Genomic DNA, 138,830 nt, shown 5'->3' on the forward strand with positions numbered 1-138,830 from the left:
TGGACACTTTCTTGGCTTGGTGGGGAAGCTTAATTATGGCCACGGCCCTTTGTATTAGGCCAAAAAAAAAACACCCTTTGCATCTCTTGAAGCTGGAAGAGTTCATAATCACGGAAACTCACTAGGACATTGTAGTAGAATATTTCACATATATGTCACACCCTTAGTTAGTCTTGAGGTACGATTTATTCAAAGGATTTTTTTTTTTTTTTTTTTTTTTTTTTTTTTTTTTAATTAAGGCAAATGTTATAAAAAATACTCGGACAGAAATGATAGCTTATAGGTTTAGTATTACGCCATTTAAGCCAGCACACACCAACATGTTGAGTCAACATTTTTGACGGACGATGTTTAGGTCGATGCTACTTTTGTTTTAATAGGGTTACGTTCATTAAGTTTTATAGCTAATGTATCGTGGTTTGTATAGTTTCCGGCAGTTTCACATAAACTCTTATATAGTTCTTTACCTTAATGACTTATTTATAGTTCATGTAAAATTAACATTGTTTTGTCAGAAATGTAACATACATAACATTACATAACAGTTTGGAACTATATAAGTTATCGTATCTCACTTAATCAACATGCAAATTCAAATAAGCTACATTATATTATATGTCACGTCTTGTATAAACCTTTGCAAAGCCACCTGCGAAGATCCACCTTCCATTAACGCCACGTGACACTTCTCTGCCATCTCCTTCACTCTATCCCTAACGTCACTATTCTCCTCCATAACACGCCTGATCGCTTTCTCTATCTCCTCCGCCGTAACGGTCTCCATCTCTCCGGTCATCAATTCTCCTCTAAAATATTTCCGTATCTCCACCGCTAATCCTAGCTCCTCCACCATCTCGAACGCGTTTACCTTCTGCTCGGAGTAAAGCGGCCACACCACCATCGGAACACCAAACCACAAGCTCTCCAACATCGAGTTCCACCCGCAATGAGTGACGAATCCTCCTATCGCCTGTTTTGCTAACACCGCCGCTTGTGGTGCCCATCCGATTACCTTCCCTGTATCCGATGTCCGATCTAAGAATCCCGCCGGGAGAACCACCTCAAGATTCGTAAAATCTCCGGAACGTTCGGTCATTATATACGGGGATGGACGACGGAGAGACCAAAGAAACCGATGACCACTTCGTTCTAGCGCGACGGCGATTTCTTTAGTTTGTTTCTCACTGAAACCTCCCATGCTCCCAAAGCAGAGGAACGCAACCGATTTAGCCGGTTGCTCATCGAGCCACCGCAAAATCTCAGGTTGCTTCTCAATGTTTTCTAGATGCAACACTGGTCCTATTGGAAAAACTTGAGGAAGATGATCACCACCACCATTATTGTTGAACATTTTCAAAGCGTGTGGTTCGAGCTCATCAACTGTATTTACCAAAACACCCTTCATCTTACGGAAACATCTGGCTTGAGCTAGAAACAAAGGTAGCCACTTTTTTGAAGTGAAGAGATAAGGCAGTAACTTCACTGGATAAGGACGAGTCAAACACGGAAACTCCAACTCAGTGACGACCGACTCTTCCAACTCGCTGACGTCATACTTTTTCTCGTCGTGCATCAACTGAACGTGAAGTGTGATTCCTAAAAACGTAGCGTTTGATGCGTAAAACATATAACACGGAACTTGGAATTCGTTAGCTATATCTATCATTGAGGAACAGAACATATCTACTACGAAACCGGCGAGTCGTCGTGTTGGATCATCCACGATTCTCAAGACTATATCTCTTACCTTTGAATTTTGTTCCTCTATGTAGACTTGAGTCGGCTGCTTCGGATCTGCTGTTATTGGTTGTTCTTTGACGGCGGAGATGGTTTCGTAACGGAGGCGATCTTGAGATTTTGTGGAGAGAGATGCTATATAGGTGGAATCATCGGCGACGTTGTTTATGGAAGGGATGATGATCACGGTGATCGTAAAGCGGTCATGGCTGCGGACAAGTAGCTTCGCTAGCTCGATGGTTGGCTTGCGGTGACCGATTCCTGGTAACGGTATGAACACAAGCTCAATCTTCATTTATCTGTTTAGTTGGGGTTGGGATTAGTTAAAGCCGAAGCCTGAAGGTGTAGTAATAAGTTCTTTTAGGGCATGTCCATCAAAGAATGTAATGAAAGTATCTTAAAACAAATTTTATTTTTCATTTTGAAAAAAGTGAAATAAAAAAATTATTAAGAAATTTTAATATTTTATAGGTCCATTGAAGGTTTTTAAATTTGAAGTTTTTAAAAGCTTCTTGTCCGTGAGCAAAACCTTCTTGTCTTCTTCTTCTTCTTGTCGGCAATCCTAATGGAATGACACATAGCAATTATTTGACCATTGCATATCATTAAAACAAGTTAAACTGAAACAATACAAGCAAACAACACAAGCAAACATTGATTAAGTTAAACTGAAACAACACAAGCATATCATTAAAACAAGTTAAACTGAAACAACACAAGCAAACATTGATTAAGTTAAACTGAAACAACACAAGCATATCATTAAAACAAGTTAAACTAATACAACACAAGAAAACACTCGGTGACATTTACCAAACATTCGGACTGAAACTAACTCAACACAACAAACATAAACTCAAACTGAAACTAACTTGATAACACGTGAACAAATAACAGCTCTCATAGATAGATACAAATTAAATAAAACAGGAAGGTCCTTACGGGTGTAAGCGATTCCATTTTAAGACAAAGAACTAATTCCCATTCTCCACAACCTCTGTCCTTTTTAAGACAGGAAGGTCCTTACGGGTGTAAGCGATTCCATTGTCTCCATCAACAACTTGTCCTTTTCCTCTCATTATCCTGTCATTCATCACCACAACCATTTGACAATTCAATGTACTATGGAAAGACAAAATAGACTTAGTTGTACCATCTCGTTGTCAATAATCCTTCTACTCTGACTGGATCACGGGCATAGATCCTGCTTGTGCTTATTCCCACATATACATAAGAAGAACCACCCACATTAACCACTCATTCATAGACACTTCTCTATCTATTCGGTTTAATAGATGTGATATAATATGTCTCTCTCTTCCCTACCTCTGCACCAAATCCGAATCTAAAACCATCAAAGAATCTTGTGCTTGCATTGTGGAAAACAGTAGCACTGTCCAGAGCACGAAATGTTAAAGAATTAGTTAGTTTTCCGTATATTCAACCTCCAACATTTTATATGTTTGATATATCAAAAGCACAAATGCTCAAGTACATGAGCTATTTACCTGTCTACTTGATGGAGAAATATCTCTGCGATAATCAAAAGCACAAATGCTCAAGTACATGAGTTGTTGAACACTCTTGTCTTCTCTCACTCGTTTCTCCATTTCTTACTTCTCTTGACTCTAACCAATTTGAATAAGCTTGAAACTTTCTATTTTTTCCACTGCAAAAAATTTGATGGAGGAGTCAATAAAAATGTGAAAAGATCACCAACCAATATTTGAAACTTCAAAGACTATAAAACGATTAGATCCATTTTTTCTAAGAATTTGAGAGAGAGATGGCAACAAAATTGAGAGGATTAAGAAACAAAAACCAAAATTTATCGTAAGAAAGTACTGTACCAGTAGAATCAGGAGATGTGATTGGATTGATGAACCCACTAATTAATCGCGATGGATTGATGAACCGAGATCGTCGATGGTGTCTCTTACGGTGGAGATGTGATGCCGCCGGTAAAATCCACTTTCTGACTGAATCACCGACTGAATAACCTTTCAATTCTATCGTGTCTTTTCCGTGGAGATGATATGGAAGTCGATTAAGGGAGAGAGACAGGAAACAAACGAGAGAGAAAATTACATAACAAAAAAAATAGAAGAAAATTATTTTTATCCCACCCAATCAGAAACTGACACACCCAAGTTTCTTAACATACCAAAAACATCCTAGATAAACAACCATTCTAAACTAAATCATACAAAAATAATTAAATTTAATCTCTTATTGAAAGATAGAAACTCTTAAGCAACTGCTTAAATCCTTATAGGGCTACGTAATTTGGTCCATGTAATATAGTTGTGCCGATGACAAAAACTTTTAACCCTTAAAAATATTTTCTATAAAAATATAAGATTCATAACTTGAAAATATAGTTTTTTGAATCACATCGTTTAAAATCTGAAATTACATGAGGTTTGCAAGATAATTATTTTCTAGAGTATTAACTGAAAATTATTTTCTAAAATTTTGGTTTTTTTTTAAAAATATTTGCAACTATTCGGTTTGTGTTGATATGATATTTTAAGGACTTTATTACATATACAGTAAAACCTCTATAAATTAATAAGGTCGAGACCATGAAATTTTATTAATTTATAGAGATTTTAATTTATCGATAAATTAATATTTTATTAATTTATGAAAAAATTTTCTCAGTTTCATAATTTTGAAAATTTTCTATTACAACATAAAATACTTTTGTTATCATTTACATTTTTAAAGAATTTTCTTAATTTATAATATTTTTATCGTAATAGAATAAATTTCAATTGTTTACTAAATTATCTAGATAAAAATGATAAATGTTAGAAGTTTAGAGTTTAGAAGAAAGTGCTACTACTATCCTTTATGGTAACGATAAAATCGAAGAAGATATTACGGTACTTTTAGAACCTGTTACTAAATAAGCAATTATGGCATCTAGACTCTCCACAATTTTTAGATGCGATTGAGAAGACAACAATGAAAAAGATTAGAGATGAATTCCAACAAGAATGCAAATTCAAGAGTAGACAAACAACAATAGAATCATATTTCACTAGATATTCTTAGATATATATATATATATATATATATATATTTAGTTTATTTGATTATTAATTTATGATATTGATGAGACCATATTTTTACATAAGATTTCCAGAAAAATTATTATCTTATTATTTTATCAAAATGTGTCATTTTTTACACCGTCCCAACTTGGGTCCGGAAAAATTTATTAATTTATAGCGAGTATTAATTTAAAGGGTATTAATTTATAGAGGTTCTACTGTACATTGCTTTTAATATACACCAGTTATATAGTTTAGTTTTCAAATTTCCCTACTTGATGATGATATGATATGTGTGAAGTGTGAACTGGATCATGTTGTAGCTGGTTTAATCTGGTTTTGGAAGAACCGACATGTCCCGTAACCAAACAATCAGCATTCGGTTTACTAAACCTGGCCTATAGCCGAAAGAAACTCTGGGCCTGGGCTTAAGATTTTCTCATCCGTTTGTTTTCAATTTTTCCAGGAAAAAAAAAAAACAGAGCAGAAACGAGATCTAGCACAGATCTCACGTGTTGCCGTCGCCGGAGAAGACAACTACGAACGAAGCAAGAAGCTTTCATAAAACCCTAAATCGATCGAGTTTCTCAAATTCCGTTGAAGAACAAAAACAAAGATGAACATTTTCAGATTAGCCGGTGATATGACTCACCTAGCTAGTGTTCTTGTCTTGCTTCTCAAGATCCACACCATCAAATCCTGCGCCGGTATGTTCCATTTCGAAAAACCAAATCCTTTTGGAATCAAAATGTTATGATTTGGTTTTGTACGTTTAGTGAGTATCATCATCTCCTTTGGTTTTTTGGGAATTTCACAGGTGTTTCACTAAAGACTCAAGAACTCTACGCCATTGTCTTCGCGACTCGATATTTAGATATCTTTACGAGTTTCTATTCAATCTACAACACTCTTATGAAGTTGATATTCTTAGGAAGTTCGTTTTCAATAGTTTGGTACATGAGGTACCATAAGACTGTTCGTAGGACTTATGATAGGGAGCAAGATACGTTTCGTCATTGGTTCCTTGTGCTTCCTTGCTTACTCTTGGCTCTTTTGATTCATGAAAAGTTTACCTTTCTTGAGGTTTGTTCTTCTTGCTCGCCAGAACAGTTTCTCTTTTTTTTTCGTAGTGTTATTCACATCTTCTGTATAATAATTTTCAGGTCTTGTGGACATTTTCATTGTACTTGGAGGCTGTTGCTATACTTCCCCAGCTTGTTCTACTGCAGAGGACTAGAAATATCGATAACTTGACAGGGCAATACGTATTTCTCCTTGGGTATACATATCTCTTGTTGACTAGTTTCATTTCTATCCTATTCACTTTGGTGACATCTCAGTTCTGTGTCTTGATGTTTTTAGTTGCCTTCTAAGTAAGCTTCATATTTGATGTCGTCTTGTTGCAGGGGATACCGAGGATTCTATATCCTCAACTGGATCTACCGTTACCTCACTGAACCACACTTTGTTCACTGGATAAGTATGACTACTTACCTCCCTCAAAGTTCTTTGTCACGTCCCCAGTTGTGCACATTATTGCATCTGTTGTTATGTTTGTGCCTAGTTAGATTAGTGAACTTCTTACCGCATAACATGACATGCTCAAGAACTTCTTACCGTTTCACTGATATGTTTAATTTAGTTTCTTTGTAGTCTTTGTGGATTATTTGTTGACACAATTTAAATGAAATCTTGTGACATTTGTTGTGTTGTTTTCGTAGCATGGATCGCTGGGCTCGTTCAGACATTGCTCTACGCTGATTTCTTCTACTACTACTTCCAAAGGTAACACATATTTCCATCTTTAGCCTCTTTGTTCATGAAATAAACTCACAACTCTTGACTAAATGGTTTGGATTAATCATAATACACAGCTGGAAAAACAATAAAAAGCTGCAGCTACCAGCTTAGTCTCTAATTTTTTGGGAAACAAATTTGGTTATAGCCCACGAGGAGTTTGGGATTATAGAAGAGAAAGGTTAATATAGAACGTGTAAACTCTTCATCTATCTAACTTGTTAAGTTTGTTGTACTTCTCAAAACTGTATTTGTTCTCCTTCAAGATTAGTGGTATAAGTTTATTTATATATGGAACAGTAAACATGATTTTGAATGCTCTCAAATATAAATAGTTAATTTGTTGGAGTATCCTCTTCTCATGTATCTTACTCGAGATTTCAGCATTCTGTTTGTGTGTCTTTCAAGTCTGTCCAAAACTAATTTTACGATTAAGTATATAATATCTGTTAACAAACTAATATGATATGTTAACGACTAACGAGAACGAACTAATATGTATGTTCTTGAAATTAACCAAATGCTTTTGAAGTATCAAACTAAGTCTCTCTCGGCCACTCAATTCCACACCATTCTATTTGAGAAACGAAAAGACATCACATCAGTGTTTATTGTGTTTGTTATTATTTATTTGATAGATGTATCATGAAATTTCATTAAAATTATATATATATATATATAAAGTATTTTTTAACAAGACATGACACGGACCTTCATCTAATTAATACAGTTAGACTTTTAATGAATGCTCTGTTATGGGGTGATAATTTTTCTCTTGCAAAATGAACGTGAATCCTATTTCTTTTTTTTTTTTTTTTTTTTAAAGAAAACGATACCGTTTTATATTAATTATAACGCATACAGAGGAGTCATCGTTTTTTGGAACCAGGGAAATAATGAAACATCAGCAAGTAGAGCTTAATGGCAGATCTTAACAGCACAAAAAAGGAGAAGATCAAGGGGCCTGAAAGTTCGAGAACCAGAGGTGGAGATACGTTTGCTGAGGTGAGTTTGTCAGTTGCATGTTCTTGTCTTCATTGTCCAACCCTATAAGTCGCCGCCTCAATAGGAGTTGTACTTCCTTCTTTAGTCTGTCTACGGACCAGAAGGATGAAGAATGGAGACGAGTGTTGCGCTGCGACCATATGTAGTAGAGCAATGCCTGGAAGAGAATCTTGCAAATGACATTAAGCTTCCTGTTGGGGGAAGGAGACTTAATCCAGCTTAGATATCCTTGGAAGTTGACAACCATTGACGGATGCAAATGAGCAAATAAATCCAGCCAGAGGACCTTGGAGTAAGGGCATTGAAAGAAAAGATGATCTCTCGATTCCTCTCCGGTGTTGCACAACAGACATGATGGGGGTACCTGTAGACGTGAATCCTATTTCAAATTTAAAATATACAAAAATATATGTAAATCTATAATTTGAACTATGTCGATGATGTAGAATGTTTAATCCATGATTCAACAATGACATGAGAGGATGTCTTATCCCACATTTACAGTTTTTAACAAAAAGAAAACAATTCTATGAAGAAAAAGACTAATTCTCAAGAGAGCAGTTAGAAATACATTTATTCGTATAATTATTTAAGTGGATGACATCATAGAAATACATTTTTGTGCTCAGTTACAGTAAATTGTTTAATATATATATATATATATATATATATATATATTTGCAGTAATTCAATTTAATATTTGCAATGAAATTATCACAACTAGTAAATTAAATTACTATTTTAGACATAAATCTCCAATTTATTTATTTATTAACCTTTAATCCCTCCATTTCATAATGTAGGATGTTTAGAAAAATATTTTTGTTTCGTAATATAAAATATTTTCAACTTTCTATGCAATTTTTAGATTAATTTTATATTTTATATTATACAGTTTTGTTTATAATTAATTAAACTTTTTAAAAGTAACTATATATTTTAATATGCGTGTTTAACTAAAACATCATATATTTTGAAAAGGAATATAAAAGATCATCTAGACATAATTTCCGGTGGTTCCAAGGATTGGAAAATTCATCTGAAAGATGGTGGACGAGAGTTTAATTTTTGGAAATGCGATTTCAATAATAGTTGGATCACTATATAAACACATTAAACTGCAAGGACACCCAAGATTTTTTCACATGTATGAAAATGATTAGATCGATCTTAAAGTATTCACTTCTATCACTCTTTGGTCTTGTATATTTTCATTTTTGCATCTTCTAGAACCAATTTTTTAACGAACAAAATTAAAGCTTATGTGATGAATATTTGTCTTATTCTAAAGGTAGATAAGCCGACCAGGATAACCGAATTACAGCCAATCAGTCTGTGCAATGTGGGGTATAAAATTATTTCCAAGGTTCTATATCAGCGTCTACGCACCATTCTGCCATCTCTAATCTCGGAAACACAGTCGGCGTTTGTGGAGGGTCGTCTAATCTCGGATAATATTCTGATAGTCCAGGAAATGTTTCACGGTCTCAGTACCAATCCTTCTTGTAAAGGGAAGTTTATGGCCATCAAGAAAGATATGAGTAAAGCTTATGACCGGGTGGAATGGTCTTTTGTTGAGCTATTACTTAGACAGTTCGGTTTTTGTGATAAGTGGGTCTCTTGGATTATGTCTTGTGTTACGACGGTCCAATATAAGGTATTGATTAATGGTCAAGCATATGGTTCTATTATTCCGTGTCGGGGATTGCGTCAGGGGTACCCCTTATCGCCCTACCTTTTTATTATTTGTACGGAAGTGCTTATTGCACATTTTCGTAAAGCGGAGCAGATGAAGGTTATTACTGGGATCAAAGTTTCAATTGCTAGTCCTGCTATTTCGCATCTTTTATTTGTGGATGACAATCTCTTTTTCTGTCGGGCCACGCGGGAGCAGTGTGAGGTGGTACTCGGGATACTTCGGAAATATTAGCGGGCTTCAGGCCAGCAAATTAATTTCCAGAAGTCTTCGGTTCAATTTGAGTATACGGTGGACCATGCTCTCATAGAGGAGTTAAAGGGGTCTTAGGGATCACTAATTTGGGTGGTATGGGTTCTTATTTTGGTATTCCGGAGAGCTTAGGAGGGGCTAAGATGCAGATTTTTTCGTTCGTTCAGGATAAGTTACAATCACGGGCAAGTGGTTGGCCGACAAGGCTTCTATCCAAGGGCGGTAAAGAGGTGATGATCAAATCTGTCGCTACAACAGTTCCAACGTTTGTGATGTCGTGTTTTCGACTACCCAAGACGGTTACGAGGAAGTTAACTAGTGCGATTTTAAATTTTTGGTGGAGTTCATCTGGACAATCAAGAGGGTTACATTGGGTGGCATGGCATAAACTGTGCAGTGATAAGAGTGAAGGAGGTTTGGGTTTTCGTTGTTTGGATGATTATAATACTGCCCTGTTAGCGAAGCAGCTTTGGCGGTTGGTCTTGGTTCCGGATTCACTTTTTGCACGGGTGTTTAAAGGTCGATATTATAGACATTCAGATCCTCTGGATCCAATTAAATCTTACTCGCCATCATATGGGTGGCGGAGTATTATTTCAGCTCGCTCTCTGGTTAATAAAGGACTTATTAAACGGGTAGGATCTGGTCATTCCATCTTGGTTTGGAATGACCCGTGGATCCTTGCTCAATTCCCGAGACCAGCTATCTGCACAGGGTTGCCAATGGACCCTTTGCTCTCCGTTCAAAATCTTCTTGACAGGAGTTCTAACTCCTGGGATATGGCTCAGCTAACAGCTACTTTTGTACCGGAAGATGTTGCTATAATTTTCGCCATACCAATACGAAAACCGGACAAACCGGATTATTTCAGTTGGCATTTTACCAAGTCTGGTAAATATTTGGTAAAGTCAGGATATCATACCCTTCGGTCACAGCACCCGGCTCCGGCAGAACCGCCGCTTCTTGGGCCGGACTATGTACCTTTAAAGGCGTTTGTGTGGAAAATTTGGTGTCCGCCAAAGCTCCGTCACTTCATGTGGCAAGTGCTTTCCGATTATGTAGCAGTCACAACCAATTTGCGGAAACAGGGTCTCAGTTGTGACTCTGTGTGTGGTATTTGTGGTTATGAGGAGGAGACCATAAATTATACTCTTATTGAATGTCCGCCAGCAAGACAGGTTTGGGCCTTGTCACAGTTTCCAACGGCCCCAAGAGCTTTCCCTTCCACTTCGGTTCTGACTAATATGGACTTTCTTTTTTGGCGGTTTAAGGATGTTCCATCACAGGATGGATTCCTCTGGATTATGTGGTATATTTGGAAAGCAAGAAATAATAAAATATTTAGTAATTTGGATTCGAATCCACTTGCAATATTGCGCTTAGCGGAGGATGAGGCAAAAGCTTGGCATCTTGCTCAGACAGAGGCTGTAGAGCCGGTGTCGGGATGTCCCAATATGGGTGTACTACATGGGGCTGGAGGTTTTGGGGTTTCTAGGCTTTCGTTGAGTTATCTTTGTTATGTGGATGGCTCATGGAAAGAGACATACCAGTTTGCTGGTAAAAGATGGTTTTGCGTTTCGCCTAGTGGTGGTCATCCTACCATGGGAGTTGCCAATATTCGTCGTAGCCTTTCACCTCTTCATGCAGAGATAGAAGCGCTTATATGCGCAATGTGCTGCATGATTGGGGCGGACAATCAGTCTGCCGTCTTTCTTACCGACTGCTCCGACTTGGTAAAGATGGTGTCTTCGCTTTTGTAAACAATTTATCTTCATATTCGTTCGTTTGAGCCAATCTTATATAATGTTGTCAAAAAAAATAATAAAAAAAAAACGAACAAAATTAAAGAATTAGTTACTAAGATAATAGAGGCTAAAACTAAAATTGTCATTGTCAATTAGATAACACATATGTGTGTTGTAGCAGTGTGCGTGGGTAGCCGCGTGAACACACCATAACTCTAGTATCTATGGCAATAAATATATACGTTTATACCAAATTTATATATATATATATATATATATATATATATATATATATACATTTGTTTGGTCAAGAAATGAGAAACGAGATATATATATTGCTTCACGAGAAGTACTCAAAAACAACAATTAAGATGGAATATATTGTAATATTTGGTTTTGTTTGGGCACTAATGTTGATCATTAAGGCTGATGCCACTAGAGTTCATGGAGTTAGAGGAATTGCCATAAACCAAGAATCTGGTTTTGATGAGAACTATGTGGTTACATGGGGACAAGATCATGTCTTAAAATCCAACCAAGGCAAAGAAGTTCAGCTTACCATGGATTATTTTTCAGGTTCTTTGATTTTTTTATATTGTTTTTTTTTATTTATTTCCATTTTAAGATACAAATTTATGATGTTGTTCTTAGAATCATGTCACACACGTATAGGTTCTGGCTTTGAGTCCAAAAACCACTACGGATCAGGATTTTTCCAAATGAGAATTAAAGTGTTTGGAAACAATTCTTCTGGCGTTGTCACTGCCTTTTACGTTCGTATTTTTTTTGTTCTTTCTCCTTTTAGAATAATCATTTTATACGGATCTCAGTTAGCAACATTGGTGAAACCTTGTTATGTATTTATTTGTGAAATATTGGTCATAGTTGACTTCGAAAGGAGACACCCACGACGAGGTTGACTTTGAGTTCTTGGGGAACGTAGAAGGAAAACCAATAACGTTACAGACAAATGTGTACACCTAAGATAGAGGAAACAGAGAACAAAGGTTTGATCTTTGGTTCGATCCCACCATTGACTTCCACACTTATGGCATTCTTTGGAATCCATACCATATAGTGTATTTATTTATTTATTTATTTATTATTATTATTATTATTATTATTATTATTATTATTATTATTATTATTATTATTATTATTTTTATTATTATTATTATTATTATTATTATTATTATTATTATTATTATTATTATAATTAATTTTTTTTTATGAATAGTAAATGAGTGTCACCTAATGTGCCAGTTTTTTTGTTTGTAAAAGTTAATTTAAAAGTTTTCTTGTGATTATTTTTACATAATTAAATAGAATGATTGATTATTGATATATTTGATGTATATATATAATGACCATTGCCCAAATATATATATATATACATATATATATATATATATAATTAATGACAAGATGATTTGATAATAGGTTTTACGTGGACAGTATCCCAATAAGAGTGTTCAATAACAAACAACACAAGCAATGGCGTGAACTATCCATCGAAGCCTATGCAAGTAGTGCGTAGTTTGTGGAATGGAGAAAACTGGGCAACAGATGGTGGTAAAACCAAGATTAATTGGACCTATGCTCCTTTCAAGGCACATTTCCAAGGTCTCTCCGACTCCGGTTGTCACGTCGATGATCCAAGTAACAATTCCAAAGCTTGCGGTTCATCAATATATTGGTGGAACACCATCATACTAAGTGTCTTCGAGCAGAAGGTCTACAAGACTGTAAGAGAGATATATATGAACTATGACTATTGTTCTGATCAAGCTAGATTTTCTGCTCTTCCTAGTGAATGTCGATATAATTAAGTACAATAACAAATATGGTTTTAATCCGAATTTATTGTTTGAATTTTTTTTGCGGTCAAAGTTACTAGCGTAAAATTTGTGCTAGCTAGTGTCATTGTTGTTATTAACATTTCTAAATTAAGTCACATTAAAAACAAAGCTATAAACTAGTGAATTTAATATGTGATAGCTTATTTTAAACTCCCTCGGTTCCATTATATAAGGTTTTTTTTTGTCTAAAAGTACAAAAATTAAGAAATAATAAATGTTTAATCATTTCACATAGTTAAAGTTAAACCAATAGAGAAATACTGCAAAATTTAAATAGTCAAAAAATTTAAATTGAAGAAAATACATACAAATTTGAAAAAATCTTGTAATATAGAACAAACGAAAAAAGCTAAAAAATCTTATATACTCGAACACAGAGACTATATATATATTTTTAATAGTCTCTCCAAATAGTTATAAAATTAAAACTAATATCTAAGAATGTTGACCAATTTTTTCAATTTTTCTTTTATTTTATAGTGTGTAATTAAACTTGTCACCATTTTTTTCCTTTCCATAACTTATGTTGACCAAATAGTTATAGAATTGAGACTTATCATTTAGAGGGGTATTCAACTTGATATTTTTTGGGTTTGTGTAAGATTTTAATATTTTAGAATTTTGAAAGATTTAGGAGATTTTTAAGAGATTTGATTGTGTTTTGGTATGAGGGCCACTGTCGGAGCCCTCAACGACTATAAACATCTCCCGACCAAAAGTACCTCTTGTGGTCCGAGTAACATTGCAATATTACACCTGCCCACTCAACTTCTCATATCAACCTGGATTACACACCAAATAGAGAAGTATCTGATCCCACTGCATATGACCATCTATCTGCTCCTCTAGGCTCGATACCTCTCGAGAAGAATCTCGTACCGGTCATCTACAACTACTCCATCCTCCTAACAAAAGATGGATAGTCATCAACACCGCAGCCCTCGGCTGCATCCCGCCACATGCGGTACAACTGGAGCCTGCATTGGTACTCCTCTCGGTAACCGCTCCCACAACACGCCAACAGATCCGCCAAGCGATCATCTCGACCCTGGGCTCCACCTGCTGCAACCCCACACTTGGGTTCCCAGCACCCCTAACATGCTCACCGGCTAACCCCCTCTGGCCCTTCCTGATACGCTTGCGATCCTACGACGTACCTCCTTGTGGAACTCTAGACCAAACACTCACTGGCCTCGGAAACCCGCCCGACCACGATCATGACAACGCCCACGTCCACGACCAACAACTCAAACACCTTTAACCACTGCACTTCCAAGAATTTTTTTTTTTTTTTTTTTTTTTTTTTTTTTTAGAGGCTAACAAGCAATCATAACATAACACAAAAACACAAAAACATAAAATCACCGTGGAATCACACTGTAGGCTCGAAGAGGATGTTCTAGGACTCCATGCCGCACATAATTGACTAACTCATATAATCAATCAACGCATGCAATCCCGACATCAACAACAAAAACCTAGTGAACGCAAACCTAGAACCGTAAGGGCTCTGTTACCAAACTGAAACGACCCGACTTTTAAAAAAAAAAAAAATAATAATAAATATAATAATAATAATAAATAATTACAGCTAGTGGTCTCATACCCACTATCCACCTAACCACAAACAAAATCAACAGCGGAAATAACAATATCAATAAATATCCATTCATCCAATAACCAATATTCCAGATATTCGAATAATCCATAATCAAATAACAAAAGGCATAGAACCAGCAACCTAGCAATGTTCTACAGACCCAACTCTAGCAACCTAGCATAATCAGACAACATCCAATCAAGTCCCTAGAACATCCTCCTCTTCATTGCCTTGATTCCACGATCACACTTTGCCTTTACCTGCACTACAAACACAAATTGTAATGCATGAGTATTTTATAAACACTCAGTAAGGCAATCCTCCCATCTACTGGGGTATACACACAAGAAATAGAGACATCTCTAACCATCAACCAACAATCAACAATCAACAATAACAAACCAGGACTCTGCATCGACCGACACCAGTTGGGGATTCTATCGACCGACGCATGGTGTGCATCGACCGATGCAAGTGGAACTTGCATCGACCAATACCCCCTTTTCATCGACCGATTCATGCTCGACATAGCACAAAAACCCTAAAGTTTATCGCGCCGTCCTTGCACACTTGCATTGACCGACGCACAAAGTGCATCGACCGATGCATATGCCGAACATCGTTTTTCCCCGAAGTTTCTCGCCGGATTTTTGTTCCTGTAACCACAAAACACAATCCCAAGCCACAAGAAAGCTTCCAATCGTCCCAAATACCAATATAACAAGCCTAACAACACAAAACAAGCAAATCAGAGATATCTCTAGCTTAGATAAGTCATGGTCCTGCACTTACCTTTGCCAAGAAGATTATGAACCTCAATCAAGCAAGAAAACACTTCTAGAAGCCTCCTACAACGTCCTAAGCCTCAAATCTCACCAGAAAATGCCACAAATCCACATAAATCACCAAGAACACCAAGAACACTCTTTCTCTCTTTTGTTTCTCTCAAAAGCGGCCAAAGTCGACTAATAAGACAAAATAATCGACTTAAGGGTTTTTTTTCCTTTTTCCCTTTGCCCAAAATGCAGCGTTTCAGTTAAGCCAAAACGCAGAAAACTGAACCTGCATCGACCGATACACCACCAGCATCGACCGATGCACATCCCTAACCAGGATTTCGGTTCGCGGATGTTACAATTCTCCCCAACCAATTTAGATTCGTCCTCGAATCTCGAACCACCATCAGTCAAGGACTCCCGTGCAACTGTCTCCACGATCCGCACTCCTCCGACCGGTCTACTAAAGGTCACCTCTAGGCGATAGACTTACGCTCCAGGCATTTTTGCTCTCGAATTTTGGACTTTCCTTTACTCAAAGGTCTAAACCTTGAGTTTTTATTGGTTCCTCATCAGACCGAGGTCTGCATGCCATGATATTGGCTCCTCATCGGGCCTAAGCCCGCATGCCATAATATATATAAGGAAGTCCAATACTCGTCTCTCGGTTTGCCACCCTACAGCGTGCCACCGGATCGTCATCCAAAGTCGATATACCAACCATACTCCCAAGCCATTAAGTCTCAGAATATGGCAGTACTAGGAGAACCAAAGTCCCCCAAGAGTCGCGAGCAAAAAATTCTGAACACGTCTGAGTCCGATCCCTATCCAGGTTTCCTTTCCGTGGCTCGCGTAAGACAACACGATGTCCTACCAACCACATATCCCCTCACTGGAATACCTAATGACCACACAAGGATCATCTCACTGCCCCACGGGCCGCCAAAAAGGCCAAACAAATGTCCTAAACAGGACCGCCACCAAGGCCAAACAAATGTCCTAAAGAGGACCGCCACAAAGGCCAAACAAATGTCCTAAACAGGACCGCCACCAAGGCCAAACAAATATCCTAAACAGGACCGCCACAAAGGACAAACAAATGTCCTAAACAGGACCGCCACAAAGGCCATCTGTCCCAAAGGACCGTCACAAAGATCATCTGTCCCGAAGGACCGTCACAAAGACCATCTGTCCCGAAGGACCACCTAAACAAGCACTCTGGCTAAACAGCCCGCCACACAGGCCACACAATTGGCTAAACAGCCCGCCACGAAGGCCACACATGGGCACAATGACTCAAAATTCCGCCACGAAGGCCTCACAAGCCCCTCCAAGGCTCACAATCACTAAAAATGGACAAATTCTAACTCACATAAACTTTCCATTTTTAGACTTTCCACTTCTGGAAACTTCCCACTTATAGAAACTACTAATCAGGAAACCTTCCCCCCTTTAAACAATAGGCTCGCGGAACTTCATATCCCGAACACCACCTCATCTTGTTACTTAGTCGTAGTCAATGACTCGTTTGGACCCGCAACATGGCCATCTTGAGATACACTCTATCTCCAACCTGAAACTCAAGATCTCTCCTCCTCCTATCGGCATAACTCCTCTGCCGATCCTGAGATTCCTTCATGTTCAGCTTGAGAACTCGAATCATCTCTGAGGTCTCCTGAACAAAATCTGCCCCCGTACATGCTCTTCTCCCCAGCTGAGGCCAGCATAACAGCGTATGACATGAACTCCCTTACAAAGCCTCATAAGGAGCCATGCCAATACTCGCATGGTAACTGTTGTTGCAAGCAAAATCTACCATGCTCAAGTGATCTGACCAATGGCCACCCCAATCCATCACACACATCCTCAACAAATCCTCCAACGTCTGGACCGTCCTCTCTGACTGTCCATATGTCTGGGGATGATAAGATGTACTCATATGCACCTTAGTGTCCATCTCTGCCTGAAATGCCTTCCAGAACACCGAAGTGAACTTGGAATCCCTATCAGACACAATACTCACTGACACTCCATGCAATCTGACTATCTCCTTCACATACTTCTTAGCCAAGACCGATGCCCCATTAGTCTTCTTAATGGTCAGAAAATGTGCCGACTTAGTCAACTGGTTCACAATGACCCAAATAGCATCAAACTTCCTGGACACTGGTAAACCTACCACGAAGTCCATCATAATCATATCCCACTTCCACTCTGGAATGGGAAGACTCTTCAGCAATCCACCTGGTACAGGATGCTCAGCCTTCACTAGCTGACACACATCACAACTCGCGACCCAACTAGCCACATCCTTCTTCATCCCGACCTAGTGATAGTACCTCCTGAAATCACGGTACATCTTAGTCGCTTCTGGATGAATAGAGAACATGCTCGCATGAGCCTCTCTCAGGATCTCTTGCCTCAACACTTCATCCTTAGGCACACAAATCCGCCCATGTACCAAAATAGTACCATTAGCTGAGACCTGATACTCAGAGTCAACAGCCTTAGAGGCATGCACCAGCCTCTAATCATTCTCCTGAATTAAACGCTCTCTGCTCAACAGATCCGCTCTATCAGCTGCAACCAAACCCAACGGCTCCTGAGAAACTGCACAAAAACTCAAGGCATTGATCTCTCATACAAAAGAATCCATATCCTGCTCCTGAGACGAAGCCACCCTCTTTCAAGTCAGAGCAGCCGCAACCAGTTTAGCCTAACCAGGGTGATAAGTTATCTCTAGATCATAATCCGCCACTAGCTCCATCCACTGCCTCTACCTCAAGTTCAGCTCGGGCTGAGTGAATATATACTTCAGGCTCTTATGATCTGTATACCTTTGCAGCATAAAGATAAGATCTCCAAATTTTCAGTGAAAAAACTACAGCACCCATCTCCAAGTCATGAGTAGGATATATGTCCTCATGCTTCCGCAACTGCCGCGAAGCATATGCAATCACCTTCCCATGCTGCATCAACACACACCCCAAACCAACTCTGGATGCATTTGTATATACCACATATGGTTCTTCCTGCTCAGGCAAAGCCAAAACTAGAGTAGTAGTCAACATCTCCTTTAGGCTTGCAAAGCCCTCCTTGCACTCCTGTGACCACACAAAAGGAACATTATTCCCTGTCAACTTAGTCAAAGGACGTGCTCTACTTCCAAAGCCCTGCAAAAACCTCCTGTAATAGCCTGCCAACTCAAGGAAACTCCTGATCTCTATGGCATTCTGCGGTCTAGGCCAATCCCTTATCGCATGAATCATCTCCGGATCTACGGAAACCCCATCTACAGAAACTATGTGACCCAGAAAACCCATCTCACACTGCCAGAAACTACACTTGCTCAACTTAGCAAACAACTTCTGCTCACGCAGCTTCTCCAGAACTGCTCTCAAATGCACTGCATGCTCCTCAGGACTCTTAGAGAAAACTAGAATATCTTCGATGAAAATGATGACAGGACACGTCCAGAAATTCCTGAAAGACGCTGTTCATCAACCTCATAAACGCTGCTTTTGCATTTGTCAACGCAAACATCATCGCCACGAACTCATAAACCCATACCTCGTCCTTCTACTTGACGAACAACACCGACGCTCCCCACGATGAAGTGATAAGATGTAAGAACCCCTTCTTTTTCTTCCTCAGCTCTACTAGACTAATAATCAAGTATGCTGACATCAACTCACCATCACACGGATAGCGTATTACAAAGTTAGCTTTTCGCTTAGCAATTCTCCACAGAAAATCATCAATACGAGCGTAATAAAACAAACAAGTACCGCATCAAATGCTTTGCAAGCCACCAACTCAAACCACTTGCCTTGTTTCCCTCAGCAAGCTTACCGAAACCTTGAATCTAGCAACCCTGTCCATCTCCAATGAACGTAATCCAACATCGTCACAATGATTAGATTATCCTGCCATGATGGCTTCTTGTGAACTTATATATCTGGAAAACATACCTTTCTCGGCTCAAACCTGCTGCAACTCCCCTTCCCGGGACTCCAGCACCAACGGCCTTGCAATCCTGGCGCAACAACCACACATTCATAACCGCTCTGTTCATAAAACCCTGACACATTGGTCAACACATCCAAAACCCGAGATTAAACCACCATCAAACTCTCGAGGTCTACATTCAATCGGTTTCTTTATACTCACCTCCTAGATATTGCTTGCTCTCAACTCCTCCACCCTTAGGTTGCACCTTTCGAGCCATACCGATCTCACTCTCAGACCAACGTCTTCGAGTTATACCGTCTAAATTTTGGACCACAATCCTCAAGATCTTGGTATGAGGGGACCTACTCATCCCCTCAGGGGAACATCATCCCCTCTGCCACCTCTCAGAGCCCTCAGCCCCTCGAGCTATTGGTATTCAGGAGAATCACCATCCTCTCAGGAGCAACAACTCTTAACGACTATTAACACCTCCCGACCAAATGTACCTCTTGTGGTTCGAGTATAACATTGCAATATTACACCTGCCCACTCAACTTCTCATATCAACCTGGATTACCCACCAAACAGAGAAGTATATGATCCCACTGCATATGACCACCTATCTGCCCCTCTAGGCTCGATACCTCTCGAGAAGAATCTCATACCTGATATATATATTTTACCTTGTTTAACCACTGTTTATTTACATCTTTTACATGTTTTATCAGCCTATTTTGTCACTTTCATATAGTTTAAGGACTGTTTGTGCATTTGAGTAGGATTTGCATTGCATTTGCATTGTTTCTTGTTTAAACTAGTGAATTGGACTCAAGAAGCACGGAAGTAGCATCTGGGATGAGAAGAGTACAGTCAATGGAGTGAATAGGAGATGAATCAAGGAGAAAACCAACAAAACATGGAGCACTCGACCATCGGACTCTGAAGCACTCGACCGTTTGGATGACAACACTGGACCGTGTGGAACTCAAGACTCGACTGGTGGGAAGCAGAAAGATGACCACTCGACCAAACCCACTCGACAACATCTGGTCGAGTACATCGAGTGATGTTCACATATTTTACCCTGTTTTCCCTTAATATATTCACATCTTTTGCATCTTTTGCTATCCTTTTTGACCATTATTGCATAGTTTTAGGATTGTTCTTGCATTTGAGTGTAGTTGCATTGCATTTGCATCTTTTCTTGCATAAACAGGTGATTTTGGAGCCTACGGAGCATGGAAGCAATGCTGAGGAGAAGTGAAGCAATCATGAGGAGAAAGCAAAGGAGTTAAGGCTGGAGAACCAAGGTCCGGAGTCCAACTCGACTGCCCAATTGACCAGACACTCGACCGTGTGATGAGAGTGACTCGACCGAGTGGAAGGAGCACAAGAAAACCCAACTCGACTGAAACTGACTTTCTTTGTGGTGTATGAATGAATGATGTATGGAATGAATAGAAGTCAGGGTGTTTCAATTCCCCTTATGCAGTTGCAGTATAAGAGGTGTCAATCCTATCTGAGTGATTGTGAACAATTAAGATGTGCATATGAGTCTAAGTCAAGCCAATTGTAAAGATTGTTTGTCACTAACAATCCTAAAATGAGATATGAAATGCAGAAAGTAAAACCAACTAGAACAGGATACTAAATGCAAACAGAACAAACAACTTAAAGCTATAATGAAACTAGAACAAAGATAGAAACTATGCTAATGAACTAATGCAAGACAAGTAATGAACAGGAAACTACGTGAATGCAATGGAAATGAAACAGGAATGAAACAAGACAATCACAAATCAAAAACACAAGTTCTGGGGATGAACTCGAGCAGCACTCGACCGAGTGTAGGTCGAGTACGTGGTCGAGCTAGACTTAAACGTGAAAACAGAGCAACACAAGAAAAACAGAGCAATGCTAAAACCAATCAAACAACAAGCAAGCAATGATATTTAGACTAGGATTTCAATAAACAAAGAAGGCCTTGAGGAGGGATTCATGGGCTGAGCTAATCATTGTGGTTATCTAACTTGGTCAACAAATCTCAAGCAAACATTGAGCTGATCTCTAGACATACTATTCTAATACATGTTTAATCCACTCTCATGGCAAGAAACAATCAAACCTATGCAATTCTAGACTTGTTCTCACAAAGAAAAGAATCTACACAAGCAGGCATTAAGCAATACATCTCAAAACAAACAAGACTTCTAATCTCTTAGCAAGCCTAATGGTAGGCTCTAGATCTAGCCTTATCTATGCTCCTTAGACATTGGTGTGATGCTAAGATGCTTGAAATCAAACCATACCCTCTCAGATATAGGATCAGCATTAAGATCATCTAGCCTAGAAGAGATCTACAACAATCAAGCTTGACCAAATCAAACAAACCACAAGATCAACCCAGCCTAACCCATCCTCAAGGTCCTAAACAAACTACTCACAAGAACACATGGTGAAATATGTCAAAAACCCAGAAAATAATGAAACTTGCATCATTAGAGAGATGAAACAGAGATCTACAATATTAATGAAGGAATAAAACTCGAAATCTTAATACTTTGAAAGTTATGAAACAAACAAAATATAAGAATCTAGTCTTTCTCTCTCAAACAAGTATAAGATCTAAAAATAAAATAAAAGTGCAAAAGGAATGATATCTAAAAAAGGTAAAAACTAGGTTTTTGACTCTCTAAAAAGCTGGACTCTTTTGTGGCTGCAAGTACAAGGGCCTTATATAGGAGGTGAGGTGGAAGCCCTAAAAATACAAAAAGTCAAAGTGGTCAACGGCTCGGTCAACTCGACCAGTGCTCGGTCGAGTGGCTGGTCGAGCTGGCTTCTCTCGTGCATTCTCCACTCGGTCGAGTCCTCCTCAGCACACGGTCGAGTGGTGGTCGAGTGATGCGGTCGAGTTGGACTCCGGACCTTGATTCTACAGCCTTAACTCTCTTGTTTTCTCCTCAGGACAGCTTCACTTCTCCTCAGCATTGCTTCCATGCTCCTTAAGCTCCAAAATCACTTGTTTATGCATGAAAAGATGCAAATGCAATGCAACTACACTCTAATGCATGATTAGTCCTAAAGCTACACAATAATGGCCTAAATGGATAGCAAAAGATGCAAAAGTTGTGAATAAACTAAGGGAAAACAAGGTAAAATATATGAACATCAACACCCCCAAACTTAGTCTTTGCTTGCCCTCAAGCAAATAATCAAAGACAAAAGAAGGTAGGTGAGGTTTGAAAGTGGGATCTCAGCTCCTAAAGCTTGCAAATAGACTATCTAGAATCAATGTCCAAGTTACTAGTACTATGATGCAAGTTGAATGAGCTATACTTAAAGACTTTAGACAAGCATATCACAACCTTCACTGATTTGAGCCTTAGACATCCACATGCATTCAAATCAACCATTTCCTTTAACATTCATTAATCAAGAACATGAATCAATTCTATGCAATGCTTAAACTCATTTGGCTTGGCAGTAAAAGGTTTAGAGACAATGATGGTCTCTTTTTAGAGTAGGGCTTATCAATATCAAGGTTCTCTCATAAAAAATGAATTGAGCTTTAGAAGAATGCTAAAGGTAAGAACACTTAGACACATACAAGAACAAAACCTTGTCTACCCAAAGGCACCCAAAGTGTTTATCCTATCAATCTAAACCCAATTGGTCCTAGTGCTACCCTTTAACTTCTTTTCTTCTTTTTCACCCTTTTCTCTTTTGGTTTTAAAGTCTTAGGAGAGGTTTCTTATTTGATCTTTCTAGTGGAATGGGGGATTCTTACTTATTTGCTATGGTTCTCTTTTCTTCTTATTCTTAAGACATATAAGCATTTTGCTAGACTTCTCTTTTCTTTAACTAGAACCATCTTTAAACAACCTTATTCTTCCCATTCTTTCACTAGACTTTTAAATTTTCTTAAACACATTCCCCTACTAAAGACTCTAACCTTTTCTTTCTCTTTTTCCTCTTTTCTTTTCATAATAGCCAAGTCCCAAACCCAACAAGTGAACCACCTAGTCCTATCTAGTTTGAAAAATGCAAACTAGAACTACACAAGGCTTTACTCTTGTCAGTTCAAACCTAACACTTTCTACCAAGCTCAATCCCAAAAATAGGCCTCACACTCACAAGAATAAACATGGCTTGAAAGAAGGTTTGGTTTAGGGGTAGGGGAACTGATTCTTAATGAGGAAATAAGCTACTTGGATCAACAAGAGTGGTAAAAAGGAAAAAGATGATCCAAATATGTATGTGGTATCCATGAGTTTAAAGCATTGCACACATTGATAATTGAAAGTCAATATTAGGTTCTTATAAATAGGAAATGGTTTCAAATCTCAACATGCTTCAATTTAGACCAAATGCAATGTAGGAATTCAAGGCCTGGTTCAATCTTATTCTAACCACTCAACTAGCATCAAAGTACTATTAACTTGGGCATTGATCCTAGTCTAGTGAATAAACAAGCTAATAAGGGAATACTCATCATAGATCCCTAATGCAAGTACTATACAATCCTACATGAAACATGCTAAACAAGATCCTAATGTGCAGTGCAAACTACAAAAACACTCTTTTTTTTATAAAGATTTTTGTAAAAATTTTCAAATTTTTAGGGTTTTTCTATGCCTTAGATGCTATGCAAGTATTAACATGATTATGCTAAAAATTTGAATTACGAATCACAAAACACAATGTCAAATGCTATCTCAAACCCTCCCCCAAACTTAAATCACACAGTCCCTGTGTGAAAGAAATTTGATTGAGGATTCAAGATGAAAAACAAAAAACAAAACACAATGTCAAGTGCAATGATATCTACAATGGAAGGTGATAGTGGTACCTTAGGGATTGTGGAAGTAGTTGTCCACATCCATCTGCATGCTATCATAGGAGTAGTTGGGGTCTTGTTGATGACTTGGAGGTGGAGATTGGGGCAGCTCGACGATGGGGATCGACCGGGACTCGGTCGAGTACGTGCTCGAGTGGGGGGGTCGAGCTGGACCACGAGTGTTCTTTTCCTCTTCTATCTGGTCTCCCTTGCTTCCCTGATCATGAAAATACTAAAACAAAAATCAAAATATCAAAAACCTTAAACAATATGTACATGGATACCTTAGGGACTTCCTCCCTAGTGAGCTTGTTTAGAGTCACTAAGCTTGACTTTGATGTCCTTTTAGGCTGGTGGAGCATCTTGGAGAAGCATTGTGAACTTCTCAGGTGTTTCCTTTTCTCCTAAATACTTCTTAACTCTCTGTCCATTGATTGTGAACTCACTACCGTCCTTGTTGAGAAGTGTGACAGCCCCATATGGTAGGATCTCCTTTACCTTAAAAGGGCCTCCCCATCTACTTTTCAACTTCCCAGAGAATAACTTGAGTCTTGAATTGTAAAGCAAAGCTTGGTCTCCAGCCTGTAAGTCTTTGATGAGAATCTTCTTATCATTGAAGGCTTTAGTTCTTTCCTTGTAGATTTTGGAGTTTTCATAAGCTTCCAATCTGATTTCCTCAAGCTCATGCAGTTCAAGGCTTCTCTTAGCTTGTGCTGTCTCAAGATCCAAGTTCAAAAGTTTGATTGCCCATAGGGCTTTGTACTCAACTTCAACTGGGAGATGGCAAGACTTGCCATAGACCAGTTGGAATGGGGTTCTTCCTATAGGTGTCTTGAAAGCTGTTCTATAGGCCCAAAGTGTTTCATCAAGTTTGCTAGACCAATCCTTTCTTGTTGCTCCTACTATTCTTGATAGAATGGCCTTGATTTGTTTGTTTGACACTTCAACTTGTCCACTTGTTTGGGGGTGGTAGGCTGTAGACACCTTGTGTTTGACTCCATACTTCCTTAGCATTCCTTCAAAGATCTTGTTGATGAAGTGTGTTCCTCCATCACTAATCACAGCTCTTGGAATTCCATACCTAGGGAAGATTATGGTCTTAAAAAGTTTAAGTACCACTTTGTGATCATTAGTAGGGCTGGCAATAGCCTCTACCCACTTGGAGACATAGTCCACTGCCACTAATATGTAGACATTCCCATTTGAAGGAGGATTAAAAGGTTCCATGAAATCAATTCCCCACACATCAAATATCTCAACTTCCAGAATTGGGTTTTGGTTCATTTCATTCCTTCTTATGATATTTCCCATTCTTTGGCAAGCATCACACTTTGTGATGAACTTGTGAGTGTCTTTGAATAGTGTAGGCCACCATAGACCAGCTTGTAAGACTTTCTGGGCAGTTTTGAAAGTTGCAAAATGGCCTCCATAAGTGGAACCATGACAATGCCCTAGCACTCCTTCAACTTCATTTTCTGCTATGCACCTTCTAAACAACCCATCTGATCCTTTTTTGTATAAGTAAGGTTCATCCCAATAGTACTCATTGATGTCTTTGAGGAGCTTTTTCTTCTTATAAGGGTCCATATCTGCTGGGACTTCTTCACACACCTTGTAATTGACTATGTCAGCATACCAAGGTAAATCTTCACTTTCAAGTGCCATCCACTCCTCCATCTCATCCTGCTCGATCGTGTGCCCAAACATACTCGATCGAGTGCATGCTCGAGTGGGCGGTCGAGTTGGAGGCCGAGTTGTCCCTATCAGCATCAGCTTCTCCTCAGGCATTGAATCATCAATTGGAATCTCCTCCTCTATCCTCATTCTGGACAAATGATCAGCTACTCCATTCTCAATCCCTTTTTTATCAACTATTTCCATGTCAAACTCTTGGAGAAGCAGAATCCATCTTAGCAACCTTGGTTTTGTGTCCTTCTTTGAGTAGATGTGCCTCAAAGCAGCATGATCAGTGTACATAATTACTTTGGACCCTACTAAGTAGCTTCTGAATTTTTCAAAGGCAAAGACCACTGCTAGAAGCTCTTTCTCCGTTGTTGAATATCTTCCTTGAGTTTCATCCAAGGTCCTACTTGCATAGTGAATAACATGCAGCTTCTTATCTTTTTTCTGTCCCAGAACTGCCCCTACTGCAAAGTCTGAAGCATCACACATAATCTCAAATGGAAGATCCCAGTTTGGAGCTTGGACTATTGGGGCTGATATTAGAGCAGCCTTGATCTCCTTGAAAGCCTTCAAACAATCTTCATCAAAGTTGAACTCAGTCTCCTTGCAAAGCAACCTTGTCAATGGCCTAGCTATCTTTGAGAAATCCTTGATGAACCTTCTATAAAATCCAGCATGACCAAGAAAGCTTCTTATGTCCTTAACTGTTTTTGGTGGTTGAAGTTGAACCATGACTTCAATTTTTGCTTTGTCAACCTCAATACCCTTCTCTGAAATCTTATGACCAAGAACTATCCCTTCTTCAACCATGAAGTGACATTTTTCCCAATTTAGGACTAGATTTGTCTCCTCACATCTCTTTAAAACTCTGCATAGATTAGTAAGACAAGAAGAAAAGGAATCTCCATAGACAGAGAAATCATCCATAAAAACTTCAACCACATCTTCAATAAGATCAGAGAAGATTGACATCATGCACCTTTGAAAGGTAGATGGAGCATTACATAATCCAAATGGCATCCTCCTATATGCAAATGTACCATATGGACATGTGAATGTTGTCTTCTCTTGATCATTGGGATGAATAGGAATTTGGAAAAATCCAGAATATCCATCCAAGAAACAGTAATGAGTATGATTGGCTAATTTTCCCAACATTTGATCAATTAATGGAAGAGGAAAATGATCTTTCCTAGTAGCAGAATTAAGCTTCCTATAGTCAATGCACATTCTATGTCCTGTTATGGATCTAGTGGGAATTAACTCATCATGATCATTCTTTACTACAGTGATTCCTCCTTTTTTAGGGACACAGTGGACTGGTGAGACCCAAGTACTATCAGAGATAGGATAGATCACACCAGCTCCAAGTAATTTTAGAATCTCCTTTTTGACTACTTCCTTTAGGTTGGGATTAAGCCTTCTTTGAGGTTCAATACTAGAGTAGGATTCATTTTCAAGGTGGATTCTATGCATGCAAAGACTAGGTGAAATTCCTTTAATGTCATCCAAAGTATAACCAATAGCTTTTCTAAACTTCCTTAGCTCAACAACTAGCAAATCAAGCTCTTTCCTACTCAAGTTAGCATTTACTATCACAGGATAAGTAGAGTTCTCACCTAAAAAGACGTACCTTAGCCCATAAGGGAGAGGTTTTAGCTCTACTTTTGGTGCGTTCAGTTCAGACCAGTCGTCTGCGTGGGATTCGGAAGTGCACTCGGTCGAGTAGTGTTGGTGCTCGGCCGAGTGTGTGCTCGAGTGGGTGGTCGAGCTATCCGTATCTGCTGTTTGAACTGCCCAAACTTCCTCTCTTAATGCTGGTAACCCCTCAAAGACCTCTGGATGGTGTGATTCTTCACAGGAGTCCAATATATCTTCATAGGCCTTAGCCTCTTCATGGATAAACCCTTCCTCTCCACTTTTGGTCAAAACAGTTCTAAGGTGATCTTGTTCTGCTAGCTCTTCCATCAATTCTCCTGATAAGTTGTCCAACTCTTCAACCCAAAAGATTTGTCCTCCAATTGTTGGTTTCTTCATAGCCTCTACAATGTCAAATGTCATTTTGAGGTCTTCTCCCAAGTTGAGATCAATCTTCCCTTGTCTCACATCAATTATTGCTCTTGCTGTAGCTAGGAAAGGTCTCCCCAAGATCAAAGGATCTTTTGGTTCTTCATCCATTTTCAAGACTACAAAGTCTGTTGGGACTTCCACTGCTCCAACTCTAACTGGTAGATCTTCCAAAACACCATGTGGTAATCTTATTGATCTATCAGCTAGGATTAGGGAGATGTTGCATGGCTTATACCTTGTAAACCCTAGGCGCTTAGCAACTGATAGAGGCATTAGGCTCACTGAGGCTCCCAAATCACAAAGGCATCTATTGAAGGTTAAGGGCCCTATAGAGCAAGGTAGAGTAAAGGAACCAGGATCTCTTAGCTTTTGAGGGTTCACTTGCTTTTGGATTATGGCACTACACTCATGGCTGAGAATCACCATCCCTTGAACTTCCTTGATCCTTTCCATCACAACATCTTTCAAGAATTTTTGGTAAGGAGGAATCATCACAAAGGCATCTATTAGAGGCATCCTAAGCTCAATCTCTCTAACTTGTTTGTTAAACAATGCCTTATATTTTTCAACCATCTGTTTCTTAAATCTTCCTGGGAAAGGTAGTGGAGGCTTGTAAGGAGGAGGAATGAACCGGACTTCCTTTTCTTTGGAGGTAACTGGATTGATTTTCCCTTGAGAATCAGCCCGATCGAGTACTCGACCACCTACTCGGTCGAGTGAGTGGTCGAGTGGTACGTTGAATTCAATGGTGTGTTCATCCTGAGTTTCTTCCTGTTGGAAACCCTCCCCTTCTTGAATTCCACTGTCCTCAGTGTTGGGATGTGCTCCTAGCCGTGTTGGTAAGACTCTCCCACTGCGAAGATTGATAGCATTGGCAAATTCAGTACTTTGGACAATGGCTGTGCCCTTGTTATGGTCATACTTTGATGCAGAAGCTTGGTTGATCTCCATAGTCACCATCTTGGATGTCAGTGCCCTTGCCTTGTGTTTGCCCAATCAACAACTGTTGCATCATTGCTCTTAAGTCTTGTTCCTGGCCTTGGTTAGTCTGAAACCCTGGTGGGGGACACAATTGGGGCTGGAACACTTGGTGTTGTTGCTTGGGGATGTAGTTTTGTTGCTGTTGAGGTTGAGGAGGTGGATAGACCTGGTCTTGAGGGTTGGCCACATTGGTGTTCCTATAAGAGAGATTGTTGTTCTTGAAACCTCCTTGGTTGTAGCCTTTGAATCCTCCCTGGTTCTGCATGTAGCACAACTCAGCAAATTCAGGCTCCCCCTCTTGAACTGGAGCTTCCTCTTCACCAATGAAGTGAATGGACTTGGATTGGCTGAGGAGGATCATGTCAAGCTTCTCATTGACCATCTTCAAATCCTTCTTATACTTGTCCTCTTGATCAGTTGAGGAGCTCCTTATGGTCCTATCATAGTCCTCATTATAATTGCCATCAGATTGAGCAAGATTCTCAACTAATTCCCATCCTTCTTCCACATTCTTGTTGAGGAAATTGCCATTAGAGGCTGTGTCAAGAAGCATTCTTATCTTAGGAAGCACTCCTCTATACAAGGTGCTTAGAAGTGACTCATTGCTGAAGCCATGGTGAGGACACTGAGTTTGGAATCCTTTAAACCTCTCCCAAGCTTCACAAAAGCTCTCATTATTCCTTTGAGCAAACCCAGAAATCTCATTCCTCAGCCTAGCAGTCCTTGCATTGGAGAAGAACTTGGCCAAAAAAGCTTTCTTGCATGCATCCCATGTGGTGATAGCTCCAGTAGGAAGAGTCTTCTCCCAAAGGTGAGCTTTGTCTCCAAGAGAAAATGGGAAGAGTCTCAATTTGAATCCATCTTCACTCACTCCATTGATCTTAGTGAGTCCACATATTCTGTCAAACTCATCAAGGTGATCTAGTGGATCCTCCATTGGCAACCCATGAAACTTGTTTGCTTGTATCATTGAGATCAATCCACTCTTGATCTCAAAGTTATTGTTTGCTACTGAAGGTGGCACAATTCCAGCCCTTTGGTTGTGGGTATTGGGTGCATCTCCTGCACCAATGTGCCTTGGTCTTTGCTCATGGATAGCTTGTTGCTCCATGATGTCTTGACCTTGTTGTTGTTGAACTACTCTTCCTTGCTTATGTCTCAAACCCTTTTGTAGCCTGTGGATGTTGTCAATAGGCTGTTGAAGACTATCTTTGCCTTTTGACCTTGTGTGCATCAACAAACTCTACTACGTACTCGAACAGGTACACGGTCGAGCGCAGGCTCGAGTGGGTGGTCGAGTCGACTGGGAAGTAATGGCTAATTTGATCCGGCTTCTGGCTCGACCAAGTGCTCGATCACAGCTCGGTCGAGTGGTGGTCGAGTAGGTAGTCGAGTGGGTACCTGAAACACAAAACAGCCAAGCAAAGGAAGATTCCAGTTCAGTAACTTCACAAGTGTTTAAAACGAACTTAATCTTAGACTAATAGTGATCCTAAATGTCACAAAACACACTCAAATGGGCAACGGTGCCAAATTGAAACTGACTTTCTTTGTGGTGTATGAATGAATGATGTATGGAATGATGATGTATGGAATGAATAGAAGTCAGGGTGTTTCAATTCCCCTTATGCAGTTGCAGTATAAGAGGTGTCAATCCTATCTGAGTGATTGTGAACAATTAAGATGTGCATATGAGTCTAAGTCAAGCCAATTGTAAAGATTGTTTGTCACTAACAATCCTAAAATGAGATATGAAATGCAGAAAGTAAAACCAACTAGAACAGGATACTAAATGCAAACAGAACAAACAACTTAAAGCTATAATGAAACTAGAACAAAGATAGAAACTATGCTAATGAACTAATGCAAGACAAGTAATGAACAGGAAACTACGTGAATGCAATGGAAATGAAACAGGAATGAAACAAGACAATCACAAATCAAAAACACAAGTTCTAGGGATGAACTCGAGCAGCACTCGACCGAGTGTAGGTCGAGTACGTGGTCGAGCTAGACTTAAACGTGAAAACAGAGCAACACAAGAAAAACAGAGCAATGCTAAAACCAATCAAACAACAAGCAAGCAATGATATTTAGACTAGGATTTCAATAAACAAAGAAGTCCTTGAGGAGGGATTCATGGGCTGAGCTAATCATTGTGGTTATCTAACTTGGTCAACAAATCTCAAGCAAACATTGAGCTGATCTCTAGACATACTATTCTAATACATGTTTAATCCACTCTCATGGCAAGAAACAATCAAACCTATGCAATTCTAGACTTGTTCTCACAAAGAAAAGAATCTACACAAGCAGGCATTAAGCAATACATCTCAAACCAAACAAGACTTCTAATCTCTTAGCAAGCCTAATGGTAAGCTCTAGATCTAGCCTTATCTATGCTCCTTAGACATTGGTGTGATGCTAAGATGCTTGAAATCAAACCCTACCCTCTCAGATATAGGATCAGCATTAAGATCATCTAGCCTAGAAGAGATCTACAACAATCAAGCTTGACTAAATCAAACAAACCACAAGATCAACCCAGCCTAACCCATCCTCAAGGTCCTAAACAAACTACTCACAAGAACACATGGTGAAATATGTCAAAAACCCAGAAAACAATGAAACTTGCATCATTAGAGAGATGAAACAGAGATCTACAATATTAATGAAGGAATAAAACTCGAAATCTTAATACTTTGAAAGTTATGAAACAAACAAAATATAAGAATCTAGTCTTTCTCTCTCAAACAAGTACAAGATCTAAAAATAAAATAAAAGTGCAAAAGGAATGATATCTAAAACAGGTAAAAACTAGGTTTTTGACTCTCTAAAAAGCTGGACTCTTTTGTGGCTGCAAGTACAAGGGCCTTATATAGGAGGTGAGGTGGAAGCCCTAAAAATACAAAAAGTCAAAGTGGTCAACGGCTCGGTCAACTCGACCAGTGCTCGGTCGAGTGGCTGGTCGAGCTGGCTTCTCTCGTGCATTCTCCACTCGGTCGAGTCCTCCTCAGCACACGGTCGAGTGGTGGTCGAGTGATGCGGTCGAGTTGGACTCCGGACCTTGATTCTACAGCCTTAACTCTCTTGTTTTCTCCTCAGGACAGCTTCACTTCTCCTCAGCATTGCTTCCATGCTCCTTAAGCTCCAAAATCACCTGTTTATGCATGAAAAGATGCAAATGCAATGCAACTACACTCTAATGCATGATTAGTCCTAAAGCTACACAACAATGGCCTAAATGGATAGCAAAAGATGCAAAAGTTGTGAATAAACTAAGGGAAAACAAGGTAAAATATATGAACATCATCGACTGATCACTTGACCGAGCACCGGGTCGAGTTGGCCGAGCCGCCTGGCTATTTTGTCTTTTAGCATTTTTAGGGCTTCCCCTCCTTTTGCCTATTTAAGGACCTTGTACCCTACAGCCACAAAGGAGAGAGTTTTTTAGATATTCTCAAACCTATTATTTTACCCTTTTTGGGGATTTATGCTTTTTGCACTTTTATTTTCTTAGATCTTGTACCTCTTTTGAAGGAGAAATCACAAGATTCTTCATACTTGTTTGTTTCATAACTTTCAAAGTATCAAGAATTCGAGTTTGATTCCTTCTCCAATATTGTAGATCTCTGTTTTATCTTTCTAATCATGCAAGTTTCGTGTTTTTCTGGGTTTATGACTTTGCTGTTCATCATGTGTGATTGTGAGTAGATTCCTTAGCTCTTAGGGATGGTTTAGGCTGGATGGATGTTGTGGTTATTTGATTTGTTCAAGCTTGATTGTTGTAAATCTCTTCTAGGCTAGCTTTTGTTAATGCTGATCCTATAACTGAGAGGGTAGGGTTTGATCTCAAGCTTCTTAGCATCACACCAATGTCTAAGGTGCATAGATAATGCTAGATCTAGAGATTATCATTAGGCTTGCTAAGAGATTAGAAGTCTTGTTTGATTCTTGACATATTGCTTAATGCTTGCTTGTATAGATTCTTTACTTTGTGAGAACAAGTCTAGAAATATATGAGCTTGATTGTTTTTGCCATGAGAGTGGATTAACATGTTCTTAGAGATTAATGTCTAGAGATTAGCTCATGTTGATTGAGGTTTGTTGATCAAGTTAGATAACCACAATCTAATTTCAGCCCATGAATCCATCCCTAAGACCTTCCTTGTCTATTGATTTCTTAGTCTAAATCCTGTTGTTTGATCGTTGTTTGATTTACTTTTGTCTTGCTCTGTTTTACGTTTTTGTTCAGCTCGACCCTGCACTCGATAAACGCTCGATCGAGTGCTTGCTCGAGTTCATTCCCAGAACTCTTGTTTATGATTCGTGTCTGTCCTGTCTTGTTTCTTATTTCATTCTAGTTGCATTTCTGTTGCATTCATTTAGTTTCCTTTTCATTACTTTCCTTGCATTAGTTCATTACCTGCATTACTATAGTTTGATATCTGTTCTAGTTTCATTACTGCCATAATCATTCTGTTCCATTACATTTAGTATCTTGTCCATTCAGCTATTACATTCTGCATTTTACATTCTGCAATAGGTTGTTAGTGACAAACACCCTCTATAATTGGCTTAACTTAGACAAGTATTGCACACCCTGATTGCTTGCATTCACTCATTTAGGATTGATAGCTCTTATACTACAATTGCATCAGGGGAATTGAAACACCTTGCTTTCACCATTGTTCATCATCATATCATTCATTCACATTCCATTTCACACACACAAGAAAGATACTAGTTTCATCGAGCCGCCTTGCTATTTTGTCTGGTAGCCAAATCATGGTTTCCTTCCCCTTCTATATATACTCTTTGTACCCCATGGCCGCAAAAAAAAATCTTTTTAGCCAAAAAAGTCTCTGTAGCCACCAAAAAACATAGTTCTTACCCCTTAAGGGTTTTTAGGATTTATTTACTATTTTGCACCTTTTATTTACTGTTTTCCTCATATTATTATACTTTGTAAATTCCATAAATTTCAGTGTATTGAGAATCTGAACTTGCTTCTTTATATTAAGTTGTTCACTACAAGAAAACCTGCATTTAGGCACTACAATTTGTGACTCTTTTTTTGTTCACAAATAATTGTGACGGTTTTGTGTTTACTTTATAACTAGTAAATGACTATACATAAGTTAGTTACAATCTCGTCGCAAAATTACGGCGAAATGTTGTGGTCTGCAAACCGTCTCATATCTGCGACTGTTATAAGACTATTATCCGACTCTATTATTGTGTTCATAAAATATACGCAAATTGAGACGGATTAAAGATGCTCTTTCTAGTCAGGATTTTCAGTCCCAATCATTCTGTTCCATTACATTTAGTATCTTGTCCATTCAGCTATTACATTCTACATTTTACATTCTGCAATAGGTTGTTAGTGACAAACACCCTCTATAATTGGTTTAACTTAGAAAAGTATTGCACACCCTGATTGCTTGCATTCATTCATTTAGGATTGATACCTCTTATACTACAATTGCATAAGGGGAATTGAAACACCTTGCTGTCACCATTGTTCATCATCATATCATTCATTCACATTCCATTTCACACACACACAAGAAAGATACTAGTTTCAATTTGGCGCCGTTGTCCATTTGAGTGTTTATTTGTGACAATTAGGGTCTATATTAGTCTAAGATTAAGTTCCTTTATCCCCTTGTTCGCTACTGATCTCGATTCTTCTACTGCTTGTTTGTGATTGAGTTTCAGGTACCAACTCAACCTTCAACTCGACCGCCACTTGACCGAGTGAGTGCTCGAGTTCGTGATCGAGGCAGAATCCGGATACAAATAGACCTCACCTCCCAGTCGACTCGACCATCCACTCGAGCCTGCTCTCGACCGAGTTCCTGTCCGAGTCTGTACTCGAGTCTGTTGATGCAAACAAGATCCAAGGGTCATCACAATCTTCAGAGACTCCTTGATCACATCAACCGACCACCAAGGGACCTGAGACAGCAGAGAACAAGAATCAACCAGGAACAAGAACAACAAGTGCTAATGGAGCAACAAGATCAACAAGCTCCAAGGGCAAGGAACATTGGTGCTGGGGATGCACCTAACACACACAACCAAAGAGCTGGTATTGTGCCTCCTGCAGTTGCCAATAATAATTATGAAATCAAGAGTGGATTGATCTCCATGATACAAGCCAACAAATTTCATGGGTTGCCAATGGAGGATCCTCTAGATCACCTTGATGAGTTTGACAGGATATGTGGACTCAAAAAAATCAATGGAGTGAGTGAAGATGGCTTCAAGTTAAGGCTATTCCCATTTTCCCTTGGAGACAAAGCTCATCTCTAGGAGAAGACTCTTCCTACTGGAGCAATAACCACATGGGATGCATGCAAGAAAGCTTTTCTGGCCAAGTTCTTCTCCAATGCAAGGACTGCTAGGTTGAGAAATGAAATCTCAGGTTTTGCACAGAGAAATAATGAAAGTTTTTGTGAGGCATGGGAGAGATTTAAAGGATTCCAAACTCAGTGTCCCCACCATTGATTCAGCAATGAGTCTTTGCTCAGCACTTTGTACAGAGGAGTTCTACCCAAGATTAGAATGCTAGTTGATACAGCCTCCAATGGAAACTTTCTCAACAAGAATGTGGACGAAGGCTGGGAGTTGGTAGAGAATCTTGCTCAATCAGATGGTAATTATAATGAAGATTATGATAGAACCATAAGGATCACTTCCACTGATCAAGAGGACAAATACAAGCAGGATTTAAAGATGGTCAATGAGAAGCTTGACAAGATTCTCCTAAGCTAATCAAAAACCATTCACTTCATTGGTGAAGAAGAAGCTCCAGTCCAAGAAGGAGATAGGGAGTTTGCTGAGTTGTGTTATATGCAGAACCAAGGAGGAGGATACAAAGGCTACAACTAAGGTGGAGGATTCAAGCAGAACAACCTCTCTTATAGGAGCACCAATGTAGCCAACCGTCAAGACCAAGTCTATCCACCTCCTCAGCCTCAACAACAGAACAAATATGCACCCAAGCAACATCAACAAGTGTTCCAGCCCCAATTGTGTCCCCCACCAGGGTTTCAGACTAACCAAGGCCAGGAACAAGACCTAAGAGCAATGATACAACATCTGTTGATTGGGCAAACCAATGGAAAGATTGAGGAAGCCAAACAGTTTGCTGAGTTGAACCAAAGGCTCACATCCCAGTACAATGATCTGAAGTTTGAAGGTCTCAACTCTAGAGTGAAGTTTATGGAGAGCAACCTTGCCTCTACTTCAGCTCCTAAGACCAACCAACTCCCTGGAAAAGCAGTTCAAAACCCAAGGGAGTTTACTGCCAAAGCCATTCATATATTTGAAGAAGAAGTCACTGAGGACAATGACATTCAAGTTGGGGAGGATTGGTCATTTCTTGAAGCTCAGAGTGAAGTTTGTGCAAAGCAGACTGAATCCGGTATTGCACTCGACCAGGTGCTCGAGCAAACACTCGACCGAGTGAATGTTCGAGTGGTCGATCGAGTTGAAGAGTCAGAAGCTGTCAAGCCTGCTAAGTACATCCCTCCTGCTTACAAGCCCCCACTACCATTCCCAGGGCGTTTCAAGGCACATAAGCTTAAGGAACTAAGGGAGATCATTGAGAAAAAAGAAATGATGGCTTTGCAACAAGAGGAAGTGCAAGCTTTGAAGGAAGAAGTTGTGATTGAGAAAAAGGAAGTGATGGCCATAAAAGAGGTTATCATTGCTTACCAAGAAGAAGAGAGAGGACCTGCCTTGGAACAGTATGATCCATATCCTCTCTATAAGGATTTTTTGCTTGATTTGTCAAAGAATAAGGCTCAAGCTCAAGATGAGAAGGATCTTGAAGACCTTGGAGGAGTTATCATCCCAATTAAGCTTAAGAATCCAGGTCCATTCTATCTGTCTTGCACACTTAGCTATCTTCACTACAACCAGTGCTTATGTGACTTGGGAGCATCTATCAGTGTGATGCCCTATTCTATAGCACAAAAGCTTGGGCACACTGACTTCAAGTCCACCAACCTTCATATATGCCTAGCTGATGGTTCAAATAGAGATGTGGTTGGCAAATTGGAGAATATTCCAGTCAAGATAGGAAGATCAAGGATTCATACAGATTTTGTGGTATTGGAGATGGACAAGGAACCTGAAGATCCTATCATTTTTGGGAGGCCATTCTTAGCCACAGTTGGAGCTGTTATTGATGTTAAGGAAGGTCTTGTGACCTTGAACATTGCTGAGAGTATAGCTATGAAGTTTAACATCTATAACCCAACCAACCTTCCTACCATTGATGATCAACCTTTTACTATCAAGGAAAAAGGTGGTCATGAAGGTTTAAGTGAAGTGGCAACTCCAAAGGACAATCTCTCTCTTCAAGAAGATTTTGTGGAAAAGCTTAAGAGGTCAGTTCAAGAGTTGACTGGTATGGTTAAGGATCTCCAAGTCAAGCTAAACAAGAAGTCTTTGAGGAAAGCAAGACCAAAGCTCAAAATCAAGAAGAAATATGGTTTGTGTGTTAAAGGTAAGGTGATCAAGGATCAGACTCACAGTGATCAAGAAGTGCCAGGGAGGATTTCATCACCTCCTTGGTATCTAACCAAAGCCTAAGAAGGCAACCAAAGTCAAGCTTAGTGACTCTAAACAAGCTCACTAGGGAGGAAGTCCCTAAGGTATCCTTTGTAAATAAGCTTTATTTTCCTTGTAGTTTTGATGTGTTTTCTTTTATGTTTGTGTTGAACAGGCCTTTCAATGAAAGTGTAGATGGGTATGGAGAGATTTGGAATTAGGGAAGTAGACTCGCAAGCCCACTCGACCAGCCCACGAGAGGTACTCGACCGAGTTGGCAAAGAACTAAGGCCCACTCGATTCCCATTTCTCTAGAATGATCGAGTGGAGGGAAGAAAAAAAAGAAAAATTTGAATTTTCAAACTTTGGTCAAGGAGCTCGACCACGTGCTGGTCGAGTGGCAGCAAAAAGCAGGTCAAAGATTCCCATTTCAAATTTTGAATGGTACGGACGCTCCAGTCTTGTCTCCTTGTCCCCTTAGCTTCTTTAAATAGAGCTTGATTCGATCATGTATCTCTCACACTCTCTCATTTGCTCAAAACAATTAAATTCAAGTTTAAAATCTCTCTCAAAGTTCATCTTTTTGCTCAAGCTTAGTTTTTTTTAGTTTTTGGGTCACTAACCTATTAACTTTAAGCTTTGAGTCTATTCCTCTCAGTTCTATTCGAAAATGTCTTCAAGGATTACTAAGAAGTCTCAACAAGCGGCTGGAAGCTAAATGGATCGTCGTGATGCTAGTCTTGAATCAAGAGGAGAATCTGGAAGAACCACTCGACGACCCACTCGAGAAAGCACTCGACTGAGTGGTCGTCCGAGTGGTAGGTCGAGTCAGATGCCGAGTTCAAGGAACCAGTCAGCTGAGGAAGATCCTGAGAGGACTGAAAGTGAAGAAGAAATAGAGCCAACTCTTATGGAATTCATGAGGAGAAACAAGACCAAAGGGAAAAGGCCAGCAGTTGAGATTGAACAAGAGGAGGTTGAGAGTGAGAGTGAAGAAGAAGATGAAGAAGAAGAGGGAGAGGATGATGGAAAAGCAGAATCTTGTGGTTTGACAAAGAGGCAACTTTATGAAGCCTTCATGAGAATGGAGTTCCTGGGGACTAGATATCCACACAAGGAAACCATGGAGAAGCTAGCCATTGATGAAGATGTGGAGTATCTTTTTGAAAAGAGCAACTTAACCAAGTTCATGGGGCTTTGCATGGAGGGTTACAAGGAAGAAAGTTGTGAGTTTCTAGCCACAGTCAAGCTGCACACATATGCAAGGAAGGATGATGAGTTGGGAGCTGGTCATATTGCCTTTACTATCAAGGGGAAGAAGTATGAGCTTCCAATGAAGAAGATAGCCAATATCTTTGGCTTTGAAGTTGTGAGTAATAGGAGCTTAATGATACCAAGAGAAGAGCTCTTTGCTGTTTAGGAAACCATTGGAGACAACATCACTTACTCATCCTCCAAGACCAAGAGTTCAAAGATAAGAAGCCCAGTCCAAAGGTACTTCCACAAGGCCTTAGAAAACACCTTCTTTGTTAGGAAGGAAACTGGAAATCTCAATGAGGGTGAGCTCAAGATGATTGATATGGCTCTCAATGGAATCATCCTTAAGGAAAGAGATGGACCAATCATTCTTGGGACCACTGTGGAGACTGACCTTGCAATGGTGCTCATTGACCACATGATATATTTGAGAAGTTGGGTAGGCAAACTACAAAACAAAAGGTCAAGAGGAGCCTTAGCCATTGGAGGCATCATAACTCCAATACTACAAGCTGCCAAGATCCCACTTAGAGGAGAGAAGGTTTTGCCAAGATGGATTGACTCAAGCTACTTCACCTCTACTCTCATATTGGCCAAAGAAATGCATCAAGGAAATCACATTTTCAACTTTGAGCTTCCAACAGTTGGGAAAAAACAGTTGATCTTACCTAACCAAGAGCTCACCACCATTCAAGAAGGAGCAAACATTGACTTTTGGCCAGCTGATGAGTTCTTGTTTGATGGAATAGTTCAAGTTAGAGTTGATGAAGCCGGAGATGTGCAAATGGCTGATGGGGAGGAGCAGTTTTACTTTGAGGATTATGAGCCCAACCCAAGAGATAGTAGAGGAGTGAGGGAGACTAGCAAGAGGTTGACACTCCTACAAAGGTGGAACAAGTGGCATGGGAAGAAGTTTGATAAGATAAAGAAGAAGGTGGGCAATATGGCTAAGTCCATCAAGAGCCTAAAGAAGGAGATTGCTGAGTTGAAAAGTGGAAATTCTTCACCAACACCATCTAGCCTTTTGAGGAGGAGTAGCTCAACTAGAGCACTTTCAAGAGTTGAAAACCCTGTGGAACCAGCTAGAGCCTCCATGTACGAGCCAATTCAGAGGAAGAGGAGTTCAAGTAGCCGAGAACAAAAATTTTCAAGGCACTCGACCGGGTCACTCGAGCACCCACTCGACCGAGCACCCCAAATGCACTCGGCCGAGTTCCAGCCCAGAACACCTTATGGCTTCCCAGCTCCAGCTGCTTATCCAAACTATCCAGGTTACCCTCCCTTCCCATCCCAGTACTTCATAGATCCAGCACTCTTGCACCAGTTCTACCAGCAGCAAGGTCAGAGTTTTGGCACTCGCAGTCCAGCTCGACCCCCCCACTCGAGCACGTACTCGACCGAGTCCCAGTCGGTTGCCATCATCGAGCTGCCCCAATCACCTTCTCCAAGTCACCAACCAGACCCCAACTACACATTTGAAAGCATGAATGAGGATGTGGACAGCTTCTTCTCCAATCCTTGAGGTACCAATATCACCTTCACTTGTAAATATCATAGCATTTGATGTTGTGTTTTGTTTTCTGTCTTGAATCCTCTTACAAATTTCTTTCACACATAGGACTGTGTGATTTAAGTTTGGGGGAGGGTTTGAGATAGCATTTGATGTTGTGTTTTGTTTTCTTATTTCAAATTTTTAGAATCATCATATTAGTATTTGCATAGCATCTAAGGCATAGAAAACCCCTAAAAATTTGAAATTTTTTGCAAAATTCTTTATAAAAAAAAGAATGTTCATGTAGTTTGCATTGCATAATAGCATCTTGTTTAGCATGTTTCACGTAGGACTGTTAATTATTTGCATTAGGGATCTATGATGAGCTTTGCCTTGTTAGCTTGTTTAATTCACTAAACTATGATCAATGCCTAAGTTAATAGTACTTTGATGCTAGTTGAGTAGTTAGAAGTATAAGATTGAACCAAGCCTTGAATTTCTGCATTGTATTTGGTCTAAATTGAAGCATGTTGTGATTTGATGCCATTTCCTATTTATATGAACCTAATATTGACTTGTAATTATCAGTTTGTGCATTGCTTTAAACTCATGGATACCATATACATATTTGGATCATCTTTCTCCTTTTTACCACTCTTGTTGATCCAAGTTACTGATTGAATCATTAAAATCAGTTTCCAATACCCTTAACCAACCCTTCTTTCAAGCCATGTTTATTCTTGAATGTGTAAGGCCTATTTTGGGATTGAGCTTGGTAGAAAGTGTTAGGTTTGAACTGACAAGAATAATGCCTTGTGTAGTTCTAGTTTGCATTTTCCAAACTAGATAGGACTAGATGATTTCATTGTTACGGTTTGGGATTTGGTTGTTTGAAAAAGAAAGAAAAGAAAAGAGGAAAAGAGAAAGAAAATGTTAGAGTCTTTAGGATGGGAATGTGTTTAAGTAAAATCAAAGTCTAGTGAAAGAATGGGAAGTATGATATTGTTTAAAGATGGTTTCAGTCAAAGAAAATAAAGAAAGAAAAAGAAGAGTATAGCAAAATGCTTTTATGTCTTAAGAATAAGAAGAAAAGAAAACCATAGCAAATAAGTAAGAATCTCCTATTCCACTAGAAAGATCAAATAAGAAACCTCTCCTAAGACTTTAAAATCAAAAGAGAAAAGGGTGAAAGAGAAGAGGAGAAGTTAAAGGGTAGCACTAGGATCAATTGGGTTTAGATTGATAGGATAAACACTTTGGGTGCCTTTGGGTAGACAAGGTTTTGTTTTTGTATGTGTCTAAGTCTTCTTACCTTTAGCATTCTTCTAAAGCTCAATCCACTTTTATGAGAGAACCTTGATATTGATAAGCCCCACTCTAAAGAGAGACCATCATTGTCTCTAAACCTTTTACTATCAAGCCAAATGAGTTTAAGCATTGCATATAATTGATTCGTGTTCTTGATTAATGAATCTTAAAGGAAATGGTTGATTTGAATGCATGTGGACATCTAAGGCTCAAATCAGTAAAGGTTGTGATATGCTTGTCTAAAATCTTTAAGTACAGCTCATTCAACTTGCATCATAGTACTAGTAACTTGGACATTGATTCTAGATGGTCTATTTGCAAGCTTTAGGAGCTGAGATCCCACTTTCAAACCTCACCTACCTTCTTATGTCTTGTTCATTTGCTTGAGGGCAAGCAAAGACTAAGTTTGGAGGTGTTGATGTTCATATATTTTACCCTGATTTCCCTTAATATATTCACATCTTTTGCATCTTTTGCTATCCATTTTGACCATTATTGCATAGCTTTAGGACTGTTCTTGCATTAGAGTTTAGTTGCATTGCATTTGCATATTTTCATGCATAAACAGGTGATTTTGGAGCTTAAGGAGCATGGAAGCAATGATGAGGAGAAGTGAAGCAATCATGAGGAGAAAGCAAGAGAGATAAGGCTGAAGAACCAAGGTCCGGAGTCCAACTCGACTGCCCACTCGACCAGACACTCGACCGTGTGCTGAGAGGGACTCGACCGAGTGGGAGGAGCACAAGAGGAGCCAACTCGACCCGTCACTCGACCGAGCACCAGGTCGAGTTGGTCGAGCCGCCTGGCTATTTTGTCTTTTAGCGTTTTTAGGGCTTCCACTACTTTTTCTATATAAGGGCTTGTACCTGCAGCCACCAAAGGAGTCCAACTTTTTAGAGAGTCAAAAACCTAGTTTTTACCTTTTTTAGAATTATTCTTTTTGCACTTTTATTTTCTTAGATTTTGTACTTCTTTTAAAAGAGAAAAAAAGACTAAATTCTTCAATATTGTTGGTTTCATAACTTTCTTAATATTGAGAATTTGAGTTTGGTTCTTTCTTCAGTATTGTAGATCTTTGATTTATCTTTCTAATGATGCAAGTTTCAGTATTTTATGGGTTTATGACTTTGTTGTTCATCATGTGTTCTTGTGAGTAGTTGCTTAGGATCTTGAGGATGGGTTAGGCTGGGTTGTGTTTGAGGTTTGTTTGATTTGGTCAAACTTGATTGTTGTAGATCTCTTCTGGGCTAGATGTTCTTAATGCTGATCCTATATCTGAGAGGGTAGGATCTGATTTCAAGCCTCTTAGCATCACACCAATGTCTAAGGAGCATAGATAAGGCTAGATATGGAGACTATCATTAGGCTTGCTAAGAGATTAGAAGTCTTGTTTGATTTTTGACATATTGCTTAATGCCTGCTTGTGTAGATTCCTTACTTTGTGAGAACAAGTCTAGAGATGCATGAGTTTGATTGTTTCTTGCCATGAGAGTGGATTTAACATGTCTTAGAAATATATGTCTAGAGATTAGCTCAAGTTGTTTGAGATTTTTTGACCAAGTTAGATGACCTTAATCATAGTCCAGCCCATGAATCCCTCCTCAAGACCTTCCTTGTTTATTGATTTATTAGCTTAAATCCTGTTGTTTGATCGTTGTTTGATTCGTTTTGGTATTGCTCTATTTTTCTTGTGTTGCTCTGTTTTGCGTATTTGTCCAGCTCGACCCTGCACTCGGTCAACACTCGATCGAGTGCTTGCTCGAGTTCCAACCCAGAACTTGTGTTTATGATTTGTGTTTGTCCTGTTTCACTCTAGTTGCATTTCTGTTGCATTCATTTAGTATCCTGTTCATTACTTACCTTGCATTAGTTCAATACTTGCATTATCATAGTTTCTATTTCTGTTTTAACTTCATAATTGTCATAATCATTCTGTTCCATTTGCATTTAGCTCCTAGTTCTTGTAGTTTTACTTTCTGCATTTTACATTTCATCATAGGATTGTTAGTGACAAACAACCTTTACATCTGGCTTGACTTAGACTAATATGCACATCTTGATTGATCACAAACACTCAGATTGGATTGACACCTCTTATACTACAATTGCATAAGGGGAATTGAAACACCCTGCCATCCATTCATTCATAAGTCATCATTTCATACATCATTCATCACCACACCCACAAAAAGACCTGTTTCACCTCTCAATTTTAATAGAAATTTAACAATATAGAAATTGAAAATACATTTGAAGTATTACGTTTCTACATATACTTGAACTACTATCTACATTGAATCTTTGTAACAAAGAAATAATTTAATACTTTCAGTATTATAATTTTTGATTGTATCTTCTATAACATATATTAGTATTACATGTGTTATTCATAATATGGTTGTGATAGTTGTATATCTTTCAAAAATTTTTCACCATCTTTCTTTCTCTATAAAGAGAGAATTTGACTCTATAATTAGAATATGAATGGTCACAAGTCACTGATTTATTTTTATTTTCCTATAGATAATCATATAGGTTTGTGACTAGTAATAAAATAGTGTCACAAAGTTGTCACAATTTGTGACTATATTGCTACTCTCTTCGCAATTTTGTGACTATTTTGCTACCAAATACATGCATGACCAAATTGCGACCAACTTTGAAAATCCATATTTGACTATAGTAGTCCCATTTGCGTCTCAAAATGCGACTAACACCTGAAACTGTGACTGATTTACTTTTTTTTTGTAACTTTTCTCGATTTTTTATAAAGAAAATTTTTAAAATAGAAGAAAAAGGTTAAATTACATATTTATACATATCTTTAGACAATTATGTTCACTTAGTCTTTATAAACAAAGAAAAAAACTCAAAATTATCATCATTAAAAGTCTATATTTTTATCATCCCTAACATGTATTAAGTGTTACTTGTCTTACTCATAAAATGTTTTGTGGAGGTTGTCTAACATAGAAAATTTACTTATCATTTCTTTGTTTCATCTTTAAAGAGAGTTTTACTCTAACATCACAATATGAATGATCATCTTTAAAGAGAGTTTCATCTTTATATATTGTTTTGGTTAAAAATAATCATATACATTTTGAGACTAATAAAATAACGTCATAAATGGGTTACAGTTTGTGACTATATTGCTACTAACGGTATATGTGACCATGTTGCCACTACTTAATATTTTGTGAATCATAGAGATTATAACAAAGAAGTCGCAATTTAGCGACTAATTTGTGACGATTTTGATTTTTTTGTGGTGAAATAATAGGCGCCACTTATTCCCTCCTTATATTTTTATGCGTGACTAAATTGAGACTCTTGGAGACGGCAATCTATAATCTGATACTTTAGGTTTTCATTATATCTCTCTCGATTTGCTTTTGTTCTCTCTAAATTTTCTCACTCCTCTTTCATCTTCTCACTCAATTGGATATTTCTCTCTCTTAATTTGCTTCTCTTTTCTCTTAACTGAAACTGAAATCATGGTTGGAAAAGGGAGATCAGTTTTCTGGTCATCTCTTTCGTCCCAATTTCTGTTGAAGATTTTGAGGCTTCGATCCGTGGTTCTGTGGGTGGTGCAGCAAGTCTGACGGAGGATAGCATCTCTCTCTCTCATCTCAAGGCGGAGCTAAGACGGTGAGTTTGGGTTGCTTCTGACGTCTATCTCTGGATTTGACTACCTTTATAATTGTATTGAAACTTACGCAGTCTGATACGAAGTATGGACTCACGTATCAAAGAAGAAAGGCAATTGCGGCAAAGGCTTAGTTTTAATGTTTCCTTTTCTATGATATGTAAGGTTTTGATAGTTTTGCTTTTAGTTTTTGCTTATGTCGGTTTATAGCGATCTATATAAAGATCTCTACAACATCAATAAGAATCAACTTCCAAGCATTAACCTTATTCTTAGAAAGAGACTAGGGTTAAGGGAAGCTTTAGCTTTTACGTTCTCTATTTTCCTAAGCCACTTAAGCTACTCACCACGGGTCCTGTTACTAGAACTGCAGCGAAGGCACATGCTCGTAACATCTTGGTATCAGAGCAAGCCGGTTCAATGGGAGAAGGGGTGATGACTACATCACAGTTTGAGCAAGTTATGAAGACGCTTGGTGACATGAACAGATCGTTCGGAGCAGATCTGGGTGAACTCCGACAGACTTCAACCTCACACCAAACCGCCCTTGAGTCCATAAAAGCGGATCAGCAGGAGGAGCGGGAGCAGAATAAGTCAAGATTGGAAGAGGTTTGTGAAGAACAAACCCAGATCAAGGAAGTTATGAAAGCCGATAAGCAAGAGGTCTTAGGGAAAATTCATTTTTTGGCCTCGGTGATGGGAGTTGAAGCAGAGGAGGCTGAAAAAGACACAACATCGGTTTCTAAAGCAGGGAAAGATATCAACACCAACAGAGGAGAGGGTAAAGGCACTTCCTCTAGTGGACCTTGGGCACAACGCTCTTTGGGGAGAGAACATGGTCACCGATTGCAAGATGGTGGTGGAGAATGGTCAGTGAGGCCAATTGGGGAACTTCCACAAGAAGAGCAAACAACTCACATGACAGGGGACTTTAGGGAACACAATGGGGCTGAGAGAATCGTAGTTCCACCGTCTAAGATGGAGTTTCCGATTTATGATGGATCAACGAATGTTGTTGAGTGGCTGCAGAAGTGTGAAGACTACTTTGAGGATCAAGGGGTATACAACGATGATGCGAAAGTGCGTCAAGCAACCTTTGTGTTGACGGATAAGGCACATCATTGGTATACCAATTTGCGAAGGTTAATTACACACTGACTAGGTTGGAGCGAGTTTAAGAAAATCTGCAAAAGTAGATTTGGCAGAGCAGATGCTGTGAATCCTATGGGTGAGCTAAGTAACCTCTGACACACATGAACAGTAGACGAGTATTGTGAGCAGTTTGAGGAATGTTTGGTAAGGCAAAAAAAGCTATCCGGAGATCAGCAGTTATGGCAGTTCTGTGTGGGGTTAACAGATTCTTTGAGAAAAGAAGTGGAGTATTTGAGGCCCGAGACAATATTTGAAGCAATGGCGTATGCAAGGGACAATGAGTATAAAATCGAGAATGACAAACGAGTTCGTACCTTTGGAGGACACATAGCCCCAACCCCACGACCAACTTCCACTGGTTATCGAGGAAATCATGTGGTTAAAAGTGGAGGAGCTTCTCACATGGGACCATCGGAGCAGAAACCAAATCAACAAGGAGCAGTTTGAAAAAAATTAACAAAACCTGAGATGGCTGAAAGAAGAGCAAAGGGACTTTGTTTCAATTGCGATGATTTGTATGGGCCATGCTTGTAAGGCAGTTTTGTTTTATATTCGACCCCTCCTAGAAGGCGAGAATATGGATGATGAGCCCTTTGACGATGAGGACATTATTCTTTCCCTCAATGCCATGAAAGGAGAAAAAACCGAGAGCACTTTAAAGCAGACATTGCAACAGGAACAGGATGGACATTGTTGGACACAGGGAGTACTCACAATTTTATTAAGAGTAGTGTAGCGGAGAAGTTGGGAATACCAATACGGCGACAACCCGGAAAGTTTGTTTCTCTCGCTGATGGTGGCAAGTGTGTAATCGATGGGTTGTGCAAGGATCTTCCGATGATGGTACAAAGACACAAGTTCAAGGCAGACTGTTTTGTGATTCCGTTAAGTGGTTTTGATGTTGTTCTCGAGATCCGTTGGTTGAATGCCTTAGGACGTGTTATATGGGATGGTCCAGCACAAACTATTGAGTTTACTCATGGAGATACTTTGATAAAATGGCATGGAGAGGCTGAGGATAGAAAGGAACACGGTCCCAACTTACACACCATTCAGAATGACACACTTGAGGATTGTTTCGATAATGAGGAGGAAGGTTTTTTTACAGGAGAGACGATTGTAGTTCCTAACGCTCATCATGAATAAGTTTGCAGCTTAACTATGGAGGCAATGCTAACGCAGGTTTCTTTTGAATCACTTGGCAAGTTGTTAGTGGAGTTTGAGGAGTTATTAGATAAACCAACCAACTTACCACCCCAACGAACTTGTAATCATCGTATTCGGCTCATTCAAGGAGCAAACCCTGTGGCGATTAGACCATATCGCTACCCCCATCTCTTAAAAGATGAGATTGAAAGACAATGTTCAGAAATGTTGCGACATGGCATTATACGCCTGAGTTCTTCGCCTTTCTCTTCTCCGGTTTTGTTAGTTAAGAAGGTTGACAAAACTTGGCGGTTCTGTATTGATTATCGTGAACTTAACAAATTTCCAATCCCAGTGGTTGAGGAACTCCTTGACGAGTTACATGGGGCACGTTATTTTACCAAGCTCGACCTCACGTCTGGTTATCATCAGGTGCGAATGTGTGCTGAAGACATTGAAAAGACGGCATTTAGAACCTATCACGGCCATTATGAATTTTTAGTCATGCCTTTCGGTCTCTCGAATGCACCATCGACATTTCAAAGTCTCATGAATTCGGTGTTTCAAGGTATGTTACGAAAATTTGTGCTTGTCTTCTTTGACGACATTCTAATTTATAGTGCCTCTTGGGACCAGCATTTGCATCATATGCGAGAGGTTTTTGAGCTTTTGCGAGCTCATAAGCTGTTCCTCAAACACTCTAAGTGTTCGTTTGGGAGAGAGGAAGTGGGGTACCTTGGACATGTAATTTCTAGTGGAGAAGTTCGTGTGGATGAGTCTAAGATAATTGCAGTGAAAGAATGGCCAAGACCGCTGACAATAAAGGCTATGGTGCATTAGCTACTCCTTTGACACAACTTCTTAAAAAAAACGGGGTTTCTTTGGAATGAGGCAGCTGAAGTAGCGTTTGTGTCATTAAAAAAAGCCTTGTCTGAAGCTCCTGTTTTAGCTTTGCCGGATTTTTCACAAGAGTTTGTTGTGGAGTGTGATGCTTCAGGCAGTGGCATTGGAGCAGTTCTTCATCAACGAGATCACCCTATTGCATTTTTTAGTCGGCAATTAGCAGCTCGTCACCATAAACTTGCAGCATACGAAAGAGAACTCATTGGTTTAGCTAAAGCGGTGATTCATTGGAGGTCTTACTTATGGGGCCGTCGATTCTTGATTCGCACAGACCATTACAGTTTAAATTTTTTGTTGGAACAACGCCTTTCTACATCTCCACAGATTCATTGGATTAGTAATCTACTTGGATTCAATTTTGGGGTGGAGTATCGGGCAGGAAAACACAACAAGGCAGCTGATGCATTATCTCGACGTGATGAGGAAGACCAGGCAGGTCAATGTGAGATATATGCACTTAAAGGACATGACACAAGTATTTTTGGACGATTGCGGGGTGAAATAGAGAGGGATGTAGAGCTCGCTACATTGCGAGATAAGGTTATCTGTGGAGAACTGACAAAGGATTGGGTGGTTCAGGATGGGTTAATATTCTATAAGGGTCGAGTGTATCTCTCTTCTGGCTCAGAATTGGTAGGTGAGGTGGTTTCAGGATTTCATAATTTTGGCACGAAGGAGTACAGAAAACCATGGATAGAATACGGCGAGATTTCTACTGGAAAGGGTGGAAGAAGACAGTTCAGGAGTTTGTTCGCGGTTGTCAAGTTTGTCAACAAAATAAATGGGAGACATTGAAACCGAGTGGGCTGCTACAACCGCTTCCAGTTCCGACTCAGGTTTGGTCAGATATCTCAATGGATTTTGTTGAGGCTCTTCCTAAGGTTTCTAGGAAAACGGTGATTCTGGTGGTGGTAGATCGCTTTTTGAAATATGCTCATTTCATTGCATTGAGTCACCCATATACAGCAGGATCTGTCACCCATGTTTTCTTCCGTGATATTGTCCGCTTACACGGTATCCCAAAGACCATTGTTACTGACCATGATCTGGTATTTTAGAGTTTTTTTTTGGCGAGAATTGTTCAAATTGATGGGCACAAATTTATGTTTTACAACTGCCTACCATCCTCAGTCCGATGGTCAGACTGAGGTGGTGAATCGAACATTGGAAATGTACTTAAAATGTTTAACTGGAGATACACCCCGACAATGGTTTGAATGGCTTCCATTGGTCAAATACTGTTATAATATGTCCTTCCACACTGGTCTTAAGGCAACACCATTTCGTCTAGTCTATGGGAGAGATCCTCCTAGATTGTTAGATTATACTGGCGGAAGCACTCAAGTGGAGGCTGTGGACGTCGCCTTAGGACAACGTGATGAGTTTTTGGCACTCGCTAGGGAACGTTTAATGGAAGCTCAAAATCGAATGAAGCTTGTTTATGATCTACATCATCGGTTTGTGGAGTTCAGTGTTGGATATTGGGTGTGGCTCAAGCTACAACCGTATCGCCAGCTATCTGTGGCTAAGAAGGCCTTCACAAAGCTCTCTCCAAGGTTTTATGGCTCCAAAATACACGATGTGTTCCATGTCTCTCTACTCAAGGGTCACAAAGGACAACCGCCAACCGATACACCAGTTCTACCGCATGTTTTACATGGCCGTTCAGTGCCAGCTCAACCAGTGGGGCTCCTTAAGGCTCGTATACGCGGCGGACGGAGACAGCTTTTGGTCAAATGGACGGCTGATGCAGAGGACGATGCAACCTGGGAGGATGCGGGGAAGCTTCTGGAAGCATATCCTGCATTGGAGCTTGAGGACAAGCTCCTAGTCGAGGAGGGGAGTAATGATACGAAGTATGGACTCACGTATCAAAGAAGAAAGGCCATTGCGGCAAAGGCTTAGTTTTAATGTTTCCTTTTCTATGATATGTAAGGTTTTGATAGTTTTCCTTTAGTCTTTGCTTATGTCGGTTTATAGAGATCTATATAAAGATCTCTACAACATCAATAAGAATCAACTTCCAAGCATTAACCTTATTCTCAGAAAGAGACTAGAGTTAAGGGAAGCTTTAGCTTTTACGTTCTCTATTTTCCTAAGCCACTTAAGCTACTCACCACAGGTCCTGTTACTAGAACTGCAGCGAAGGCACAGGCTCGTAACACAGTCTCACATTTCAATTCACGACCTTAAAATGGAAGAAGTAAGAGTATTCTGCCTCTGTGAGTATGGTTGATAAGCATACAAATTTACAGCTTTAGTTTCAGCTCTGTCTCTTATGAGGTGAATCAAAACTGTAACTTAACTTTTTATAATACACCATTATAATTTGGTGAATAATGTATAAGAAATGTTCTGTTATTTAATAATGTTTACCTTTCGATTGTTGTTTCAGTCTCATCTCTGTTTCCATGAGTCAGACCATATTCTCAGATCTAATTATTTCTCGGCTTTATGAAGAAATTTGGGGTTGTTAAAACAGATATTGATACTTGTGTTCTTACATTGTTTTCTGATTAGATAGATTTTACATTGTTTTTCTCTTGTGGTCTGATTATTTTTAGCATTATGATTGAAAGTCATGTAATTCAAAGCTAGTTGTAATTTGTTTTCCCGTGCTCAGCAGCTAATTTTTACACAGCTCTAGCTCTGGAGAAAGACAAGAGGAGCATGGTCGTGAAGCACTGGTTAGTGCTGGTTCACTTCATGTCATGTTCTTTTTTTTTGTTTTGTTTTGTTTTGGTTTTACAGTTCTTCTGTTCTTTCAGCTGCATAACATTGAGCATTTGAAGAGCGAAAACGAGAGAGTCCGGCGTTGAATGGGTAATGTATATGTGACTCATTAACACTTGCTTTTTTTCTTGCTGTCTTTCCATTTTTTTTTTAACTCATATGGATGTTTTCTTCAATCATCTTAGGACAATGAATGGTAAAGAGCTCGACGGTCTAAGTTACTACGAATTGAAAGTACTCAACTACTCATTTTTGAGATTTCCATAGGTTGGACCGATGTGATGAAGGAGAGAGGACGAGGCAGTGCAAAGTGGTAAAGATTCATCCATGTGTTCCAAATTGTATAACCATATATCATCTTTGCTCAAATTTTTCTTGTTCACCACATATAAGGAATCAATCCCTCGCTTAGAGATGCTGAAGAGAGGCTTGCTGAGCACGGGAAATATTCAACGTAGAATGCCACATATGACCACCATGGTGAAACTTCCTGGCGACTTAACTATTTTTTATCTTGTTTGTGATCTTTTTGGTTATAGGATTTGGTTGGGTTATGGATGGATGGATGCTACATTCTTTGGGTATAATATAAATCAAAATTGACATTTTATTTTAGTTTTAATTTAATTTTGTTTTTTAGTTTTTTTTTTTAATTTAATTTACGACCGTCGCAAATAAGTTGCAGATAATGTGACGTTTTTGCAACTACACTAACTTAGTCCTAAATTCAACACTAGAAAATTAGTCTTAATTAAGTCCCAAATTTACGACTACAAAACCCGTCAAAACTTAGTCTTAAGATGTGACTTTTTATGCAAGTCGTATAGTAGTCGCTTATTTACAACGTTATTTCGGCGTCACTAAGTGGTCGCAAATTAGCGACCGTTTTGCCACCATTTTAATTTGCGACCAAAAATTAGCAACCACTTAAAACAGGCCTGGATTAGTCTCAAACAGTGACTTTGTGAACATTTAGAGACTATTTCGGTAGTTCCAAATGGCATGTTTTCGTGTAGTGGTTGTTCATCATTTCATCTTGCTTATCATGCTAGTTTCATTATTTTATGGGTTTATGTTCATCATCATCATGTTTTGTTCATCTGAGTAGTGAGTTAGGATTCTGGAGATGGATTAGGCTGGTTTAGGGCTGTGGTAGTCTGGAATGGTCAAGTTTGCTTGTTTAAATATCTCTTCTGGGTTGGGTGTGCTCTAAGTTGTTCTTATATCTGAGAGGATAAGAGCAGATCTTAAGCTTCCTAGCATCACACCAATGTCTAGGTTGTTAGATAAAGCCAACACTGGAGATTATCATGCTTGTCCCAAGAGATTGGTTGCACAAGGTGGTTTTTGACAAGTAATGGTCTGGTTCTTAATGCCTGTTCAGTATGGTTTCACCAATGAGAGTTGGGTTAGGATGTTACTGTAACTTGATCACTTCTGTCATGAGAGTGGATTAGTGAGTCATTAAGATCATTGTCTAGAGATAGCTCATTTTTGATTGAGGTTTGTTGACCAGTTTAGATAGCCACAGCCTGAACACTAGCCCATGAATCCATCTCTAGAAGCCTTCTTTATCATTTGATTGTTTACTTATTGCATATTAGCCTGTTTCATTGCATTTGTTTCAGTTTAAGTTTGTCAAGATTGCATATGTTCTTCGTCAAAACCCACTCGACCTAGTCACTCGACCAGTCACACGGTCGAGTGCTTGATCGAGCACCTTCGGTTTGTTCCTTTATTTTCTGGTCCATTTCAATTCTACATCTTTACTGTTTCATCTACTACTTTTACTTATGTTGGTTTAATTTCAGCTTTGCTTACTTTATTTACTTGCATTTTAATTTTTGTTTCAGCATCTTACTTTCTGCATTTACATTATTTTCATCAAAGTGTTTCACCAAAACCACTTTCATACTTGGCTTAACTTGGATTACTATTCATACTATGATTGCATGCACATCACACACTTTATGGATTGAGATCTCTTATACTACAACTGCATAAGAGAATTGAAACCTCTTCCACTTGATTTTATCATTGCTTATGTCTCTGTTTGCTGGTTTGCATACATTCATTGCATAAGTTCCACCATTTACCACCACACCCACTAAAAAAAAGATAAGTTTCAATTGGCGCCGTTGCCATTAGTGTGTTGATTTGTTTCATTTCGGGTTTACATCGATCCAAGATTAATTCTGTTACTAATTGTTCACCACTGTCACAGTTTTGGTTGGTTATTTTGAGTTTCAGGTACACCACTCGAGCATACACTCGATCGAGTGACCTTCGACTCAGTGATCGAGTACATGTCAGTCAATTAGCCAATCGACCATGCCACTCGAGCAAGTACACGATCGAGTGTCAGTCCGAGCAGTTGGTCGAGTTAGTTGATGCAGACAAGATCAAAGGGGAATCAGAACTTGCAGAAGTATATAGATCACATCAATCGCCTACCAAGGGACTTGTGACAGCAGAAAACCAGGATCTTTCAAGAACAAGAGCAACAACTACTGATGGATCCACCTATGCAAAGACCAAGACAAATTGGAGAAGGAGATGCTCCAAATACTCATACACAAAGAGCAGGAATAGTTCCTCCTGCAGTGGCAAACAATAATTTTGATATAAAAAGTGGGCTCATCACAATGATTCAGTCAAACAAGTTTCATGGTCTGCCAATGGAAGATCCTTTAGACCACCTTGATGAATTTAACAGGCTCTGTGGCCTAACCAAGATCAATGGTGTAAGTGAAGACAGTTTCAAGCTCAGACTGTTTCCTTTTTCACTTGGAGACAAGGCTCACTTGTGGGAGAAGTCCTTACCAACAGGAGCCATCACCACTTAGGATGGATGCAAGAAAGCCTTCTTAGCCAAGTTCTTCTCTAATGCAAGGACAGCAAGGTTGAGGAATGAGATTTCTGGTTTTGCACAGAAGAACAATGAAACTTTCTGTGAAGCTTGGGAAAGGTTCAAGGGTTATCAAAATCAGTGCCCACACCATGGGTTCATCAATGAGTCCCTACTTAGCACACTATACAAAGGATTTATACCAAAGATCAGAATGTTGCTGGACACAGCATCAAATGAGAACTTTCTCAACAAACATGTGGATGAAGGATGGGAACTGGTAGAAAACTTGGCCCAGTCAGATGGAAACTATAATGAAGACTATGATAGAACTGTAAGATTTGTGGATTCAGCCCCAAATGAGAAATACAAGAAGCATCTAAAGCTTGTGAATGACAAGTTAGACAAGATTCTGCTCAGTCAACAAAAAAACATTCACTTTCTTGCTGAGGAAGACACAACAATTCAAGATGGGGAGAATGAGGTAGCTGAGCTATGTTACATCCAGAACCAAGGAGGTTTCAAGCCATATAACCAGTTCAAGGACAACAATCTGTCTTATAGAAGTACAATTGTGGCAAATCCACAGGACCAAGTCTATCCACCACAACAAGCACAACAGCAGGACAATTATGTGCCTAAACAACAGAACCAAGGTTACCAGGGTCAAATGTGTCCCCCACCAGGGTTTCAGACCACCCAAGCCCAGGAACCAGACTTAAGAACATTGATGCAACAGCTGTTGCTTAACCAAGCCACTGGTCAAATGGAAACCTCCAAGAAGTTTGCTGAGATCAACCAGAGAATAGACTCCACTTATAATGACCTGAACATCAAGTTTGAAAGCCTTAACTCAAAGGTTAAATTCATGGAGAGCACTATGGCCTCTACTTCAGCTCCAAAGCCTAATCAACTGCCTGGAAAAGCAATTCAAAACCCAAGGGAGTTCACTGCCAAGGCTATCTATGTTGCAGAGGATGATGTCACTGGGGACAGTGAGGTTCAAGATTGGGAGGGTATTCAATAAGTTTCAGCTCAGAATGAAGCAGGATACCAAGAAGAGAACGCACTCGACAGTGCACTCGACTCGGCACACGATCGTGTACTCGATCGAGTGCGTGATCAAGCAAGTGGTCGAGTAGACAACACCGAGTCTGTTAAACCTACCAAGTACATTTTTCCAGCTTATAAACCACCTCTGCCATTCCCAGGACGTTTCAAGGCACAAAAGCTGAAGGAACTCAGGGAGATAATTGAAAGAAAGGAAGTGATGGCTTTGAAAGAAGAGGTTGTCATTTCATTCAAAGAAGAAGAGAGAGGACCTGCTTTGGAACTGTATACTCCATATCCTCTCTACCAGAATATGTTACTTGAGATGTCCAAGAAGAAGGTTCAGAATCAGGATAAGAAGGATCTTGAGGAGACTGAGGGAATTATCATCCCAACCAAACTTGAAGATCCAGGTCCATTCAATTTGCCTTGCTCCTTTAGCTATTCAAACTTTAACAAGTTCTTTTGTGATCTGGGAGCATCTATTAGTGTAATGCCTTATTCTGTAGCACAAAAGCTTGGGCATACTGCATTCAAGTCTAGTAACCTCCACATAAGTTTAGCTGATGGATCAGATAGGGAAGTGGTTGGTAAATTGGAAAGCTTACCAGTCAAGATAGGCAAAGCCAGAATTCCTACTGATTTTGTGGTTATAGAGATGGATAAGGAGCTAGAAGATCCTATCATCCTAGGGAGACCATTCCTAGCCACTGCTGGAGCTGTCATTGATGTTAAGGAAGGGCTTGTAACCTTGAACATAGCTGAGGGTTTAACCATGAAATTTGATATCAATAACCCAACCAACTTGCCCTCCATTAAGGGTCAACCTTTTGCTGTTAAGGACAAGAGTGACTATGAGGTCTCAATAGAAGTGGAAACTGCAAAAGCTAAGCTCTCTTCTCATGAGGAATCAGTTGAAAAGCTCAAGGGGTCAGTTCAAGTGTTAACTGGTTTAGTGAGGATCTTCAGGTTCAACTCAACAAGAGGTATTTGAAGAAGGCAAGACCAAAACTCAAGATCAAGAGTAAACAAGTTTCAAGTGTAGTGACTGTTTTGACCAACAACAATGACCATGGTGACCAATTTGAACCAGGGGGGAAACTCATCACCTCTCTGGTCTCCATACCAAGTTTAAGGAGAAACCAAAAGTCAAGCTCAGTGACTTTAAACAAGCTCACTAAGGAGGAAGTCCCTAAGGTATCTTTGTATATAAGTTTAATTTCCCTTGTGTTTTTGATGTTTTTCTTTTATGTTTTTTTTGGGTAGGCTTTTATATGAGGCTTGTACATGAACTTAAGTGAGTTTGGACTCATGGGAAGGAATTTCAAGGCCACTCGACCAGCCCACTAAGGAGCACATGATCGAGTGCCCAATCGAGCCCAGGCCCACTCGATTCATTCTCTTTGTCCACTCGATCGAATGGAGGGAGAAACAATTTTGTAATTCAAATTTGGTCAAGCACTCGACCACGTGGGGTCGAGCATGTGCCAAAGTGAGTCAAAGATTCCAATTTCGAATTTTGAGTGGTATACACGCTCCACCTTGCTTTCTCATCCCCTTCTACTTCTATATAAGTACCTAAATCGATTCTACAACCCTCACACTCTCTCATTTGCAGAAAAACTTTCATTTTAGCTTAAAATCTCTCTTTGCTCTTATTTCTTGCTCAAGGCTTAAGTTCCTTTGTTTTCTGGGTACTAACCTACTAATATTAAGCTTTGAGTCTATTCCCTTTCAAGATTCTCTTTCACAATGTCAACGCAAGCAAAAGAAACACCTGAACAAGCTGCAATCCGCCAAGCTGAGGCCAAGAAATCTGCTGAAGAATTCATGGATCACCGTGATGCACTGTTACTCTCAAGAGGAGCAACAAGCAGAAGAACTCGACCATGCACTCGAGGAGGCAAGCGGTCGTGTGCTGGCTCGAGCAGGGGGTCGAGTGGTCTGACGGAGAAGAGAAAGCAGCCTATTGAAGAGGACTCAGAAGAAACTGAGAGTTAGAAAGAAGCAGAAACTGAAGGAGTAATGTAGGTTGACAATGAGGAATATAGAAGGGATAAGACAAGTGAGAAGAGGCCATAAGCTGAATTTCAGCAAGAAGAAAGTGGAGATGAAGAAGAGTCTGGTACATTGACATCAACTCAGCTCTTTGAGGCCCTAATGACAATGAAGTTTCAAGGGACCAGGTATCCTCACAAGAAGACTACGGAGGCGCTTGGCATTGCTGATGATTTGAAGTTTCTCTTTGAAATCCTGAGTTTAACCAAGTTCATGGAAATAACCATGGAGGGATACCAAAGAGAGAGTTGTGATTTTATATCCACTGTCCAAATGCACTACTTCACTGATAGGGTTGATCCAGAGAGAGGAACTGGTTTTATCACCTTCACCATTAGAGGAAAACAATATGAGATGTCACTTTTGGAGGTAGCCACAATTTATGGGTTTGAAACTGGAACTGACTGTAACATGGTGATGCCAAGGGAAGAATTGTACTCTGTTTGGAACACCATTGGTGATGACAAACTATACTATTCAGCCACATCCAAGAGCTCCAAAATCAGAAGCCCAGTTCTGAGTTATTTCCATAAACCTCTAGCTAACACAATGTTTGCTAGAAAAGAAATTGGGAACTTAAATGAAAGTGAGCTCAAGGTGATAAATATGGCCCTCTATGTTGTTATGGATAAAACAAGAGATGGAATCACAATATGTGGGAGTAGGGTCCCAACTGACTTTGCCATGGTCCTCATTGATCAAATAACGTACTACAGAAGTTGGGTCAGCAAGCTACACAAGAGGGGCTCAACTGGAGTCCTAACCATTTGAGGCATCATTACTCCAATACTTAAAGCTGCAAATGTTCCACTTAGATGTGAAAAGACCCAGTAAAGATGGATTGACATCCCATATCTCACCTTCACTCTCATTCTTGCCAAGGAGAAGCATCATGGGAAGTACCTGTTCAATTTTGACCACCCAACAGTAGGCAAGGCTCAATTGGTGCTGCCAAACAAAGGAGCTACATCAATAAGTCAATGGCTCAACATTGATTTTTGGCCAGCAGCTGAGCTACTGTTTGATGGATCAGCCCCTTATGTTGATGAACAAGCTGGTAATGTTAATATGGCTGATGGGGAAGAACAGTTCTACTTTGAAGACTATGAGCCTCAACCAAGAGATAGTAGAGGAGTAAGAGAGACAGCCAAGAGGGTGACACTACTCCAAAGGTGGAACAAGTGGCATGGTAAGACAACTGAGAAGCTGAAGAAGAAGTTGGCTAAGATGTCCAAGTCCATCAAAGGTATGAAAAAGGAAATTGCTGAATTAAAGAGTGGAATCACATCCCCAGCACCAGCTGAGCAATTAAGAAGGAGCATCTCAACCAGGGTACTATCTAGAGCTGGAAACACTTTGGAGCCTTCCAGAGCATTGTCATTTGAGCCATCACTAAGGAGAAGAGGTACAATCCGCGCAGAACAGCCCAATTCGAGGCACTCGACCAGTGCACTCGAACCAACAGTCGACCGAGTGCCCCAAATGCACTCGGCCGAGCACTTCTCCATGCCTCAATACGGCTTCCCAGCTCCTCAGGGTTATCCACCTTACCCCTATGGCCAAGCTTACCCTTCCTTCCCACCGCAATACTTCATGGACCCTGCACTCATGCAACAATATTTTGGGAAGCAAGGACAAAACTTCCCAACTCGATAAAGCACTCGACCGAGTCACTCGATTGAGCACTCGATCGAGTGCCTGTCCGGCGCCATAGTCGAGTATCCCCCATCTCCTTCAGCAAGTCAGAATCAGGCCCAAAGCTCAAGCTACACATATGACAACATGGCTGAAGATGTGGATAGCTTCTACAACAATCCTTGAGGTACCAATTTCACCTTATCCACTGTTTATACCATTTAGTTGAATGTATTCTCTGTTTCAGTTCTTAAATTCTCTTTCAAATTTTTATTACACAAGGGACTGTGTAATTTAAGTTTGGGGGAGAGTTTAAGACATAATTTAACATAGTTTTCTGTTTTCTTATTTTTAATTCCACATTAATACTTGCATTGCATCTAAGGCATAGAAAAAAAAACAAATGAATTGAAACATTTTCACAAAAATCTTTAAAAAACAGAGAGTTCATGTTTGCATTGCATATTAGGATATTGTTAGCATGTTTTAATGTATTGCATTGGGGATCAATGATGATGAGTTTAGCCTTGTTAACACTGTATGAATTCACTAAACTAGGATCAATGCCTAAGTTAATAGTACTTTGATGCTAGTTGAGTGGCTAGAAACATAAGATTGAACCAATTCTAGAATTCCTATATTGCATTCTGTCTAAACTGAAGCATGTTGTGATTTGAAGTCATTTCTTATTTATAAGAACCTAATTTTGATTTTTAAATATCAGTTTGTGCATTGTTTTAAACTCATGGATACTTTATACATATTTGGATCATCTTTCCCATTTTTACCACTCTTGTTGATCCAAGTAGCTGATTTCATCATTGAATCAGTTTTTCCCCACCCATAACCAACATTTCTTTCAAGCCATGTTTATTCTTAAGTGTGTGAGGCCTATTTTGGGATTGAGCTTGGTAGAAAGTGTTAGGTTTGAACTGACAAGAATAAAGCCTTGTGTAGTTCTAGTTTGCATTTTTCAAACTAGATAGGACTAGGTGGTTTAATTTCCGGGTTTGGGACTTGGTGTGTTCAAAAAGAAAAGAAAATAGTGAAAAGAGAAAGAAAAGGGTAAAGTCCTTAGGAGAGAAGTATTTCAAAGTAAACTCAAGCTCTAAGTGAAAGAATGGGGTGTAGTAAAAGTTTCAAATAAGGTTCTGATCAAGGAAAGGAAAGAAAGAAAAGAAGAATCTAGTAAAAAGCTTTATGACTTGGGAAACAAGTAAGAAAGAGAACCTTAGCATTTAAGAAAAAAACCCCATTCCACTAGAGAAATCAGTAAGAAACCTCTCCTAAGACTTAAAAACAGAAAAGAGAAAAGGGGCAAAAGAGAAAAGATGAAGCTTAAGGGTAGAATTAGGACATTATAGGACTAGAATGTTAGGAGCAAACACTTTGGGTACCTTTGGGTAGACAAGGTTCTGTTCTTGAATGAGTCTAAGTGATCTTACCTTTAGCCTTCTTCTAAAGCTCAATCCACTTTTTGAGAGAACCCTTGTATATGATAAGCCCCACTTAAAAGAGACCATTTTGGTATCTAACCCTTATTACCAAGCCAAATGAGTTTGAACATTGCATAATTGACTGATTTGAATGCATGTAGAAGTCTAAGGTTTGAATCAGTTAAGGTTGTGAAAGGCTTGTCTAAAATATTTAAGTATAGCTCATTCACCTTGCATCAAAGTACTAGTAACTTGGACATTGATTCCAGCTAGACTTCTAATCTTTAAAACCAATTGTTTAATTATGTTCTTTTTGTTTTCAAAAACCTCAAATCATAAATAAAAAATATATATTATATTGATCTTTGCAGATTTATCAATTGGATCACAAAACAAAATAGTCTTTATAAATAGAGTTAATAGACTTTACAAAACAAAATAGACTTTATAAACGGACAATTATATTGATCTTTAGATATTATATTGATCTTTATAAATTATTGAAAATGATACATGAATATGTGAGATAACCAGAGACATAATAGATAATTAGATATGGATCATTTCAACTTCATGATCTTATTGTATGGTGAATATTGTAAAAAAGTATGAAAATAATGGCTTATAAGATGTAAATATAAAATAGACAATGGAGATAAACCTTTTAAAAGATTTAAAAATATATATAAGATCATACAAACTCTAAAACTAAGCTTTTACAATGATATTTGATTTGTTTTTTTATAACCCATACAACAACAATAACAAAAAAAACACAAAACAAAAAATAACAAAAAAAGAGATTTGAGAGTAGTGGAAGAAGATGAGAGAATGAAAGAGTGATAGACGAAGAGAATAAGATAATGAGTATTTATAGGAAGAAAAAATATGTTAGCTGACCCATTACCTCTCGAAAGTTTGGGCCAGGTGCCTCCTTCGAAGTCTCGAAAATTCGAGAGACAATAAATGACTGGTGGTGAGGGTGAAATTGAATGAAGTAAGCTTAATCTGGAATGTGAATTTCTTTCCAACAATATCAGAGACTACTTTAGGAATGGATGCTTCACATGGGGAGTTCTGATTAGCGTCAGCCTTGCAAAAGGTAAAGTAGCAAGAGTGAGTGATAGGTCGTACACAACTTTGTATAGATTTGTGGAGTGAACTGAGAATGGGTTAAAAGATTAGGGAATAAAATAGATACCATCTGCGAAGCTAGTGTCGCTGCTTGTATGTTGGTTAACTTCACCATGTCTTTATCAAAGGCGACAAAGACGTCGCTGGGAATGCCGTCGTTAACAACAAGCTCCACACAATATCTTGCAAAATAATAAATGATTGGAGCAGAGAATGGTCAGAAACCAAAGTAATGACTTGTTGAAATTAAAAATAGAACAATGAGAAGATGCTAGTAATGTTACCTCACATCTCCAATTGCTGTTGTTGAGCCACACTTGGAGTTATTGCATGCTAAGGACAACTGCTTCTTCACCATTTTCGTCCCACAATTTGCGCAAGAAATGAAACTCCACCCACGCTGAGTTTGTATACCGGAGACTGTGGCGGTACATAAGAATTCAGCTTCCTATAAATAAACAATATCCAGGGGAATATGCTGTAGTTAATGTCGTAGTTGTTTGAAATTAATAATAAGATGGTAGTGAAGGTAATGTTGTTATTTAGAGGGGGGTATTGAACTTAACATTTTAAAGGATTTTAAAGTATTGTTAAAATCCCTTGTTATTCAATTGAGGTTTTTAAAAAATCTCATAAAATCTTATGTAATTCAACTAAGATTTATATAAAATCATTTAAAATAATCCAGAATCTCTTGTTATTCAATCAATAGTTTATAAAACCAACTTAAATCTCTTCTTATTCAAAATATCACAACATTTTTAAGGAATGCTACTTTGAATGATTCTAGGAGACTTTTTTTCTTCTTTTTAGTTGAAAAAATAATATTCTCAAATCATACCTTTTAACATGGAATTTTGAAGGATTTCGTCTAACCCAAAACAAGAAAGCTCCTTATCTTCTTCTTCTTTGTCCCAATGTCGAGAGGACCAGGTCGTTTAGTACAGGTCGTTTATCACAATTCGCTGATGCTCAGTCCAATCAAGCTTCTCTTGTCACCTTTCACTCTTGCCTTTGACATCGCTGGCTCTGCACCTCGTGGCTTTGGCATCCCTGAATTCGTCTCAAAACTTTCTTATCTCTCTGTTTTTGTGAGTTGTTTTCTCTGTTCTTAGCTGTTGTAAAGAAACAAACCATCACCATCTCTATTATCTCTCTTTTCAGCCATAGAAACCATCATCACAATCAGTAAGCTCTCTCTCTTTTCTCCCTCTAATTTGAAAATTCTCTCATGTACTGCAGTTTGCAGTCTGTGCAAGATACTTTTATGATAAAAGTTTTATCTTGTCGTCGTAAATCATTGTCGCCGTAAAAGCATATCGGATCAATCTCAGAAACCAGGTAATAACTCAGAGACAGAAGATGCAGAGGCTAAATCTGGACCAGAACAACAACCTTGCCTGTATGTCAAAGCGAGTATGGAAGGTGCTCCTTACTTGAGAAAAATCGATCTCAAAACTTACAAAATCTACCTTGAGCTCTCTTCTGCTCTTGAAAAGATGTTTAGCTGCTTCACCATTGGTAACGTTTTCTAGTCTCTCTTTCACCGAGATAAATACTGTGACTGATTAAGTGTGTAACTGTTTTCTTTTGGGTGTTTTTTTGGTTTTTTTTTCAGGTCAGTTTGGGTCTCATGGAGGGTGTGGCAGAGATGGGTTAAACGAGAGTCGCTTGACTGATCTCTTGCGTGGTTCTGAGTCGGGTTTAAAAGACACACACCACTTACTAGCGTTTCCACATTTTCATATATATATTTATCTATAATACCGAACCTAATCCTCAGATTCCTTCTCTTTACGACTTCTATATACAAAACGAAAGCGAAGATACCCGAAAGGCTTACAGGGATTGCAGAGTAACTCTGATTTGCTTCATTATGTCTCAATTCTTCTGGAAACTCCAGCTTCTCTTGCTGAGGTTGCCTATTAACCAGCCAAAGTCGAGTAAATTTTGCCCATATTGTATCTTCAAAAGGTAGCTTCTGTAGGGTATTAGTATGCTCTTTAGACCTGAGAGAATTTGAGATAGACGGTTTCAAGATATATCCTCAAATGTAAACAACAATTTTCAGACATCACAATTCACAATTAATACCAGAATTTGTCGTCGTAAATCTCTCTCAAGTTTGCCTCTCTCTTTATCATGTTTGCTTCTCTCTCTCTCTTTCTCCTTACTCTGTTTTTGTTCTTGTCTAGATAGACAATCTTTGGAGTTTAGTGATTAATTAAGCTAAAAAAACATGCTGAAGTTGGAAGGTGGAAGCCATGATGAACGTAAAAGACTTGGCAACATAAAAAACAGTGGCCGTGCAGCTTTTTAGCTTAATTACTCTGTTTTTGTTTTTGTTCTGGTCTAGATCGACAGTAGTTCTATAAATAAGCGATTAATAAAAATCTACAGCAAAATATTTTAAAATCACACAAAGTTTACTATAAAATCTCATAGAATCTAATAGAATCACATTTCATTATCTAAAAGAAAAATAAAAATAAATCTAAAACACAATCAAATCTCCTAAACATCTCCTAAATCTTACGAAATTCTAAAATATTAAAATCTTCCAAAATCCTTAAAAAAAACAAGTTGAATACCCCCCTCTTAACCAAAGTAAATAAGTAGATAATCAGGAGGTAAATACCTGTGATTCTGCAGTGGCAACAAAATGACTTAGTTATTCAATGGAGACATGCTCAATCTTCTCTACTCCATGATATGGTGCGTTAAAATTGGTTCCTTCTTTATCTCTCTGCTTCAACCTATTTGTTGGTGTAATTAAGCATTGGTGTAAGTTTGACTGAGTGAGTGAAATATAGAGGATTTAAAAACAACCCTTTAAATATCTTTCAGCGAACTGTTGTGTAGTTGTCAGGTCTCCATCAGAATAAAACTTAGTCTCAGACGTAGCATTAAGATACAGTTCACCTGGAGAGTGTGGGTGGTTTTGAAATAATATAATATTTGAATATTGGCTGCAAATAAACTGACCACAAATAATATAGAAAATGAACTGTCGAACCTGCAAATATCTTTGGGTTTATATTGGTCACTAATAGTATATAAGTCCCCTCATCCTTCTTGCTAAAGACCTTTTCCAGTGAGGTTGCCTGCTTGTCAAATGCACTTAAACGGACCTTCTCACCACTAAAACAAAAAGTAACATGTGGTGAAGGAATAAAAGTGAACCAATGGAGAGGAGTAATACAGTAATAGGTGAATTTGATGGAAGACGGTGATGGAAAACCTTTCAAGACGCAGGTGTACTAATATTCTCTCCACAGTTTTTGTCATCCCATTATGATACAATTTGCTGGAAACAACTTCGCCCATGACATTTAATAAGAGCATTATCAGATCAAATTAAGTTCCACTACCATACGCATTAATAAGAACATTTACTTTTAACGAAACTCCACCAAGGATGCACCATATCTCACACATATATCAAGGATTATCTAAATATACCTGGAAGTTTCGTATTAGTGTTCGCTAGGGACAGTAAATCTTCATGTGTCTTTATGCGGAAAAATTCTTTTGGAATAACACAGAAAGACTCCTCCACCTCCTCAAAAAGAGTTGCTGCTGTGAACCGTATAGAAAAGTGGAAATCCGACACCTTGAAACGGGTGTTGCTTCTAATGACGTCAAATGCAGAGATTATATAGATGGCCCCATCAGGCAGAGCGTGTTCAAATTTGGGAAGGTGAGTCACGTAGATGGAACCTTGCATCACAGTAGACTTGAAAAGGAGGACCAATTTAGATAGGGTAAGTAAATAATAGAGAATGAATCAAGGGGAAAAATAAAAGAGAAGGAACCTTTTCGTCAATGAGAAGGAAATCAACACCCATGAGTTGTCCACCTTTTTTGACGTTTCGAGCTGGCCAGAAATGGAGAATCCTTCCTACGATTTGTTGGTCAAGTCGACTAGCTTTGAGGTCACCGAACGAAACAAAAACGGAATTCATATTTGGAAGAAGGGAAACGAAAATTGGGAAAAAGAAAATGCTAGAGATTGCTTTAAATAGAAGAAAAACTTACGAAAATTTAAGGAAGAAGTAGTGGACTGTACAATAGATGCGAGAAGATGGAACAACAAAAACATGCGTTACAAACAAAACCGTAACAATGGTGAAGGAAGACATAGAAGGTTGGGTAAAAGTAAATTGTTTGTAACGAAACATGAGACGGTGAAACGGCATGGATCGCGAGTTAAGGAAGGGAGATACGTGTGAAGGTCGATCGTCCCTCTAGCCGCCGACGATAGGCGTAATTAGGTTTAGATTGATTTAAATAATGGGCCCAAAATTAGATACTTCTATGAATGTCTTGTGGGCTTTTAAATAACCCTAATACCCAAAATAAATTGAAGAGGTCGCTGACGATTGTAACACCAGAAGTGAGAAAAGGTAATTTTATATATATAGATTTGTGTAAAAATTACAAATACTATGTTATTCAATTATGGAGTTAAAAAATCTATTTAAAATCATTGTTATTGAACTGATAATTTAAAAATCTACTTTAAAATCCACTATTATTCAAAACTGTTTGTGGATTTGGATTTTAATGACTTTTAGGGATTCTGAAGGATTTGAGAAGATTTATTTAGTTAAAAATACAGAAATTCAAATCCCATGGTTTTAGGTGGGATTTGAAATTACAGAAAATCATATCAACTTCCCTAAAATCTATCAAAATTCCAAATTTTCCTAAATCCCATCAAATTTTCCAAAATCATGGTTTCAATACACCCCCTAAAATTCTACCTTAAAAGATAGGATTTTGTTACTCATATTGCAGAATCATTCAAAATAGCATTTTTTAAAAAAGTTGTGATATTTTGAATACCACTAGATTTCAAGTAAGTTTTATAAATCTATTATTGAATAACAAGAGATTTTAGATTATTTTAAATGATTTTACATAAATTTCAAATTGAATAACATAGTATTTTTAAAAAAGCATTTTTTTAAAAAAAGTTGTGATATTTTTAATACCACTAGATTTCAAGTAAGTTTTATAAATGCATTATTGAATAACAAGAGATTTTAGATTATTTTAAATGATTTTACATAAATTTAAAATTGAATAACATAGGATTTTAAAAGATTTTTTAGAATCATCAATTGAATAACAAATGATTTTAAAAATACTCTAGAATCTTCTAAAATATCAAATTGAATACTGAATATTGACCAAAAAAAAAAATATATTGATTGTTTTAGAAAAAAATATCATATAAATGGTATTTTGTTTTATGATATGTCATTACAGGTAAGAGTTTTTCACATATCTACGTAATAGTAAAAATAAACATTTTGTTGACCAGAATTTTGGTATAAATGTAAGTGTAAACAAGCACGTATGACTTTGAATTATAGATAATCACGTACTTCCATTTTTTTTTATCTACACAAAACATGAAATTACCTAAACTGTTAAGCCTCTATTTCTTGACAAACGAATATAAAGGAATATAAATAGAGGAGCTCTTTACTCCCTGAGATAATAGATAACTCAACCTGACATTTAAAAATGAATAGGATAGAATATATGTTTTCATTATTTGAATTTGTTTCGGTACTCTTCTTGATGTTTACGGCTAATGCTAGGGCTCGTGGTCGTGGAGGTATAGATTTTGATAAGAACTACATCGTAACGTGGGGACAAAATCATGTCTTAAAACTCAACCAAGGGAAAGAAGTTGAGCTTTCCATGGATCAGTCATCAGGTTCATTTCCTTTGTTTTTACTTTCCAAATACCAAGTCATGTTTTAATGGTTTATGTGTGTATTGAAGTCATTTTCTTATATATTTTTGTTTTTTTAATTTTTTTCCAAAATATTATTAACCCAAATGACCATTTTATTGGTTTTTAAATTTTGGTAATGACTGTTTTTTTTTTAATATATGTATAGTGAGTATTGTTAATAAAAAAAGATACAAGATACATATATATATATATGATATGAAATATTGAAATGTATACAAAACATCAATAATAGTTTGACACAACCTACAATACTAATTAATAGGTTCTGGCTTTGAGTCTAAAAGCCATTACGGATCAGGATTCTTTCAAATGAGAATCAAATTGCCTCCACGAGATTCTGCCGGTGTTGTCACTGCTTTCTATGTACGTTCACATTTTTCTTTCCTCTACGATAAATTTGGAGTTTCAACATTGTGAATTTTCTTTTTTTATTTTATTTTAATATGTTAATGTATTGGTTACAGTTGACTTCAAAAGGAGACACCCACGATGAGGTCGACTTTGAGTTCTTAGGGAATAGACAAGGGAAACCGATAGGAATCCAAACAAATGTGTTTACCAATGGACAAGGAAATAGAGAACAAAAGTTTGTTCTTTGGTTCGATCCCACCACAAGTTTCCACACTTATGGGATTCTTTGGAACCCGTATCATATTGTGTACGTTTTTTTCTTTTCTTCTCCTTCCTTTCTCTTTATGCAAAATCTTCTCTTATCTAAGTCAATCTTTTTGGATGGTTTGTTAACAGGTTTTACGTCGACAAAATTCCAATAAGAGTGTTCAAGAATAACAGGTTTGGCGTGAACTATCCATCAAAGCCCATGCAACTAGTGGCTAGTCTTTGGAATGGTGAAGATTGGGCGACAAACGGTGGTAAGGACAAGATTAATTGGGCATATGCTCCTTTTAAGGCCCAGTTCCAAGGCTTCCCCGAACATGGCTGTCGCCTAGATGGTCAGAGTAATGATAGGAAAGTTTGTGGTTCGACTAGGTACTGGTGGAACAATAGGACGTATAGTAGGTTAAGTGCAAACGAACAGAAGGCAATGGAGAATGTGAGAGCAAAGTACATGACATATGATTATTGTTCTGATCGGCCTAGATATCCTGTCCCTCCTACTGAATGTCGATTGAATAAATGAGAGTAAAAATACATATTTATCAAAGGCAAATAATATACACAAATAAAGATATTTGATATCTTATATATATTTCCAAGTTCTCTTATTAGTCAATAACAAAAGGAAATAATTTGATTGTGTATCTGAATTTTTATAGGAAATTTGAAATATACACTAAAATTTTCAAGTATTTGAAATGTATCTATATTATTGCACAAAATGACATTTTTACCCTTAATTAACAATTAAAAATTTTAAAAACGAAAAACATTTAAATAAATGAATTTCTTTGACAAATATTTTTTTTATAATAAGGTACTGATAAATTTTTATTTTTTATTTTAAGTTAAATAGTTTCAATTTAAATAGTTAAATAGTTTCAATTTTTTTCAAAGTTAAATAGTTTCAATATAAGTTAAATAGTTTCAATTTTTTTTTGTAATTATTTGTTTTTAAGAAAAACATTTAAAGTTAAAAAAATTAACAGTTCAAAAAAGTCGATAATGTAAAAAATCAATTGTGAAAAAAATAAGTCGACTCTCGTAATATAAGTCAACAATGTAAACAATTAAATCGAGAGAAATAAACTATAAGTCGACAGTTCAACAGGTCAACTATATTATAAGTCAACGTAAAATGAAATAAGTTTACTAAAACCAAACAAATCAATGAAAAAAATTATAAATAAACAAACAAAATAAAGAAGTCAACAATAACCCTCTATTTTAAAATTTAGCATTATCATAGTAAAACATCACAATAGGAGATGGCGATAGTGAATGCGATTTTTTCAGTTTTGATCTGAGATGGATAATCCCGGTGATGAAGGGAGGAGATTGAGGGAAGGTCTCTCGATTTCTCTTACTGGGTGTAGATTTCGACAGCCGATGGCTGTTCGGTTTCGAAATCTTGAGAGATATGGTCAATTAATTTCAGATTCGGCTCCAAGTTGGGGATCTGCGGGTTTATGGGTTGTGTGATTAAGGGCTGCGAGAGCTTTTCGACGATTCTCATGGTCATGTGGTTGGCTTTGCGGCCAAGGTTGGTTGATTTTGGATCTTCCTTTTCTGGCTGATTGGAATGATACGAATCCTGAATTAATCCTGGGTGTTTATATCTTCATTTGGATTGAGGATAGGATTTCGGGTTTTGAGGATACGATCTCTAAGCCAGCGGGTAATGGGATCTTCTTTCTTTGTTTGTGGTCGTCGATGGGAATGAGAATATTTGTTTATTTACAATCTTGGGATCGTTTGGTAATTAAGAGGATATGGTATTTGATCTTGCAACGATTGGTGATTTTATTTGGTAATCATATATCTAGCTGGGAGCGAGGAAGATTGTTTAACACCATTATCCCACTCTCTTTTATTTACTACTGGGTTTGTTGGTACACCATTGTCGGAGTTGTCCTTTTTGAGTTTCAGTGGTTCCTTCTGTCAACGGTTCTGCGCAAGCTCATGGCTCAATTGGCCCTAAACAAAGGCAAGGCGGCTTTGGTGCGTACTGAGGTTGTCAAGATTTCTAGTACAGTTTTGGCTCAGCGAATTCAACAATTCTCTCTTACTCTGATAGGGAGGTTAATGAATCCAGCAGTTCAGAGGATGGAGTCCTTGATTGCTAACCTGCCTAAGATTTGGAAGCTGGAAGCTAAAGTCTTGGGAGCAGATTTGGGGTAGGAAACATTTCAGTTCAATTTTGAGGAAGAAACAGATCTTCAGGAGGTCTTGCTCAATGGTCCTTATCATTTTGATGGCTGGATGTTCTCATTGGTAAGATGGGAACCTATCGTATCTGATTCGTATCCTTCGGCAATCAGTTTCTGGGTGAAGGTGGGTGGTATCCCTATGCACTTGTGGGAGCTAGCGACTTTAGAAGCTATTGGGAAGAAGGTGGGTAGAATTAAGGAGTTGGATGAGGATACGGGTAGCATTTGTGTCACAGTGAACGGTTTCAACCCATTGCTTTTCCACATGGTGGTTCCGTTTGATACATGTGATGAAGTGGTGGTCTCTATTGACTATGAGAAGCTTACTAGGTACTGTAAGCACTGCTTTCGTCTAACACATGATGTGTTGGTCTGTCCGGTGCTGAAAAAGGCTCAAGCTGTTCCTGTGGATAACAGGGGTGGACAGCGACAATAGGGCATGATCAAACAAGGCTCTGTACACAATGATGGTGGATGGGAGAAGCCACGGAAGCATGTGAAACGGGCTTTGGATTTCCAACCAGAGCAGTCCAATGAGAGGAGACAACAACAGTTTCGGGGTGGTGCCTCGAGTTCTTCTGGTTTCCCTCTACAAGTGCGTAATCAAGGTCTTGTTTGGGGACAAAAGGCGAGATTTCATAGTGGTGGTTCAGGAACTAATCTGGGGGTGATAATAAGATTTTACTTCTCTACTGAAGTTCAATTCCCTAAGCACTTAAATTGTCATTGTAGTACAAAGGGTGTCAAACCAAATGGGTGAGCTATTAACCACAAAAGATGCAATCAAATCTAGCTAAGTCAAGCGAACCTTAGTTTTGATTTTCTAACAACCTAAGTGAGCAAGCAACAAAAGAAAAGGAGAACTAATAGCAAAACTAAGCAGTGACTAACAAAGCTAAGCAGTGACTAACAAAAGTAAGCAGTGACTAACAAAAGTAAGCAGTGACTAACAAAGCTAAACAGTGACTGACAAAAGTAAGCAGTGACTAACAAAAGTAAGCAGTGACTAACAAAGCTAAGCAGTGACTAACAAAAGTAAGCAGTGACTAACAAAGCTAAGCAGTGACTAACAAAAGTAAGCAGTGACTAACAAAAGTAAGCAGTGACTAACAAAAGTAAGCAAAGCTAAACGAAACAAGCAAAACGTAAACTGATGCAAACAGATGATAAAAGAGAGCTCGTGAGGCTGGGTATCAGTGATCCATGAAGTAACTTAGTCTTAATACAAAGATTCGATAAAATTTTAAACAACGCTATCCCTAGACGAAAGATTCAACAACAGGTCAATCCACTCTCGTGACAGAGACCCTCAAGCCAAGTTACCTCCAGACCTAAATCTCTTTAGCGAAGCATAACAAGGCAGGCATTAACAACCAATCAATCAATGTCAATAAACACCCTAGACAACTAATCTCTTAGGCTAGGCACGTAAATCTCCGGTATTAGCTAGATCAGACATTTCACCAAGCCCTCTCGGGTGGAAATGCCTCGGGTCAAGCTTCAGATGATCAGAAAGAAGCTAGCATGAAGAACACTAATCCAGATGGGATCTAAAAGATTTAAACATCAAAACCCTAGAAAAGACTAAGAAAACCTCATGGATCTCACCCAACCTCAAGAACTCTAAGAACACTACTCAGAAATCATGAAGCTCAAGAACCCAAACCCAGAAAATTCAATAAGCAACATTATGAAAAGAGATTAAAGAGATATTAACAAGATTATATAAACTAAAGCATAAAAGAGAGATGTAAAACTATAAAAACTTGAAAGATTAAAAGAGAATTCGAATTATAAAGCCTTAAACACGTTTTGTTTCTTGAGAGAAGTTCTAGAAAATAGCTCAAAAGGATCCTCTCAAGTCTAAACAAATGAGACATATTTATACTAAACTTGTGAAAACCCTAGTCAAAGTCAACGATTTTTAAGTCGGTTGATGCTTAGCACGATCTCGCTCTCCTCTGCTTCCAACACCTCGATCGAGCTATGCTTTCTACTCTTGTTTAGCTTTGGTTTCGCGTTCCACTTCAGCTCGATCGAGCTCTTCTTTGTCTCAGACAGCTCGACCGTCCTTTCTTTTAATCGATCGAGCTCTGCCTCCTGTGTCAGTCGCTCCGCCTTGTCTTCTGCTCTGCATGCGTTAGGCTAGATTCCACTTCAGTTGGTCATTCTGCCTTGGTTCCACTTCCTCTGCTTCACTTCGTCTTCCCAGCTCGATCGAGCTCTCTTTCGCCTTGCACTCTGCTCAGCTTCGTGTTCCCAAAAGCTCTCCAAAACCTGATAACAACTCCATATGCAACAATGTATGCAATGCTAATGGAAAACTACTAAGTGAGTGAATTTATGCAAGAATGAGACGCAAATGCTACAAACACAGGATGAAATGATGCTAAAGTGAATGCAAATGAGGATCTAAAACAAGTAAAATGCAGATACATCAACTCCCCCAAACTTATTTCTTGCTTGCCCTCAAGCAAATAATCAAGATTAAGCTTGAAGAAGAGGTTTGAAGGAGGGGGCTCAGAACCAAAACATGCTGATAAAATAGGTAAAATCAATGTCCAAGTTAGTAATTGTAAAACGCAAAGAGAGAGAGTCCTACTTAAAAACTTTGGCCATGCTCTTCCTTACACGCCTTAGCCTCTGTTTCAACTTTGACATGCATTCAAATCAACCTATCCCTTTAACATTCATTGAATTGGAACCATGAATCAAGCTTAAACACTGCCTATGAACTCATTTGGTTTGGTAAGAAAAGGATGGAGATAAAGGTGATCTCCTTTAGAGTAGGTTCATCGTTTTTGATCAGGGTTCTCTCAAGAAAATGGATTGAGCTTTTGGGAGAAGGCTAAAGGTAAGGACCAACAAATGCATACAGGAATAAAACCTTGTCTACACGAGAGTACCCAAGCGTTTGACTCCTAATTCTCTAAACCCAGATTGTCCTAACTCTACCCTTCAGCTTTTAGCTCTTTTGATCATACCCATTCACCCTTTTGTACCAAGTCTCAGGAGAGGTTTCTTTTTGATTTTGCCTAGCGGATTTGGGGTTTCTTTTCTAAAACACTATGGTCCTCTTTTCCTTCTTATTTCTTAAGACTTCAAAAGCTTTTGCTATACATTCTTTGACAACTTTCTTTTCTTTTCTTAGAACCATCTTTTTTTTTTTTTTTTCTATACTTTGCATTCCCCAAATCCTTTACTAGACTTTCATATTTAGAGACAGATTACCCCTCCTAGAGACTTTATCCTTTCTTTTCATTCTTTTCTTTTCCTTTCTGCACACATTGAATCCCAAACCCCTGTAACAAGTTCCCACCTAGTCCTATCTAGTCCGGATAACGCGAACTAGAACTACACAAGGTTCCATTCCTGTCGGCTCAGACATAACACTTTCTACCAAGCTCAATCCGAAAAATAAGGCCTCACACACAGAGATAATTTTGGCTTGAAAGAAGGGTAGGCTAATGGTGGGGGAAACTGTTCCAATAATGGGAATCAGCTACTTGGATTAGCCAAGAGTGGTATAAAGTTGAAAGAAAATCCAAGTATGTATATTGGTATCCATGAGTTCAGATTCAGTGCTTAAAACATGATAATTATGAGTCAAGATTAAGTTCAAGTAAATAGGGAAGGCATCAGATCGCAACATGTTTCCATCTAGACAAGAATGCAGAGTTGTGAATTCTAAACATGGTGCGGTTTTACTTCAGGTTCGCTAGATCATGCGTTAGACAACTAATAACTTGGGCATTGAATTTATCTAGTAAATCAGCATGTCTACGAGACAAACTCATCACAGACCCCTAACACATATGCACAAACTATTGCATATGTACAAACTACTAAAAAGAAAGCAAGACTTAATCTAAAATGCAACTACAACAATATGAACACTCTTTTTTTTTCTTTTTTTTTTTTTTTTTTTTAGAAAATTTAAAAAATTTTCAATTTTTTTTGGGTTTTCTATGCCTTATATGTATGCAGACTCAATGATGCAAAATTTGAAAATAAGAGACAAAGAAAACAAGTTATATACATCTCAAACCCTCCCCCAAACTTAAATTACACAGTCCCTTGTGTAACAAAAATTTGAAGGAGAGTTCAAAAGACAAAGAAAACAAACTAAATGAAATGCAATGGTATAAACAAATGAGTGAGGAGTGTTACTTGGTCGTTTAGGAGAATTGGGAGTCAAGGTAGGCATCCATGCTCTCCAGGGTGTAACCAGCGGTGGGAGGGTAGGATGATGGGTCGTGTTGGGTCGAGCTGGCGTGTTCATCTTCGATATCCAGTGAAACAGGGAAGCCTCTCTTCGAGCTTGATGGTAGTTTAACTGCTTTGCGCTTTCTCTGGTTTTGCTCAAAGGAACTGGGTCTGGCAGGTTCGAAGGAACTAGCTCGAGCTGTTTCAAAGGTACTAGCTCTGGCTGGCTCAAAAGAACTAGCTCTAGCGGGTTCAGCTGGGTTGGAGCCTCGCCTGAGTAGGCTTGCCGAGTTGCTTCTCGGGAGCACATTGCTCGATGAGGGTGGAGGTGGATGAGTTCTTCCCTCTTCATGTTTAGTGACCCGAAGCGTCAATCCTTTCACAGAATTTGTTAACTCCTTCACCGTTCCTCGCAGAGCTTTGTAAGATTTATCCTGAAGTTTGTTCCATCGCTGCAGAAGGCTGATATTCCTGTTGGTGCCTTTCATGTGCCTGCTCTGCTTAGGAGAAGGAGGCTGTGTGAACCAGAACTGCTGAGGTGACTCTTCTTCAGATATGTCCATAGGCTGCGGGTCAGGCGAGTTAACAGCTCCTGCCGTGTCAGGTTGAGTGCCTTCAGGGTAGTGGAGATCCGCGGGGTTTGGGAGGAACCAGATGTTGTGAATGTCCTCCAGCATAGTGAGAGTTGGGTTAGGAAGTAAGACCCTAGCGTCACCAATGCGTGGGTGATGGAAACGAAACATAAGCTTGTCTTCATGCACTCCATGGTCAAGAAACAGTGCTTTCTTCAGATACCCCATATCCAACGAGCGAGGTTCATGAAGATCTGAGCGCAAGGGGACACAACGATTGGATAGGATAGGAGTGATTATCCCGCCAACAGTCAACGTGTTATTCTTCTTCCCACTGTTTTTGACTACCCAATCGCGGTAGGCTAGGAAATGCCTTAACAAATATACGGAAAGAGGTGTGTCTGACCCGTCTCCCCGAAGCACAGTGCCATCTGTTGTGGTTGGGAGGAGGCTCTGAAGAGCAAGATCAATCATCTGAAGCTCACTCTCGTTGACTGTCCCGGTAGCTTGGCGCGCAAAGAAAGTGCTTGCAACACATTTGTGAAAGTATCTGATGGCCGGACTCCTAATTTCGTTGCTCTTGCTTCTCGAGGATGTGTAACCACCATTGCTGATAGTTTTCCAAAGTGCCTTCAACTCTTTGTCGTCAAAGTCGGGGCAGGTTTCAGTCCCGCTAGGGAAACCAAACAACTTCTCTAAGTTGGTGATGCTGCAAGAGTAGCGCTTTCCGTGGATCGTGAATGTAAAATAGCCTAGCCCAGACTTGTCTTCATCGCTTTCTTCATAGTAGTACACGTTGAGAGAAGCGAGGAACTGGCAGGTTTCATCTTTGTATGCTTCACGGTTACACCTCATAAAATTTCCAAGACCACAGTTTTTGAATAAGAGCTCAACGTCCTCTTTGATTCCAAGCTTGCGGATGGTAGAGCGATGCGGGTATCTTGTTGCAGCGAAATCGCATTCCATGAAGAGGTTATAGTAGTCTTGTGGAGTGAGCTGCTCCCCTGACGGTGTGGCTGGCGGTGTGTATTCCTCTGAATCTGTTAAATCCTCCTGAATCTGCCTTACTTGCCCCACTGGTCTTTTTCCTTGAGCTATTTCAGCTCTCCTACGTGATGACTCCCCAGAGCTAACAACTCGATCCTGAGTTTATGGGTTTCTATCGTGAGACAGTGACCGCCGTGGATGGATTGTTCGTCGAGCTGTTGTATCCAGTGATCTCCTAGAAGGTTGCACTGGCTCCACGTTTTGTACGTCGTCTACTTGAGGTTCGGCTGAAGCGCGTGACCCTCTAGCTTTGGCTAGCCTTATTACTTTGGCTGCAGCTTCCTTTTGTGTCAGACGCGAACCCTCTGCTTCTTCTTCTGCCTCAACCACTGGTGGTTCCTCCTCTTCTTCCTCTTCTGCTTCAATGTATCTCCGCCTCTTGTCAGTGATGCTTCTAGCCAGCTCAGCATCAAGTGGCTTGGTACTGCAATGCGAAGAATAGGAATGAAAAAGTGTTAGAGCTGTTTAGGTGGAGCTCGATCGAGCTCCTTTATGCGAAGACCAAAACCGCTTCTTCTATCAACCTAGCGGCGATTCTCAAGCTTTCTCTTCTAAATGCTATTTCAACCGAGCTTGTAGACACTAATTGCAACAAAACAGAGCTCAAGCTTAAGAAACAGAGAAACATGGCACAACGAAAATAATACAGCTCGACTGAAACACGAAGCCAAAAAAGATGAGCTCGATCGAGCTCTAAAAAAAAAAATCGCGAATCATGGTTTCTTTCATCCCTAGTAATTCATCTCAAGCTTTTTCTCTCTAAGTGTGAAGTTAAAACAAACTTAGAAGGGACTTAACAAGAACTTGAGCTTGACCGAAAATAAGAACAGAAAAACGCGTAACCAGAAATAACGAGCTCGATCGAGCTCTTAATTTCCGCCAATGAAGCGAAATCATCTCGCAAGGAAAGTACTTGGGTTTCCATCTAAGCTTGTTAAACATGGTGAGAAACAGAGATGAAGCTTAGAGAACTTGAGAGAGAGCAAGAATCGCAAAAGCTAAGGTTGATGAAATGTATGGCTAAGCTTAAACGATTTAGAGAGAGAGACGAGATATGCAAAGTTGAGTGAAGAAGAGTGTGACTTAGTCTTTTGTTTATAGTGGAGAGATGATAGAGCTCGACTTGATGGGTGAGAGGAGACAGCTTTGTGTTGTCTTGTGGGAGACATGGTGGAGTTGGAGGAGACATGTGGTTGAACCTAGCTTGAGTTTGGTGGACAAGATTTAAAACGTGTTCTACCCACTTTTAGGAGCTGTGCGAAAATGGGAAGGAATCCAATGCTGCTCTGTTGACTTGTGTTGACTCCGTCTCCAGCTCGATCACCACGCTGCGTTGGGCCAAGCTACATAGTGTACGAACTTGATTTTTCTTTTAAAAACCTGAGAAAATCATAAAACTAACAAAAACAACCTAAATAGCAATGAAAGGAAATATATACAGGGATAAACATGGGACTTCCTCCCAAGTGAGCTTGTTTTAAGTCTCTAAGCTTGACTTCCTGTTTCTTTTAGGCTTTTGGAGGATCACAGAGAGGCACATAGGACCCCTCCGGAATCTTTTGATCTGCAAGGTACTTCTTGACCCTTTGTCCATTTACTGTGAATTCACTACCATCCTTGTTCAGCAGAGTTACTGATCCGTATGGCAAAACCTCTTTAATCTCAAATGGTCTAGACCATCTTGACTTGAGCTTGCCAGGAACCAACTTAAGTCTGGAGTTGAAAAGCAAGACTTGATCTCCAGACTTTAGTTCCTTCACAACAATCTTCTTGTCATGAAAAGCCTTGGTTCTCTCCTTATAGATTTTGGAGCTTTCATAAGCATCAAGTCTGATTTCCTCAAGCTCATGTAGATCAACAACTCTCTTGGCTTGTGCTTTGTCAATGTTCAGATTTAACATCTTAATAGCCCAAAGCGCCTTGTATTCAACCTCCATTGGAAGGTGACATGCTTTACCATACACCAACTGAAACGGTGTTCTTCCAATTGGTGTCTTGTAAGCTGTTCTGTAAGCCCAGAGAGTCTCATCCAGCTTCATAGACCAATCCTTCCTAGACAACCCAACAATTCTTGACAGGATCCCCTTAATCTGCTTGTTGGAGAGTTCTACTTTCCCACTGGTTTGGGGGTGATAAGCAGTCGCTACTTTGTGTTTCACCCCATACTTCTTCAGCATACCATCAAAGACCTTGTTGACAAAGTGACTTCCTCCATCACTGATTACAGCTCTTGGTACTCCACACCTTGGGAAGATGATGCTTTTGAACAGCTTCAAGACAACCTTATGATCGTTGGTGGGACTTGCAATAGCTTCAACCCACTTAGAAACATAGTCAAACTGCCACTAAGATGTATTCGTTGCCATTTGATTTAGGGTTGAAGGGACCCATGAAGTCAATCCCCCAGACATCGAATATTTCCACTTCCAAGATTGGGTTCTGAGGCATCTCATTCCTTCTTGTGATATTACCCATCCTTTGGCAAGCATCACACTTGGTGATGAATGTGTGAGCATCCTTTAATAGAGTAGGCCACCAGAGACCTGCTTGTAAAACTTTTTGGGCCGTCTTGAATGCAGCAAAGTGTCCTCCATACGTTGACCCATGACAGTGCTCAAGCACACCATGTACTTCCTCTTCTGCTATACACCTTCTGAACAGACCATCAGACCCTCTCTTGAACAAGTAAGGCTCATCCCAGAAGTAGTGGTTGACATCTCTGAAGAACTTCTTCCTGTTGTAGCTGTCCAAACTCTTGGGAACCTCTCCACAGATCAAGTAGTTGACAAGGTCTGCATACCATGGAAACTAGTCTTCCTTCAGTGACAGTGCTTCAACCATCTCCAACTCTAACCCGGCGTATGTACTCTTATTCAGAGTCTCAAACACCATTAGTTGCTCTTCAGGCATTGAGTCATTAATGGGGACCATGTCTTCAATCCCCATTCTTGAGAGGTGATCAGCGACTCCATTCTCAATCCCCTTTTTAACGAGGATCTCCATATCAAACTCTTGCAAAAGAAGTATCCATCTTAGAAGTCTAGGCTTGGTGTCCTTCTTTGCGTAGATGTACCTCAGTGCAGCATGGTCCGTGTAGACAATCACTTTTGAACCAACCAAGTAACTCCTGAACTTCTCAAATGCAAACACTACTGCCAGCAACTCCTTCTCAGTGGTGGCGTATCTTCCTTGTGCGTCGTCAAGGGTCCTGCTTGCATAGTAGATGACATGCAACTTCTTATCAATTCGCTGTCCCAGAACAGCTCCAACTGCGTAATCAGAAGCATCGCACATGATCTCGAAAGGATAGTCCCAGTTAGGTGCTTGGACTATTGGAGCAGATATCAGAGCTTCCTTGATAAGCTTGAAGGTTTCCAAACATTCACCATCAAAGATGAACTCTGTCTCCTTGCAGAGCAACCTGGTAAGAGGTCTGGCTATCTTGGAGAAATCCTTGATAAACCTTTTGTAAAACCCTGCATGCCCAAGGAAACTTCTGATATCTTTCACATTGGTTGGGGGTTGCAACTGCATCATAACCTCAACTTTGGTCTTATCAACCTCTATCCCTTTCTCGGAAATCTTGTGCCCAAGGACTATTCCTTCTCTGACCATGAAGTGGCATTTCTCCCAGTTCAGCACCAAGTTTGTTTCCTCGCACCTGGTAAGTACCCTGCACAGATTCAACAAACAGGAGGAGAAGGAGGAGCCATACACAGAAAAGTCATCCATGAACACCTCCACTATCTCCTCTATCAAATCCGAGAAAATAGAGGTCATGCACCTCTGAAAAGTAGCAGGTGCATTACAAAGACCAAAAGGCATTCTCCTGTAGGCGAATGTGCCATAAGGACAAGTAAAAGTGGTCTTTTCCTGATCATTTGGATGTATAGGGATTTGAAAGAATTCACTATACCCATCAAGGAAACAGTAGTAAGGATGATTAGCCAATCTTTCTAACATTTGATCAATGAAAGGCAATGGGAAGTGATCTTTCCTAGATGCAGCATTCAACTTCCTATAGTCTATGCACATTCTATGCCCTGTAATGGTCCTAGTGGGGATGAACTCATTTTTTTCGTTTTTCACTACAGTTATCCCACCCTACTTAGGAACACAATGTACAGGTGAAACCCATGTACTGTTAGAGATAGGATAGATAATACCAGCATCTAGCAACTTAAGGATTTCTTTCTTGACTACCTCCTTCAGGTTTGGGTTTAATCTACGCTGGGGTTCTACACTAGAGTATGCTTCATTTTCAAGATGAATCCTATGTGTGCATAGACTAGGAGAAATCCCTTTAATATCATCTAGTGAATACCCTATTGCCCTTCTAAACCTTTTCAGTTCAGTTAACAACATTTCCAATTCATCATGGCTAAGCTCAGCATTTACTATGACAGGGTAAGTAGAATTAGGGCCTAAGAAAATGTACCTTAGCCCTTTTGGTAGAGGTTTGAGTTCTACCTTTGGTGCTTTGAGTTCAGTCCAGTCATCAGGCGCAGGACTGCTTGTAGAGCTTTGCAGGTCGAGTGAAAGCATCAAACCTTGATTTTCTGCTTGGTCTGCACACTTGACATTCACTGCTTGTAGAGCTTTCAAGTCCTCAAAGACTGCAGATCCTTCTTCCCCTTTGTGAGAGTCCAAAAGCTTCTGATAAGCTTCAGTTTCCAAGTGTAGGTACCCATCTTCACCATTCTTTGTCAAAGCACTCTGAAGATGATCCTGTTCATTGAGCTCTTCAAGTAGCTCATCTGCCAACTGATCCATCCTTTCTATGTAGAACAGTTGCCCTTCTATGGTAGGCTTCTTCATGACATCTTTAATGTCAAAGTTCATCTTGAAGTCCTTACCAAGGTTCAGCTCTATCAGACCTTTCTTGCAATCAATGATTGCTCCAGCTGTTGCCAAGAATGGCCTTCCCAAAAGCAGAGGATCCTTTGGTCCTTCATCCATCTCCAATACTACGAAGTCAGTAGGAATCTCCACATCTCTAACTCTGACAGGTAAATCCTCTAAGATACCATTAGCATACCTCACAGACCTGTCAGCCAAAATCATAGCGATATTGCATTGTTCAAACTTCGTGAATCCTAATCTTTTAGCCAAGGAGAGTGGCATCAAGCTGATAGATGCTCCAAGATCGCAGAGACAATTATTGAAAGCGAATGGACCAAGGGAGCATGACAGAGTGAAGCATCCTGGATCACTGAGCTTTTCCATGACAGCCTTCCTTTGTATGAGAGCACTGCACTCATGAGTTAGTACCACCATCCCCTGAGTCTCCTTGATTCTTTCATTTACCAGATCTTTCAAAAACTTGTGGGACTGAGGTATGAGAGCAATAGCATCGAGTAAAGGCATTTTCACTTCGATCTCCTTCATTTGTTTATCAAAAAGCGCTTTGTACTTCGCCACCAACTCTATCTTGAACCTTCCTGGGAATGGAAGTTTAGGCTTGTAAGGAGGTGGGATGAACACTGGCTTCTTTGCTTCAGGAACTGTTGCTTTTTCAGTCAAGGGTTTAGCTTGTAACTCTGGTTGAACTTGGATCTTGTCTTCCTCTTCCTTCTGCTCAGCTTGAATCTCTGGTTCACAAAAGTCCTCCCCATCTTGTTCATCACTGTCCACAGTGATTGCAGTAGGTCCTGTTTGAGATGGGAGTTTTCTGCCACTGCGAAGGGTAATACTTTGAGCTTGGTGGTACTCTTTCGGGTTTTGGATAGCTTTTCCTGGAAGTTGGCCTTGAGGCTTTGCAGAAGAAGTTGTAGCATGGTTGCTCTCTAGGTACTTCACTTTAGAGTTCAGTGCCTCAACTTTGGTGTTCAAATCGTGAAAATTATGTTGCACTTCAGAGAACTTCTTGGCAACATCCTGAGCACCAGCTGCTTGTCCTTGAAGAAGTTGCTGAAGCATAGTTGTCATATCGGGAGGTGGTGCCTGAGGTGGAAAACCTGGAGGTGCACTCATGTTGCCCTGCTGCTGTGGTTGAAAGTATTGCTGCTTTGGAGCAAAATTCTGATTCTGGTTGTAAGGAACGAAGGTCTTATGCGGCTGCTGCGCCTGCTATTGTTGAGGTTGTTGTTGCTGAGGGTAGACCTGATCCTGTGGATTAGCAACGTTTGTGCTTCTGTAGGAGAGATTCGGGTTAGCTCTGTAGTTGGTGAAACCTCTATTATAGCCACCTTGGTTCTGCATGTAGCATAACTCCTCAGTTGGATCAACCTCCCCATCTGGGACCTGTATCTGCTCAGCTTCACATACAGAAATAACCTGCTTCTGTTGACCCAACAAAATCCTGTCAAATTTCTCATGAAGAGCCTTGATTTCCTTCCTGGTGTTGTCATCAGTATCGTTGTTGCTCCTAACAGTCCTATCATAATCCTCATTGTAGTTCCCGTCAGATTGAGCTAAGTTCTCAACAAGCTCCCAACCATCATCAACATCCTTGTTCAGGAAGTTGCCATTGCTTGCAGTGTCAAGCATCATCCTGAACTTAGGCAGAACGCCCCGGTAGAGAGTACTAAGGAGGGATTCCTGACTGAAACCATGGTGAGGACATTTAGTAGTGGAGCTCTTGAATCTTTCCCAAGCTTCACAGAAGGTTTCACCATTTTTCTGAGCAAAGTTGGAGATTGCATTGCAGAGCTTAGCAGTCCGCGAGTTAGAGAAGAACTTCGCAAGAAAAGCCTTCTTACAATCATCCCAAGAGGTGATGGATCCCTGAGGTAAAGCTTTTTCCCACTGATGTGCTTTGTCACCAAGAGAGAATGGGAACAAGCGCAACTTGAATGCATCTTCGCTGACACCATTGATCTTTGTGAGGCTGCAGAGCCTGTCAAACTCGTCCAGGTGATCAAGAGGGTCTTCCATCGGCAAGCCATGAAATTTGTTGCCTTGAATCATAGAGATGAGACTACTCTTGATTTCAAAATTATTGTTTGGGATGGAAGGAGACACAATTCCCTGACGCTGCGTGTGGGTGTTAGGAGCATCACCAACGCCAATGTGTGGTGGTTGGCGTGGCAGATTGTTTTGTGCACCAGATGCATGAGGGTCGTGCTGTTGGTTATCCATACCAACGTGATCTTGTTGATCTAATCCGACTTGATTCCTTTGCTGTCTCAACGCGCGGGGTAAACGATCGACGTCGTCACAGAAAAGGAGATTATGACTGCCTTGGGAGCGTGTTTGCATGCAAGAGAGAACTCAACAGCACTGCTCGAGCTGTGTGTCGAAGGAGTGTTCCTGAAGCAAACAGATAGACAGCCAACAAGTCAGTAAACGAAAATAAAAGAAAAACAGCTTGATCTTAAGAGATCTGAAATCTTAAATGTAACAGACAAATACCCAATTGGCAACGGCGCCAAATCGATAGTAAGATTTTACTTCTCTACTGAAGTTCAATTCCCTAAGCACTTAAATTGTCATTGTAGTACAAAGGGTGTCAAACCAAATGGGTGAGATATTAACCACAAAAGATGCAATCAAATCTAGTTAAGTTAAGCGAACCTTAGTTTTGATTTTCTAACAACCTAAGTGAGCAAGCAACAAAAGAAAAGGAGAACTAATAGCAAAACTAAGCAGTGACTAACAAAGCTAAGCAGTGACTAACAAAAGTAAGCAGTGCCTAACAAAAGTAAGCAGTGACTAACAAAGCTAAGCAGTGACTAACAAAAGTAAGCAGTGACTAACAAAAGTAAGCAGTGACTAACAAAAGTAACAGTGACTAACAAAGCTAAGCAGTGACTAACAAAAGTAAGCAGTGACTAACAAAAGTAAGCAGTGACTAACAAAAGTAAGCAGTGACTAACAAAAGTAAGCAGTGACTAACAAAAGTAAGCAAAGCTAAACGAAACAAGCAAAATGTAAACTGATGCAAACAGATGATAAAAGAGAGCTTGTGAGGCTGGGTATGAGTGATCCATGAAGTAACTTAGTCTTAATACAAAGATTCGATAAAACTTTAAACAAAGCTATCCCTAGACGAAAGATTCAACAACAGGTCAATCCACTCTCGTGACAGAGACCCTCAAGCCAAGTTACCTCCATACCTAAATCTCTTTAGCGAAGCATAACAAGGCAGGCATTAACAACCAATCAATCAATGTCAATAAACACCCTAGACAACTAATCTCTTAGGCTAGGCACATAAATCTCCGGTATTAGCTAGATCAGACATTTCACCAAGCCCTCTCGGGTGGAAATGCCTTGGGTCAAGCTTCAGATGATCAGAAAGAAGCTAGCATGAAGATCACTAATCCAGAAGGGATCTAAAAGATTTAAACATCAAAACCCTATAAAAGACTAAGAAAACCTCATGGATCTCACCCAACCTCAAGAACTCTAAGAACACTACTCAGAAATCATGAAGCTCAAGAACCCAAACCCAGAAAATTCAATAAGCAACATTATGAAAAGAGATTAAAGAGATATTAACAAGATTATATAAACTAAAGCATAAAAGAGAGATGAAAAACTATAAAAACTTGAAAGATTAAAAGAGAATTCGAATTACAAAGCCTTAAACATGTTTTGTTTCTTGAGAGAAGTTCTAGAAAATAGCTCAAAAGGATCCTCTCAAGTCTAAACAAATGAGACATATTTATACTAAACTTGTGAAAACCCTAGTCAAAGTCAACGATTTTTAAGTTGGTTGATGCTTAGCACGATCTCGCTCTTATCTGCTTCCAACAGCTCGATCGAGCTATCCTTTCTCCTCTTGTTTAGCTTTGGTTTCGCGTTCCACTTCAGCTCGATCGAGCTCTTCTTTGTCTCAGACAGCTCGACCGTCCTTTCTTTTAATCAGCTCGATCGAGCTCTGCCTCCTGTGTTAGTCGCTCCGCCTTGTCTTCTGCTCTGCATGCGTTAGGCTAGATTCCGCTTCAGTTGGTCATTCTGCCTTGGTTCGACTTCCTCTGCTTCACTTCGTCTTCCCAGCTCGATCGAGCTCTCTTTCGCCTTGCACTCTGCTCAGCTTCGTGTTCCCAAAAGCTCTCCAAAACCTGATAACAACTCCATATGCAACAATGTATGCAATGCTAATGGAAAACTACTAAGTGAGTGAATTTATGCAAGAATGAGACGCAAATGCTACAAACACAGGATGAAATGATGCTAAAGTGAATGCAAATGAGGATCTAAAACAAGTAAAATGCAGATACATCAGGGGGGCGATCATGCTGGTCCTCAGGGGTTTAGAGGTGAGGTGGTGGATCACTCTGCTGGTGTTTCCCATCAAAGGAAGGGCATACGACCAGTGTGGCCAAAGCCATTGTATAAGCTCAAACAGGCTTCTGGTGAGAAAGAACTCCAACGACCTGTTCATGTTGGTGGTTCCTCTGATATGGTCGAAAATACCTCCGTAGAGGTTTCAGTAGAGAATGGTGTAGATGAGGGGGATGAGGATCTTCAGGATCAGGGTTTTAATGAGAGCTCAGATGATTTGCTAGAGGATGGGGAGTTTGATAATGACACTAATCATGAGGTTTCAAGGCTAGAGTCGGATTTCTTGCTTGCGGAAGGTACTGAGTCGGGTCTTGAGGTGGAGGAAAATCCTATCCAAGGTACTCATGTTACTAATTCTCTATCTGTGAGTATGATCGATATGAATTCTGCTATGGCATAAGTTTCTTTGGGAAAGCAGGACAGGGCTAAACCTAAGGCGGGTAGTCCACAGACTAGAAAAGGGATTTTCACATCGAAGAGGAAAACTTTACCTTTGGCTTCACCTGGAAAACGTCTTATGGCTAAAGTTTTATCTCTAAAATCTGTAGGTAAGGGCACAAAACAGGCAGGTGTGGGAAAGCAAGGTCAAAAAACAGAAGATGGCAGCTCTGTGGGTGGCAGAAGTTGGCCTGTTAAGATAGGGACGGTGGCTCTCCCAAAACCACCGGCTCAAACGTGAAGGTTCTAAGCTGGAACTGTCAGGGCATTGGTGTCGTATCAAGTTCTTCTGAATGGTCAGCCTCATGGCTTCATTAGACCACAGCGGGGATTACGTCAGGGGGATCCTCTTTCGCCATATTTATTTATACTTTGCACAGAGGTCTTGATTGAAAATATTAAAAAGGCTGAACGGGAGATGAAACTAACGGGTATCACCATCGCCCGTGATAGTCCCACGGTTTCGCATTTATTGTTCGCGGATGATAGTCTGTTTTTTTGTAAGGCAACAACAAATGAATGTAGGACGGTGATGGACATAATTGGTAGTTATGGTAGAGCTTCCGGACAGGAGGTTAATCTGGATAAATCCTCTATCATGTTTGGCAAGAAGGTTCCTGCTGATGTACGATCCCAGTTGAAATCCGTTATTGGTATTTCCAAGGAAGGCTGCATGGGTTCCTATCTGGGTATTCCCGAAAACCTGTAAGGTTCAAAAGCCAAGGTTTTTAGTTATGTTAAGGATCGTTTAGATGATCGCGTAAACGGTTGGTCGGCCAAGTGTTTATCAAAGGGTGGTAAGGAAATTATGATTAAATCGGTGGCTTTGGCTCTTCCCACTCATGTTATGTCATGTTACAAAATACCACAAGATTTGACGTCTAAATTAACAAGTGCTATAGCTACCTTTTGGTGGAAGTCTAATGATAAGGCTCGAGGTATGCACTGGGTTGCTTGGGATAGATTGTGTAAAGATAAATGTGAAGGAGGATTAGGTTTCCGAGCTTTGGAACAATTCAATCAAGCCATGCTGGCCAAACAGTTTTGGCGCTTAATTCATAACCCGACGTCCTTAATGGTTCGAGTGATGAAAGGACGATATTTCAGGAACAAACATCCGCTTATGGCAAAGAAACCAAATAACCCTTCATTTGCATGGAGAAGTATTTATTCTACTAAGGGGTTGGTGGTACAGGGAGCGAGATGGGCGGTCTGGCGTGATCCATGGTTACCCGACATTCGTCCAAGACCAGCGAATGGTCGGGGGAGATTGTGGCTGCTGAGTTTGATGGTTAATCATTTAATTAATCCAGATACGAAGGACTGGCATTTGCCTACTCTAGAGGAGTTCTTTGATCCAGAGGATATCTCTCTTATCCGGAGTATGCCGGTCTGTAAAACTTCTCAGCCGGATAGACTATTATGGCATTTTACTAAATCAGGGAAGTATTCGGTCAAATCAGGTTATCGGTTGGCCCGAGAATTACTTGCAGATGTTGAGTATGGGCCGACTTGTGTGGCCTTGCGGGCACAGTCTTGGAAGTTGGATGTTCCCTCGAGGATTCAACATTTTTTCTGGCAGATTGGGTCAGTTACTCTTCCTGTGTTAGAACAACTTGCGTTTTGGGGTGTCCGGTGTGATGCTTTGTGTAAGGGGTGTGATGCTTTGTGTAAGAGGTGTGATGCTGCGGTCGAGACTATAAATCATGCGCTGTTTGGATGTCCTCGGTCAAGACGTACTTGGGAGATGTCTCCAGTGGCTCTAGATCAGGGAGGTTTTCCATATGACTCGATCTATGCGCATTTAGATTTCATATTCTGGCGGGCTTCTTCACAATCTGAGGTTCCAGATCTAGCCATTCGTCTTCCCTGGATTATATGGTCGATTTGGAAAGATAGGAACAAAAAAGTTTTCCAAGGTATCGAGTTAGAGCCAACGGAAATATTGAATCAAGCGGCGAATGATAAATTATTGTGGGAGGAGGCCAAATCTTACTCGGCGCATTATCTGGAGTCGCCGCCTTCAATGGAGGAGAGAGGTCCCTTTCCCCGTTGTCTGGTTGATGGCTCTTGGAAATTTACGGTTCCTTTTCAGGGTCTGGGCTTGTGGTGCTGTAGTGGAGAAGATATAACGCTTCTTTTGGGAGCACGGAGTCAACGAAGAAGCCTTACTCCCTTACATGCGGAATTACAAGCACTGATCTGGGCTATGGCTTCCTTACTTGAGGCGGGAGTTGGTTGCCAGACTTTCGAGACGGACTGTGCAGAGTTGGTTGCGATGGTGCAGACGCCGGACGATTGGCCCGCTTTCTCGAATTTGCTGGAGGACTTTGCTTTGCTCCGTACTTCTTACCCTTCCTTCACCCTAGTCAGGATACCACGAGAGGTCAATGTAAGGGCGGATTGTCTTGCTCGATCTTCAAGATCTCTAATCTCTGAATCATCTTTTGTAAACTCTTTTCCTCCTGTTTGGTCAACCAATCTTGGAGTTTTATTTTAATTTATTAATTTTTGGCTGAAAAAAAAAAAAGAAGTCAACAATATCAAAAATTGACTATATAAAAAAAACAATCAAACAAAATATAAGTCGATAGAAAATAAAATAAGTCGACGAAAGTTAAATTTTAGTCAATAGTTCGAAATATCAACCTTATTAATATATCTAGGTAGAATTTAATAAGTCTACTATGAATAAACAAATCTACAGAATACAAATATAAATCACTGAATAAAAAATAAGTCAACAGTTAAAAAAATCGACTATGTTATAAATCCATTAGGCATAACATAACTCAATTGTTGTAAAATATGTCGATGTGTAGATAATTAAGTCAACATAAGTAAAAAATAAATTGATAGTTCAAAAGATCGACCTTAGAATTGAAAGTTCAAAAGATCGACCTTAGAATTGATAGTTCAAAAGATCAACTGGTGACAGCTTGTCATGTGGGAAGGTTGTTAAAGAGTGGGGACCAGCCTTCGAGGAATGTCTGGCGCACCAATAACCTACTGGTAGATTTGGATGTCCACAGTGGGGTCCACGGGACGGGTTGTCACATAGGTTGCCTAATCAATTCTTTTCAACCTCTCCACAAGCTGGGGTGTCACAATTCACTCCCACTAACAGATCCCAACGTCCTCGTTGTGCACCAAGACTGTCAATTCGAGGGTGTGAGTCCACTCGACTCTACACTCATCTGGGTTCAGCTCTGATACAACTTGTAACGCCCCGAGCGCTACATCTTAGTGGGCTCCATGTCCAATACCAGTCAATTGACCCACCTTTTTTAATGGGCGTCAGGTCCTCTCACAAGGCCCGTGAGCCCACCCAAATTCGACGACCGGTTTGCTACGTCCGGGAAGTTTTAAAGACTTGTTACCATACCTACAAATCACTACTTGATCTTTCCTTGTGTTTTGTCCTCAATTGCACAGTTCCGACAGTCACTTCCCAGAAGGTCACCCATCTTGTGGCTACTCCAACTCAAACACGCTTAACTCTGGAGTTCTCTTAGGACCCCTGACCGAAAATATAAGTGCACTTTGGTGACATAGGGGGCCAAATAAATTATTTTAAACCTCTCCGCAAGCTGGGATGTCACAAGTCCATGGGCCACCTCTTTGTCGACCCCATGTCTACTCTTGGTTTGTGGGCCTACCCATATCCGACGGATCGTTTGTTATGCTCGGAAGGCTTTAAAGACTTGTTTACTATCCATAAAAATCACCACATTATCTTTATATGTCTTTTGTCTTCACTCACATAGTTCCAATAACCACTTCCTAGAAATTCATCCATCCTGAAACTACTCCAGTATAAACACGCTTATCTCTGTATTTGATAACTCTCTAATTTACATGTTTTAGCATCCTTTTTTGTCCATATTTTGCATTGTTCATACCCTTAACTTAACATTTTTAGGTCATTAACAGTAGGAATTCACTTTTAGGCCATTTAGGGTGTTGCATTTTTGCATTTGCATATTTTGGATGAAAACAGGTGCTTAAGAGCCGGGAAAAACAAGGACAAACCCGAGCATGTACCCGAAGGAGCCATCGAGCTGTAAGAACAAGTCTGAACCCCAACACGATCGAGGAGGATCCAAGAGCATGAAGAACAACCCGAAGATCTACCCGAGGACAAACTCGACCTCATCCTCGTGTACCCCATCGTGTAGACCCTCGGGCAGGACTGAGAAGCTAGGTCAAAGGGGTTTCCATATATAAACCCCTCCTGCTCTTCCTCAAAACAAGTCGTAGACCCAAAAAGCAGAGAGATGGAGCTTATGTGAGAGAATTGAGCGACTAAAAACATTTTCCACCTTTTTTAGGATTTGTCTCATAACTTTTTATCATTTCTTTAGATTTCTATCTTGTATTCTTACTTCTCTACTCTACCGTTTATTACAATGCAATTTTGATTCGTTTTTGCTTTTGTTTTTCTTGCAATGAGATCTGAGTGTGTAGTAAAGTTTCTAGGGATGGGATAGATCATTTTGTGTCATTGATCGGTTAAGATGTCTTAGTTTGATCGTATATGTTTAATAGATTCCCTTCTAGGTTGGTGTTCTTAATGCTGTCAACAAACTGAGAGGGTGAGATTAGATCTAAGGTGTTTTACCACCAAGAGGTGTAGATGAAATGCTTGAATCAACCAATGCTAGACGTTTACTGACAATAATGAATCGGTTCTTATTGCCTGCTTGGTCATGTTTCTCCAACGAGAGTTTGGTAGGGGAGTGATCAAGGTTGTTTGTTTCTATCACGAGAGTGTTTGAACAAGATATTAGAGATTCATTGTCTAGGGAATATTTGCTTGAGGCATGTAAGACATCTGTACTGGTTAAGAACACTTAGGATTCGATTACCCCATCCTTAGAAGCTTTCGTATTTTAATTACTTGCATTTTTATTAATCACTCGATCCATTACCCAAACAGGTACACGATCACCTGCTTCGAGTAATTCCTCGAGTTGTTCATACTTCATTTGCTCACTCGATCACCCCACCCGATCCTGTACTCGAATGCTTGCATAGAGTGCTTAGATCGTGTGGTTCTTTGTTTACACTCTTTTCTTCTATTATTTTAGGATTGTTAGATCAAAACCAACTTTTGTTTGGCTTGACTTGCATTGTTCTGATTGCATCCTTCCTGCTAGCATAAACAACCATTTGGATTGATAACCATTTGTACTACAACTGCATAGGGAATTGATACCCTGGGTGAAAATCCTGCTATCAATTTGGCGTTGTTGCCATTTGGTTGAATTTTATTTTGCTACGTTTAGGATTTCAGTACTTGCTAGATCAAGTTCTTTTTGTTTATATTGGTTTGGAATCTGACTTGTTTGCTTTCGCTCTTGTTTGTTTTGAATCTCAGGTACAACCCGAGCACCCACCCGACCCGTCACTCGATCACCTGGATCGAGTTGACCCTCGTGTACACACTCGGTCAATTACCTGTGCATGCAAACACAATCCAGAGGTAGACAGAACCTGCGTCCTTTCATCGACAACATCGACAGACCAAGGCTACTCAGACGACAACAAGTTCAACCGCAACTAGCAATAATTGAGGAGATAATGAATAATCAGAACAGTCCACCAGCTCCTCAGGCAAGGACAACCATAAGAGCAGGAGATGCTCCATCTACTCACACTCAAAGGAATGGTATTGTGCCACCTGCTGTACAGAACAACAATTTTGAGATCAAGAGTAGTCTCATCCAGATGATACTGAGTAATAAGTTTCATGGATTGCCAATGGAAGACCCATTGGATCATCTGGATGAATTTGATAGGTTTTGTAGCCTCACCAAGATAAATGGAGTTAGTGAAGATGGATTCAAACTCAGGCTTTTCCCATTCTCTTTGGGAGACAAAGCACACATATGAGAGAAATCACCACCCAAGGAGTCCATCATCACTTCCGTGCAAGAAGGCATTCCTGGCTAAATTCTTCTCCAACTCCAGAACCGCAAGGCTGCGAAACGACATTTCCAGCTTTGTTCAGAAGAATAATGAAACGTTCAGTGAAGCTTGGGAACATTTCAAGGGATACACTACCCGATGTCCTCATCATGGCTTCAGCAATGCTTCATTGCTGAGTACACTTTACAGAGGAGTGGTCCCCAAGATACGGATGTTGCTGGACACCGCAAGCATTGGTAACTTCCTCAACAAGGATGTTGATGAAGGTTGGGACCTAGTGGAGAACTTGACTCAATCTGATGGCAATTACAATGAGGAATACGATCGTACTGTGCGATCTACAGGAGAGGAAGATGCCAAGTACAAGAGGGACATGAAAGCCCTCAATGACAAGCTCGATAAGCTCTTCAACCAGCAGCAGCATGTTCATGCAATATCCGAGGAAGAGCAGTTTCTACAACAAGATGGGGAGACTGTACAGATAGAGGATGTTAACTACATCAACAACCAGGGGGGTTACAACAAATGGTACAACAACTACAAGCCGAATCCGAATCTGTCTTATCGGAACCCGAATGTTGCCAACCCTTAGGACCAAACTTACCCATCTGCAGTTCCAGGGAACCAGGTACAACAGAAGCCTTTTGTCCAGTACAATCAAGGATACGCACCTAAGCAGCAGTACTCTGGCAACTACAACCAACCACCTGGATTCCAACAACACCAAGGCCCGCAGAATAATTCACAAGAAGCTGACCTACGCGGCCTCATTCAGCAGATGATTTAGAATCAAGCATTAGCTGCTATGGACATGAAACAAGTTCCTTTCTTGTGTGTGTGTAGAATGGAATGTGAATGAATGATGTGATGATGATGATGAACAATGGTGAAGGCAGGGTGTTTCAATTCCCCTTATGGAATTGTAGTATAAGAGGTATCAATCCTAAATGAGTGAATGCAAGCAATCAAGGTGTGCAATACTTGTCTAAGTTAAGCCAATTATAGAGGGTGTTTGTCACTAATAACCTATTGCAGAATGTAAAAGCTGAATGGACAAGATACTAAATGTAATGGAATAGAATGATTATGACAATAATGAAACTAGAACAGAGATCAAACTATAGTAATGCAGATAATGAACTAATGCAAGGAAAGTAATGAACATGAAACTAAATGAATGCAATAGAAATGCAACTAGAATGAAATAAGAAACGAGACAGGAAAGACACAAATCATAAACAAGAGTACTGGGAATGAAATCGAGCAAGCACTCGATCGAGTGTAGATCGAGTGAAGGGTCGAGCTGGACAAAAACGTAAAACAGAGCAATGCAAACAAAACAGAGCAAGACAAAAGTAAATCAAACAACGATCAAACAACAGGATTTAGACTAGGAAATCAATAGACAAGGAAGGTCCTAGGGATGGATTCATGGGCTGAACTTAGATTGTGGTTATCTAACTTGATCAACAAACCTCAATCAAGATGAGCTAATCTCTAGACAATAATCTCTAAGAACATGTTAATCCACTCTCATGGCAAAAACAATCAAGCTAATATATTTCTAGACTTGTTCTCACAAAGTAAAGAATCTATACAAGCAAGCATTAAGCAATATGTCAAGAATCAAACAAGACTTCTAATCTCTTAGCAAGCCTAATGATAATCTCTAGATCTAGCCTTATCTATGCACCTTAGACATTGGTGTGATGCTAAGAAGCTTGAGATCAAACCCTACCCTCTCAGTTATATGATCAGCATTAAGAACATCTAGCCTAGAAGAGATCTACAATAATCAAGCTTGACCAAATCAAATAACCACAACATCCATACAGACTAAACCATCCCTAAGAGCTAAGGAAACTACTCACAATCACACATGATGAACAGCAAAGTCATAAACCCAGAAAAACACGAAACTTACATGGTTAGAAAGATAAAACAGAGATCTACAATATTGGAGAAGGAATCAAACTCGAATTCTTGATACTTTAAAAGTTATGAAACAAACAAGTATGAAGAATCTTGTGTTTTCTCCTTCAAAACAGGTACAAGATCTAAGAAAATAAAAGTGCAAAAAGCATAAATTCCCAAAAAGGGTAAAATACTAGATTTGAGAATATCTAAAAAGCTGCTCTCTGGTGGTTGAAGGGTACAAGGTCCTTAAATAGGAAAAAGGAGGGGAATCCCTAAAAATGCTAAAAGATAAAATAGCCAGGCGGCTCGGCCAACTCGACCCGGTGCTCGGTCGAGTGACCGGTCGAGTGACCGGTCGAGTTGGGTTTTCTTGTGCTCCTTCTACTCGGTCGAGTGTCTGGTCGAGTGGGCAGTCGAGTGGGACTCCGGACCTTGGTTCTCCAGCCTTAACTCCTTTGCTTTCTCCTCATGATTGCTTCACTTCTCCTCAGCATTGCTTCCATGCTCCTTAGGCTCCAAAATCACCTGTTTATGCAAGAAAAGATGCAAATGTAATGCAACTACACTCTATTGCAAGAACAATCCTAAAACTATGCAATAATGGTCAAAAAGGATAGCAAAGGATGAAAAAGATGTGAATATATTAAGGAAAAACAGGGTAAAATATATGAACATCAGGACACCGCAAAACAAGTTGCGGAGATGAGCAACAAGATCGATTCTGGATACAATGATTGGAACGCCAAGTATGATTCACTAAACACTAAGTTGAGGTACCTAGAGGCCACCACAACAACCAACCAGCTCCAAAGATCAACCAACTCCCAAGTAAAGCCACTGCCCAAGCCGTCTTCCTTAATGATGACTATGAGGATTACCTCACTGGGGATAATGATGATCAAGATGGGGAGGATATGGATCACTACGGGATAAATGAGGCAAAGCACTACATATACGAGTATGAACCCGAGCTTTCACCCGAGGAGACTGATCGAGTTGATGATCGAGCATTGGTTCGAGAATCACAAAATGAAGATCAACCCGTGGTGGAACCCGAAGACCTACCCGATGATGGTGATCGAATGATGCATCGAGTAGATGTTGAGAAGAGAGATCAGCCTCAACTACCTGTACCAGTAGAAGGGGAGCTAGAGGAAAGGTTCAATGCTGCACTTGAAATATAGCTGGAGGCGCTTGCAGAGCGCATGGCTAAGTGTAAAGCTCCACCACATAAGCTTTTGACACCACACGAGCTTCAGGAGGACACTGCCAAGGAGGCAGCTCGATTGGAGAATGAGGTTAAGGAAGCTGTCAAGGAAATTGGGTTTGAGATTCTCAGGAGTGGAGTGTGCTTAGATCCTGAGCTACGAATCAAGGAAAAATTAGAGGATCCTGGCTTTTTTACTTTGCCATGCTCGATAGGACTTCGGATTTTCAAGAATTGCTTGTGCGACCTTTGAGCTTCAGTTAGCATTATGCCACTATCATTTGCCAACAAGATGGGTTTCACCAGTTTGAAACCAAGTAGTCTGTATTTGGTTCTAGCTGATAGAACAGTCAGACATCCTAATGGGGTCATAGAAAACTTGCCACTTAGGATCGGAAGAATATAAGTCCCTACTGACTTCATGATCCTTGATATGGAAAAGGAACCAGACGATCCACTGATTCTAGGAAGGCCATTCTTGGCAACAGTAGGCGCTGTGATTGAGGTGAAGCAAGGAAAGATAGGAATGGAACATGGTGAGCACTTCAAGATGGAGTTTGATGTGAAGAAGGGGAATAAGAGGCCAACCATTGATGGTCAAGCTTTTTCCACTAAAACAAAGCAGAGAAAAGTCAAAAATCTTGAGGAGGTCAACACTACATTTGCCTTGGAACCTGGAAAAAACCTAGAGAATCAGTTGAACCAGCCTGCTATTGTGGAGAGGATTCCAGAAGCTCTTCCACCTGGATCCCATGCTTAAGGAGCATGAAGAGTCAAGCTTAGTGACTTTAAACAAGCTCACTTGGGAGGAAGTCCCAAAGGTATCTTCTATTTAATTTTCTTTTCATTTTTATTTTTATTATTTTGAATCTTGTTTTCTATTTTTACATATATATATATATATATATATAAAGAGAAGAATTGAGGAACCCGAGGGTCAACCCTACAGCGTACTCGACGCGCCTAATCGTGTCCCTGCTCAGGTGGTGAGTGGAGTCCGAATTCCACAAGCAAGCCCACTCTCGGAGAAGCCCAGCCCACCAACCCTAGCTTATTTAAGGGTTTCGACACCCTCCTTCCTCATCACCGCCGATAACTTTTCTTTCAACCCTAGAGCTCTTAGTTTCCATACTTTCTATTCTCTCTCAATCTCAAGTAATATTCGATTTTCTTTGTGGGCTAACCCTATTAACCTCGAAGCTTAGCTTTTTCTTCTCAAGGATTCGACAAATGGAGTCACAAACGAAAACCTACCAAAGGAAGGGAAGAAGATCAACCTCAGCCACTGCTACAACCGGAGTTGATGCCGTCGAACCTCGAGAATACCAAGGGAGAAGAAACGTTCCGCATTCCCAACCACTGGCTGGACGTTTTGCTTCCCCAACCCGATGCTCAACCCGATCCGTCACCTGATCCGGTGCTCGAGCAACCGATCGTGTAGACCATCGAGTTCGCTCACCTAGTCCAATGGCGAGTGCTGTTTGCCGATCTCCTCGACGTAGGGACCTGTCTACGTCCAAAAGAACCATTACTGACCCCATGGAGGTTGATTCTGATGCTCGTGGAGAAGAGCAAGAGGAGATCCAAACATCTCGGTCAAGGAGCAGAGCTGCGGTTGCATGAGGGAAGAGACCAGCCTCTGAGAAGGCTGAGAAGGTAGTTGAGAGAGCAGCTAAGGAAGAGGATCAATATGCAGAGGGGGAGCAGAGAGAGAGAACACGCCAAGCCTTGCGGAGGCTGAAGCAGAAGGAAGTGGAGACTCCGACAAAACTCTTCAAGGTTTTCCGGAAGATGAGCTTCGTTGGTACCCTATACCCTCACCGTGAGACAATGAAGCAATTGGGCATCGCTAGAGATGTCGAGTTCCTGTTCGACATGTGCCACCTGGCCCAAATGATGAGACCTCACCTTGAAGGTTATGAGGAGGAGACGGTCCACTTTCTCTCCACACTTCGGCTGCACTATATTGAGGACCACCCGACCCTGCTACCCGATGGGGGGATCGGGTTCATCACCTTCTCCGTGAGGAACAAAGAGTACCGGCTCACTTTCAAAGAGATGGAGAAGCTGTATGGTTTCAAGGCTAGGAGTGTAGAAGGAATGGAGGTTAGCAAGGAGGAAATGAGGTCCCTATGGCTGACAATAGGAGACAAGATCCCCTACAAGTCCACAAGCTCCAAATCCGCTCAAATAAAGAGCATTGTCTTAAGGTATTTTCACAAGTTCCTCGCATGCACTCTTTTTGCTAGAAAGGAGACTGTGAATGTGAATGACCAAGAGCTCCAGCTGCTGGATATTGCATTGTGTGGAGTTTTGGACAATGCTAGGGATGGTACACCGCTAGTTGGAGATGTTGCGGATACTAGCATGGTGTTTGTTTTGCTCGATCAGTTCCTCTACCTCAAGTCATGGGCGATTAAGAGAAGAGAAGGGGGCGGAGAGATCTCCATTGGAGGACTGGTTACACCGATTTTGGTGGCATGCGATGTGCCATTGAAAGGGATAGTTCATGAGCCGAGATGGTTAGACGTAGACTACCTCGCGCTAGCGAGATTTTTGGCCTATGAGAGGCCCAACGATATGTTGCTCTTCAAGTTCTTCCATCCAATCGCCGGAGCCACCCAGATGATCCGAGGTTCTTCAAGCTCTTCAAGTTCTTCCATCCAACGATATGTTGCTCTTAATGTGCACCGAGGTTCGGCTAGGAGACAACATCGACTTTGCACCACCTTTGGAGGAGCTGTACATTTCGGAGGAGGAGTCCAAAGCTGAGAAGAGAGAGGCAACCAGGCAAAGAGAGGGACATAGTTCTGAAGATTTCGACTTTGAGGAGTATGTGTGCTCTCAAAAGCAACCGGTTGGAGTGAGGGAAGCCCACAAGAGGATCAGATGGCTGAAGAGGATGAACAAGTTTTTGGTGAGAAAGGTAAAAGATCTTACCGGTTTGGTAAAGACTATGGGAGGTCAGATCAAGGAGCTGCAAGACAAGGCAAGCTGTGCCTCAGCTCCTACCTCGACACAAGCACCAACTTGGATGGGGAGAAGCGGACCGCTAGGAGGAACTCGAGGACTGCCACCTCAAGAACCTTACAGAGTATCATCATATGAGCCCCAAGTTAAGGAGAACATCACCCGACCTGAAGTATCACAAAGAAGCCATTCAGACGCCTATCTGATGCCTAACCCGATGGGATACACGATGCACTACCCGATGCATCCATCGAGTACACAATCGGGTGATTACTCAGGACTCTTCCCTCCTCCTTACCAAATGCCATACATGATGCCGTATACGATGCACCTTGAGAGTGGCTATATGGGTGGTCACTCTGGACCTCTTCCGCCATACCCGTCGTACTACCCGATGCCCTACCCGATGAGCTACGCGAGCCCACCCTCGATCAACCCCTCGGATGCTGGTCCGAGTAAGTCGTCCGTGCATATCACCGAGCTCTCTGACGAGCAAACACCGGCACCTGCTGCAGCCGGAGACGACCCTGGCTACACGTTGGCGAGTATGGAGGTACCCAATTCATCCGATCTTTGTAAATAACATTGCATTTAGTTTCTTTCATTTTGTGTGATTCTTGGATTCTCTTTCCAACTTTTATTTACACAGAGACTGTGTAATTTAAGTTTGGGGGAGGGTCCTAAAATATTTTTAATATTGTGTTTTATTTTCTTAATTTTCTTATTCCAAATTTTTGCATGCTAGTTTTATTCATTTGAATCTGCATCTATTTGGATAAAAAAAACCCTAAAAATTTGAAAAAAAAAAAAAATGTGAAAAAAAAAGAGAGAGAGAGTGTTCGTGTAGTTGCATTTACATATTAGGATTGAGTCTAGTTTGTTTCATATAGAATTGTTGCATATACATCTTAGGGGACAATGATTAAAACCACCTTGTTTAAAATCAAACCTTAGGATTGAAGCTATAGCCTGTAGTCACAGTTCATTATTGCTAGATCAATCTTTGGAAAAAAAATGAAAAATCTTTGTTTAGAACCTTGCATCTTTTGAAAGCTTCCTCCACTTGTTTGAACATTGGAACATCTCTATATTATTGGACTTAATTCAAACTTAAATTGTCTTGCTTATGGAATTTGAATACTTGCTCATGGTAACTTTGAACTCGGCTTAGCACTCCATTTTTTTTTACCACTCTTTTCGTTTAACCCGATTTGTTTTTCCCACCATTGAACCCAAACCTTTCTTTAAACATTGTTGTGAATCGTTGAGTGAGACCTTTTTCATTGTGCTATAGGTTGTGAAACCTTGAGAGTATTGAGAACGACAAAGAACTGCCTTTTGATTTAGCTAAGTTAGAATTTGAACTAGCTAATAGAATCGATTTTGAAAGATAGGTGGTTAGCATGTTTATTTGGGTTGGGCTAAGGAATAAAAGAAAAAGAAAAAAAGAAGTCCCTAAGGTTAGTCTCTTAGTAAAAAAAAAATATATACATATTAGGAGTTTAGCAAAGAAAGAAAAAAAAAAAGAGAGAGAGAAGAGAGCTAGAAGTTTAAAGTTTAAACCTTAGGGAGTAAAAAAAAGAGTTAAAATCAAGGATGAGGGTAGTGTAATTCTAGGGGGTTTGATACATAAAAAAAAAAAAAAAAAAAAAAAAAAGACTGAATGAGAAAAGGGTAGATTATCAAGAGTTAAGATTTGTATGCCCAAATTGTTCTCAATCTTAGATAGTTTTCACAACTGTCTAGCATTCCTTCTTTTGAGAGAAAACCACCCAAAGAATTTGTTTGAAACCACCTTACCAAAAAGCCTTACCCTTGAAACCGATTGAGCTTGATTCACCTTCCATTTGCAAGAATTCGCCAAACACTTAAATGAATGTGAAAGAGATGTTCTTTACTTTTAGTTGGAGGTTGAACTAGATCGATGCATGGTAATAAGCATAGAAAAATATTTGTAAGTATGTTGATTGATCTTAGCACCATTAAACTGTCTTTAAGGACTATAGCTTGAATCCTTCGCTTAGAATATAAAGGTTATGAGTCGCCGTTTTCAAACCGCACCCTCCTACTTCCTTGCTAGAGAACTAGCAAGATTTAAGTTTGGGGGTCTGATAACTCTCTAATTTACATGTTTTTAGCATCATTTGTTTGTCCATATTTTGCATTGTTCATACCCTTAACTTAGCATTTTTAGGTCATTAACAGTAGGAATTCACTTTAAGGCCATTTAGGATGTTGCATTTTTGCATTTGCATATTTTGGATGAAAACAGGTGCTTCAGAGCCTCAAATGGGAAAAACAAGGACAAACCCGAGCATGTACCCGAAGGAGCCATCGAGCTGTAAAAACAAGTCTGAACCCCAACACGATCGAGGAGGATCCAAGAGCATGAAGAACAACCCGAAGATCTACCCGAGGACGAACTCGACCTCATCCTCGTGTACCCCATCGGGTAGAACCTCGGGCAGGACTGAGAAGCTAGGTCAAAGGGGTTTTCCTATATAAACCTGATGTTCATATATTTTACCCTGTTTTCCCTTAATATATTCACATCTTTTGCATCTTTTGCTATCCATTTTGACCATTATTGCATAGCTTTAGGACTGTTCTTGCATAGCTTTAGGACTGTTCTTGCATTAGAGTTTAGTTGCATTGCATTTGCATCTTTTCATGCATAAACAAGTGATTTTGGAGCTTAAGGAGCATGGAAGCAATGTTGAGAAGAAGTGAAGCAATCATGGGGAGAAAGCAACAGAGTTAAAGCTGAAGAACCAAGGTCCGGAGTCCCACTCGACCGCCCACTCAACCAGACACTCGACCGTGTGCAGAGAGGGACTCGACCGAGTGGAAGGAGCATAAGAGGAGCCAACTCGACCGGTCACTCGACCGAGCACCGGGTCGAGTTGGCCGAGCCGCCTAGCTATTTTGTCTTTTAGCATTTTTTGGGCTTCCACTACTTTTTCTATTTAAAGGCCTTGTACCAGCAGCCACAAAAGAGGCCAGTTTTTTAGAGAGTCAAAAACCTAGTTTTTACCTTTTTGGGAATTATTCCTTTTGCACTTTTATTTTTAGATCTTGTACCTCCTTGAAAGAGAAAAACAAAGAATTCTTGGATTTTGTTGGTTCCATAACTTTCAAGATATTAAGAATTCGTGTTTGATTCCTTCTTCAATATTGTAGATCTTTGCTTTATCTATCTAATCATGTAAGTTTCATCATTTTCTGGGTTTATGACTTTGATGTTCATCATGTGTTCTTGTGAGTAGTTGCTTAGGATCTTGAGGATGGGTTAGGCTGGGCTGTGTTTGTGGTTTGTTTGATTTGGTCAAGATTGATTGTTGTAGATCTCTTCTAGGATAGATGTTCTTAATGCTGATCCTATATTTGAGAGGGTAGGGTTTGATTTCAAGCTTCTTAGCATCACACCAATGTCTAAGGAGCATAGATAGGGCTAGGTCTAGAGACTATCATTAGGCTTGCTAAGAGATTAGAAGTCTTGTTTGATTTTTGACATATTGCTTAATGCCTACTTGTGTAAATTCTTTACTTTGTGAGAACAAGTCTAGAGATGCATGAGTTTGATTGTTTCTTGCCATGAGAGTGGATTAAACATGTCTTAGAAATATATGTCTAGAGATTAGCTCAAGTTGTTTGAGATTTGTTGACCAAGTTAGATGACCTCAATCATTAGTCCAGCCCATGAATCCCTCCTCAAGACCTTCCTTGTTTATTGATTTCCTAGTTTAAATTATGTTTTTTGATCGTTGTTTGATTTGCTTTTGTATTGCTCTATTTTTCTTGCATTGCTCTGTTTTCCGGATTTGTCCAGCTCGACCCTGCACTCTGAAACTGGTTTATTATGGTGTGGTGAATGAATGATGTATGGAATGATGATGTATGGAATGAATAGAAGTCAAGGTGTTTCAATTCCCCTTATGCAATTGTAGTATAAGAGGTGTCAATCCAATTTGAGTGTTTGTGAACAATCAAGATGTGCATATGAGTCTAAGTCAAGCCAAATATAAAGATTGTTTGTCACTAACAATCCTATAATGAAATATGAAATGCAGAAAGTAAAAACAACTAGAACAAGATACTAAATGCAAACAGAACAGACAAATTAAAGCTATAATGAAACTAGAACAGAAGTAGACACTATGCTGATGAACTAATGCAAGACAAGTAATGAACAGAAAACTAAGTGAATGCAATGGAAATGAAACAGGAATGAAACAAGACAATCACAAATCATAAACACAAGTTCTGGGGATGAACTCGAGCAGCACTCGACCGAGTGTAGGTCGAGTACGTGGTCGAGCTAGACTAAACGTGAAAACAGAGCAACACAAGAAAAACAGAGCAATACAAAAACGAATCAAACAACAAGCAAGCAATGATATTTAGACTAAGATATTAATAAACAAAGAAGGCCTTGAGGAGGGATTCATGGGCTGAGCTAATCATTGTGGTTATCTAACTTGGTCAACAAATCTCAAGCAAACTTTGAGCTGATCTCTAGACATACTATTCTAAGACATGTTTAATCCACTCTCATGGCAAGAAACAATCAAACCTATGCATTTCTAGACTTGTTCTCACAAAGTAAAGAATCTACACAAGCAGGCATTAAGCAATACATCTCAAACCAAACAAGACTTCTAATCTCTTAGCAAGCCTAATGGTAAGCTCTAGATCTAGCCTTATCTATGCTCCTTAGACATTGGTGTGATGCTAAGATGCTTGAAATCAAACCCTACCTTCTCAGATTTAGGATCAGCATTAAGAACATCTAGCCTAGAAGAGATCTACAACAATCAAGCTTGACCAAATCAAATAAACCACAAGATCAACCCAGCCTAACCCATCCTCAAGGTCCTAAGCAAACTACTCACAAGAACACATGGTGAAATATGTCAAAAACCCAGAAAATATTGAAACTTGCATCATTAGAAAGATGAAACAGAGATCTACAATATTGATGAAGGAATAAAACTCGAAATCTTGATATTTTGAAAGTTATGAAACAAACAAAATACAAGAATCTAGTCTTTCTTTCTTAAACAAGTACAAAATCTAAAATAAAAGAAAGTGCAAAAGGAATAAAATCTAAAAAAGGTAAAAACTAGGTTTTAGACTCCCTAAAAAAGCTGGACTCTTTGGTGGCTGCAGGTACAAGGGCTTTATATAGGAGATGAGGTGGAAGCCCTAAAAATACAAAAAGTCAAAGCAGTCAACGGCTCGGTCAACTCGACCAGTGCTCGGTCGAGTGGCTGATCGAGCTGGCTTCTCTCGTGCATTCTCCACTCGGTCGAGTCCTTCTCAGCACACGGTCGAGTGGTGGTCGAGTGTGCGGTCGAGTTGGACTCCGGACCTTGATTCTACAGCCTTAACTCTCTTGTTTTCTCCTCAGGATTGCTTCACTTCTCCTCAGCATTGCTTCCATGCTCCTTAAGCTCCAAAATCACCTGTTTATGCATGAAAAGATGCAAATGCAATGCAACTATACTCTAATGCATGATTAGTCCTAAAGCTACACAATAATGGCCTAAATGGATAGCAAAAGATGCAAAAGTTGTGAATAGACTAAGGGAAAACAAGGTAAAATATATGAACATCAACACCCCCAAACTTAGTCTTTGCTTGCCCTCAAGCAAATAATCAAGACAAAAGAAGGTAGGTGAGGTTTGAAAATGGGATCTCAGCTCCCAAAGCTTGCAAATAGACTATCTAGAATCAATGTCCAAGTTACTAGTACTATGATGCAAGTTGAATGAGCTATACTTAAAGACTTTAGACAAGCATATCACAACTTTTACTGATTTGAGCCTTAGACATCCACATGCATTCAAATCAACCATTTCCTTTAACATTCATTAATCAAGAACATGAATCAATTCTATGCAATGCTTAAACTCATTTGGCTTGGCAGTAAAAGGTTTAGAGACAATGATGGTCTCTCTTTAGAGTGGGGTTTATCAATATCAAAGTTCTCTCATAAAAAATGGATTGAGCTTTAGAAGAATGCTAAAGGTAAGAACACTTAGACACATACAAGAACAAAACCTTGTCTACCCAAAGGCACCCAAAGTGTTTATCCTATCAATCTAAACCCAATTGATCCTAGTGCTACCCTTTAACTTCTTCTCTTCTCTTTCAACCTTTTCTCTTTTGGTTTTCAAGTCTTAGGAGATGTTTCTTATTTGATCTTTCTAGTGGGATGGGGGATTCTTACTTATTTGCTATGGTTCTCTTTTCTTCTTATTCTTAAGACATATAAGCATTTTGCTAGACTTTCCTTTTCTTTCTTTTCTTTTCTTTAATTAGAACCCTTCTCAACATTTTTTACTTCCCATCCTTTCACTAGACTTTTACTTAAACAAATTCTCCTCTTAAAGACTCTACCCTCTTTTCTTTCTCTTTTTGCTCTTTTCTTTTCATAACAGCCAAGTCCCATACCCAACAAGTGAACCACCTAGTCCTATCTAGTTTGAAAAAAGCAAACTAGAACTACACAAGGCTTTACTCTTGTCAGTTCAAACCTAACACTTTCTACCAAGCTCAATCCCAAAAAGGCCTCACACACACAAGAATAAACATGGCTTGAAAGAAGGTTTGGTTTAGGGGTAGGAGAAACTGATTCTTAATGAGGAAATCAGCTACTTGGATCAACAAGAGTGGTAAAAAGGAAGAAGATGATCCAAATATGTATATGGTATCCATGAGTTTAAAGCAATGCACACATTGATAATTGAAAGTCAATATTAGGTTCTTATAAATAGGAAATGGTTTCAAATCTCAACATGCTTCAATTTAGACCAAATGCAATGTAGGAATTCAAGGCTTGGTTCAATCTTATGCTTCTAACCACTCAACCAGCATCAAAGTACTATTAACTTGGGCATTGATCCTAGTCTAGTGAATAAACAAGCTAACAAGGGAATACTCATCATAGATCCCTAATGCAAATACTATACAATCCTACATGAAACATACTAAACAAGATCCTAATGTGCAGTGCAAACTACATGAACACTCTTTTTTTATAAAGATTTTTGTAAAAAATTTCAAATTTTTAGGGTTTTTCTATGCCTTAGATGATATGCAAATACTAACATGACGATGCTAAAAATTTGAAATAAGAATCACAAAACACAATGTCAAATGCTATCTCAAACCCTCCCCCAAACTTAAATCACACAGTCCCTGTGTGAAAGAAATTTGATTGAGGATTCAAGATTAAAAACAAATCATAAATCACAAAACACAATATGAAATGCAATGATATCTACAAGTGAAGGTGATAGTGGTACCTTAGGGATTGTGGAAGTAGTTGTCCACATCCATATGCATGATGTCATAGGAGTAGTTGGGGTCTTGCTGGTGACTTGGAGGTGGAGATTGGAGCAGCTCGATGATGGGAATCGACCCGGACTCGGTCGAGTACGTGCTCGAGTGGGGGGGTCGAGCTGGACCACGAGTGATGGAACCCGGGTCATGACCGTACCGCGGTGAGAACCGGTACATTGGTACCATCGTCTAGCAGCTCGCGTAGGAGCATAAAAGTCGGTCCAGAACATCAACGCGGCATCAACCAGTCCCCAAGGATCATCGAGGAGGAGCAAGACAACGTCATCTAATGAGCAATACAAGGCCAAGCTCCAACCTTACACCAATGGCTCATGGCTAGCATCACCAATGAAGAGCCTTGGGTGCGACCAGCTTTGGGAAGCTTGATTTGTGTGTCTTCACCATCACGCTAGCGTGAAGACACCCCTAAGTCATTAGAAGGAGCTGTACTCTTTTTCCTACTTCGGGTTTGTCCCAATGGGTTTACCGAAGGGGTTTTAACGAGGCAGCGAGCTCTAGTGCATCTCCACTTCGTTCCCGCTTGGCTCATGACTTGGAAACTTTCATTAACAAGATTATGGGCCAAGGAAGTGAAGATCCTATCAGCCACGTCCCACCAATGACGTGGCAACCCTATCTCCTTCCTTCCTTTCCTTTATTTTCTTTGAACTCTCTTATGACCGTTGGATGGTCTTTGTTCGCTTTTTACTTTTGCTTTTACTTTATGGCCAAGTGTATGGTTCAGATCATGGCCGCGCGTCTAGGGTTTTAGTGTCCCCCTTATGTAAGCTTGCCTATATAAAGGCCTAAACCCTCATTGTAAAAAGAGAAGACTGGAATATAGAAATTATTGGCCCAAAGATTGGATCTTTGTTCATTCCTCTCTCCCGCTCAAGTCCGGGACTTGGCTCTAGAGAAACCCTAGAAGGTTCAAGAACCGGGTTCATGACCTTCTAGTCCGACCGTATCACGGGCCGAGCCATCTCCCGTGTGTCGTCGACTCAATCCACCGTCCATTCATCCCCATCTATCCGAGAGACAAACGAGTCGAGCATCTCCTCGCGAATCTCTCTCCGTCCGTTCTTGTCGTTCCTTGGTCCCGTTTCCTTCCGTACTTCGCTCCATCCGCGGCGTCCATCCATATGCAGCGTCTGTTCCCATCCGCGTTCCATCCGCTCACTCGTCCATCCGACGCGTCCGTACGTCCGTTTATCCGCCACGACCGACCATCCGTCCGTACGTCCGTACGCAGCGTCCGTTTCCATCCGTTTCCTAACTAGAGCCGAACGAGTCGAGTATCTCCTTGTGACGCTCTAGTCCATCCGCGTTCCATCCGCTCACTCGTCCATCCGACGCGTCCGTACGTCCGTTTATCCGCCGCGCCCGACCATCCGCCCGTACGTCCGCTGTTCCGCGTCCATTCGCGTCCATTCTCGTCCCTAACCGAACCGCTTCTCCGATCCGCTCCGCTGTATCCTCCGTCCGTACGTCCGTGAACCACGTCCGTAGTCCGGGGTCACATCAGTTTGGTATCAGAGCCGAAGGTTCCTCACAAGGTCGTATCTTTCCTTCCTTTACGTCCTTGTACGGTCAAGTTGAGTCTTGTTTAGAGTCTAGTCCGTTTGTATAGAGTTTGTTCTTGCTAGGTGTTTAGTTTTCTTGAGCTGTTCTTCGTTTGGGTAGTCTAGATCCATAAAGTTGTGTTCTTTTGTTTGGTCTTTGTTAGTGGTGGCCTAAAAACCACGTGTAGCGTCTAGAGTCCCAGCGCGTGTGGTCCTTCTTTTGTTTTGAACTTAGGTTGTCTTGTTGTGCTTTTGCTTTTGCTTTACCTTTTTCTATCATTAGCTGTCCAAGGTCTGTCTATTTGTGTCGATCCCAACAAACAGAGAATCCACGCGTTCATCTTTGTGTAGGGTCTGCTCGAACGGCCACGCGTCACAGATCGTCCATACCGCGACCATCGCCCGTACCGCGACCGCCGTCCTTACCGCGACCGCCGTCCGTACCGCAACCGCCATCGTACTGCAACCGTCGTCCGTACTGCAACCGCCGTCCGTACCGCGACCGCCGTCCATACCGTGACCGCCGTCCGTACTGCAACCGCTGTCCGTACCGCGACCGTCGTCCGTACCGCGACCGCCGTCCGTACCGCGACCACCGTCCGTACCAGTCGTCCGTACCGACGTCCGACCACCATTGGTCGTCCGTACCTGACGTCCGTACCGAGGTCCGACCATCGGCCGTCCGTACCATTTGTCCGTACTGTCGTCCGACCACCATTGGCCGTCCGTACCGTCGACTAATTCCCAGACCGTGATCGTTAGCCAATGCTTGATTCATCTTTGATCAAGTATGGAGCATGAATATCCATATTCCGATGATGAACCATGGTACGATGAACACCATGGTACTAACCCGGAACAAGAGGCCCCCGAAGGCGAGTCATGGTACGACAAACACTGTGGTACAGATCCGGAACCAGAGACTTCTGAGGACGAACCATGGTACGAAAGGGACTATGAAGAAGGGCATGGAACACCGGACCGCCATTGGCCGTCCGCTACACAAGCCATACCTTATCGCGAGTCATGGCCAAAAGGTGACGAAGACTCCGAAGGCGAACGTTTGGGTCCTTACTATGCGCCACCGCGGTATCACCGAGAACTGCAGAAGGAGTACCCGAGATGTACCCGCAAAGTTCCGACCTGGTCACCGTGCGGATCATCCAGCAAGTCAAGGGCGTACCGTACACGAACACAAGATCTTCCGAGCTGGTCACCCCGTGCATCACCGGCCAACAAGTCCAGTCGCGGCCGAGCTAAAACCAAGCCAAGCATTGTTGGATCTTGGGCTAAGTCAAGGGAACAAGCCCCATGGACGCTGGTGTATTCTCCCGGAGCAACAAGTTTCATGGACGAGTTGATCTCTATCCAATCTCAACTCCAATACCTTGGAGAAATGTCGGGCCAAGTAGAGACATCTTACACCCATGGAGAATCATCGCGGAACCAACACTCGGCCCTTGTGTCTCCACCCACGCCGGATCCACGAGTGCAACACTGGCCGGAACAAGTTGACTTGACGCGGAACAGGCCAGATACCGACTTGATTGAGGATGACACCCTAACGGAGCAAGCTGACCGTGTGCTGAGCTTAGAACCGGATCACGATCAACAAATTGGTCGTGCAGGAGTCAACGGCCCAGGAGGAATCATAGAGAAGCCAGCCGAGCCGCCGGATCACCAAGCGCATATACTCGGTGGTACAAGCCCAGGCAATCAAGCGAACAGCGGTCGACTCCTTACCGCTCCTGATCGAGACCAAGCCGACCTTCGACTGCCATGCTCGGAGCAGGCCATGGTACGTGAATCTTCATCCAGGACGTGTAACGAACCACTAGGCGACGCCAAAGAAGATTCTGACCGTGTGATCAGTTCCCTATCCGGTGCTCACTCGGCAATGGGGAGTTTCAAGCTCAAGGAGTCACCGAAGATGGCCATTGATGGATTTTTACACTCGGTAATGTTCATGACTACTTCAGGTAGTAAGCTCCATCTGGGAGTCGCCTATACCGTGCCATCCTTCTCTACTCGTAGCGCCAAGGCCGTTTCCGCACAAGGTCCTATGGCGATGAATTTTTGCAAATACGGTGCGGACCAAACCTTTGTGTGGCATCCAGGAGAGTCCCCACAAGAAACCAAGGTTCATGATGGGATAGGAGCGACCAATGCTGCTGGCCTTACCGGGGAAGTCTTATCCTTTTCTCTTAAGGCCTTACTTTTTCCTTTTGATCCCGGTAAAATTAGACCTTGGTTGAACTTTTGATGCTGCTGATTTGGTTTCCTTTTTGATCCAGGTTTTGGACAGAGTTTTGAGGTCAAAACCTTTTCAAGAGGGAGGGAATGATGGAACCCGGGTCATGACCGTACCGCGGTGAGAACCGGTACATTGGTACCATCGTCTAGCAGCTCGCGTAGGAGCATAAAAGTCGGTCCAGAACATCAACGCGGCATCAACCAGTCCCCAAGGATCATCGAGGAGGAGCAAGACAACGTCATCTAATGAGCAATACAAGGCCAAGCTCCAACCTTACACCAATGGCTCATGGCTAGCATCACCAATGAAGAGCCTTGGGTGCGACCAGCTTTGGGAAGCTTGATTTGTGTGTCTTCACCATCACGCTAGCGTGAAGACACCCCTAAGTCATTAGAAGGAGCTGTACTCTTTTTCCTACTTCGGGTCTGTCCCAATGGGTTTACCGAAGGGGTTTTAACGAGGCAGCGAGCTCTAGTGCATCTCCACTTCGTTCCCGCTTGGCTCATGACTTGGAAACTTTCATTAACAAGATTATGGGCCAAGGAAGTGAAGATCCTATCAGCCACGTCCCACCAATGACGTGGCAACCCTATCTCCTTCCTTCCTTTCCTTTATTTTCTTTGAACTCTCTTATGACCGTTGGATGGTCTTTGTTTGCTTTTTACTTTTGCTTTTACTTTATGGCCAAGTGTATGGTTCAGATCATGGCCGCGCGTCTAGGGTTTTAGTGTCCCCCTTATGTAAGCTTGCCTATATAAAGGCCTAAACCCTCATTGTAAAAAGAGAAGACTGGAATATAGAAATTATTGGCCCAAAGATTGGATCTTTGTTCATTCCTCTCTCCCGCTCAAGTCCGGGACTTGGCTCTAGAGAAACCCTAGAAGGTTCAAGAACCGGGTTCATGACCTTCTAGTCCGACCGTATCACGGGCCGAGCCATCTCCCGTGTATCGTCGACTCAATCCACCGTCCATTCATCCCCATCTATCCAAGAGACAAACGAGTCGAGCATCTCCTCGCGAATCTCTCTCCGTCCGTTCTTGTCGTTCCTTGGTCCCGTTTCCTTCCGTACTTTGCTCCATCCGCGGCGTCCATCCGTACGCAGCGTCTATTCCCATCCGCGTTCCATCCACTCACTCGTCCATCCGACACGTCCGTACGTCCGTTTATCCGCCGCGACCGACCATCCGTCTGTACGTCCGTACGCAGCGTCCGTTTCCATCCGTTTCCTAACTAGAGCCGAACGAGTCGAGTATCTCCTTGTGACGCTCTAGTCCATCCGCGTTCCATCCGCTCACTCGTCCATCCGACGCGTCCGTACGTCCGTTTATCCGCCGCGTCCGACCATCCGCCCGTACGTCCGCTGTTCCGCATCCATTCGCGTCCATTCTCATCCCTAACCGAACCGCTTCTCTGATCCGCTCCGCTGTATCCTCCGTCCGTACGTCCGTGAACCACGTCCGTAGTCCGGGGTCACATCAACGAGTGTCAAAATTCTGACCTTGCTGCTGGTAGAACTGCTGGTATAGTGCTGGATCCATGAAGTACTGGGGTGGGATGGGAGGGTAACCTGGATATCCTGGATAAGCAGCTGGAGGTGGGAAGTCATAGGGTGATCTGGGCTGGAACTCGGCCGAGTGCATTGGAGGTGCTCGGTCGAGTGGGTGCTCGAGTGACCTGGTCGTGTACCTTGAAAATGGTTGTTCTCGGGTACTTGGGCTCCTCTTCCTCTGATTTGGCTCATACATTGAGGCCCTAGCTGGTTCCACAGGGTTCGCAACTCTAGAAAGTGCTCTAGTTGAGCTACTCCTCCTCAAAGGGCTTGATGGTGTAGGTGAAGAATTCCCACTCTTCAACTCAGCAATCTCCTTCTTTAAGCCCTTGATAGACTTAGCCATGTTGGTCACCTTCTTCTTCAGCTTATCAAACCTTTTCCCATGCCATTTGTTCCACTTTTGCAAAAGGGTTAATCTCTTGGTAGCCTCCCTCACTCCTCTACTATCTCTTGGGTTGAGCTCATAATCCTCAAAGTAAAATTGCTCCTCCCCATCAGCCATTTGCACATCTCCAGCTTCATCAACTCTAGGTTGAACTATCCTATCAAACAAATGCTCCTCAGCTGGCCAAAAGTCAATGTTGGCTCCTTCTTGAATGGTGGTGAGCTCTTGGTTAGGCAAAATCAGTTGCTTTTTCCCAAGTGTTGGAAGTTCAAAGTTGAAAATGTGATTCCCTTGATGCATCTCCTTGGCTAGGATGAGAGTAGAGGTGAGGTAGCTAGAGTCAATCCATCTTGGTGAAACCCTTTCTCCTCTAAGTGGAACCTTAGCAGCTTGTAGGATTGGAGTAATGATGCCTCCAATGGTTAGTGCTCCTCTTGATCCTTTGTTCTCCAACTTGCCTACCCAATTTCTCAAGTAAATCATGTGGTCAATGAGCACCATTGCTAGGTCAGTCTCCACAGTGCTCCCAAGAATGATGGTACCATTTCTTGCTTGAAAGATGATTCCATTGAGAGCCAAATCAATCATCTTTAGCTCCCCCTCATTAATGTTCCCAGTTTCCTTCCTAGCAAAGAAGGTGTTGGCAAGAGCTTTGTGGAAGTACCTTAGGACTGGGCTCCTTATCCTTGAGCTCTTGGAGTTGGAGGATGAGTAGTATTTGTTGTCCCCAATGGTTTCCCACACAGCATACAGTTCTTCTCTTGGAATCATCAAACTCCTATTGCTCCCAGCCTCAAAACCAAACACATTGGCTATCTTCTTCATTGAAAGTTCATACCTTTTCCCCTTGATTGTGAAAGCAATGTGACCAGCTCCAAACTCAGCATCCTTCCTTGCATATGTGTGCAGCTTGACTGTAGCTAGAAACTCACAACTCTCTTCTTTGTAGCCCTCCATGCAAAGCCCCATAAACTTGGTTAGGTTGCTCTTCTCAAAGAGATACTCCACATCTTCACCAATGGCTAGCTTCTCCATGGTTTCCTTGTGTGGATATCTAGTCCCTAAGAACTCCATTCTCATGAAAGCATCATAAAGTTGCCTCTTTGACAACCCACAAGACTCAGCTTCTCCATCATCCTCTATCTCTTCTTTTTCACTTTCTTCCTCACTCTCATTCTCACTCTCCTCTTGTTCAACCTCATCTGCTGGCCTCTTCCCTTTGGCCTTGTGTCTCCTCATGAACTCATTGAGAGTTGACTCCCTTTCCTCCTCACTTTCAGTCCTCTCAGGATCTTCCTCAACTCTCTCTCTCCTTGGACGCGGCATCTGGCTCGACCGGCTGCTCGAACCGCCACTCGGTCGAGTGAATGATCGAGTGGGGCGTCGAGTGGCCCTTCCAGCTTCTCCTCTTGATTCAAGGCTAGCATCATGACGTTCCATGGAGTTTGCAGCGGTTTGTTGAGACTTCCTAGTGATCCTTGAAGACATTTTTTTCAAAAAGAACTGAAGGGAATAGACTCAAAGCTCAAAGTTAATAGGTTAGTGACCCAAAAATTTGAAAGAACTAAGCTTGAGCAAAAGATAAGCTATGAGAGAGACTTTAAAACTTGAATTCAATTGTTTTGAGCAAATGAGAGAATGTGAGAGGTATAATCTCGTGCAAGGTCTATATAAAGAAGTTAAGGGGACAAAGAGACAAGGGTGGAGCGTCCATACCATTCAAATTTGAAATGGGAATCTTTGACCTGCTTTTTGCTGCCACTCGACCCCACACTCGACTGTACACGGTCGAGCACCTTGACCAAATTTTGAAATTTCAAAATTTTTCTTCTTGTTCTTCCCTCCACTTGATCGTTCTAGCGATTTGAAGATCAAATGGGCCTTAATTCCTTTCGAGCTCGGTCGAGTACCTCTCGTGGGCAGGTCGAGTGGGCCTGCGAGTCTCCTTCTCCAAGTCTAAATCTCTCCTTACCCAACTACATTTTCACCTAAAGGCCTGTCCAACACAAACATAAAAGAAAACACATCAAAACTACAAGGAAAATAAACCATATTTACAAAGGATACCTTAGGGACTTCCTCCCTAGTGAGCTTGTTTAAAGTCACTAAGCTTGACTTTGGTATCCTTTTTAGACTTGGTTTACATACCAAGGAGGTGATGAAATCCTCCCTGGAACCTCTTGATCACTGTGAAGTTGATCCTTGATCTCCTCACCCTTAACACACAAACCATATTTCTTCTTGATTTTGAGCCTTGGTCTTGCTTTCCTTAAGGACCTCTTGTTCAGCTTAACTTGGAGATCCTCAACCATACTAGTCAACTCTTGAATTGACCTCTTAAGCTTTTCCACAGAATCATCTTGAGAGGAGAGCTTAGCCTTTGGAGTTGCTTCACCACTTAAACCTTCTTGACCTCCTTTGTCCTTGATAGTAAAAGGTTGATCATCAATGGTAGGAAGGTTGGTTGGGTTATAGATGTTAAACTTCATGGCTATATCTTCAGCAATGTTCAAGGTCACAAGACCCTCTTTGACATCAATAACTGCTCCAACAGTGGCTAGGAATGGCCTTCCAAGAATGATTGGATCTTCAGGTTCCTTGTCCATCTCCAACACCACAAAATCAGTGTGAACCCTTGCCTTCCCTATCTTGACTGGGACATTCTCCAACCTTCCAACTATCTCCTTGTTTGACCCATCAGCTAGACATATATGAAGGTTGGTGGATTTGAAATCAGTTCTCCCAAGCTTTTGTGCTATGGAGTATGGCATCACACTTGTTGAAGCTCCTAAATCACAAAGGCATTGGTTGTAGTGGAGATAGCTAAGTGTGCAAGGCAGATAGAATGGTCTTGGATCCTTAAGCTTGATTGGAATGATAACTCCTCCAAGGTCCTCAAGATCCTTCTCATCTTGAGCTTCAGCCTTTTTCTTTGACAAATCAAGCAAAAAATCTTTGTAGAGAGGATATGGATCATACTGTTCCAAGGCAGGTCCTCTCTCTTCTTCTTGGTAAGAAATGGTGATCTCTTGTATGACCAACACTTCCTCAACCACAGCTTCTTCCTTTAAAACTCTCTCTTCTTCTTGTTGCTTAGCCATCATCTCCTTTCTCTCAATGATTTCCCTAAGCTCCTTAATCTTTTGTGCTTTGAAATGTCCTGGGAATGGAAGAGGTGGCTTGTAAGCAGGAGGAATGTACTTAGCAGGCTTGACAGCTTCTGAGTCTGCAACTCGATCGACCACTCGAGCATGCACTCTGTCGAGTGGCTGTTCGAGTACTTGGTCGAGTGCAATAGCAGACTATAGTTGCTTTGCACAAACGTCACTTGGGGCTTCAGTAACTAATGAATTCCTCCAAACTTGGACTTCACTGTCCTCAGTGACTTTCTCATCTGCGATATGAATGGCTTTGGCAGTGAACTCCCTTGGATTTTGAACAGCTTTTCCAGGGAGTTGGTTGGGTTTAGGAGCTGAAGTAGAGGCAATGTTGCTCTCCATATACTTCACTCTGGAGTTGAGACCTTCAAACTTCATGTTCAGATCATTGTACTGTGATGTGAGCCTTTGATTCAATTCAGCAAACTGTTTGGCTTCCTCAATCTTGCCTTGTGTTTGCCCAATCAACAACTGTTGCATCATTGCTCTTAAGTCTTGTTCCTGGCCTTGGTTAGTCTGAAACCCTGGTGGGGGACACAATTGGGGCTGGAACACTTGGTGTTGTTGCTTGGGGATGTAGTTTTGTTGTTGTTGAGGTTGTTGAGGTGGATAGACTTGGTCTTGAGGGTTGGCCACATTGGTGCTCCTATAAGAGAGATTGTTGTTTTTGAAACCTCCTTGGTTGTAGCCTTTAAATCCTCCCTGGTTTTGCATGTAGCACAACTCAGCAAATTCAAGCTCCCACTCTTGAACTGGAGCTTCTTCTTCACTAATGAAGTGAATGGACTTGGACTGGCTTAGGAGTATCTTGTCAAGCTTCTCATTGACCATCTTCAAATCCTTCTTATACTTGTCCTCTTGATCAGTTGAGGAGCCCCTTATGGTCCTATCATAGTCCTCATTATAATTGCCATCAGATTGAGCAAGATTCTCAACTAATTCCCATCCTTCTTCCACATTCTTGTTGAGGAAGTTTCCATTAGAGGATGTATCAAGAAGCATTCTTATCTTGGGAAGCACTCCTCTATACAAGGTGCTTAAAAGTGACTCATTGCTGAAGCCATGGTGAGGACACTGAGTCTGGAATCCTTTAAACCTCTCCCAAGCTTCACAAAAGCTCTCATTATTCCTTTGAGCAAACCCAGAAATTTCATTCCTCAACCTAGCAGTCCTTGCATTGGAGAAGAACTTGGCCAGAAAAGCTTTCTTGCATGCATCCCATGTGGTGATAGCTCCAGTAGGAAGAGTCTTCTCCCAAAGGTGAGCTTTGTCTCCAAGAGAAAATGGGAAGAGCCTTAATTTGAATCCATCTTCACTCACTCCATTGATCTTTGTGAGTCCACATATTCTGTCAAACTCATCAAGGTGATCTAGTGGATCCTCCATTGGCAACCCATGAAATTTGTTGGCTTGTATCATTGAGATCAATCCACTCTTGATCTCAAAGTTATTGTTTGCTACTGAAGGTGGCACAATTCCAGCCCTTTGGTTGTGGGTATTGGGTGCATCTCCTGCACCAATGTGCCTTGGTCTCTGCTCATGGATAGCTGGTTGCTCCATGATGGCTTGACCTTGTTGTTGTTGAACTACTCTTCCTTGCTTATGTCTCAAACCCTTTTGTAGCCTGTGGATGTTGTCAATAGGCTGTTGAAGACTATCTTTGCCTTTTGACCTTGTGTGCATCAACAAACTCTACTACAGACTCGAACAGGTACATGGTCGAGCGCAGGCTCGAGTGGGTGGTCGATTCGACTGGGAAGTAATGGCTAATTGGATCCGGCTTCTGGCTCGATCAAGTGCTCGATCACAGCTCGATCGAGTGGTGGTCGAGTAGGTGGTCGAGTGGGTACCTGAAACACAAAACAGCCAAGCAAAGGAAGATTCGAGTTCAGTAACTTCACAAGTGTTTAAACGAACTTAATCTTAGACTAATAATGATCCTAAATGTCACAAAACACACTCAAATGGGCAACAGAGCCAAATTGAAACTGACTTATTATGGTGTGGTGAATGAATGATGTATGGAATGATGATGTATGGAATGAATAGAAGTCAAGGTGTTTCAATTCCCCTTATGCAATTGTAGTATAAGAGGTGTCAATCCAATCTGAGTGTTTGTGAACAATCAAGATGTGCATATGAGTCTAAGTCAAGCCAAATATAAAGATTGTTTGTCACTAACAATCCTATAATGAAATATGAAATGCAGAAAGTAAAAACAACTAGAACAAGATACTAAATGCAAACAGAACAGACAAATTAAAGCTATAATGAAACTAGAATAGAAGTAGACACTATGCTGATGAACTAATGCAAGACAAGTAATGAACAGAAAACTAAGTGAATGCAATGGAAATGAAACAGGAATGAAACAAGACAATCACAAATCATAAACACAAGTTCTGGGGATGAACTCGAGTAGCACTCGACCGAGTGTAGGTCGAGTACGTGGTCGAGCTAGACTAAACGTGAAAACAGAGCAACACAAGAAAAACAGAGCAATGCAAAAACGAATCAAACAACAAGCAAGCAATGATATTTAGACTAAGATATTAATAAACAAAGAAGGCTTTGAGGAGGGATTCATGGGCTGAGCTAATCATTGTGGTTATCTAACTTGGTCAACAAATCTCAAGCAAACTTTGAGCTGATCTCTAGACATACTATTCTAAGACATGTTTAATCCACTCTCATGGCAAGAAACAATCAAACCTATGCATTTCTAGACTTGTTCTCACAAAGTAAAGAATCTACACAAGCAGGCATTAAGCAATACATCTCAAACCAAACAAGACTTCTAATCTCTTAGCAAGCCTAATGGTAAGCTCTAGATCTAGCTTTATCTATGCTCCTTAGACATTGGTGTGATGCTAAGATGCTTGAAATCAAACCCTACCTTCTCAGATATAGGATCAGCATTAAGAACATCTAGCCTAGAAGAGATCTACAACAATCAAGCTTGACCAAATCAAATAAACCACAAGATCAACCCAGCCTAACCCATCCTCAAGGTCCTAAGCAAACTACTCACAAGAACACATGGTGAAATATGTCAAAAACCCAGAAAATATTGAAACTTGCATCATTAGAAAGATGAAACAGAGATCTACAATATTGATGAAGGAATAAAACTCGAAATCTTGATATTTTGAAAGTTATGAAACAAATAAAATACAAGAATCTAGTCTTTCTTTCTTAAACAAGTACAAAATCTTAAATAAAAGAAAGTGCAAAAGGAATAAAATCTAAAAAAGGTAAAAACTAGGTTTTAGACTCTCTAAAAAAGCTGGACTCTTTGGTGGCTGCAGGTACAAAGGCTTTATATAGGAGATGAGGTGGAAGCCCTAAAAATACAAAAAGTCAAAGCAGTCAACGGCTCGGTCAACTCGACCAGTGCTCGGTCGAGTGGCTGGTCGAGCTGGCTTCTCTCGTGCATTCTCCACTCGGTCGAGTCCTTCTCAGCACACGGTCGTGTGGTGGTCGAGTGTGCGGTCGAGTTAGACTCCGGACCTTGATTCTACAGCCTTAACTCTCTTGTTTTCTCCTTAGGATTGCTTCACTTCTCCTCAGCATTGCTTCAATGCTCCTTAAGCTCCAAAATCACCTGTTTATGCATGAAAAGATGCAAATGCAATGCAACTATACTCTAATGCATGATTAGTCCTAAAGCTACACAATAATGGCCTAAATGGATAGGAAAAGATGCAAAAGTTGTGAATAGACTAAGGGAAAACAAGGTAAAATATATGAACATCACACTCGATCGAGTGCTTGCTCGAGTTCATCCCCAGAATTCTTGTTTATGCTTTGTAGTTGTCCTGTCTTATCTCTTGTCTCATTCTAGTTGCATTTCTGTTGCATTTTCTTAGTGTCATGTTCATTACTTGCCTTGCATTACTTGCATTATCATATTTCTATTTCTGTTCTTGGTTCATCATAGCTTTGATTAGTCTGTTCTCTTTACATTGAGCATCTATCTTAGTACTTTTTACTTTCTGCATTTTACATTCTGCAATAGGATTGTTAGTGACAAACATCCTTTACATTTGGCTTGACTTAGACATTTATGCACATCCTGATTGCTTGCAAACACTCAGATTGGATTGACACCTCTTATACTACAATTGCATAAGGGAAATTGAAACACCTTGCTTTCACCATTGTTCATCATCATAACATTCACATTTCATTCATCCACCACAAAAAAGATTTGAGTTTTAATTTGGCGTCGTTGCCCATTTGAGTTTGTTTTGTGACATTTAGGATCATTATTAGTCTAAGATTAAGTTCGTTTATACACTTGTGAAGTTACTGAACTCGAATCTTCTTTTGCTTGGCTGTCTTGAGTTTCAGGTACCCACTCGACCACCACTCGACCGAGTAGTGATCGAGCACTTGATCGAGTCAGAAGCCGGATACAAATAGACATCACTTCCCAGTCGACTCGACCACCCACTCAAGCCTACGCTCGACCGTGTACCTGTTCGAGTATGTACTCGAGTTTGTTGATGCACACAAGGTCAAAAGGAAAAGACAATCTTCAAAGGCCTATTGACAACATCCACAGGCTACAAAAAGGTTTGAGACATAAGCAAAGAAGAGTAGTTCAGGAAAAAGAAGAATAAGTAGTCATGGAGCAGCAAGATAACCATGATCAAAGACCTAGACACATTGGTGCTGGGGATGCACCTAACACACACAACCAAAGAGCTGGTATTGTGACTCCTGCAGTTGCCAATAACAATTATGAAATCAAGAGTGGATTGATCTCCATGATACAAGCCAAAAAATTTCATGGGTTTCCAATGGAGGATCTTCTAGATCACCTTGATGAGTTTGACAGGATATGTGGACTCACAAAAATCAATGGAGTAAGTGAAGATGGCTTCAAGTTAAGGCTATTCCCATTTTCCCTTGGAGACAAAGCTCATCTCTGAGAGAAAACTCTTCCTACTGGAGCAATAACCACATGGGATGCCTGCAAGAAAGCTTTTCTGGCCAAGTTCTTCTCCAATGCAAGGACTGCTAGGTTGAGGAATGAAATTTCTGGGTTTGCACAAAGAAATAATGAAAGCTTTTGTGAAGCTTGGGAGAGGTTTAAAGGATTCCAGACTCAGTGTCCTCACCATGGCTTCAGCAATGAGTCCCTTATAAGCACTTTGTATAGAGGGGTGCTTCCCAAAATAAGAATGCTTCTTAATACAACTTCAAATGGCAACTTCCTCAACAAGAATGTGGAAGAAGGATGGGAATTGGTTGAGAACCTTGCTCAGTCTGATGGAAATTATAATGAGGACTATGACAGAACAATAAGGTCCACATCTACTGATCAAGAGGACAAGCACAAGAAGGATTTGAAGATGGTCAATGAGAAGCTTGACAATATCCTACTAAGCCAATCACAGACAATCTACTTCATTGGTGAAGAAGAAGCTCCAGTTCAAGAAGGAGATAGGGAGTTTGCTGAGTTGTGCTACATGCAAAACCAAGGAGGATTCAAAGGTTACAACCAAGGAGGATTCAAGAATAACAATCTCTCTTATAGGAGTAACAATGTGGCTAACCCACAAGATCAATTCTACCCACCTCAACAGCCTCAACAACCTCAACAACAACAAAACTATATACCCAAGCAGCAACAACAAGTGTTCCAGCCCCAATTGTGTCCCCCATCAGGGTTTCAGACTAACCAAGGCCAGGAACAAGACCTAAGAGCAATGATACAACAGCTGTTGATTGGGCAAACCAATGGAAAGATTGAGGAAGCCAAACAGTTTACTGAGTTGAATCAAAGGTTAACATCACAGTATAATGATCTCAATATGAAGTTTGAAGGTCTGAACTCAAGAGTGAAGTATATGGAGAGCAATATAGCATCTACTTCAGCTCCAAACCCCACCCAACTCCCTGGAAAAGCAGTTCAAAACCCAAGGGAGTTTACTGCCAAAGCCATTCATATCTTTGAAGAAGAAGTCACTGAGGACAGTAAAGTTCAAGTTGGGGAGGATTGGTCATTTCTTGAAGCTCAAAGTGAAGTTTTTGCAAAGCAGACTGAATCCGGTATTGCACTCGACCAGGTGCTCGAGCAAGCACTCGACCGAATGAGTGTTCGAGTGCTCGATCGAGCTGAAGAGTCAGAAGCTGTCAAGCCTGCTAAGTATATCCCTCCTGCTTACAAGCCTCCACTACCATTCTCAGGGCGTTTCAAGGCACAAAAGCTTAAGGAACTAAGGGAGATCATTGAGAAAAAAGAAATGTTGGCTTTGCAACAAGGGGAAGAGAAAGCTTTGAAGGAAGAGGTTTTGATTGAGAAACAAGAAGAAGTGATGGCCATACAAGAGATCATCATTGCTTACCAAGAAGAAGAGAGAGGACCTGCCTTGGAATAGTATGATCCATATCCTCTCTATAAGGATTTTTTGCTTGATTTATCAAAGAAGAAGGCTCAAGCTCAAGATGAGAAGGATCTTGAAGACCTTGGAGGAGTTATAATCCCAATTAAGCTTAAGGATCCAGGTCCATTCTATCTGCCCTGCACACTTAGCTATCTTCACTACAATCAGTGCTTATGTTACTTGGGAGCATCTATCAGTGTGATTCCCTATTCTATAGCACAAAAGCTTGGGCACACTGACTTCAAGTCCACCAACCTTCATATATGCCTAGCTGATGGTTCAAACAGAGATATGGTTGGCAAGTTGGAGAATATTCCAGTCAAGATAGGAAGAGCAAGGGTTCATACAAATTTTGTGGTATTGGAGATGGACAAGGAACCTGAAGATCCTATCATTCTTGGGAGGCCATTCTTAGCCACATTTGGAGCTGTTATTGATGTTAAGGAAGGTCTTGTGACCTTGAACATTGCTAAGGGTATAGCTATGAAGTTTGACATCTATAACCCAACCAACCTTCCTACCATTGAAGATCAACCTTTTACTATCAAGGACTAAGGTGGTCATGAAGGTTTAAGTGAAGTGGCAACTCCAAAGGACAATCTCTCTCTTCAAAAAGATTATGTGGAAAAGCTTAAGAGGTCAGTTCAAGAGTTGACTGGTATGGTTAAGGATCTCCAAGTCAAGCTAAACAAGAGGTCTTTGAGGAAAGCAAAACCAAGGCTCAAAATCAAGAAGAAATATGGTTCGTGTGTTAAGGGTGAGTTGATCAAGGATCAAACTCACAGTGATCAAGAAGTGCCAGGGAGGATTTCATCACCTCCTTGGTATCTAAACAAAGCCTAAGAAGGCAACCAAAATCAAGCTTAGTGACTCTAAACAAGCTCACTAGGGAGGAAGTCCCTAAGTATCCTTTGTATGTATGCTTTATTTTCCTTGTAGTTTTGATGTGTTTTCTTTTATGTTTGTGTTGGACAAGCCTTTCAATGAAAATGTAGATGGGTATGGAGAGATTTGGACTTGGGGAAGGAGATTCGCAAGCCCACTCGACCAGCCCACGAGAGGTACTTGACCGAGTTGGCAAAGAAATAAGGCCCACTCGATTCTCATTTCTCTAGAATGATCGAGTGGAGGGAAGAAAAAGAGGAAAAATTTTGAAATTTCAAACTTTGGTCAAGGAGCTCGACCACGTGCTGGTCGAGTGTGGGGTCGAGTGGCAGCAAAAAGCAGGTCAAAGATTTCCATTTCAAATATGAATGGTATGGACGCTCCACCCTTGTCTCCTTGTCCCCTTAGCTTCTTTAAATAGAGCCTTACGCGATCCTATATCTCTCACACTCTCTCATTTGCTCAAAACAACTAAAATCAAGTTTTAAAATCTCTCTCAAATTTCATCTTTTGCTCAAGCTTAGCTCTTTTAAGTTTTTGGGTCACTAACCTATTAACCTTAAGCTTTGAGTCTATTCCCTTCAGTTCTATTCGAAAATGTCTTCAAGGATTACTAGGAAGTCTCAACAAGCGGCTGCAAGCTCCATGGAACATTGTGATGATCGCCTACAATCAAGAGGAGAAGCTGGAAAAACCACTCGACGCCCCCACTCGAGCGTGCACTCAACCGAGTGGTGGTCCGAGTGGTCGATCGAGTCAGATGCCGTGTTCAAAAAATCAGTCAGTTGAGGAAGATCCTGAGAGAACTGAAAGTGAAGAAGAAAGAGAGCCAACTCTTAGTGAGTTCATGAGGAGAAACAAAACCAAAGGGAAGAGGCCAGCAGTTGAGATTGAAAAGGAGGAGGTTGAGAGTGAGAGTGAAGAAGAAGGTGAAGAAGAAGAGGGAGAGGGTGATGGAGAAGCAGAATCTTGTGGTTTGACAAAGAGGCAACTTTATGAAGCCTTCATGAGAATGGAGTTCCTGGGGACTAGGTATCCACACAAGGGAACCATCGAGAAGCTAGCCATTGATGAAGATGTGGAGTATCTTTTTGAAAAGAGCAACTTAACCAAGTTCATGGGGCTTTGCATGGAGGGTTACAAGGAAGAAAGTTGTGAGTTTCTAGCCACAGTCAAGCTGCACACATATGCAAGGAAGGATGATGAGTTGGGAGCTGGTCATATTGCCTTTACTATCAAGGGGAAGAAGTATGAGCTTCCAATGAAGAAGATAGCCAATATCTTTGGCTTTGAAGTTGGGAGTAATAGGAGCTTAATGATACCAAGAGAAGAGCTCTTTGCTGTTTGGGAAACAATTGGAGACAACATCACTTACTCATCCTCCAAGACCAAGAGTTCAAAGATAAGAAGCCCAGTCCTAAGGTACTTCCACAAGGCCTTAGCAAACACCTTCTTTGCTAGGAAGGAAACTGGAAATCTCAATGAGGGTGAGCTCAAGATGATTGATATGGCTCTCAATGGAATCATCTTTAAGGCAAGAGATGGAACCATCATTCTTGGGACCACTGTGGAGACTGACCTTGCAATGGTGCTCATTGACCACATGATATATTTGAGAAGTTCGGTAGGCAAGCTACAAAACAAAGGGTCAAGAGGAGCCTTAGCCATTGGAGGCATCATCACTCCAATACTACAAGCTGCAAAGGTCCCACTTAGAGGAGAGAAGGTTTTGCCAAGATGGATTGACTCAAGCTACCTCACCTCTACTCTCATATTGGCCAAGGAAATGCATCAAGGAAATCACATTTTCAACTTTGAGCTTCCAACAGTTGGGAAAAAACAGTTGATCTTACCTAACCAAGAGCTCACCACTATTCAAGAAGGAGCAAACATTGACTTTTGGCCAGCTGATGAGTTCTTGTTTGATGGGATAGTTCAAGTTAGAGTTGATGAAGTTGAAGATGTGCAAATGGCTGATGGGGAGGAGCAGTTTTACTTTGAGGATTATGAGCCCAACCCAAGAGATAGTAGAGGAATGAGGGAGACTAGCAAGAGGTTGACACACCTACAAAGGTGGAACAAGTTGCATGGGAAGAAGTTTGATAAGCTAAAGAAGAAGGTGGGCAATATGGCTAAGTCCATCAAGAGCCTAAAGAAGGAGATTGCTGAGTTGAAGAGTGGAAATTCTTCACCAACACCATCTAGCCCTTTGAGGAGGAGTAGCTCAACTAGAGCACTTTCAAGAGTTGAAAACCCTGTGGAACCAGCTAGAGCTTCCATGTATGAGCCAATTCAGAGGAAGAGGAGTTCAAGTAGCCGAGAACAACAATTTTCGAGGCACTTGAGCACCCACTATGCACTCGGCCGAGTTCCAGCCTAGAACACCTTATGGCTTCCCAACTCCAGCTGCTTATCCAGACTATCCAGGTTACCCTCCCTTCTCACCCCAGTACTTCATGGATCCAGCAATCTTGCACCAGTTCTACCAGCAGCAAGGTCAGAGTTTTGGAACTCGCGGTCCAGCTCGAGCCCCCCACTCGAGCACGTACTCGACCGAGTCCCAGTCGGTTGGCATGGTCGAGCTGCCCCAATCACCTTCTCCAAGTAACCAACCAGACCCCAACTACACATTTGACAGCATGAATGAGGATGTGGACAGCTTCTTCTCCAATCCTTGAGGTACCACTATCACCTTCACTTGTAAATATCATAGCATTTCATATTGTGTTTTGTTTTTGGTCTTGAATCCTCTTACAAATTTCTTTCACACAGAGGACTATGTGATTTAAGTTTGGGGGAGGGTTTGAGATAGCATTTGATGTTGTGTTTTGTTTTCTTATTTCAAATTTTTAGCATAATCATGTTAGTATTTGCATAGCATCTAAGGCATAGAAAACCCCTAAAATTTTGAAAATTTTGCAAAAATCTTTATAAAAAAAAAATAGTGTTCATGTAGTTTGCATTGCATAATAGCATCTTGTTTAGCATGTTTCAAGTAGGACTGATAATTATTTGCATTAGGGATCTATGATGAGTTTTGCCTTGTTAGCTTGTTTAATTCACTAAACTAGGATCAATGCCCAAGTTAATAGTACTTTGATGCTAGTTGAGTAGTTAGAAGCATAAGATTGAACCAAGCCTTGAATTTCTGCATTGCATTTGGTCTAAATTGAAGCATGTTGTGATTTGATGCCATTTCCTATTTATAAGAACTTAATATTGACTGTTAAATATCAATGTGTGCATTGCTTTAAACTCATGGATATCATATACATATTTGGATCATCTTTCTCCTTTTTACCACTCTTGTTGATCCAAGTAGCAGATTGAATCATTAAATCAGTTTCCAATACCCTTAATCAACCCTTCTTTCAAGCCATGTTTATTCTTGAGTGTGTAAGGCCTATTTTGGGATTGAGCTTGGTAGAAAGTGTTAGGTTTGAACTGACAAGAATAATGCCTTGTGTAGTTCTAGTTTGCATTTTCCAAACTAGATAGGATTAGGTGATTTCATTGTTGGGTTTGGGATTTGGTTGTTTGAAAAAGAAAGAAAACAAAAGAGGAAAAGAGAAAGAAAAGGTTAGAGTCTTTAGGAGGGGAATGTGTTTAAGTAAAATCAAAATCTAGTGAAAGGATGGGAAGTAAAAAAATTGTTGTTAAAGATGGTTCTAGTTAAAGAAAAGAAAAGAAAGAAAAGAAAAGTCTAGCAAAATGCTTATATGTCTCAAGAATAAGAAGAAAAGAGAACCATAGCAAATAAGTAAGAATCCCCCATCCCACTAGAAAGATCATATAAGAAACCTTTCCTAAGACTTTAAAATCAAAAGAGAAAAGGGTGAAAGAGAAGAGAAGAAGTTAAAGGGTAGTCGTAGGATCAATTGGGTTTAGATTGATAGGATAAACACTTTGGGTGCCTTTGGGTAGACAAGGTTTTGTTCTTGTATGTGTCTAAGTGTTCTTACCTTTAGCATTCTTCTAAAGCTCAATCCATTTTTATGAGAGAACCTTGATATTGATAAGCCCCACTCTAAAGAGAGACAATCATTGTCTCTAAACCTTTTACTACCAAGCCAAATGAGTTTGAGCATTGCATAGAATTGATTCATGTTCTTGATTAATGAATGTTAAAGGAAATGGTTGATTTGAATGCATGTGGACATCTAAAGCTCAAATCAATAAAGGTTGTGATATGCTTGTCTAAAATCTTTAAGTACAGCTCATTCAACTCGCATCATAGTACTAGTAACTTGGACATTGATTCTAGATCGTCTATTTGCAAGCTTTAGGAGCTGAGATCCCACTTTCAAACCTCACCTACCTTCTTATGTCTTGTTCATTTGCTTGAGGGCAAGCAAAGACTAAGTTTGGGGGTGTTGATGTTCATATATTTTACCCTATTTTCCCTTCATATATTCACATCTTTTGCTATCCATTTTGACCATTATTGCATAGCTTTAGGACTGTTTTTGCATTAGAGTTTAGTTGCATTGCATTTGCATCTTTTCATGCATAAACAGGTGATTTTGGAGCTTAAGGAGCATGGAAGCAATGCTGAGGAGAAGTGAAGCAATCATGGGGAGAAAGCAAGAGAGTTAAGGCTGAAGAACCAAGGTCCGGAGTCCCACTTGACCGCCCACTCGACCAGACACTCGACCGTGTGCAGAAAGGGACTCGACCGAGTGGAAGGAGCATAAGAGGAGCCAACTCGACTGGTCACTCGACCGAGCACCGGGTCGAGTTGGCCGAGCCGCCTAGCTATTTTGTCTTTTAGCATTTTTAGGGCTTCCACTACTTTTTCTATTTAAAGGCCTTGTACCAGCAGCCACAAAAGAGGCCAGTTTTTTAGAGAGTCAAAAACCTAGTTTTTACCTTTTTGGGAATTATTCCTTTTGCACTTTTATTTTTAGATCTTGTACCTCCTTGAAGGAGAAAAAAAAAGAATTCTTGGATTTTGTTGGTTCCATAACTTTCAAGATATTAAGAATTCGTGTTTGATTCCTTCTTCAATATTGTAGATCTTTGCTTTATCTATCTAATCATGCAAGTTTGATCTTTTTCTGGGTTTATGACTTTGATGTTCATCATGTGTTCTTGTGAGTAGTGGCTTAGGATCTTGAGGATGGGTTAGGCTGGGCTGTGTTTGTGGTTTGTTTGATTTGGTCAAGATTGATTGTTGTAAATCTCTTCTAGGCTAGATGTTCTTAATGTTGATCCTATATCTGAGAGGGTAGGGTTTGATTTCAAGCCTCTTAGCATCACACCAATGTCAATAAGCAATATGTCAAAAATCAAACAAGACTTCTAATCTCTTAGCAAGCCTAATGATAGTCTCTAGATTCTTTACTTTGTGAGAACAAGTCTAGAGATGCATGAGTTTGATTGTTTCTTGCCATGAGGGTGGATTAAACATGTCTTAGAAATATATGTCTAGAGATTAGCTCAAGTTGTTTGAGATTTGTTGACCAAGTTAGATGACCTCAATCATTAGTCCAGCCCATGAATCCCTCCTCAAGACCTTCCTTGTTTATTGATTTCCTAGTTTAAATCCTGTTGTTTGATCGTTGTTTGATTTGCTTTTGTATTGCTCTGTTTTTCTTGCATTGCTCTGTTTTCTGGATTTGTCCAGCTCGACCCTGCACTCGATCTACACTCGATCGAGTGCTTGCTCGAGTTCATCCCCAGAATTCTTGTTTATGCTTTGTAGTTGTCCTGTCTTATCTCTTGTCTCATTCTAGTTGTATTTCTGTTGCATTTACTTAGTGTCCTGTTCATTACTTGCCTTGCATTACTTGCATTATCATAGTTCTATTTCTGTTCTTGGTTCATCATAGCTTTGATTAGTCTGTTCTCTTTACATTAAGCATCTATCTTAGTAGTTTTTACTTTCTGCATTTTACATTCTGCAATAGGATTGTTAGTGACAAAATCCTTTACATTTGGCTTGACTTAGACATTTATGCACATCCTGATTGCTTGCAAACACTCAGATTGGATTGACACCTCTTATACTACAATTGCATAAGGGGAATTGAAACACCTTGCTGTCACCATTGTTCATCATCATAACATTCACATTTCATTCATCCACCACCACAAAAAAGATTTGAGTTTCAAAACCCCTCCTACGAGCTATCAATAACTCAACCATCTTAATAAAGCAATAATAATTAAATTGATCACACTTCAATTCCTGATATAAACTCTAATATTTCATTATTTTTAAGACACGGGTGTTACATATGTAGAGGGAATGACGTTCCTGGTGGGGGATGTGGGAGAAAGGGGCTCATGGGGGAAAAGATAGGATGCATGAACATTGTTCCATGTAGTCTGGATCCGTGAGTGGGAAGGTGCTGAAACTCCTTGTGGCTAGACCAACGGTGGGTGTCGATCGACACCACCACCTCCGTTGTCGAAGTGGTGGCTCCGTGTCGAGCGACACCAACACGTTATTGAGGCTGTGGTATCGTGTTGTAGGACAGGTGTCAACTGATACAAGGGAATGTTTATTGACACCCACTCCTACGGTGTGTGTGTCAACATCTGCGAACAAATTAATCGGTTTTTAGGATGGGTGTCAGTCGACACCAACTTTAGCTGGTTCGACCAGTTCAATTTAATCATCGATTTGGGTCGGTTTGGTTTAAGGAAAACCATTGAACCAAGATATTTAAAGGGTTTGTCTACAAAAGGGTTTTGGAAAGCTTAGTTTTTTGTCGTTTCATCGTTTTGATAGAAAAAGAGAGAAAAGAGGTGTTCTTGAGGTTTTGGAAGAGATTGGTGAGATTTCTTGGCTGTTCTTGAGAGATCTAAGGGTAGGAAGGTGCTAAAAGCTTGCTAGGAGGGTTAAATTCACTCGATCACCCCACCCAATCCTTTACTCAAATTCTTGCATCGAGTGCTTAGATCGTGTGGTTCTTTGTTTACACTCTTTTCTTCTATTATTTTAGGATTGTTAGATCAAAACCACATTTTGCTTGTCTTGACTTCCATTGTTCTGATTGCATCCTTCCTGCTAGCATAAACAACCATTTGGATTGATAACCCTTTGTACTACAACTGCATAGGGAATTGATACTCTGGGTGAAAATCCTGCTATCAGTATTTCTCTCAGGATCCTTGACCCAAAAAAGATAAGTGCACTTTCGTGACATAGGTGACCAAATCAATACTTTTAAACCTCTCTGCATGTCCATGAAACAGGGGTGTCATAATTCAGCCCTCCTAACGGTGTGAGTCTACCCGAATCCATATTCGTCTGGGTCTAGCTCTGATACCACTTGTAACCCCTCGACCACCAACTTTCTTAGTGGCTCCATGTCCAGTCCCACTGAAACAACCCGACCCGTTTTTTAAATAATAAAAGTATAATTAAATATCCCATAATATTTCACTATAACTCAACCAATAAACCAACAACAAACAAACATATCCAATTCCAAATAACATAAACCAAATATCAACATGCACAACGGAAAAACCATGCACAACATGCACACCAACTTTTTCTGGTTCGACCATTTCGATTTAATTATCGATTTAGGTCGGTTCGGTTTAAGGAAAACCATTGAACCGAGATATTTAAACCATGAGGTACCCAATTCATCTGATCTTTGTAAATAACATTGCATTTAGTTTCTTTCATTTTGTGTGATTCTTGGATTCTCTTTCCAACTTTTATTTACATAGAGACTGTGTAATTTAAATTTGGGGGAGGGTCCTAGAATATTTTTAACATTGTGTTTTATTTTTTTAATTTTCTTATTTCAAATTTTTGCATGCTTGTTTTATTCATTTGAGTATCATTGATCGACACTGTGGGGTAGTGTCGGTCGAAACTTGGCTAGTGTCGGTCGACACCTCCCTTCCAGCGAGACGATACTTGCTTCCTGGTTCGTATGCTTTGTTTGTTGATTGTTTTGGACATTGGTATCTCAGTTGCTTGTGTGTATAGCCCAGTAGATGGGAGGATTGCCTCACTGAGTGTTTATAAAATACTCATGTATCTCAAAATTTGTGTTTGTGGTGCAGGAAAAGGCAAAGTGTGACCATGGAATCAAAGCAATGAAGAGGAGGATGTTCTAGTGGCTCGATTGGTTATTGTTTGGCTTTGCTAGGTTGCTAGAGTTGGGTCAGTAGAACATTGCTACGTTGTTGGTTCCTTAGTTCATGTTGTTTGGTTATTGGATAATTGCTATGTTCAAATATTGGTTATTTTATTATTGGTTATCTATTGGATATTGGTATCTGTTATTTAATTTCCGCTGTTTGGTTTAATTGTGGTTAGGTGGCTAGTGGCTATGAGACCACTAGTTTAGAATATTTATTATTTTATTATTATTTATTTAAAAAAAACGGGTGGGATCGTTTCATGGTAAGATCGTTTCCGTGTGTCATGTTTGAGAATTGGAAATCCGGGTCGGAGTCTCCCAGTTTGCTATTAAAGCATAGTATTAAAGCCTATGAGGTTATAGAACATGTTATTGAAAAGAAATAAACTTGTTGATACATAGAGTTTTAAACCCTATTTTCCTACTGCAAGTGCACAACAAAGAAGTAGTACTTAGGGGTCGAATCCCACGAAGACCAAGTTTTACTCTATGGTTCTATTGGTTCAATTTCAAGCTAAGACAATTCAAAGTTGGGTTTGTTTGGTAACAGTAACGCGATTAAAACGGTATAAAAAGGCAATAAGCAAAACACTAGATCAGGGGTAATTCTCGGGAATTTCAGAGATAGCAACTAAACAACTATTCAGGGCATAGATTAAGTACCAGTCTAGAACTCAAACATAAATATAAACTGATCCACTGTCGTGGTATCAATAACTCTATCTGATCGATTCTGTGCGGAAACGCGGAACACATGCTCAGACATCCGGAGCACATGCTCGGCGGTCCATAAACCCTAAACTGTCGTTTGAGCCCAGAATCGCAGACAAGCATTAAAGAACAGGAATGATCAGTTCACAAATCACCTACACATCAACTTTCGCAGGTCTAGGATAATTTGCCCACTAATGTCTTTTCTAGCAACCTATTACACTTTTAATGAATAGATAAACCTAGAATCATAGATTGGGTGATCAAATCAACCTAAGCATTAAGTCTAACAATAGTGAAGACAATCGATTATATAAAGCCCTATTTGTGTTTTGTTGCTAACCCATGAAACCTCTTTTGAAACCCCTAATCTAGCAAAGAAAACTACTCAGACATAGAGAAATGAATAACCAATATAGATGAGAAATTCAATAACATAAAAATATAAAAATCACAAGGGTTCAAAATATGCTTCACGAGGTAGCCGCTCTTCTCCCTCTCACAAAAGCGTCGCTCAAAAACCAAAAGAAAAAGGTATCTCTATCTCTCCTAAAAACCCTAGGTTAAATAGCATACAAGTAGAGAAAAATAAGGAAAGATTCCAAATTCAAATCTCCCTATTAAAAAGCGATCTCAACTTTCCAGCAAAAATCTCCAAAACCAGAACCATAATTGGCAATCAAACCCAGAAAAAGATCACTTTCCAGACAAAGACTCTTTACATTCAATTAAAATTGGCGTGAGCTTCTCATTAAGGGCATTAAGCTAGTGAAATCGAGGCTTGGTAGATAAAAGGCTGTTTTAATGGTGGAGCTATAGAGTGTTTAGGGGTTACCATTACTTCGAAAGAGGTGCAGGATATCGCACAAAATGGTAAGGGAGAGTGGACTCATTGATGTCCACAACCTCTAATCACTCTCCTCTTCTTATCTTCTCAAACTCAGCCTCTCTTTTCTTCTCAGGGTACAACGCGTGCTCGGGGGTGTGTAACACTAGCTCTGGTCCCTTTTCATCATCCTTAAACGTTTTTTTTTTTTTTTTTCAATGACATATGAAGGATGATGGGGGATCTTCTTCTGATATTGCCCCTGGAGCATGCAGACCGTATCCTAGGCTCTCTCTCTGCTCAAAACAACTCGCGGACTCGGATGTATATAATTTCGGAGCAGGTGCTCGCTGGGTTGGAGCACGTGCTCTGTCCGTCCGGCTTTTTCCTCTTTGGTTCTCCAGCAAGAGTGAGTTAGAGATTGTGTCAGTCCTACTCTCCCCGACCGTTTTGCACATAGCTGCACAGAATGAGAAAACAAAAATACAAGTGCAAGTGGTTTGAAAGAAGGTTAGGCTCGGGGTGGGTACTAACTTAAAATGAGCTAGCTATTCAGGATCAGCAAGATTGGAAAAATGAATAAGAAGTCCTGAATATGTGACACGTTCCCTATCCTAATGCCCAGAATGAGAAGAATTTAAATCCGGTTAGGTTCCAATAAAGTAGAGTCTAAGTCTTTCCGGTGAAACCTTAATGGGATGAAGCTTTTCTGGCCAGGAGAAGGGTCCGAATGTGAAGAGGTATTAGCTCGTCTCTGTACTCTTAGTTCTGCAACAATGGTCACTAGGAAAAACGGTCAAACTCACAAATGGTTAAAAGCATCACAGATTTCGGTCCTAATTCCCACAAGTTTTGGTTCGACTCACATGACAAACTGACTCAATAAAAAGAAAAATAAAGAAAACAAATGTCATAGGTGACCCTCCCCCGGACTTACTTCACACCGTCTCCGGTGTGAAAATAAGCCAAAGGGAGACCTAGACAAGAAGAAAAATAAAGATAAAAAAAATGAAAATAAAATAAGGCGGATAGGAAAGTGATGGTGTGTGTAACCGCGATCAGGCGTCGGAATCGTCTGGGCTCTCGCTCTCCGAACGGGCAAGGCGGCGCCTCCGACGTGGTGGTCTCACCGGGGGGCTTGGGTCGGCGGCGGTGGTGGTTCGGTGGCAGCAACCACGAGATAGTGCCTTCAGGATCCGCCGCATCAAGCTGTTCTTCTTCTTCTGTTGTTCTTAGCCCGGCTGGAAGTGGTTTTAGCTCCACCTTGGGAGCTCTTAACTCGCTCCAAGGACCGTCCGCTGACTTTACCGGAGCATGTGCTCCGGAATCCGGAGCAGGTGCTCCCTCGGCGGATTCCTCCTCTGATTGGTTCTCATCGTCTAGGCTGGCGTAAGCTACCAGTTGGAACCGTGTACCTGCATCCAAAATGCGTGTAAAACCATCAGCTTCCTCATTCAAGAATCCATACTTACCCTCTGCCTTTGTCAAGGCAACCTCCAACGGGTCGAGAGTGAGAACTTCATCGGTAATCTCATGTGCAACCTCTGAACCATCATCAACCACAAAAGTCTGACCATCTATCATAGGTTTCTTGAGCAGCTTATTCATCTCAAACCTTGCAATCATATCCCCCAGCTGGAGATCGATCGCTCCCCCTTGCACATCTATAATCGCAACAGCCGTGCATAAGAATGATCTACCTAAGATCAGGGGGTCACGTGGTTCTTCTTCAAGTTCCAGAACCACAAAGTCTGCTGGGATAAGCGTGTCCCCTATCTGGACATGTAAATCCTCCAACACTCCTATGGGGCGCTTGGTGGATCTATCCGCAAATACTAACGAAATCCGTGTAGACTTGAACTTCGTGTATCCCAGCCTTTTAGCCACTGAATATGGCATAAGGTTCACACTGGAACCTAGATCAGAGAGGGAGTTTGCAAAAATTGTTTTACCGATTCTCACGGATAAGACAAATCGCCCTGGATCATCTCTCTTCTTTAGCACTTTGTTTTGCAGCACAGCACTGCACTCTCTTGAAACCATAATCACGTTCTCTTCCTCTGACATTCTCCCAGAAACTAACCCTTTCACATATCTCTTCAAAGCAGGTATCATCTGAACAGCATCAGCTAGGGGTAGTTTTACCGTCAATTCTCTCAACATCTCCTTGCACTTTGCATCCTCCAAACCATTGCGATATTTCTTAGGAGGAACAGGGTAAGGAACCCTAGGGGTGTACACGCGTGCAGGAGGTACCTCAGTAGGAACGGTCTGATCAGGATTCGGGAGCACGTGCTCGCTGGGTGGGAGCACATGCTCGCCGGATGCTTCGGCTTCTTTTTGACTCAACGGTGGAGTCTCAGCAGCATGTTGAGGAAGGTATTCTTCAGCAATACCATTGCCCTTGTCAAGCCTAGCGGATGGTGCTTCTCTAGGGGGTAACTTCTTTCCTCCCCTTAGCTCAATCGCATTGACATACTCGTTCCGCGGGTTTGCTTCCCTTTTTCCGGGCAGAGTCCCAGGAGTTCTTTTCACGATTTCAGCAGTCTGTGCAACCTGAACATCAAGCTTCTTCACATGTGACATTACTGCCTCATACTTCCCATTAAGGTCATTGTACATGGTATCGACCTTAGCGTTGATTTCCACTGAAGCTTTTTGTTGATTCACCAAGAGTTGTTGCATCATGTTTTTCAGCTCATCCTGAGAGCTGCTAGCAGATGAAGATCCCAACTGCTGGTTGGTGAAAGGTAGTGTTTGCTGAGCGCATGTATACGCCTGCTGGTTCCCCCCTTGGAAACGGTTTTGAGTGGGCACAAACTGTTTGCCTTGGAAGTTGTTTGAGAAGGTTTTCTGATAACCCATCTGATTCTGAGCTCCTTGCTGCGGATACACCTGATCCTGAGGATTCTCCACGTTGGTGCTTCTATAGGACAAATTCGGATGGCTTCTGTAGTTTGGGTTAAAACCCCTGTTCTGCACAAAACCTTGCCCACTCACATAATTAACCTCCATCCTCTCCATCACAAATCTCCTGAGCTAGCGGCATGTCTCCGGTCTCATCGACAAAATGGACAGTTTTCTGGCTCCCCTTCAGAAGAAGGTTCACCTTGGCTGTCAACTCGTCAATCTTTTGCGTATCGACACTGTTGACCTTCACGGACCTGTCATACTCAGGAGCCTTGTTGCTGGAGCTTGCAGCTAGGTTCTCAATCAACTGATATGCTCCTTCCTTAGACTTTGTCATAAAATCCCCATTGCTGGCCGAGTTGAGAGCGTTTCTGTAGTCCCAGTTAACTCCATCATAGAAAATGCCCAGACTCTGTTCATCACTGAATCCATGGTGCGGATACTCTCTACGGTACTCTTTGTACCTCTCCCAAGCCTCGCAGAAGGCTTCTCCAGTGTGTTGTTGGAACGATGAAATCTTGTTCCTCAGGGCAGCGGTCTTAGCCTTGGTGTAGAAATGGTCCAGAAACGCCGATCTACACTGTTCCCATGATGTCAGAGACCCATGTGGCAATGACTTCAGCCATCGTGAAGCTCTATCCGCAAGAGAGAAAGGAAAGAGCTTGCACTTCAGAAAGTCTGGCGGTATCCCATTTGAACCAGTGGTGCTACATATCTCCTCAAAATTCTCGATGTGGTCCATCGGAATCTCAGCTGGGAGACCGTGAAATAGGTGCTGCTTCACTAGAGAGATCATTTGTGGCTTGATCTCAAAATCTTGTCTCTGGATGGTGGGAGGAACAATCGCCGCTCGGTTGGTGTAGAACACATGCGGGTTGTCCTTGTCCCCAATGGACGGTTGTGGCGGCGCGGCTCTTTCGTGTTGAGCACAGAGCAACTGCCCCAACTGTTGTCGAAGTTGCTACAACTCGGCAGCCATATCCTCATTGTTTCTGTTGTCACCCATGTTGACGGATTGAAACTTTCTGTTCTTGCGGTTTGTTCTTTCTGCCAAAGAGAGCTCTGCGGCTGACAAAGCAACTAGTTCTTCGGTGTTGTTTCTTCTTGTAGATCTTCTTGACATGCACCTGAAACACACGCAAAGAAGAAGCAGAAAGACAAATCAGTAAGGTCTTAGTCTAGTAATTTCGCCGAAAACCAAAGGTAAAAATTTGGTCCCCAGCAACGGCGCCAAAAACTTGATACACAGAGTTTTAAACCCTATTTTCCTACTGCAAGTGCACAGCAAAGAAGTAGTACTTAGGGGTCGAATCCCACGAAGACCAAGTTTTACTCTATGGTTCTATTGGTTCAATTTCAAGCTAAGACAATTCAAAGTTGGGTTTGTTTGGTAACAGTAACGCGATTAAAACGGTATAAAAAGGCAATAAGCAAAACACTAGATCAGGGGTAATTCTCGGGAATTTCAGAGATAGCAACTAAACAACTATTCAGGGCATAGATTAAGTACCAGTCTAGAACTTAAACATAAATATAAACTGATCCACTGTCGTGGTATCAATAACTCTATCTGATCGATTCTGTGCGGAAACGCGGAGCACGTGCTCAGACATCCGGAGCACATGCTCGACGGTCCATAAACCCTAAATTGTCGTTTGAGCCCAGAATCGCATACAAGCATTAAAGAACAGGAATGATAAGTTCACAAATCACCTACACATCAACTTTCGCAGGTCTAGGATAATTTGCCCACTAATGTCTTTTCTAGCAACCTATTACACTTTTGATGAATAGATAAACCTAGAATCATAGATTGGGTGATCAAATCAACCTAAGCATTAAGTCTAACAATAGTGAAGACAATCGATTATATAAAGCCCTATTTGTGTTATGTTGCTAACCCATGAAACCCCTTTTGAAACCCCTAATCTAGCAAAGAAAACTACTCAGACATAGAGAAATGAATAACCAACATAGATGAGAAATTCAATAGCATAAAAATATAAAAATCACAAGGGTTCAGAATATGCTTCACGAGGTAGCCGTTCTTCTCCCTCTCACAAAAGCGTCGCTCAAAAACCAAAAGAAAAAGGTATCTCTATCTCTCCTAAAAACCCTAGGTTAAATAGCATACAAGTAGAGAAAAATAATGAAAGATTCCAAATTCAAATCTCTCTATTAAAAAGCGATCTCAGCCCTCTTTCTCTCACAAAGGATCGCCTAAAATAAGGGGAATTAGGCAGGGAATCGGCGCCTAGATGCTTTCCACGTGTCGTCATGAAACCGTAGAGTTGGGAGCATGTGCTCGAAAATCGGGAGCATGTGCTCCTGGGTCTAAAATCAGCTTTTCTGCTCCAATTCAACTCCTTGCTGCTCCGATTGCTTCTGCTGTTCCAATCCTTGCTTTTAGCTTCCTAGCCTCTTATTATAACCTGAAAAGGACTCAAACAACTACAAAACTATCAAATAAACGGGGTCAAAGTGAGTCAAAACCGTAACATATCACTTTTCTAGATCGTTATATACGGTAAGTGGTAAGGAAAAGCATGAAAATGTGTTGAAATACTTGATTCGAAAGTGATCAAATAGGAAATTGTTCGGATGAAGACTGAGCAGCTTAAAGAAAGTTTCACAGATTTTTCTGTTTTTTTGTATCTCTAAATGAGCTAATATTAAAGCTGATAAATTCCCCCTTATTGTTTGTGTTCAACATATATATATATATATATATATATATATATTATTATTATTGAATCGATAATGCCCAATTCATAACCAATATTTATTACGTGGAATAGCGTGATTTAGTGGAGTTAGTTAAACTTCGGTGGAATCGGTCGTAGAGATGGTGTTGTAACCACTTAACTAAAATACTTCCTAAGTGTTCAATAACAATATATAATGTTTATAGACAGTGTTTTTTTAGTTAGTTCATTTGATCTAATATTTAGTTATTGATAAAAAGAAAATTATTGAATACAAAAGTCTATATAGAAATCTGTCTTTTCTAAGAAATTCACCTAATTATAAAATATCGATGTCAATACACAATATTGACTGTGGTCCAAGTAGGTGGTGGATAAATTAGAAACATTTAAGTAATATTGACTATTTTGGAGCATCCATATTGATACGCGTAATACACCAGACATATTATGGAAGTCTTAATTTTCTCTTCTTTTTCTTTTTTAACTATATTTTTCTTCGACTTATTGTTTGGGAAAAAATGGATTTAAATATAGGTATTACTAAATTAGACAACAAAAATGTACCTCTCAAATTAGTGGTTCCAAATTAAACATTTTTCAAGAAATTGCTAAATTTTTAGTTTGTGTGGTGTTTAAAAGTTCTATATTAATCTACTTTTCCTTTAGTACACATAAAGCTAGAAGCACTTACTCATATTTTATAAGAATTCTTTACTTTCTAGTTCTTAAAAACATATAAACTGTATAAAAGAATAAAATAAAAGTATCAAGAAAAGATGAAGGCTTGTGTGATATGTTTGATGTTAATAAGTATTTTTGTGATCATGGAGCCAACGTTAGCTGGCCGTAATATTTAGATCCAGGAGTTCTTAATCCGTGTTTGCGTCCTAATCCACCAGCAGGATGCCAGTCCCCAGGATCCGTCGAGAAACCTAGGGAGCGAGCTAATGAGCATAAAGCTGGATGCTCCAAAAGTACCCGGTGCGACCGCGCAACATGATCATGGTGATATATCCGCATGATAAATGTCTCATTCTGTTATATAGATACTTATAATTTCTTTTAGTTATAGAAATAACTTGGTACAAAATATAAACTTCTATGTATATATGTACCAGCTTCTACTCATATATCTTCTTGTAAAAAACCTAATTTTTTTGATTTGTAAATTTAATTTAGTATATAATTAAGAAAAAATATGTTTTTTTTTTTGGGAAAAATAGAAATAAAGAAAGTTTTTTCAAACATTTGTCCATCTACACTTTTTTTTGAAGATTATCATTTGTGACGAAAATACCCCTACTAATAGATATAGTGAAGTTTTTAGAAGTTTAAACCAAAAAAACAAATAGAAAACTCATGTTCGTACACAACTGTGTAAAAAATTTTGAGAAAAAAAAATTTTGGGTGTCAAAAATCAGGTTGTAAATTGATGATTTCTGGTCTAAGTTGTTCAGAAATGATTTTCTACGATTTTTTTTCAAGTTCTGAAACATTTAGATTATTTATTCTACAGTTTGTACATGTTTTACGAAGTTAAAACGGAAATTTGATCTAAAAACTTCAGAAACGTGAATTTTTTATGTTCTACATGGATTAAGAATATGAATTCTACATTTTTCTTTATTCTACATCAATTCAGAATATAGTTTCCACGTTTTACATGTATACTAAAAGAAGTAGAAGATATATCGTAAATAATTTAGAACTTATAATCTGTAAAACTTAGAATACTATAGAAATAGAAAGAAAATAAATGAAATAAGGAAAGTCAATATTTTTTAAATAATCTTAACTTATGATTACGATTCTATATTTATTGTTTAGATATTTTTTAATATATTTTAGAATGTGTATTCTTAACTATTTAGAAGAAAGACAAATACAAAAATCGATTAGCTCATACTTTAACCTAAAGTGATCGATTGTTTTCCCTTTCTTCCACCTTCCACGAGATTTTCATTTACCTGATTATGATGCAAATCTAAATTATTTGTGGTGTATGGAGATTAAATACCAACAAGAAGTGGAGATTTATTGAAACATTATTCTAAACAACACTTGTGTAATAGAAAAATAAATGGACAACAACGAAACTGTGTTTTCTTATAATCATCAACACTTTCTTCTTCAACAGAATCAAACACCTCAATTATTTAACCGAGAAGTCGAAAACCAATATCAATCGCAACACATAAAGATGTAGACACAATTGCCATGAGTCATCATCCTTTAATAACGAACATACGACAAGTTTCAAATCTGTTCCCCATAGTTTCTTGATAACTTGGTTTTGTTCAGTGTAGTCTCTAGAATAAGACAATTTTCATCCTATTCCATGATATTCTTGGATTATTCTTTAAAACAGTTGAAAACATTCAAAAGAAACTAAATAACATTATGAGAAAGAGAGGCTTTTTTTTTTGTCCGACTTGGACTTGTAAGTGAAACCTCTGTTTTAGTTAGAGGTTTTGGGTGTAGAGAAAA

At 40.3% G+C, this 138,830-nt stretch overlaps 3 protein-coding genes, 1 long non-coding RNA gene, 8 other non-coding genes and 3 pseudogenes across 38 annotated transcripts; 9 read left to right on the top strand and 6 right to left on the bottom strand.

The window, feature by feature from the left end:
• Positions 1 to 462: 462 nt before the first annotated feature.
• On the bottom strand, positions 463 to 3,891 carry LOC104773135 (UDP-glycosyltransferase 71B5 pseudogene; annotated as a pseudogene). 18 transcript variants are annotated; one of them, XR_015568685.1, is made up of 8 exons: positions 3,588 to 3,885; positions 3,246 to 3,406; positions 3,064 to 3,130; positions 2,891 to 2,950; positions 2,680 to 2,820; positions 2,267 to 2,299; positions 1,748 to 2,036; positions 463 to 1,596 (listed from the first exon to the last, which is right to left on the bottom strand). The product of XR_015568685.1 is annotated as a UDP-glycosyltransferase 71B5 pseudogene, transcript variant X14 (transcript). The 18 variants fall into 18 exon arrangements; XR_015568688.1 differs by lacking the exon at positions 2,891 to 2,950 and having other exon boundaries at positions 3,588 to 3,883; XR_015568676.1 differs by having other exon boundaries at positions 463 to 2,036; positions 3,588 to 3,867.
• Positions 3,892 to 5,079: 1,188 nt separating this feature from the next.
• LOC104773136 (ER lumen protein-retaining receptor B) lies at positions 5,080 to 6,946 on the top strand. Its single transcript, XM_010497701.3, has 6 exons — positions 5,080 to 5,503; positions 5,614 to 5,879; positions 5,960 to 6,075; positions 6,203 to 6,276; positions 6,518 to 6,581; positions 6,671 to 6,946. The coding sequence occupies exons 1-6, from the start codon at positions 5,413 to 5,415 to the stop codon at positions 6,705 to 6,707; spliced, it is 648 nt and encodes a 215-aa protein (XP_010496003.1). The 5' UTR covers positions 5,080 to 5,412; the 3' UTR covers positions 6,708 to 6,946.
• Positions 6,947 to 7,472: 526 nt separating this feature from the next.
• On the top strand, positions 7,473 to 8,078 carry LOC147936199 (uncharacterized). Its single transcript, XR_015568690.1, has 2 exons — positions 7,473 to 7,598; positions 7,684 to 8,078. It is a non-coding gene; the product is annotated as an uncharacterized LOC147936199 (long non-coding RNA).
• Positions 8,079 to 11,662: 3,584 nt separating this feature from the next.
• Positions 11,663 to 13,120, top strand: LOC104773137 (putative xyloglucan endotransglucosylase/hydrolase protein 1; annotated as a pseudogene).
• Positions 13,121 to 29,656: 16,536 nt separating this feature from the next.
• On the top strand, positions 29,657 to 29,763 carry LOC147936200 (small nucleolar RNA R71). The gene has a single exon (XR_015569700.1). It is a non-coding gene; the product is annotated as a small nucleolar RNA R71 (small nucleolar RNA).
• A 5,696-nt stretch (positions 29,764 to 35,459) lies between these two features.
• On the bottom strand, positions 35,460 to 35,566 carry LOC147936201 (small nucleolar RNA R71). The gene has a single exon (XR_015569727.1). It is a non-coding gene; the product is annotated as a small nucleolar RNA R71 (small nucleolar RNA).
• An 18,590-nt stretch (positions 35,567 to 54,156) lies between these two features.
• On the bottom strand, positions 54,157 to 54,263 carry LOC147936202 (small nucleolar RNA R71). The gene has a single exon (XR_015569699.1). It is a non-coding gene; the product is annotated as a small nucleolar RNA R71 (small nucleolar RNA).
• Positions 54,264 to 60,933: 6,670 nt separating this feature from the next.
• Positions 60,934 to 66,181, bottom strand: LOC109131536 (uncharacterized). 7 transcript variants are annotated; one of them, XM_087468421.1, is made up of 12 exons: positions 65,456 to 66,181; positions 65,233 to 65,345; positions 64,880 to 65,153; positions 64,659 to 64,724; positions 64,434 to 64,558; positions 64,247 to 64,339; positions 64,056 to 64,173; positions 63,512 to 63,608; positions 62,259 to 63,426; positions 61,702 to 61,865; positions 61,485 to 61,599; positions 60,934 to 61,375 (listed from the first exon to the last, which is right to left on the bottom strand). In XM_087468421.1, exons 10-12 carry the CDS (start codon positions 61,773 to 61,775, stop codon positions 61,187 to 61,189), a joined length of 378 nt encoding a protein of 125 aa, XP_087324547.1. In that variant the 5' UTR covers positions 61,776 to 61,865; positions 62,259 to 63,426; positions 63,512 to 63,608; positions 64,056 to 64,173; positions 64,247 to 64,339; positions 64,434 to 64,558; positions 64,659 to 64,724; positions 64,880 to 65,153; positions 65,233 to 65,345; positions 65,456 to 66,181; the 3' UTR covers positions 60,934 to 61,186. The 7 variants fall into 7 exon arrangements, with proteins under 7 accessions (XP_087324547.1, XP_087324546.1, XP_087324544.1 ...); XM_087468420.1 differs by lacking the exon at positions 64,247 to 64,339 and having other exon boundaries at positions 64,434 to 64,734; positions 65,456 to 66,161; XM_087468418.1 differs by lacking the exons at positions 60,934 to 61,375; positions 61,485 to 61,599; positions 61,702 to 61,865 and having other exon boundaries at positions 63,144 to 63,426; positions 65,456 to 66,161.
• Positions 66,182 to 66,573: 392 nt separating this feature from the next.
• On the top strand, positions 66,574 to 68,407 carry LOC104773138 (xyloglucan endotransglucosylase/hydrolase protein 2). Of its 3 annotated transcripts, none has more exons than XM_087468412.1 (5): positions 66,574 to 66,691; positions 67,030 to 67,148; positions 67,453 to 67,553; positions 67,655 to 67,848; positions 67,938 to 68,407. In XM_087468412.1, the coding sequence occupies exons 1-5, from the start codon at positions 66,660 to 66,662 to the stop codon at positions 68,329 to 68,331; spliced, it is 840 nt and encodes a 279-aa protein (XP_087324538.1). In that variant the 5' UTR covers positions 66,574 to 66,659; the 3' UTR covers positions 68,332 to 68,407. The 3 variants fall into 3 exon arrangements, with proteins under 3 accessions (XP_087324538.1, XP_087324539.1, XP_010496005.1); XM_087468413.1 differs by having other exon boundaries at positions 66,636 to 66,761; XM_010497703.3 differs by lacking the exon at positions 66,574 to 66,691 and having other exon boundaries at positions 66,822 to 67,148.
• Positions 68,408 to 82,390: 13,983 nt separating this feature from the next.
• On the top strand, positions 82,391 to 82,497 carry LOC147936203 (small nucleolar RNA R71). Its single transcript, XR_015569722.1, has one exon. It is a non-coding gene; the product is annotated as a small nucleolar RNA R71 (small nucleolar RNA).
• An 8,995-nt stretch (positions 82,498 to 91,492) lies between these two features.
• Positions 91,493 to 91,599, bottom strand: LOC147936204 (small nucleolar RNA R71). The gene has a single exon (XR_015569703.1). It is a non-coding gene; the product is annotated as a small nucleolar RNA R71 (small nucleolar RNA).
• Positions 91,600 to 114,854: 23,255 nt separating this feature from the next.
• Positions 114,855 to 114,961, top strand: LOC147936205 (small nucleolar RNA R71). Its single transcript, XR_015569731.1, has one exon. It is a non-coding gene; the product is annotated as a small nucleolar RNA R71 (small nucleolar RNA).
• Positions 114,962 to 118,824: 3,863 nt separating this feature from the next.
• On the bottom strand, positions 118,825 to 118,931 carry LOC147936206 (small nucleolar RNA R71). The gene has a single exon (XR_015569711.1). It is a non-coding gene; the product is annotated as a small nucleolar RNA R71 (small nucleolar RNA).
• A 15,129-nt stretch (positions 118,932 to 134,060) lies between these two features.
• On the top strand, positions 134,061 to 134,167 carry LOC147936207 (small nucleolar RNA R71). Its single transcript, XR_015569787.1, has one exon. It is a non-coding gene; the product is annotated as a small nucleolar RNA R71 (small nucleolar RNA).
• Positions 134,168 to 137,034: 2,867 nt separating this feature from the next.
• Positions 137,035 to 137,590, top strand: LOC104719151 (protein RALF-like 30 pseudogene; annotated as a pseudogene).
• The last annotated feature ends 1,240 nt before the right edge of the window (positions 137,591 to 138,830 follow it).

This window comes from Camelina sativa, chromosome 10, assembly GCF_030686135.1.
Source record: "Camelina sativa cultivar CO46 ecotype springtype chromosome 10, ASM3068613v1".
Classification (NCBI taxonomy): domain Eukaryota; kingdom Viridiplantae; phylum Streptophyta; class Magnoliopsida; order Brassicales; family Brassicaceae; genus Camelina; species Camelina sativa.

Excerpts from the sequence above, each read along its gene's own strand:
- LOC104773136 (XM_010497701.3), top strand. The coding sequence starts at position 5,413 with ATGAACATTTTCAGATTAGCCGGTGATATGACTCACCTAGCTAGTGTT. Across the intron at positions 6,277-6,517 it reads ACACTTTGTTCACTGGATAA|CATGGATCGCTGGGCTCGTT; the intron begins GTATGACTACTT and ends TTGTTTTCGTAG. Across the intron at positions 6,582-6,670 it reads TTCTACTACTACTTCCAAAG|CTGGAAAAACAATAAAAAGC; the intron begins GTAACACATATT and ends CATAATACACAG.
- LOC109131536 (XM_087468415.1), bottom strand. The coding sequence starts at position 65,519 with ATGTTTTTGTTGTTCCATCTTCTCGCATCTATTGTACAGTCCACTACT. Across the intron at positions 64,735-64,879 it reads CACTAATACGAAACTTCCAG|TTGTTTCCAGCAAATTGTAT; the intron begins GTATATTTAGAT and ends TCATGGGCGAAG. Across the intron at positions 64,559-64,658 it reads GTACACCTGCGTCTTGAAAG|TGGTGAGAAGGTCCGTTTAA; the intron begins GTTTTCCATCAC and ends TTTTTGTTTTAG.
- LOC104773138 (XM_010497703.3), top strand. The coding sequence starts at position 66,953 with ATGAATAGGATAGAATATATGTTTTCATTATTTGAATTTGTTTCGGTA. Across the intron at positions 67,149-67,452 it reads TTCCATGGATCAGTCATCAG|GTTCTGGCTTTGAGTCTAAA; the intron begins GTTCATTTCCTT and ends ACTAATTAATAG. Across the intron at positions 67,554-67,654 it reads GTGTTGTCACTGCTTTCTAT|TTGACTTCAAAAGGAGACAC; the intron begins GTACGTTCACAT and ends TATTGGTTACAG.